The sequence below is a fragment of the Mchenga conophoros genome, linkage group LG14 (assembly GCF_057382185.1).
Source record: "Mchenga conophoros isolate Kocher_MC1m ecotype Shallow Benthic linkage group LG14, M_conophoros_male_GT1.1, whole genome shotgun sequence".
In the NCBI taxonomy this organism is placed as follows: Eukaryota; Metazoa; Chordata; class Actinopteri; order Cichliformes; family Cichlidae; genus Mchenga; species Mchenga conophoros.
Genome location: NC_140539.1, coordinates 40,324,598 through 40,450,410, shown reverse-complemented (window position 1 = coordinate 40,450,410; position 125,813 = coordinate 40,324,598). Strand labels below are relative to the sequence as shown.

Here is a 125,813-nt window from a genome sequence, read left to right as displayed (position 1 = left end):
ACATGATGGGATACCCAGCAGGTGTTACCTGAGAGGCTGTAAGCTGTGAGGGTGTTTCCTCAGGTTTGTTTAAAAAGTATGAAAACAACAGTTCAGTTTCTGCTATGTGGGGTGGAGATCTCCATTCATAGTTATTATACTCAAAGATGAGAGACGATGAGCCCTCGGGTGCACCTGAACAGGAAGCCCACCTGTTGGCACCTGGCTCATTTTCTGTACTCATTGGGCATTTGGTTGAACTTCCTTCAGGAAGCCTGCAGTCACTCCAGCAGAGCTGCAGGAGCAGAATTCTTCATTTAGCATCGATGCATCTGAAGTCACGCTAAATAAAACCCAGTAAAAATAATTCAAAGTGCTTTTAAAGGAGAACTAAGATGGATAACACTTACACGTCCTCCAGCATTGCAGGTGCTCCTTCAGCTCAGAGCACAAGGCAGTGAAGGTGGTGCAAGGAAAGGAAGCAGAAGTGAGGTTGCAGAGCTGGAATTACAGAGACAACCTCATAAACCAGCGCTTCCCGGTCTTTTCATCAGCAATGCCAGATCCCTCTTCAACAAAATGGACGAACTAAGGCTCCAGGTTGTGACAGATTGCACCATTAGGGATAGCTGTGTACTTATGATCACAGAATCCTGACTTCATCCATTCATCCCGAATTCAGCCATCAAGCTAATGGACTTAACAACTTAACAACCCTCATCCTGAATGTAGGTGTCCCACAGGGGTGTGTCCTCAGTCCCCTCTTATACTCACTTTTCTCCCATAACTGTTCACCAATCCACACCAGTAACACCATTATAAAATTTGCTGACACCACCATCATAGGACTGATCGACAACAGCGATGATTCAGCTACAGAGAGGAGGTTCAGCATCTGAAGCGATGACGACAACAACCTGCATCTGAACACAGCCGAGACCAAGGAGATGGTAATCGACTGAGCACTCCACCCTCTACATTGATGGAGGAGGTAGAAAGGGTGGAGAGCTTTAAGTTCCTCGGAGCCCACATCTCGGCCGGCCTCACCTGGTCCACAAACATCTCCCACCAGGTAGGGAAAGCACAACAATGGCTGTACTTCCTCAGGAAACTACGTCAGGCCCAGTTACCCCAGAGACTGCTAATTAACCACAACCGCTCCACCATCGAGAGATTTCTGACCTCCTGCTGCACACTCTGGTTCAACTGCTGCACCATGGAGGGCAAGAGGAAACTGCAGCGGGTGGTGAGGGCAGCAGAGCGGGCAATCGGCACCTCACTGACCCCCTCAGAGACATTTATACTGGCAGACTTCAGCAGAAAGCCAGCATCATCATCAAGGACCCCTCACACCCTGGACACTCACTCCCCCCCTTCCCTCTGGTAAACGTTACAGGTCCATCAGGACGAAGACAAACAGACTCAACAGAAGTTTTTACCCACAGGCTGTCAAACATCCCCTACCTCCACCCTGATCGGAGCATAACTGCACTGCCAACACCCATGGACATTACACCTTATTTATAAACCGTATTTTTATTCATACTATAATGGAACCAACAGTCCCACCTCCTAAACTGTGCTTATAACTGTATTTATTGTAGTAGCACCCCCCCCCCCCCCCCCCCCAAATGCAGTTTTATTATTGCGGGGACTTCAATCATGTGGATCGAAGATAGCGCTGCAGAAATTCCATCAAGGTGTAAATTGCACTACCAGAAGATTCAACACGTTGGACAAGCTGTACTCTAGCATCAGACTGGGCTACAGAGCTAAGCAGCTCCCACGTCTGACCCAGTACGCTCCTGTTACAGGATGTCAGGGCTCCACATTTTGTCAAAGATCTTGATGGCAGCAGACTCTAGAGAGTAAACACAGCTCTGGTTCAGTTGGACCTCAGCTTAAATACTGTAGATCACAGCATCATGATAAACAGGCTCAAGGACCTGTTTGGGATTACTGCTGTTCATTTTTTTCTACATATTTTTATTGAAATTTTCTGTTGTACAATACAAACAAATATTTGAACAACCTCACATTCACACACCCATCCATACATCAAACCTGCCTACATCATATTCAAATGTAGAATGAGCATAGTTCTCACAGTAATACAAAAATACAAGGAATTACAGATAAGGATAAACAAGATTTTCCCCTCCTTCCCTTCTTCTTTTCCTTCTTTCTCATAAACATCCTTCACCTCCACTCCCTGAAATGTCCATATATGGCTTCCACATATTCACAAAGTCCCAGTTTTTGCAATATATGTTAGTCTTTCCAGGCCTAGAGCCTGCAATTTCCTTCTTCCAGAGTCCCATGGAGGGAGCATCCTCTTAGTGCAATGGCTCTTCTGGCTTGAAGTAGTCCATAGTCCAGTAATTTAGTTTGTTTTTCCAGTTGCTTAAATCCCCTTGGGTATATTCCAAGTACACAGAGTTTACCATTTAAAGGAATTTTTACCTTAAACACTTCAGTCAGACATTTGATGACATCTTTCCAAAATTCCTGGATTTTAGGACATTCCCATAAACAATGGAGAAGAGTTCCTCTGCTGATGATTTAAAATGGTTCATGTCACATTTTTCTGAGAGGTGTTTTGCTGTTCTGCTTTGTGGGGCCCTCAGGGATCTGTCTTTGGTTCAGTTCTCTTTTTTTAACAATCATATTTCCTATCACCTGTATGCTGACGACCAGTGTTGGTCAAGTTACTTGAAAAAAGTAATCAGTAACTAATTACTGATTACTTCCCCCCCAAAAGTAATACTTTACTGATTACTTATTTTTGAAAGTAATTAGTTACTTAGTTACTTTACACCCTCAATAGGTAATGACGCGATAGATCAGGGGTCCCCAATCCCAGTCCACAAGGGCCGGTGTCCCTGCAGGTGTTAGATCTCACCCTGGGTCAACACACCTGAATCACATGATTAGTTCATTACCAGGCCTCTGGAGAACTACAGGACATGTTGAGGAGCTAATTTATCAATTTAAACCAGCTGTATTGGTTCGAGGACACATCTAAAACCTGCAGGGACACCGGCCCTCGTGGACTGGGATTATGGACCCTTACGATAGATCTTCAATCGCTTCAATCCCAATTCTACTTTTTCTGCATAATCCATCATACAAAATGTAATCAAATGGAAAAGTCTCTTTTTAAAACTTGTTTTATTAGTTTTAATCTTTTAACTTTATGCATCAAGCAAAAATTTAATTATATGCAACATTCTCTGACTGGAAGAAATTAGTTTAACATTTAAACCTATTTTCTGCACATTCCAGCTCATAAAATAAAATATTTTTTGTGTTTACACTCAGTCTTTCAAATAGATGCAAGTAAAACACAGCAGAAAATAAATAAAGTCAAAGACTCAGCGGTCCTGTTGCTCTATTTTCACCTGTTTAGCAGGAGTGGGGTAGGCGGAGGTTTACCCTGGTGCAGGTGTGCTGCAGCCGTCAGTGGAAGGATCCGCGAGTTTCTCTGTGAATTTTATATTCCCATCGTAGCTACTCGGTGCTTGTGCAGAAGTTTAGGGGTTTTCGCTGTAAAAAGAAGTTTTCTTCCCACGCACAGCGGACACTAATGTTTTTGTCACTTTTTATGGAATCAAACTCAAAGTAAGGTCAGTACTTCCACGCTCTAAACGCTGCACGCTCATACTCTCTCCCCTTGATATATGATCCACTGTTGATCTGCACACAGCTGTTGTCACGAACGGCGCACTCGCTTACGTCACTGTCGTGAGACATTCTTGCAAAAAATCACGGTTTTAGTAACGCAGTAACGCAGCGTTCCTACGGGAAAGTAACGGTAATCTAATTACCTTTTTTGAAATAGTAATCCCTTACTTTACTCGTTACTTGAAAAAAGTAATCGGATTACAGTAACGCATAACGCGTTACTGTCTTGTCTGAAGAAGCTTCTTGAGTTCTAGGGTCAGGGGGTCCTTTTGTCCCTCTTTGGGGGGAAACTCCCACTGGGTTTAAATCTGGGACTCTCCACCATTTGACCTTAGAACTGAAGAAGCTTCTCGGATGAGAGGTGAAACGTCTTCAAGTAACTTAAAGAAGTCCAGACGCTTTTCTTTGCAAGCTCCTTAGACCACGTTGTTGCAGTATATGAATGACTAACCTCGTATTGTGGATGGATTATCTCAGTTGTTCTCCTGACTGAAGTTTGGTCCGTTTACAGCATCCTGCCATGCGATTACATTTGTCTCTAACTATCAGGAACCTTCACGTTAACTTTTATAAGTGGAAAAGTGTTAGTGTTCATCCTCCAGCTTCACTGTTTATATTATGCTAACATAGCTGTGTCGCTAGCGATCACGTAGCACATCATTATATAGCAGCTAGCCCAACTTCAGTAACCCTATAAACGTCACTGCTGTTTAGTTTCCTGTCTTCATTTATGCTGGAAGTGATAACAGAGTGTGTGTGGGGTCCTCCACGATGCTGGTGGCTTTGCCGATTCAGCAGGTGTGACAGGCCTCTGTGATGGCTCCAATGATCCTCTCAGCTGCTCTCACTAACAGTTGTAGAGCATTGTGATCCGATACGGTGCCGTTACCATCCAGACAGTGATGCAGCTGCTCAGGATGCTCTCGATAGTCTCTCTGTAGATGGTGGTGAGAATGGATGGACGGAGATGGGCTTTCCCAGCTTCCTCAGGAAGCAGAGCTTAGTTATGGAGCTGGTGTTGAGGGACCAGGTGGACACCGAGGAATCTGGAGCTCTTGACGACCTCCACAGAGGATCCACGATGTTCAGTGGGCAGTGATCTCTCCATGCTCTGAAGTCAGGTCTCTTTTGTTCTGTCCACTTTGATAAACACACGGCGGAGGCGAACACATTTCAATACTTTTCAGGATTCTGTTATTACTCTGTGGCTGTCACGATGCGCGCGCGCGCGCGCGCACACACACGCACACGCACACACACACACACACAGCTGAACACTTCCCAAAAACCTCGTTCACCCTTTCAATGCAGGAACAGCGTGATCGTTTATGCCGCTCAGGTGCGTCCACCTCGTTCTGCCACCGTCACATGTGATGGTGTCACATTAGAGTTACAGGTGCAATGATGTGAATGACTGTTGTCAAAAGGATCTCATTGATCTCATTATATTTCATGTATTTATAGTGACAATAAAGACAAAGACAGGTTGGATGGCACTGCGTGTGATGTCAGCAGTCTCAGTATCAGCAGTACCTGCTGCAGAACCGTCTCCTGGCTGGAGAGCACGGTGTGTTTGCAGCTCTTCCAGAAATGTGGAAAATACAAGTCCTGCAGACTAACGTCAGGGTGAAGAAAGAGTGATGATGAGACATTCAGGGACCAAAGCGTAATCACGGCTCTTCTCTCAGTTTGACCTTCACTTTCCTCAGGAGATCACTGACTTTCTAACAAACTGCCTCTCGGATGAATTTTGGTTTCAGGTTTCTGTCAACGTATCGATCGATTCTCACCCTGCCAGCACAGAGTGAGTCGGTGTGAGGTCACAGCAGTGTTGTAGATAAGATAAGATAAGATAAGATAGAACTTTATTAATCCCTCGGGTGGGTTCCTCTGGGAAATTCGACTTCCAAAAAGCACAGCAACGACCGAAGTTACAGTTACAGAATTGTTATATATATATATATATACACACACACACACACACACACACACACACACACACACACACACACACACACACACACACACACACACACATATAAATACAGAGACAAATATAAATAAAATATACGAAGGGGATAAATAGAATAAACAGGAATAAAAAATAAAAATACAAGTGAATTGCACATTTCAAGTATTGAGTCTATTGCACTGTTGACTATTTACAAAAGTATTGCACAAAAGGTATTGTACAGTGAGGTGAAGAGGCACTACAGCTTAGTTGTTCCCCCCTCCTTTGTCCTCCTGTTTCCCCTCCCTCTCCCCTCCAGAGAGGAGTTAAACAGTCTGATGGCGTGTGGGACAAAGGAGTTTTTAAGTCTGTTAGTTCTTGTCTTTGGGAGAAGCAACCTGTCACTGAACAGACTCTTCTGATTGTTTATGGCCGTGTGCAGAGGATGCCCAGCATTGTTCATAATGTCCATCAGTTTCTTTAATGTCCTTTTCTCTGCCACTGTCACCAGAGTGTCCAGCTTCATGCCGACCACAGAGCTAGCCCTCCTGATCAGTTTCTCCAGCCTGGATGAGTCCTTCTTCTTAGTGCATGATGGGAATCTGCCAGGCCGCTCAGCTGCCAACATTCAAACCTCATTCAGCTCACAATGCAGTGTTAATGAGCTGCTTAACATGCACCATATGATGAGCTCCTCTAAAGATGCCTCTGCAGGCACTTTGTCAGAGTGAAGGTGACCGCGAGCTGGACAGAGACGCCAAGTGTGGGCGGAGAGATAAACAAGACAACAATGCAAGCCGGGCCGGGGGGGGGGGGGTATTGAGGGGGCTGCAAGGAGTGATTAATTCACCCCTCCCAGATTAATTTAGGCAATAAGACATCCAGAATTAATCCATCAGCAGGGCTTTGTCTTTCTCTTGCTTCAGCCACATTAATCAATACTTTAATATTAATGACTGTGGGTGTGTAAAAAAGGTCACAACCACATTCAGAGCACAAGTCTCAACAGAGAACGTGACTGGATGTTTCCATCGCTGCTGTGTGAATAAGCAGCTAACTGTGGATGCTCCTCAACCCCAAACTGAAAGTCTAAACATGTAAGGCCCATCAAAAGATGGCATGAAGCAGATCAATAAAGCCAGACCATCAGCATCAGAGGACCGATGACGGAGCCTTGGGGAACTCCACACGTTGTTGAGTTTTATCGCAGGTTTCTCTTCTGAATCCTCCCACATCATGTTTTTTCTCTTAATTATTTCTGTAAAGTCATAAACGGATAGAAACCTGCAGCGAGTTCAACCTGTTCAATCGCAGGACCTTTGTGTGTGTGTGTGTAGTACTAGTAGTGCAGTATTTGTAAGGAGTTTTTGATGTGTGTATTTTTAGGTCTACAGGTCTGTTTTGTTAGTATTTCTCAGTTTGTAAACGATTTTTGGTTTTTGCTGTTTTCGTGTCTCCCTCACAGGAAGCTGTTGAGTGTTTGGACAGATGTTCTTAGCAGAGACGAAACAACTGCTGCACATCTGGACCGCTGCTGCTGGGAAAACACCTCAGGGTGGCCCAACCTGCAGTCTGGAGCCCTTGAGGCCCCAGAGGGAAACACCGGGAGCGGGTCTGGTTTGTTTATCCGCTGAGTGAGCTCAGTGCTTAAACAGAACTGTGGTTCCGGTGGGAAAGGGTTAAACTGTTCTCCTCACCTGACCCCGCCCCTCCGGACCAGCCCCGCTGCAGCAGCGAGCGGACACTCCGGGAACTTCACTCAGTTTGTTCCCCAGCGGAGCGCGTTCCTCCCACGGGTCCCGGACCACGCTGAGCACGCGCACGGAGCGGGTCGGGTCGGGTCTCCGGGGTTCGGATCTTTCCCGCTTTTTGATTTTCTGCCTGAAGTGGAGCTTGCGCGACTTTTAGCTCCGCGGAGTGTGCGTGCGTAAATCTGCGCGCCTGGAAACTCCGTGGGATGACGCACGCGCTCACCGATCGATTGTTTGACTGATATATTGACGGGCACGCGGTCCGAGACTCGCCATGGACCCCGTTCAGCTGATGATGATGATGATGATGATGGTGATGATGAAGGTCAGTGTCGGGACCGACTTCAGACAAACTGGTAGAGAACAAAGAGCGCGCAGTCAGCCCGAGGTCAGACACAGGTCATAACCCTCCTCCTCTTCACCCTGGCGCTGGAGCCGGCTCTTATTCGCTCAGACTTAGAAATGATGAAGTTTCTGAGTTCAGATGATTTTGCGCTTTTCTTTCTCTCTGACGATAAACTGAAGATGAATCTGAGCGTTTTTTACTCTTTCACACATCAAACTAAAAAAAACACGTGATTGGAGTCACGTGATTGGCTCTCAGCTGAGGGACCCTGAAGGTCAGACAGCAACTGACTCCAACATCAGTTTGCAGCTTTTGTGAGAGTGGGTGGGGAGCTGATTTCTGGGTCTGAAAAGTCACTGAAACGTAAATCTGTGAAACGGTTTTACAAGATTTTCTTCTATTTAAAGTCAGGAAACAAAATTGAAACGTGATGAGAGTGTGTCTGCGCTGTAATCTTTTTATTCGCTGCGTCTCTTTGTGATGTGGTCTGAGTCTGTTTTCCACAAAGCTCTCTGAAGACGTTTGCAGACGTTTTGTGGTCTCTGTGGTTCTGCCATTTCTTTGTGCTCATTAAAACTTTTGGAATGATTCTTTAAACATCTTAAGTTGACTTTGCTGAGATGATTTTCCATGAAATAGCTGACTGGTTTGGTTTGAATATTTAGAATGAGCCTTTAAAAGCCTGCAGAGCATAGAGGTGACCTCACACAGTCCTGCACTGCTAATTAAAATGTTTACTGCTTCGTGTCTCAGACTCAGTGTAGAAACGTTCACACTGTCTGAAATCTGATCAAACTCTGTAAGTCTGACGATTCCTGTGAAACGGACTCCAGGCAGGTCTTAGGTTTGTTTCCTCAGTCACACTCAGGTCCCCGGGGTGTTAGCATCACCTGCAGTCTGCTGTCAGTCTGAACTCACCCGTCGTTATCACAGTTTTGGTTCCTTCAGTCGATCCAGATCAGAAACAGATCAAATATTCAACTTTTGCTGTTCGGTGTCACAAACGTGAGGCTGCTGATGTTATCTGTGAGCTGATCTGTCAGTGTCAGCACTGATAACAGGAGAAACACCATTCAGCCAGGCTTGGAGTGTTGGTGTTGCACAGTCTGTCCACCAGATGGCGCTCTGCAAGTTTCCTGCAGTAACAGCAAACAGCTGCTGGGAGCAGAGCATAAACGTGTGAATGAACAGCGCCAAAGCAGAACCTGTAGGTGGTGTCCACATAGCAAGGGGCGCTGGGTGGAGCCTGTGGGGTCCTTTCTGTCTGAGCGCTCAGATGTGTGAGCAGACTTTCTAGCGAGTGAAACGTGGAGGCAAAGGAGGTTCAGCCGAGTTCACATGTGGCTGACAGAAACGTGGGGAGGGGGGGGGGGAAATCAAAGCACATCAAAGCCACACATGAAAGAGACAAAGAAGGAAGTGTTTCACATCTGTATGGAATCACCCTACTGCCACATCTGTCCACATCTGTGCACAGAGCCTTCCAGAGTCTCCTGTTTCATTAGAGCGCTGCAGTATTTCTGTTTCTGTTTGAACAGCGTATCATGCACGGCTGCTGAGACTTGAGCTTTTATTTTGAAATAGTCACAGGAAATCACAGAGGTCAGGAAGTTATTGCTAGGCCAAAACGCTGCAGCTGCATCAGCTCCTGACTTTGGTAAAACCAGTCATTCATGTGACCTATGACCTCCTGAAACTACAGGTGGTGTCAAATCATCAATAACAGAAAACCTCCAGACGGAGCTCGCCGTGCTCGATAAAACAGCCTCAGCCAGCAAAGCCAGCATGGCTGAGTCATGAGCTGGTCTGCATCCACAGACACGGGCCAGTTAGGGCTCAGTACTATACAATCAAAATCCTCCATTTTGCCGCATTAAACCCAGAGCTCAGCCTTGTGGACGCTCTGTTAGTACAGTGACCTCACAGCAGACATATTATTGGTCAGATGATGTCATTACAAAGGCCCCAACAGCACAAACACGGTCCAGACGTCGCGTATCCACAGAGACCAAACAGTTTGTGTATCTGGCTGTAAACGTGTTTAATTCTGCTGTAAAGTTTAAAAACGGGAGTCTATGAGGACTGACTCAGTGCTGCCTCTGCTGGACGCTAGAGGCACTGCAACTGATTTTAAGGAAGCTGATTGGTTATTAACTCTGCATGTTTGCTGTGTTTCAGATGTCTGACAGCAGCAGATCAATGGAGGTGTTCGGGGACCGAGCAGCAAGAAGCAAACGCTATGCCATCAACCCTCTAGGACACAAGTGGACTCACCATAACATCACGTACAGGTAGAGAAACACCTGTGCAGACTTAGTAACATCCTGTAATTCATTCAGTGAAGCTCTGAGGTCATCACGTGTGCTTTTACAAGGTCAGGAACTTCAAAATGCTCTGTTTCTCTAATCGTCCTCTAAGATCATGTGTAAGTTAAAGATTTAATGTCGTCATCGTCTAATTCTGCGTCTTTCTATTATTTTGCTGCATTTCAGCGTTTATTGGTTGGACCTCTGCACCTCTGCCACAGCTTGTATTAAAGCACATTCTACGTGTAGAATATTTAATTATGAAGGTAAACATTTGGAGCCTGAAATTCAAGCTAATACTGAGGGCCTGCTGGCTGTCATATCTACAGTGATTCAGGATGTCACCCAGCAGGAGCCTGAACAGAGAAAGTGACCCTCACACAGAGCCTCGTGTTCGGCCTCCAATTTATACAAGTCAAAAATAAAGAGCAGAATATAAACCACAAGGCAGAGAATAATCTCTGGTGTCCGAGAGTCTAACCAATAAACAGCGCAGGAACCAACCCTTCCTCCTCCTCCTCATCGTCGGCAGCAGGAGCAGCAGCCTCAGGTCAAAGTCTAGAAACAATCTTGACACTCAGGACCCTTCGCTGTAACGCCTGCAGGCAGTTATTTGGGTGGTTATTTTCATTCTGGCTCCTTCCATGCAGGTAAAGGGCCTGTAGTAGCAGGCGGAGCCCGGGTGACTGGAACAACATTTTGTCCTTTCTTTGACAACCAGTTTTTTTTGGGGTTTTTTTTGTTAACGACTGAAAAACGTTCATAGATGACGATGAAGAAAGCGAATGGCGCAGCATCGTGATTGGCTCGTTTGTTTCCTGATTCCATGCTGATGAGTACCTACCTCACTGATTGCCCTCCCATTGTATTTCTATACCAATCACACAACTGAAATCAGAGGAGGCGGAGCATCATTCTCTGAGGACCAATCAGAGTCCAGTTATCTGTCTGTCTCTTCCATCTCAGGATCATCAAGTTCCCCAACACCCTGAATGTGGAGGACACCAGGAAGGCCATCGGCATCGCCTTCACAAAGTGGAGTGACGTGTCTCCGCTGACCTTCACCGAGGTTACTGACGGCAACGCTACCGCTGACATCACCATCGGTAGGACTGAACGTTTAACTGGCTGTGGACCCACAGGGTCAGGTTAACACGCACCTCTCTCTGTGTGGGAGACTTCATTTGAAAAGGGCCAACTTCTGCTTAAAGTGATGGATTAGAGCCCTAACCCTGGCACTAAACAGGTCACAGGTACTTTATTTTAATACAAGATTAGTCCATATCATTAAAAAATTGCCTCGTAATTGTAACTGCCTGTGTTCAAAGTGATTCAAACCTTAGAAAAACCAACCAAAGTATCAACAGAAGGTGGAGAGACGGCATCGATGTTGTGTTGAACAGATATCAGCTGATATTAAAATGGAGACAGGCTGTTGTTTCATGTTATACCAGTTTGTACCACAAGATGGCGTAGTGAGTCAGCCGAACCTTTACTAGTGGGCTGGACAAGCTGAAGGTTCTGGACGAAGCGGCGGTAAGAGTAAAACTCTGCCCCCTGCTGGTGAAGGCTGCAGCTACATGTTGCTGGTGGTAATTAAAGAAGTGCGTTCAGTAGGTCGTCCTCATGAAAGGACACGAACACGTCTGCAGGATGAGGAGCTCTGCTTTCGTCCTCTGAGATGTTCCACTTCAGTTTCCTATTTCCAGGTTTCTACACCTTCAACCACACGGACTGCTGGTGGTCTCCTCTCCACCCGTGTTTCGATGGGCTGAACGGCGAGCTGGCGCACGCCTTCCTGCCACCACGGGGAGAAATTCACTTTGACAACCACGAGTTCTGGATCCTCGGGAAGTCGCGCTTCAGCTGGAAACAAGGTTGGAGCACGTAGGATGGTTCTGTGTGTGTTTAGTGTGTTCCTAGAAGGCCACCGTAGTCTGAGAGATGAAAGAAACAGCACAAATGTTGTTTTAGGTGTTCCTCACTTTTTGAGTTTATAACATGTGTGTGTGTTATAAACAGCAGCGCTGGTATCGTGACAGGATTTATTCCTCAATGCTTCTTAAATGATAAAAATCTAAACAAACTCCTGAAACATGACAGACAGGAAGAGCACAGCAGAAACCTCAGAGATCATTGTGCGAGTGTGGTGGGCGTGGTCTGTTTGTAGGAGGCTGCAGCAGGAGTGACGCTCCTCTGAGAACACGTCATTACCATCCTGCAGCCGGCGCTCTGAGGATGATAATGATTGGATGTAAAAATCTCCTCCTGCAGGAGTCTGGCTGAACGACCTGGTCCAGGTGGCGGCACACGAGATCGGCCACGCTCTGGGTTTGTGGCACTCCAGAGACCCTCAGGCTCTGATGCATCCCAACGCCACCTACACCGGACAGAGGAACATCGCCCAGGACGACGTGTGGGGCATCCAGAGACTCTACGGTAAACCCCAGCGCGGCCGGAAACGAGCTCGTCCTGCTTCAGTCAGGTTTACAGCTGTTCGCTGCAAAGCTGGGAAACAGCACATTTATGCATTTGAGATATTTAAGGTGGACTGAGGGGAAACTGCTCTGACCGATCAGAAATAAACATCCCCTGATGCAGACAGGCGGAAACACGCCGCTGCATCATGTGACGTGTGTTTGTTGTGTTTAAGTGACTGGACACGTCTGTCGCTCTGCAGGTTGTCTGGATAAGAAGCGAGTCTGCGACCCGTGGGCTCGGCTCGGCTTCTGCGAGCGAAGGAAGACGTTCATGAAGAAGAACTGTCCTCAGCGCTGTGATTTCTGCTACGGTGAGGCCCCTCTGACCTCTGACACCCTCACAGAAGCCCGCACGACGCTCATTGCCCGTCTCCATCCTGTTCCCACTGCAGAGCCTCTGGAGGTGGTCACTACAGCAACACCGCCGGCAGCCAACACGAAGATCAAGATGGTTCCTCGGGGAAAGGTGGTGGGTTTCCGCTGTGGGACCAAAAGCACCCGCTCACCCCCCAAAATCAGGTCAGCTCATCAATGCTGGCGTAATCATTATTGTGGGTGATTTTAACATGTAGATGCTAAGAATGACAGCCTCAACATGGCATTTAATCTGTTATTAGACTCAACTGGCTTCTGTCAACATGTAAAAGAACCCACCCACCACTTTAATCACACTCTAGATCTTGTTTTAACATGTGGCATAGAAACTGAACATGTAACAGAGTTTCCTGTCTGATCATTTCCTGATAAAATTTACAATAACTGAGCCTTCAGTTTTCAGGCCCCTCTTCTGTGGAACCAGCTTCCAGTTTGGATTCGGGAGACAGACACTATCTCTACTTTCAAGATTAGGCTTCAAACTTTCCTTGTTCATGTTTTGAAGCTAATGCTGCGGCGTCACTGGTCATGGACACAGCTCGTCAAGGTTAAAATCTTTCTCGGAGAGTTTCAGGAGCCAGGACGAGTCACAGTTAACGAGCCGGGCTTGTGGTCATTTTCTGTACAGCTGTTTGAATGATTGTGGGCGGAGCTGAAAGCTTAAAGGTCTGTGGTGTCTGTGGTTTTCCTGCAGCTGGTACAAAGATGGCGAGCAGATCCTCTCATCCATTCCAGGGTACATCGTCATGAAGGACCGAGACTTGCGCATCGTCGCCAACGAGTTCAACGAAGGCGTTTACACCTGCCGCGTCCATCGCCGCGGCGACATCGTCTCTGCAAACTCCTGGGCTATCAGACTGAAGCCGGAGCAGGCATCCAACAGCTGAAGACGACAGACAGGAAGTGACCTGACAGGAAGCATGGCGTCTGTGGACTTTTTTCCTGACTTCAAGGGACTTTAAACATTAAAGAACAACGAACCATTGGCAGCTCTGTGATGTCACGGCGCCACATCCTCATGACTGCGAATGACATCACAATGTGTAAAGTGGTGACTGAGCTGACTGGATGGCGTTTTGGTGATAAGCAGCCTGCTGCTCATCTACGTGAGAATATTTCTGTAGCCTGTAGGAACTGTGGCGTTTGACCCCGCCCACTTTAGTTGCAGCGGTTGAGTTAATTACTTAGCAACGACAGTCATGTAATCCCTCTTTGCCCTTTGACCTTTGCTTAGACTTGTGTCCTGTCAGACGCTGTTCCTCTGTCCTCCATCATGGGGAAGCTGTTTCACATCTTTGTGCACTTCCTGTTTCCCCCGCCGGCCCGTCCTCACCGCCACGATTTGAGTGCTGGACTGACGTAGAGCAGCTTTGCATGATTCACAGTTCAGACTAATCCCGCCTCACAAACAGCACGGCAGCGCTCTGAATGCGAGTGATGGGCACTATGACAGGTGTGAGTCCTTCACCCAGTAAACTGGTGGTGTCCTCTTTCTGTCCTTAATGTGTGAAATTTGTTTGTTGTTTTGTTGACAAATTACAGAAATAAACAGAAACATTTTAGTAAATGTTCTCCTGCTGGACGCAGCTCGTACGAGGTACGAGTTCTCAGAGGTGGAGCCCCCTGGTGGCCGTTAGAGAGAACGCAGGTTTGAGACGCTCTCAGGTCGTCCATGCTCTCTTTGGGGGGAGGGAGGGGGAGGGTGCTCCAAATATTCAGATGAAAACAGGTCAGACTTTAAAGAAATGGGTTGGATGATGAATGTGTGTGTGTGTGCGTGTGTGTGAGAGAGACACTGATGTCTGTGGAAACAAAGGCCTGAGAACAAAGAGTGTCTGCAGGGTGAGCGTGGGTCGCTCACCCTGCAGACACAAACAAACCGACAAAATCATTTTAAAAATCAAAAACAAATAAAGTTTAACAATCTCAAGTTAAATACTAGAAAGTGCATTTTCTGAAGAAACTGCAGTGTGAATGCTTGAATCTGAATGTATGCACTGAAATGAATTAATTGCTGAATTTTGAGTTAAAACTTTTTTAATGAGATAAAAAAAAAAAAAAAAAATTTAACCTGAAAACAAAGGTGCTGAACTGCTAAAAGCTGAAGGTTACACAGAAGAAGAAGTTGGAAAAAAGCTGAAAATGTTTTAATTTTAAATTAGAAAAACCTAAGAAATGAGAAAAGAACATTTAGAGTCAGAAAACATCTGAATGAATATTAAAAGGTCATATTCTTTGAATCACTGAATGACTCAAATGTGATCCCTCCACTTTGATCCACACAGTTTAAAAAGTTTAAATGCCTGAGCTTTGAAAGATACGGTGTTGGAAAGAGAACAATAATGGCGACAATTTGAGGGTAAAATGATGGCTGTAACACTGTGGACACAGCAGCAGTTGAAAGAGAAGTGCTTAAGATGAATCTTGGTACAGTGGCAGGCAGAGCTCGTTAAGCAGGCAGGTGTGAGCCTGGTTGCTATAGTGACCGCACCCAATGGCTCCATACACACGTACACAGACATGCGCCTCACTTTTGCTGCTTAAAATGAACAGAAAAGTCAGGCCGAAACAAATCGTTCCCAAATGAAAAGTAAAAGTCGTATTGACGAAATTCTTTCACCGTGAGCGACAGCAATGTCTAGTCTACCTAATTCTCAGTTTTCATGCCTGTGGAGCTTATTATATGGACGTGGTGACAGTGGAAAGACACCATGCTCTTCTGATTTTCAAACGAACCTTCTGAGCCATTTTAACATTAGAGTCTATGGAAGAGTTGGAGGGAGGAGGCTGTGCATTGGTGACATTTATGAAAGAACCATAACACCTAGGACAATAGTAAACACATTGGATGAAAGAGGACAGCGATGGCTACGTTTTGAGGGTAAAATCATACCTGTAGAGCAAACGCTGCAGACACAGCAGCAGTTTTAAAAAAGATTTTAAGATTAATTTTTTTGCTCCTCTCACTCTAGCAGTTGAGCTGCCTCACTCTAGCCCCAACATTCCGTCCCATACACACCCATTATAAACTCTGAAACGGGTGAAAAAACATCATGAAACTTAAACTGGAACTGAAGAAAAAGTATAATAGATATTGAAAAGATAAATACAAGTTGAATAGTTGAATGTCTTGTCTTCGTTTTAAAGTTTGAATGGTGGCTCTATGTCAATGTATGTGGAAGTAGATACAGTTTAAAGAGGAGGAAGTTGAATGAGAATTTGAAGGGTCTCCCCATTGAAATACATTATAAATTTTTGTTGAAAAAAGTTGAATAAAATTAAAAATATAAATGTTAAAAATGAGAAAAATAGAAGCAATGTTGTCCAAAAGAATAGGAATCTAACGGTGTTTGAATGGTTTTTCTAAGTTGAACGGTTTTGAAGGAGTAGGCTTTCAAAAAACGTACGGAATAGATAATAATAAAATAGAATAATAACTAGAAAGTGCATTTTCTGAAGAAACTGCAGTGTGAATGCTTGAATCTGAATGTATGCACTGAAATGAATTAATTGCTGAATTTTGAGTTAAAAATATTGAATGAGATTAAAAAAAAACAAAAAAACAAAACAAATTTAACCTGAAAACAAAGGTGCTGAACTGCTAAAAGCTGAAAGGTTACACAGAAGAAGGAGTTGGAAAAAAACTGAAAATGTTTTAAATGTAAATTAGAAAACCCTAAGAAATGAGAAAAGAACATTTAGAGTCAGAAAACATCTGAATGAATATTAAAAGGTCATATTCTTTGAATCACTGAATGACTCAAATGTGATCCCTCCACTTTGATCCACACAGTTTAAAAAGTTTAAATGCCTGAGCTTTGAAAGATACAGTGTTGGAAAGAGAACAATAATGGCGACAATTTGAGGGTAAAATGATGGCTGTAACACTGTGGACACAGCAGCAGTTGAAAGAGAAGTGCTTAAGATGAATCTTGGTACAGTGGCAGGCAGAGCTCGTTAAGCAGGCAGGTGTGAGCCTGGTTGCTATAGTGACCGCACCCAATGGCTCCATACACACGTACACAGACATGCGCCTCACTTTTGCTGCTTAAAATGAACAGAAAAGTCAGGCCGAAACAAATCGTTCCCAAATGAAAAGTAAAAGTCGTATTGACAAAATTCTTTCACCGTGAGCGACAGCAGCTTCTAGTCTACTGAATTCTCAGTTTTCATGCCTGTGGAGTTTATTATATGGACGTGGTGACAGTGGAAAGACACCATGCTCTTCTGATTTTCAAACGAACCTTCTGAGCCATTTTAACATTAGAGTCTATGGAAGAGTTGGAGGGAGGAGGCTGTGCATTGGTGACATTTATGAAAGAACCATAACACCTAGTACAATAGTAAACACATTGGATGAAAGAGGACAGCCATGGCTACGTTTTGAGGGTAAAATCATACCTGTAGAGCAAACGCTGCGGACACAGCAGCAGTTTTAAAAAAGATTTTAAGATTAATTTTTTTGCTCCTCTCACTCTAGCAGTTGAGCTGCCTCACTCTAGCCCCAACATTCCGTCCCATACACACCCATTATAAACTCTGAAACGGGTGAAAAAACATCATGAAACTTAAACTGGAACTGAAGAAAAAGTATAATAGATATTGAAAAGATAAATACAAGTTGAATAGTTGAATGTCTTGTCTTCGTTTTAAAGTTTGAATGGTGGCTCTATGTCAACGTATGTGGAAGTAGTAAGAGTTTAAAAATGAGTAAGTTGAATGAGAATTTGAAGGGTCTCCCCATTGAAATACATGGGAAATTTTTGTTGAATAAAGTTGAATAAAATTAAAAATATAAATGTTAAAAATGAGAAAAATAGAAGCAATGTTGTCCAAAATAATAGGAATCTAACGATGTTTGAATGGTTTTTCTAAGTTGAACGGTTTTGAAGGAGTAGGCTTTCAAAAAACGTACGGAAAAATAAAATATAACTAGAAAGTGCATTTTCTGAAGAAACTGCAGTGTGAATGCTTGAATCTGAATGTATGCACTGAAATGAATTAATTGCTGAATTTTGAGTTAAAAATATTGAATGAGATTAAAAAAAAACAAAAAAAAAAAAAACGAATTTAACCTGAAAACAAAGGTGCTGAACTGCTAAAAGCTGAAGGTTACACAGAAGAAGGAGTTGGAAAAAAACTGAAAATGTTTTAAATGTAAATTAGAAAACCCTAAGAAATGAGAAAAGAACATTTAGAGTCAGAAAACATCTGAATGAATATTAAAAGGTCATATTCTTTGAATCACTGAATGACTCAAATGTGATACCTCCACTTTGATCCACACAGTTTAAAAAGTTTAAATGCCTGAGCTTTGAAAGATACGGTGTTGGAAAGAGAACAATAATGGCGACAATTTGAGGGTAAAATGATGGCTGTAACACTGTGGACACAGCAGCAGTTGAAAGAGAAGTGTTTAAGATGAATCTTGGTACAGTGGCAGGCAGAGCTCGTTAAGCAGGCAGGTGTGAGCCTGGTTGCTATAGTGACCGCACCCAATGGCTCCATACACACGCACACAGACATGCGCCTCACTTTTGCTGCTTAAAATGAACAGAAAAGTCAGGCCGAAACAAATCGCTCCCAAATGAAAAGTAAAAGTCGTATTGACAAAATTCTTTCACCGTGAGCGACAGCAATGTCTAGTCTACCTAATTCTCAGTTTTCATGCCTGTGGAGCTTATTATATGGACGTGGTGACAGTGGAAAGACACCATGCTCTTCTGATTTTCAAACGAACCTTCTGAGCCATTTTAACATTAGAGTCTATGGAAGAGTTGGAGGGAGGAGGCTGTGCATTGGTGACATTTATGAAAGAACCATAACACCTAGTACAATAGTAAACACATTGGATGAAAGAGGACAGCCATGGCTACGTTTTGAGGGTAAAATCATACCTGTAGAGCAAACGCTGCGGACACAGCAGCAGTTTTAAAAAAGATTTTAAGATTAATTTTTTTGCTCCTCTCACTCTAGCAGTTGAGCTGCCTCACTCTAGCCCCAACATTCCGTCCCATACACACCCATTATAAACTCTGAAACGGGTGAAAAAACATCATGAAACTTAAACTGGAACTGAAGAAAAAGTATAATAGATATTGAAAAGATAAATACAAGTTGAATAGTTGAATGTCTTGTCTTCGTTTTAAAGTTTGAATGGTGGCTCTATGTCAATGTATGTGGAAGTAGTAAGAGTTTAAAAATGAGTAAGTTGAATGAGGATTTGAAGGGTCTCCCCATTGAAATACATTATAAATTTTTGTTGAATAAAGTTGAATAAAATTAAAAATATAAATGTTAAAAATATGAAATTTAGAAGCAGTCATGTCCAAAAGAATAGGAATCTAACGGTGTTTGAATGGTTTTTCTAAGTTGAACGGTTTTGAAGGAGTTAGATGCCAAAAAACGTACGGAATATATAATAATAATAACTAGAAAGTGCATTTTCTGAAGAAACTGCAGTGTGAATGCTTGAATCTGAATGTATGCACTGAAATGAATTAATTGCTGAATTTTGAGTTAAAAATATTGAATGAAATTAAAAAAAAAACAAAAAAAAAAAACAACCAAATTTAACCTGAAAACAAAGGTGCTGAACTGCTAAAAGCTGAAGGTTACACAGAAGCAGAAGTTGGAAAAAAGCTGAAAATGTTTTAAATGTAAATTAGAAAACCCTAAGAAATGAGAAAAGAACATTTAGAGTCAGAAAACATCTGAATGAATATTAAAAGTTCATATTCTTTGAATCACTGAATGAAGAAAATGTGATCCCTCCACTTTGATCCACACAGTTTAAAAAGTTTAAATGTCTGAGCTTTGAAAGACACTGTGTTGGAAAGAGAACAATAATGGCGACGTTTTGAGGGTAAAATGATGGCTTTAACACTGTGGACACAGCAGCAGTTGAAAGAGAAGTGCTTAAGATGAATCTTGGCACAGTGGCAGGCAGAGCTCGTTAAGCAGGCAGGTGTGAGCCTGGTTGCTATAGTGACTGCACCCAATGGCTCCATACACACGTACACAGACATGCGCCTCACTTTTGCTCCTTAAAATGAACAGAAAAGTCAGGCCGAAACAAATCGTTCCCAAATGAAAAGTATAGGTCGTATTGACAAAATTCTTTCACTGTGAGCGACAGCAATGTCTAGTCTACCAAATTCTCAGTTTTCATGTCTGTGGAGTTTATTATATGGACGTGGTGACAGTGGAAAGACACCATGCTCTTCTGATTTTCAAACGAACCTTCTGAGCCATTTTAACATTAGAGTCTATGGAAGAGTTGGAGGGAGGAGGCTGTGCATTGGTGACATTTATGAGAGAACCGTAACACCTAGGACAATAGTAAACACATTGGATGAAAGAGGACAGCCATGGCTACGTTTTGAGGGTAAAATCATACCTGTAGAGCAAACGCTGCGGACACAGCAGCAGTTTTAAAAAAGATTTTAAGATTAATTTTTTTGCTCCTCTCACTCTAGCAGTTGAGCTGCCTCACTCTAGCCCCAACATTCCGTCCCATACACACCCATTATAAACTCTGAAACGGGTGAAAAAACATCATGAAACTTAAACTGGAACTGAAGAAAAAGTATAATAGATATTGAAAAGATAAATGCAAGTTGAATAGTTGAATGTCTTGTCTTCGTTTTAAAGTTTGAATGGTGGCTCTATGTCAATGTATGTGGAAGTAGTAAGAGTTTAAAAATGAGTAAGTTGAATGAGGATTTGAAGGGTCTCCCCATTGAAATACATTATAAATTTTTGTTGAATAAAGTTGAATAAAATTAAAAATATAAATGTTAAAAATATGAAAAATGGAAGCAGTGTTGTCCAAAAGAATAGGAATCTAACGGTGTTGGAATGGTTTTTCTAAGTTGAACGGTTTTGAAGGAGTAGGATTACAAAAAACGTACGGAATACAGAATAAAATATAATAATAATAATAATAATAATAAAGATTAGAAGAACAATACTGTGAATGCTTTTCAAGCATTCACACTAATAAAGATTCGAATAACAATACTGTGAATGCTTTTCAAGCATTCACACTAATAATAAAGATTAGAAGAACAATACTGTGAATGCTTTTCAAGCATTCACACTAATAATAAAGATTCGAATAACAATACTGTGAATGCTTTTCAAGCATTCACACTAATTATAAAATAAACTAGAAAGTGCATTTTCTGAAGAAACTGCAGTGTGAATGCTTGAATCTGAATGTATGCACTGAAATGAATTAATTACTGAATTTAAGTTAAAAATCTTGAATGAGATAAAAAAAAAAACCCGAATTTAACCTGAAAACAAAAGTGCTGAACTGCTAAAAGCTGAAGGTTACACAGAAGAAGAAGTTGGAAAAAAGCTGAAAATGTTTTAATTGTAAATTAGAAAACCCTAAGAAATGAGAAAAGAACCTTTAGAGTCAGAAAACATCTGAAAGAATATTAAAAGGTCATATTCTTTGAATCACTGAATGACTAAAATGTGATCCCTCCACTTGGACCCACACAGTTTAAAAAGTTTACATCTCTGAGCTTTGAAAGACAAGATGTTGGAAAAAGAACAACGATGGCGACGTTTTGAGGGTAAAATGATGGCTTTAACACTGTGGACACAGCAGCAGTTGAAAGAGAAGCGTTTAAGATGAATCTTGGCAGAGTGGCAGGCAGAGCTCGTTAAGCAGGCAGGTGTGAGCCTGGTTGCTATAGTGACCGCACCCAAGGGCTCCATACACACGCACACAGACATGCACCTCACTTTTGCTGCTTAAAATGAACAGAAAAGTCAGGCCGAAACAAATCGTTCCCAAATGAAAAGTAAAAGTCGTATTGACAAAATTCTTTCACTGTGAGCGACAGCAATGTCTAGTCTACCAAATTCTCAGTTTTCATGTCTGTGGAGTTTATTATATGGACGTGGTGACAGTGGAAAGACACCATGCTCTTCTGATTTTCAAACGAACCTTCTGAGCCATTTTAACATTAGAGTCTATGGAAGAGTTGGAGGGAGGAGGCTGTGCATTGGTGACATTTACGAAAGAACCATAACACCTAGTACAATAGTAAACACATTGGATGAAAGAGGACAGCGATGGCTACGTTTTGAGGGTAAAATCATACCTGTAGAGCAAACGCTGCGGACACAGCAGCAGTTTTAAAAAAGATTTTAAGATTAATTTTTTTGCTCCTCTCACTCTAGCAGTTGAGCTGTCTCACTCTAGCCCCAACATTCCGTCCCATACACACCCATTATAAACTCTGAAACGGGTGAAAAAACATCATGAAACTTAAACTGGAACTGAAGAAAAAGTATAATAGATATTGAAAAGATAAATACAAGTTGAATAGTTGAATGTCTTGTCTTCGTTTTAAAGTTTGAATGGTGGCTCTATGTCAATGTATGTGGAAGTAGATACAGTTTAAAGAGGAGGAAGTTGAATGAGAATTTGAAGGGTCTCCCCATTGAAATACATGGGAAATTTTTGTTGAAAAAAGTTGAATAAAATTAAAAATATAAATGTGAAAAATGAGAAAAATAGAAGCAGTCATGTCCAAAAGAATAGGAATCTAATGGTGTTTGAATGGTTTTTCTAAGTTGAACGGTTTTGAAGGAGATAGATTACAAAAAACGTACGGAATCCATAATAATAAAATACTAGAAAGTGCATTTTCTGAAGAAACTGCAGTGTGAATGCTTGAATCTGAATGTATGCACTGAAATGAATTAATTGCTGAATTTTGAGTTAAAAATATTGAATGAGATTTAAAAAAAACAAAAAAAAACGAATTTAACCTGAAAACAAAGGTGCTGAACTGCTAAAAGCTGAAGGTTACACAGAAGAAGGAGTTGGAAAAAAGCTGAAAATGTTTTAAATGTAAATTAGAAAACCCTAAGAAATGAGAAAAGAACATTTAGAGTCAGAAAACATCTGAATGAATATTAAAAGGTCATATTCTTTGAATCACTGAATGACTCAAATGTGATCCCTCCACTTTGATCCACACAGTTTAAAAAGTTTAAATGCCTGAGCTTTGAAAGATACGGTGTTGGAAAAAGAACAATAATGGCGACAATTTGAGGGTAAAATGATGGCTGTGACACTGTGGACACAGCAGCAGTTGAAAGAGAAGTGCTTAAGATGAATCTTGGTACAGTGCCAGGCAGAGCTCGTTAAGCAGGCAGGTGTGAGCCTGGTTGCTATAGTGACCGCACCCAATGGCTCCATACACACGTACACAGACATGCGCCTCACTTTTGCTGCTTAAAATGAACAGAAAAGTCAGGCCGAAACAAATCGTTCCCAAATGAAAAGTAAAAGTCGTATTGACAAAATTCTTTCACCGTGAGCGACAGCAATGTCTAGTCTACCTAATTCTCAGTTTTCATGCCTGTGGAGCTTATTATATGGACGTGGTGACAGTGGAAAGACACCATGCTCTTCTGATTTTCAAACGAACCTTCTGAGCCATTTTAACATTAGAGTCTATGGAAGAGTTGGAGGGAGGAGGCTGTGCATTGGTGACATTTACGAAAGAACCATAACACCTAGGACAATAGTAAACACATTGGATGAAAGAGGACAGCGATGGCTACGTTTTGAGGGTAAAATCATACCTGTAGAGCAAACGCTGCGGACACAGCAGCAGTTTTAAAAAAGATTTTAAGATTAATTTTTTTGCTCCTCTCACTCTAGCAGTTGAGCTGCCTCACTCTAGCCCCAACATTCCGTCCCATACACACCCATTATAAACTTTGAAACGGGTGAAAAAACATCATGAAACTTAAACTGGAACTGAAGAAAAAGTATAATAGATATTGAAAAGATAAATACAAGTTGAATAGTTGAATGTCTTGTCTTCGTTTTAAAGTTTGAATGGTGGCTCTATGTCAATGTATGTGGAAGTAGTAAGAGTTTAAAAATGAGTAAGTTGAATGAGGATTTGAAGGGTCTCCCCATTGAAATACATTATAAATTTTTGTTGAATAAAGTTGAATAAAATTAAAAATATAAATGTTAAAAATATGAAAAATAGAAGCAGTGTTGTCCAAAAGAATAGGAATCTAACGGTGTTTGAATGGTTTTTCTAAGTTGAACGGTTTTGAAGGAGTAGGCTTTCAAAAAACGTACGGAAAAATAATAAAATATAATAACTAGAAAGTGCATTTTCTGAAGAAACTGCAGTGTGAATGCTTGAATCTGAATGTATGCACTGAAATGAATTAATTGCTGAATTTTAAGTTAAAAATGTTGAACGAGATGAAAAATACAGAAATTTGCACATGAAAACAAAAAAGCTGAACTGCTAAAAGCTGACAATCACACAGAGAAGAAGTTGGAAAAAAGCTGAAAATGTTTAAAATGTAAATTAGAAAAAGATGAGTAATGAGAAAAGAAAATTTAGAGTCAGAAAACATCTGAATGAATATTAAAAGGTCATATTCTTTGAATCACTGAATGACTAAAATGTGATCCCTCTGCTTGGATCCACACAGTTTAAAAAATGTAAAAGTCTGAGCTTTGAAAAACAGTGTTGGAAAGAGAACAACGATGGCGACGTTTTGAGGGTAAAATGATGGCTTTAACACTGTGGACACAGCAGCAGTTGAAAGAGAAGTGCTTAAGATGAATCTTGGCAGAGAGAGAGAGAGAGCTCGTTAAGCAGGCAGGTGTGAGCCTGGTTGCTATAGTGACTGCACCCAATGGCTCCATACACACGCACACAGACATGCACCTCACTTTTGCTGCTTAAAATGAACAGAAAAGTCAGGCCGAAACAAATCGTTCCCATATGAAAAGTACAAGTCGTATTGACGAAATTCTTTCACCGTGAGCGACAGCAATGTCTAGTCTACTGAATTCTCAGTTTTCATGCCTGTGGAGTTTATTATATGGACGTGGTGACAGTGGAAAGACACCATGCTCTTCTGATTTTCAAACGAACCTTCTGAGCCATTTTAACATTAGAGTCTATGGAAGAGTTGGAGGGAGGAGGCTGTGCATTGGTGACATTTATGAAAGAACCATAACACCTAGGACAATAGTAAACACATTGGATGAAAGAGGACAGCGATGGCTACGTTTTGAGGGTAAAATGGTGGCTGTAGAGCAAACGCTGCGGACACAGCAGCAGTTTTAAAAAATATTTTAAGATTAATTTTTTTGCTCCTCTCACTCTAGCAGTTGAGCTCTCTCACTCTAGCCCCAACATTCCGTCCCATACACACCCATTATAAACTCTGAAACGGGTGAAAAAACATCATGAAACTTAAACTGGAACTGAAGAAAAAGTATAATAGATATTGAAAAGATAAATACAAGTTGAATAGTTGAATGTCTTGTCTTCGTTTTAAAGTTTGAATGGTGGCTCTATGTCAATGTATGTGGAAGTAGTAAGAGTTTAAAAATGAGTAAGTTGAATGAGGATTTGAAGGGTCTCCCCATTGAAATACATTATAAATTTTTGTTGAATAAAGTTGAATAAAATTAAAAATATAAATGTTAAAAATATGAAAAATAGAAGCAGTGTTGTCCAAAAGAATAGGAATCTAACGGTGTTTGAATGGTTTTTCTAAGTTGAACGGTTTTGAAGGAGTAGGATTACAAAAAACGTACGGAATAGATAAAATATAATAATAATAATAAAGATTAGAAGAACAATACTGTGAATGCTTTTCAAGCATTCACACTAATAACTAGAAAGTGCATTTTCTGAAGAAACTGCAGTGTGAATGCTTGAATCTGAATGTATGCACTGAAATGAATTAATTACTGAATTTAAGTTAAAAATCTTGAATGAGATAAAAAAAAAACAACCCAAATTTAACCTGAAAACAAAAGTGCTGAACTGCTAAAAGCTGAAGGTTACACAGAAGAAGAAGTTGGAAAAAAGCTGAAAATGTTTTAATTGTAAATTAGAAAAACCTAAGAAATGAGAAAAGAACATTTAGAGTCAGAAAACATCTGAAAGAATATTAAAAGGTCATATTCTTTGAATCACTGAATGACTAAAATGTGATCCCTCCACTTGGACCCACACAGTTTAAAAAGTTTACATCTCTGAGCTTTGAAAGACAAGATGTTGGAAAAAGAACAACGATGGCGACGTTTTGAGGGTAAAATGATGGCTTTAACACTGTGGACACAGCAGCAGTTGAAAGAGAAGTGCTTAAGATGAATTTTGGCAGAGTGGCAGGCAGAGCTCGTTAAGCAGGCAGGTGTGAGCCTGGTTGCTATAGTGACCGCACCCAATGGCTCCATACACACGGACACAGACATGCACCTCACTTTTGCTGCTTAAAATGAACAGAAAAGTCAGGCCGAAACAAATCGCTCCCAAATGAAAAGTAAAAGTCGTATTGACAAAATTCTTTCACCGTGAGCGACAGCAATGTCTAGTCTACCTAATTCTCAGTTTTCATGCCTGTGGAGCTTATTATATGGACGTGGTGACAGTGGAAAGACACCATGCTCTTCTGATTTTCAAACGAACCTTCTGAGCCATTTTAACATTAGAGTCTATGGAAGAGTTGGAAGGAGGAGGCTGTGCATTGGTGACATTTATGAAAGAACCATAACACCTAGGACAATAGTAAACACATTGGATGAAAGAGGACAGCCATGGCTACGTTTTGAGGGTAAAATCATACCTGTAGAGCAAACGCTGTGGACACAGCAGCAGTTTTAAAAAAGATTTTAAGATTAATTTTTTTGCTCCTCTCACTCTAGCAGTTGAGCTGCCTCACTCTAGCCCCAACATTCCGTCCCATACACACCCATTATAAACTCTGAAACGGGTGAAAAAACATCATGAAACTTAAACTGGAACTGAAGAAAAAGTATAATAGATATTGAAAAGATAAATACAAGTTGAATAGTTGAATGTCTTGTCTTCGTTTTAAAGTTTGAATGGTGGCTCTATGTCAATGTATGTGGAAGTAGTAAGAGTTTAAAAATGAGTAAGTTGAATGAGAATTTGAAGGGTCTCCCCATTGAAATACATGGGAAATTTTTGTTGAATAAAGTTGAATAAAATTAAAAATATAAATGTTAAAAATGAGAAAATTAGAAGCAGTCATGTCCAAAATAATAGGAATCTAACGATGTTTGAATGGTTTTTCTAAGTTGAACGGTTTTGAAGGAGTAGGCTTTGAAAAAACGTACGGAAAAATAAAATATAATAATAATAATAATAATAATAATAATAATCACTGAATGACTAAAATGTGATCCCTCTGCTTGGATCCACACAGTTTAAAAAATTTAAAAGTCTGAGCTTTGAAAGACACGGTGTTGGAAAGAGAACAATAATGGCGACAATTTGAGGGTAAAATGATGGCTGTAACACTGTGGACACAGCAGCAGTTGAAAGAGAAGTGCTTAAGATGAATCTTGGCACAGTGGCAGGCAGAGCTCGTTAAGCAGGCAGGTGTGAGCCTGGTTGCTATAGTGACTGCACCCAATGGCTCCATACACACGTACACAGACATGCGCCTCACTTTTGCTGCTTAAAATGAACAGAAAAGTCAGGCCGAAACAAATCGCTCCCAAATGAAAAGTAAAAGTCGTATTGACAAAATTCTTTCACCGTGAGCGACAGCAATGTCTAGTCTACCTAATTCTCAGTTTTCATGCCTGTGGAGCTTATTATATGGACGTGGTGACAGTGGAAAGACACCATGCTCTTCTGATTTTCAAACCAACCTTCTGAGCCATTTTAACATTAGAGTCTATGGAAGAGTTGGAGGGAGGAGGCTGTGCATTGGTGACATTTATGAAAGAACCATAACACCTAGTACAATAGTAAACACATTGGATGAAAGAGGACAGCCATGGCTACGTTTTGAGGGTAAAATCATACCTGTAGAGCAAACGCTGCGGACACAGCAGCAGTTTTAAAAAAGATTTTAAGATTATTTTTTTTGCTCCTCTCACTCTAGCAGTTGAGCTGCCTCACTCTAGCCCCAACATTCCGTCCCATACACACCCATTATAAACTCTGAAACGGGTGAAAAAACATCATGAAACTTAAACTGGAACTGAAGAAAAAGTATAATAGATATTGAAAAGATAAATACAAGTTGAATAGTTGAATGTCTTGTCTTCGTTTTAAAGTTTGAATGGTGGCTCTATGTGAACGTATGTTGAAGTAGTAAGAGTTTAAAAATGAGTAAGTTGAATGAGAATTTGAAGGGTCTCCCCATTGAAATACATGGGAAATTTTTGTTGAATAAAGTTGAATAAAATTAAAAATATAAATGTTAAAAATGAGAAAAATACAAGCAATCATGTCCAAAAGAATAGGAATCTAATGGTGTTTGAATGGTTTTTCTAAGTTGAATGGTTTTGAAGGAGTAGGCTTTCAAAAAACGTACGGAATAGATAATAAAATATAAGAATAAAGATTAGAAGAACAATACTGTGAATGCTTTTCAAGCATTCACACTAATAATAAAGATTCGAATAACAATACTGTGAATGCTTTTCAAGCATTCACACTAATAATAAAATAGAATAAAGATTAGAAGAACAATACTGTGAATGCTTTTCAAGCATTCACACTAATAACTACAACTAATAAATAAAACAAAATAAACATCTGCAATATTAATATTTTAAAAGTAAATGAAAGATTTGTTTTGTGATATTTTTGAATTTTACACAATTATCAATAATAAACAAACAAATCAGCAAGAGCTGCGAGAGCCAAACAGGAAGTAAACTAAAAACAAGAAATGACAGAATTAAAACACATTTACTAAGTGATGCGAGTGGCTTCCATTTACGTGAAAGGCAAAGACCATCTCTGAATGGAGGAGGGGCCTAAGGGTTCATCTGTCGCCATCTTACTTGCTGTGATTGCAGCCATTCCCCAACTCTCTGTGAATGGGACTCGTGGTTATTGATCAGTGGTTATTGATCAATGGTCATGAGAATTTGCATAATTATGATGAACTGACCTCCCAGCCCTTTGTTCCTTCAGTGCTGCTGGTTTCAGTCATTGTACAAATGTCCTGTTTATAAGGTTGGAACCTGCAGTCAGCTGAGACTGAAGACGTCAGCTGATGATGAGGAAACGTTTCTCCCACTGAAACCATCCAGATGAACAGACTCAACTTGTGTACATTTACATTTAGTGTAAAAAGATACAAAATAATATTTATAATAAAATCTATGAAAAACAAGTATTCACAGTGAAGACCAGCTCAGGACAAAAGTGTACATAACCAGTTTGACACACACACACACACACACACACACACAGTCTTATGTGTGTATTCATGTTGTTGTTTCTATATCGTATTTAATAAATGGAAACATTTTATTATTTTCATGTAATTATGTAAAAATACGTTTGAAATGTTCAAAAGTCCGGACTGCAGATTATTGACTGATCAGCTGTTTGTTTACACTCATCAATGAGGCCTGAAAACATGGTTCACACTCACACAGCACCACCTGGTGGGCCAACAGGGACACTGCAGCAACTCCCTGCTGCCACCTGCGATGTCCAAATTCATAGGCTGCATCGTCCTGAGGCCGATTACAGCGACGCAGCAAAGGCTGTCCAAATTTGTAGACTCCTCCAAACGGGTCCTCCTGTTCTCCAGATTTGAAGGATGGGTCCGGTGTATCCTTCGTGGCCCGCGTTCCCAGCATTCATAGTGTTTCCAACAATGGTGGCAGCTGCTCAGTTTTAATATTACTCTTACTAATCTTTCTGGGTCACAAAATAAACGTTTAAGATATTTTCAGGCGAGAATGTTTCTGTGTAAACTTCAAATATCTGCTCGGTTTATCAAGACGTCACATATTTGGAAAAGGTTAAACATGATACATAAGTCACTTAAAAATGTCATCGTCCATCCATTTTCCTCCGCTTATCCGGGGCCGGGTCGTGGGGGCAGCAGCCCAAGCAGAGAAGCCCAGAGGGAGGTCTGTTCGTGAGTAAATCGGTTTGGCTGAGATCAAAGTTATTAGATTAGATTACATAAAACTTTATTAATCCATCGGGTGCAGTGGCGGTCCTAGCCTGTTTGGCGCCCTGGGCGTACACTCCCTCTGGCGCTCTGTTTGGAAGCAGCATGTCTCCTCCCCTTTCAACGACCTTTACTCCTGGTCCTAAAGTGAGGGTTAGGGTTACCCTAGCTCTAACCCTGCAGCGCCCCCTGGAGGATGAACCAACTTAGCCAAAGCTGCTCAGATCTGATTGGTCACAGTAACAGCACAGTAAGAGGTCAGAGGTCAGCACAGGCCTTGATCCAGGAAGCAGCTTCAACACTGATCAGCTGATCAGTCAGTTCATGACATCATCACAGACTTCAGAGGAACAGCTGCCGGTCCTCGTCACAGAGCGTGAATCCTAACGGTACCTTTGATTTGAAATCTGTGACATCACTCAGCGACTGACTCTCCACCTGTGAGGTTAAATGTAATCTGATTACACTGTAAACACCCTCGTTTCAGTTTGCAAATAGTTTCATCGTCTTTGCGACTGTGACACCGTCACACCCACCAGTGACCGCCGACTGATCGCTGTGATGTAATCAGGGACTCTACAGTAAGGCACAGTGAGTGTAATCTGATTACACTCACAGATACAGACGTCTGACTCTGACGGAGTCGCCGTCTCAGGTCTGATGACTGATTAGAGACGATCGTGCCGACAGCTTTGACTTGGTGAGTGAGGAAAGGCGGGGCTTAGACATGACACACACACGGCGCTCCGTATTCAAAGTGAACTTTATTGAGTGATCGGGAATGTTCAGGTGCAGCTGCACACGGTGCAGGCTCACCTGTGAGCTCCTCACTACCTTCTGATTCAAAAGACCTTCATGTCCAGACGCCACCATCACTTTGGTCTGCAGCTGGCCCCGCAGGGGGGCGGGGCCAAAGCTCAGGTAAACACAGAAAGGCACAGAGTGAAACATGAACACTGTGAGAAGGACAGCGGGTGGCGACAGGTTAAATCAACAGATAACAGGCTGGTGTCAGGGGGCGGGGTTTGTTTGAGAGGGGGGCAGGGGGTTGGTCTGCTCAGGTGACGGTGGTCAGAGTTCAGGAATGTTTTCGTCGGGTTGGGGCGGCAACACGGTGTTCTGATGGTGCTGGCGTTCGCCGCGCCTCCGTGGCCCCGCCGCCGTCGATGACATCACTCTACATGCCCATCCTGATGCTCTGGATGATCTGGAAGATGGCTGCGGGACAGACGAGGCATCAGCGTTACTGCGTTTCACGTTTGTCTTTAATCCGTTCAGAATAAAATAATCACTGGTGATTTTATTCACACCACTCGAGTTATGTGAAAAACGATTTCACGTGGAAAATGTGATTCTTCATCATTTTGATGTTATTTAAAGGATTTGTTTACATTTTTATTCAAAAAACAAACTTATTTTTAGTATTAATGCGATTTTTTTTCCCTAAAGTTAAAATATTCAGTTTATTTAAATATTTATGACATTTTCAGAACTTTTTAAAGCATTTTTCTCCTTTTGATTTTATATTATTTTAAATATATTTTTTAAAAGTAGTTTCCATTAAAGATAACCTGACACGACCTCTGTGATCACGTCTGAGCGTGCTCAGATCACCCTGATCAAACACACCTGAAGCACCAGGTGCTCGTCATCAATTAAAGGTCACAGCAGCACGGCGTGCCATGACATCACAGGGACAGGCCCCACCCATTTCCAGCTCTTTAGTCAACAGTTATTTAAATCTTTCATAAACCAGAAAATCAAAGGACACGTTTATAACACACAATGAACGAGCCGTCAGTGTGAAGCAGACCTTTATGACCGAAGAAGAAGAGGAGGACTCACCTGATCCACAGACGACGAAGATGAAGAGGGCGAGCAGCCACGGCCCCACACCTTTGTCATCAGTCAGGCTCCTCTGAAACACACACACAATTTATTGATCAGCCCATCACGCTCATCCCGATCTGTGTTTATTGAGGATTGGGTGGAGCAGCGGTTATCACGGTCGCCTCGCTGCAGGAAGGTTGTGGGTTTGACTCTGATTGTGACTAAAACTAGACCTGACACCTGTCCAGGTGTACCCCACCTTTCTCCCAGGCCTGCTGGGACCAGCTCCAAGTGCGCTGCCTTCACGGACAGCCCGTTTCTCTGGAATTCTCAGACTTCTGAGTCACATTGGCTCTAAACTCGATCACCTGTGATCAATACCTGCGCTTTACTCTCCTGTAGAGACACTTTTAAAGCGTCTCACCTTTAAAACAATCATCTTTGACCTTTGACCTTTCCTGTTTTTAAACACATCTGTTACAGCCTGTCTATAGGGGAGCTGAAGTGCTCCTGAAGTTGGCCTGACTGGACCTGACGACGGATCCTCACGCGATCGATCGGTTTCTGATCGTTTATCGATCAGTTTCGGCTCGCGCTCTTCGCCCTGACGATGATGATGACGGTTTTACTCACCGTGGTCTTGGCCACGTTTCCTCTCTGCGTGATGTTCTTGCTGTGTTTCTCGTTCGCCATGCGGATCCTCTGTTTGGCCACCATCTTGTCGTCGCTGTTGTTTCTTTGTTTGTTTGTTTGTTTGTTTGTCGTCGTTTCGTCCTCGCGCTCGTCGCTCCGCTGTTTCACGCACTGGGACCGACTCTTGTTTGTCGACGTACTCAAAAACCTGATGTCCCGCCCCCTTTCGTGCTGGTCACGCCCACACTCCATGGAAAGCGCCTTACTGCGCAAACATGATTTCCTGCAGGACCTTTCAAAATTAAAGCCAGTTGTGGTCTGCCGTTCAAGAGGACGTGGTTCCATTTTTATCATGTTTAAATCAAGTTTATATCCTTTCTGTGTCGTAATAACTTGTGATGTAATATCTGTTAGCTTTTATTTTGAATCCTTTATTGTTACTTAATTTGAAGGCTGTAATTTATAAAGTATAAAACAGGTTGAATTGTTTATTATCAGTTTTCTTTAATGACTTGCAACCAGTCAAAAGGAAAGGTTCACATTTTTTCATCTTTATCTTTTTAATAGCCATACAATTTATTTATTTACAATCATATAAAACAATTACAGACTCAGTGAAAATTCTGATAAAATGTGTGTTTGAAAAAGTTCCCCTCTCCACTGTGGATTTATCAAGGTTCAAGGTTCAAGGTCCTTTATTTGTCACATGCATAGTTATACAAGTATAACACACAGTGAAATGTAGCCTGACACGCTCCTCGACATGTGCAAAGGGGGGGGGGGGGTAATAGTATATACACTGGGTGAATGTGCAGTAGTAGCAGCAAGCAGGTGAATTCTGTACATTAATATGAATAGACATCTGACTATTTTACAGGATAGCCAATATAAACATATTTAAAATTAAAGGAATTGAAATGTACATTGTGCCTTGGTTTAGTGTCTGGAAGAGTCCTGACTCAGTCAATTATAGATGATGTGAGAGGGCGGGTGTGTGTGTTTAGGGCACGGATGGCTTGGGGATAGAAGCTCCTCTTGAGTCTCTCTGTCCTTGCCCGGAAGATGCGGAACCTTCCACCAGATTGCAGAAGTTGGAACAGTTTGTTGCCAGGATGGGACGGGTCCTTCAGTATCTGCTCCAGTCCGGCATCTCCTGGTGTAGGTGTCCTGAAGCGGGGGGAGAGCAATCCTGCAGCAGCGTTCTGCTGTACGGATCACTCTCTGGAGAGCTTTTTGGTCCTTCACACAGCTGTTCCCAAACCACGATGTCATGTTCTGTGTGAGGATGCTCTCCACAGCGCCTGTATAGAAAATCCTGAGGATCTTTGGCTTACCTGAACTTCCTCAGTTGTCGTAGGTGGTACAGGCGCTGCCTAGCCTTTTTGGTCTGGACCTGAATGTGGGCAGCCCATGTCAGGTCTGAGGAGATGTGGACACCAAGATACTTGAAGGACTGCACCCTCTCCACTGGAGCTCCATTGATGATGATGGGCTTGTAGTCTCTGTGCTGACCCCTTCTGAAGTCCACCACCAGCTCCTTGGTCTTGCTGACGTTCAGCTGGAGGTGGTTGTCCTGGCACCACGATGCCAGATTCTTCACTTCATCCATGTAGGCCGCCTCATCGTTGTTGGAGATGGCACCCAGCACCACTGTGTCGTCAGCAAAGTTCACAATGGTGTTGGAGCCATGGGTGGCCACACAGTCTGAAGTGTAGAGGGAGTAGAGCAGTGGCGAGAGGACACATCCCTGAGGTGCTCCTGTGTTGATGGTGATGCTGTTGGAAACGCATCTACCCACCCTCACCACCTGCCATTTCAGTGTTACTGTTTAAACTGTTGTTTTTATAAAGCTGATTTAAATAAAACCTTTCGACTGAGGTCCTTCATTTTTCCTACCCTTCCTTCGCTTTCAGATGCCTTTTATTTTGAAAGCAAAAGCGGAATCCCTTTTAGTCAGTTTCCGACATTTTTGATGCAACTTTGACCTCAAATTTACATCAAAAAGAAATGATATTTAATGATAATTGTTGAACGTGGCTGATCTTATAAGCTCGCGATTATCAGAGAATCGTTAATTACATGTTAATAAATGATAAAGTAAGCGTCTTCTTTTCAGTTTTTAACGACGTGTCACTGACTGTCTGCTGACGTGGCGCTGATAGACCCACCTCTCGGTGGTCTGAAGCATTTCCGGGGTGCTGTTTTCTTCTTCCGGCACAATAAACATGGCGCCCCCCGTCCCGTTGCTGGCAGGTGGGTACATTTTTGTTTATTTTGATTTATATAAAAATGTCTGTCTTTTTAAAACCCACGGACAACGACACAAAGTCACACATCCGCCACGACCAGCGTAAGCCTCCGCGCTGTTAGGTAGAGCCAGCAGCCCGCCAAACCCAGTGAGGAATCGGATAAAATATTAATTTGTGCGAATATAACAAAGTCACGTGCGCTCGCAATGAAAGTGTTGTATGTTTTTAAATCGGTGGAGTCTTTGGGTTGATTCGGCTGTAAAATAACGCCCGTGTGTGTTTCCGTTAATAAAACTGAGCTGGTTGAATTTTACCACGCTGTTTTCTGTTTCACGTCAGTGAGGTTTCGGGTACAAAGAGCTTAACAACAGCAGAGCAGCAGCTACGTTAGGGTCTGTGTTAGAGCCGATGTGCGAGGCGATGCTGTGCGCTTCAAACGCCGCGTTTGCTGTAAACTCACGTGACACTGTTTTGGTTCAATCGGGATTACGTTACATTAAGGGATTTTTAAATGGAGCTCTTTCAGGGCCTCTTTTACTCTTCGGTTTATTCCAAACTGTGTTGATATCTGAGACCAATGGTCGCAACCCATCTATCCATTCGCTTCCGCTTATCCTTTTCAGGGTCGCGGGGGGCGCTGGAGCCTATCCCAGCTGTCATAGGGCGAGAGGCGGGGTCCACCCTGGACAGGTCGCCAGTCTGTCGCAGGGCCAACACGCAGGGACAGACAACCATTCGCACTCTCATTCACTCGCACATTCACACCTAGTGGCAATTTGGATTTTTCCAATTAACCTGTCCCCACAAGCTGCATGTCTTTGGACGGTGGGAGGAAGCCAGAGTACCTGGAGGGAACCCACACAAACACGGGGAGAACATGCAAACTCCACACAGAAAGACCCCGGCCTGATGGTGGAATTGAACTCAGGACCTTCTTGCTGTGCGGCAACAGTGCTAACCACCGTGCTGCAACCAAAGGGGTGTGCAACTCCAGGCCTCGGGGCCGGTGTTGGCAGGTTCTCACCCTGGGTCAGCACACCTGAATCACATGATTAGTTCGTTACCAGGCCTCTGGAGAACCTCAACACATGGCGAGGACGTCATTTAGCCACTTTAATCAGCTGACACATCTAAAACCTGCAGGACACGCCCCCAAGGCCTGGAGTTGGACACCCCTGATGTAAAGCATCTGTTTTCAACAGCATCTCACCGCTGAAGGAGCGAGCCGCTTTAATCTGACCTGTTCACAGTAACAGGTGCAAGAATAATTTGTAATTTAATTTCAGTCTCACAGATTCTCAGAAGCTCCGTAAACACGAAGACATGTTGACTCCTAACAGTATGACTACAATCCAGCGAACGTAAAGAAAGAACTTAAAATGTTTACATTCAAATGACAGTTAAATAAAATAAAAGCTCCGATGAAAATCAGTTTTACATTTGAGGTCTTAAGGATAAACATTGTAGGAATGAACAACTAAAAAAAGTTCAAAAATATTAGAGAGCATTGACGACGGTGAGACCGTCCCTCACAGCGCTGAGCTAACGTCAGTGCTCAGGAGTCACAGACGCGTCAGTGAGCCGTCCACATACTTCTGGTGTGTTTGTGTTTCAGTGCGAGGATCCGATGGCACGTCTCTGCTCCGAGGCCCCCCCCACTGTGAGCCACATGCAGCTTTCCAGAGGTAACCCTGCCCCCTACGCACCCTGTCACCAACACACACGGACACAGTTTGTTTGTTTACAGTGTGTGTGTGTGTGCGTGTGTGTGGCAGGGACTGCCGGCCCAGCAGATGTGTGACCTTCAGCACAGACGGGACACTCTTTGGTTGGTGTAACGGACAAAAGTAGGAGCTTCTCCATCCCTGTGAGTAACATCTGTCTTGCACCCTGTCTGACCTCTGACCTCTAACCCTCTGTCTGCCTGTACATCAGTGTCTCCATCGTGAACCCCTCAGATGGCGCTGTGGTGTCGACCTTTGACCTCCCGAAGACAGCCCTGCTGGAATTTTCTCCACTCAACAACATCCTGGTTACCTGGCAACTGTACACGAGTAAGAGAAGAAGAGGGAGTTTCACGTCCGTAGAGAGATTAGAGATAAAACAAGTTCACATGAGGTCACGAGTCCTTCTACATCAGGGGTGTCAAACTCAAACACACAGTGGGCCAAAATTCAAAACTGGAACAAAGTCGCGGGCTAACGTTAATATTTATTGAAATATATTTATTCCTCCAGATATAAGAATGAATCTTTTCTTATGGACTCAAACAGGTTTTGCTGAAAAACTGAATATGGAACAACAATATGGGGGCTCGTCCGGATCCCGGACGAGCCCCCATATGTTACACCCCGGCCTAGGCAACCGGGGTGCAATGCAGGAAAATAAAAATAAGGCAAAACACACGAGAAAAAAACCCCACTAAAGCTCACCACCATAATCCCAAAACGAAAGTGTCGACAACTGTTTCTTCAAAGCAAAATACGATATTTATTTACATCAAAATACAAAACGTCAAACTATTTACAACGGGGGGGAAGATCGCGACCATGACACACTGAAACACAGGGTTTAAATACATAGAGGGAGCAATCAGGAAAATGGACAACAGGAGGGAAACACAGCTGGGGCAAATTAGAACTGACGAGACAGGGAAACGTAAACTGAAAACACTAAGATAACAACAGACCTTCAAAGTAAAATAGGAAACACATGACAGTCACGCAAAAACAAAACACTGACAACACCGAAACGTAACACAAAGCTTGATACTAAACAATATATATATTAGCTGTATAATACCAGTAGGCCAGCTCTGATAGTAATTTGGTATGGCTTCGCGGGCCAAATGTAATTAGGCTGTGGGCGAAATTTGGCCCGCGGGCCAGAGTTTGACACCTACGTTCTACACCCAGACAGGTAGACTGATGTCATGTGACATAAACATTTCTCAGCTGTTTGCAGACTCTCCTCTGCACTCGGAGTTCACGCTCAGTCGCAGAGACAGTGACACTAGACCGGTTGCGCAGATACTCCTTTTTGTTCCCCTGTGCAGGCAGGTGTGCCTGTGTCTGCACGGAGCCTCTCTCCTGCAGCATGGCATGTTTAATTTTATCCAAACAAAGAAATTGAGTTCTGTAGGCGTTTACAGGTGAGGGCTGTCTGCACACCTGGTGGAGCTGTTTTTACTTTTTTATGTAAGAAAAATTCACAGGTAAAGACTTTCTGAGGTTAAATGACTGTTTTTGTGAATGGAGTCTGGTGGAAAGGGACATTTCCTGTGTGGGCTAAACCCACACTGACCCTTTCAGGTGTCAGCGGCACGTGGCTTTAGTTTGTGTGGGGGTGTGGCCTGCTGCAGATAACGGTTTTTAAGGAGGAAAGCTGCTGTGTCTGAATCTAAATTGTCAGTTTTTCTGCTGATTGGCGTGTTTCAGTGTGTTCGGTGTGTCGTGCTGGTGTGAACGGTGCTGTTTAAACAAAGTTGACTCTGTGACGCTGCAGAGACTCAGGACAGTCCTCAGGGGGAAGCCAACCTCCAGCTGTGGGAGCTGCGCAGCGGACGACTCATCAAAGCCCTCTATCAGAAGAAGGTCGAGTCGTGGTGAGTCCTGACGCACCCTGACTGATTGATTGATCGACTGATTGGTTGTTGCCTGTCAGTGTTGATGTCTGTGGTGGTCTGCAGGTGTCCCAGCTGGTCTGAAGACGAGAAGATCTGCGTGAGGATCGTCAACAACGAGCTGCACTTCTATGAGGACAACGACTTTGGTAAGGACGCGTGCAGCGGTAGCCAGCGGCTCTGTCGCTGTGAAACCAGCAGCTGATGTCTGCGCCATCGTTTTTCCCAGACTCCATCGCCAACAAGCTCCACATGCAGAAGGTGTCCGACTTTGCGCTGTCGCCTGGAGGTCAGCCCAGCAAGGTGAGCGGAGCGTCCAGCAGCATAGTTCATTCTACCTGAACATGGTCCCACCCACCGTCTGTCCCCGTCAGGTCGCCGTCTACGTTCCGGGCAGCAAAGGAGCTCCTTCGTTCGTCCGCCTGTATCAGTACCCGGCGTTTGGAGGGCCGACTGCTGCACTCGCCAACAAGAGCTTCTTCAAGGCTGACCGAGTGATGATGCAGTGGAACAAGAAAGGTAGGTGTCCCGAGTCCCGACAGCTAGAACCGTGACCCCTGTGAGCGCTGACTTTAACCCGCCTGTCTTTCCCGCAGCCTCGGCCGTGCTGGTGACGGCGAGTACTGAAGTGGATAAAACTGGCGCGTCGTACTATGGAGAGCAGACGCTGCATTACCTCGGCGTTAACGGAGAGACGGCGCTGGTCCAGCTGTGTAAATCCTCCTTTTACTTCCCAGTTTAGCTTCTCGCTGCAGCGCCAGCGCTGGTCACCTGAGGGGTAAAATATGGCGATAGCGACAGGAAATGTTTGTGTAACGACTTTTCTTTATCGCTTTGAAACAGCGAAGAACGGCCCAATCTACGACGTGGCGTGGAGTCCAAGCTCCACCGAGTTCTGCGTGGTGTATGGCTTCATGCCGGCCAAAGCCACCGTCTTCAACCTCAAATGTGACCCCGTCTACGACTTTGGGACCGGACCGCGAAATGCAGCGTACTACAGGTGAGAATCCGCCTGTGCTCGATGGCGTGTTGTCGCCTCTTTGGTCACGTCTGTTAATGATGCCACCGTGACGGGGGCTCAGCCATACGGTGTCTTCAGGAGGAGGTCGGTACGTGATGGAAAAGCGTCGTATCACCTGCAGCAGAAAACGTGGTTGGCTCCTCGGTGGGTAACGGCTACCAAACCTGCTGACCTAGTGTAGTCAGTAGGATGGGATGCTTCCTGTGAGAGGCTGCACCTGATTGGTAGCTTTTAACTGTGAGGGGAAATCAGGCTGGATGTCAAACCTTAAACTGCTGGATGTTGTCTGTCTCCCTGTCTGTAGCCCTCAGGGCCACATCCTGATCCTGGCCGGCTTCGGTAACCTGCGAGGTCAGATGGAGGTCTGGGATGTGAAGAACTACAAACAGGTGAGGGAAAAACACCTGCGGAGGGAGGGTGGGGGTGGGTCGAAAAGCAACAGGTAAATGGACCTTCAGCGGTGTTTCACTTCCTGTGAGCGTCACAGCGCCATGCGGTTAGTGCTGAAGCACACGCCCAGCGTGAGTTTCATTCTTCAGCAACACGCTGTCGGCTCACACGATAGTCATAGGGGGCGCTGACTGGAGCCCTGAGGGACACCAGGCCAGGTCACAAAGCTCTGACCCCTGCCCCGATGGTGGAGCCTCAAACCAAGAACACCAAACATGTAAAAGAGACCTGTTTGGTCCCGGCTCTTTGATCCCGGCTCTTTGGTCCCGGCTCTTTGGTCCCGGCTCTTTGGTCCCGGCTGTTTGATCCCGGCTGTTTGGTCCCGGCTCTTTGGTCCCGGCTCTTTGGTCCCGGCTCTTTGGTCCCGGCTCTTTGGTCCCGGCTGTTTGGTCCCGGCTGTTTGATCCCGGCTGTTTGGTCCCGGCTGTTTGATCCCGGCTCTTTGGTCCCGGCTCTTTGGTCCCGGCTCTTTGATCCCGGCTCTTTGGTCCCGGCTGTTTGGTCCTGGCTCTTTGGTCCCGGCTCTTTGGTCCCGGCTCTTTGATCAAACCGCTCCATCTGTGGTTGTGGATGGTGTTCAGTCTGATTTGACTGTTACTGAAGCTTTTTTTATTGTAACTGTATCATTACACAGTTTTATTGTTTCGTATGCATTTTCCGTCACGTTTGTGTGTTTCTGTTATCACATGTCAAAGCGATGCTCTTATTTACAGCTCGTATCATCACTGATTCAATTCAGCTCATTTTTGACTCAGACTGTCAGAAATAATATAATTCTGATCATTTAGATGTGTGCTGTCCAAAGAACCCTCTAAACCTTGGAAATTTAAAAGTAACTGAGGATCAAACAGAGAAACATGAAGCAGGTTTTCCTGTTCTGGCTTTTTATAGCAGAAAACCTTAAAAATATTCTGCAGTCGATCAAAAACTGAAGCAAACCATGAATCAACATGTGAACATGACCTGATGAGGTTTGATTACAGACACAGCTGAGCAGTCATTTGTTTCCATTCGTTCAGTTTGAACAGCAGAGACGAGGCTTTGCTGTCAGAGGCCGACAGCACTGAACACAGCAGCAGACTGGTGGCTAATAAACAGAGAATAATGCAGGAAGCAGAGATTTGATGGTAAACTGGTCTCTGAGTGCTGAGAGAGAGAGAGCTGTGCAGGAAGTACAGCAGCCAAAGTCAGAGGGAGCTCATGAGCATGGTTATCAAACGTGAAGCGCAGTTTGATCTTCTTTTGCCGCTGGTTCAGTCAGTGTTGGTCAGAGTGACGAAACCTGCAGCTTCAGGATCTGTGAGCCGTCGACTCTCAGCGCCGACGGCGTCTGTGGACGATCCACGCTCTGTTTCCACGTTTTTACCTGCTCTTTAATTGTTTGAGCTAGAGCAGGGCGATATGGCCAAAAATATTTATCACGATATATATTTGAAAATTTGCGATAACGATATAACCGATGATATAATTGATGCGAGACAAAATACTCCACAACATTACTAGCGCAAAAAGACAACCTTCCATTAATTTTCACTTAAACAAGAAGCTGGTTTTTATGTACATTAAAGCTTTATAAAAATGTAACAGTGCAAATGCAAATTCCTTGCTGAAAGTTTAACCAAAAGGCATTTCCAGTAGAAATGGGCTGACATATCCTGAGCATAACCATGTATAATATCCACTGAAGTTAAAAAGAGGTGCTTTGCAAACTGCAGTGTGCAGTACGCATTTTTCGGACCATAAGGTGCACGGGATTATAAGGCACATTAAGCGAAACAAAGCAGTCAGATAAATCAAACTTTATTAAACTCATTCTTCTTGCTTCCTCCACTTCTGTACCATTGATTCATTAATGTTGAATTCTCTGGCAGCTGCTCTATTCCCATGTTGTTGCAGTATATTAATGACTAACCTCGTATTGTGGATGGATTATCTCAGTTGTTCTCCTGACTGAAGTTTGGTCCGTTTACAGCATCCTGCCATGCGATTGCATTTGTCTCTAACCATCAGGAACCTTCACGTTAACTTTTATAAGTGGAAAAGTGTTAGTGTTCGTCCTCCAGCTTCACTGTTTATGTTATGCTAACATAGCTGTGTCGCTAGCGATCACGTAGCACATCATTATATACCAGCTAGCCCAACTTCAGTAACCCTACAAACGTCACTGCTGTTTAGTTTCCTGTCTTCATTTATGTTGGAAGTGATAGCAGAGCTGTACGTTTGATTTTTTTCAGAAATCTCTCAGTCAGAACATGCTATATCATGCTTAGGTAACTAGCGAAACTAGCGAGCTAACTCCCGCTAGCTTCCTGCTAACTTCTAACTCCGTTAAATGTAATAAATTTTGTTTTCATGGATGCCTGGAAGTTAAACTTCATAGTTACACCTGGTAAAGCAGCAATGCTGATCGTTTTATTAAAGATGAAAGAATTTAGACAGTTTTTAACTCTAAGTGATGCTGCAGTGTTGTTTGACCTGAAGCATACGGAGTTTAGGACCCAGATTACTCCCAGATTTAAGAGCATCTTAGTCTGACAATAACGACGGCCGCTTGCATGTTCTGCAAAAAAATGTGCTTTGTTGTGTATCTGACGGACAAACACCAAACCAGTTCCACATCACTGAAGTTGCACCATTTTTACAAACCAGTTCTGGTTCATCTGTTTCACTCAACAATCGGCCATGTGCGTATGAAAACAAAGGCACTGCGCATGCGCGTTTTACTCATATTCTATCGCGATATTTCATTTTCCTATCTTTGCCTAACATTATACCGGTATTACCGTGAACGGTATAATATGGCCCAGCCCTAGTTTGAGCTGTTTGCTGAAATAGTTTTGTGAGCTTTAACCTGAGATTCTGACGTTTCTGATAAAATACATTTATATGTAAAAGTCATTCAGGATTTAATGAATTGAACTGTAAACCCAGCCCTCATTGAGCTGTCCTGTTACAGGCAGCTTTACAGGAAGAATCAGTGATTTAATCGAACGAGTTGGCGTCTTGTCCATCGGTTTCTCTTTAAACTCCATCATTGTCGTGTTTGGCTTCACCAGTCTCACCTGTCTCGTCCAAGGTGTCCAAATCTCAGGCGCCAGACGCCACTCATTTCTCCTGGTGTCCCGATGGTGAGCATATCGTCACGGCGACCTGCTCTCCTCGGCTGCGGGTCAGTAACGGTTATAAGATCTGGCACTACACCGGCTCCGTGCTTCAGAAATGGGACGTGGCGGCCGGCTCGGAGCTGTGGGAGGTGCGCTGGCAGTCGCTCCCCGACGGCAGCTTCCCCAAGCGACCAATCAAGTACCAGGCAGCGCCCAGCCAGCTGGGGTCCACACAGGCCCCGCCCACACAGGCGTACCGGCCACCCGCACTGAGACACCTGCCCGCCACGCCCAGCTCCAAACTGGTGAGATGACGATGGCTTTCTGGTTTATTTAGGCAGAAGTCGTCGTTATGGTAACCTGACCTCACCTGTCTTTTCCTGTCAGCACGAGGACGAGCCTCCTCAGGACCTTCGTCCCGGAGCTTCGGGAGAGAAGAGTCTCTCTAAATCTGCTCTGAAGAACCAGAGGAAACGAGAAGCAAAGAAGGCAGCGAAGCAGGTGAGACTCGAAAGTGTGACGTACCTGTGAGCACAGGTGCTGAAATCCAGGCGAGCTGAACGCCGTCACACCGTCGCTCGCACGGCGTCGACGTCTGCTGCTGGAGAAGCAATGGTCACCTGCTCCTGCTCTCTTCCTGCATCAGCTGTTTATACAAACACTACACATGCTGTGCCTTTTTCAAATTAAAAGCACTCTAAAGTTTGGCTTTTACTGTGAAACACTTGTTTACATGAAACATCTGATATTCAGCGTCTGATTAAATTCATGTGTCATCATCACAGAGGATGATGAGGAGACAGACAGACTGATGATGAAGAAGCTGAGAGGCTTCTTCATCATCAGCTGACGTGTGATCATGTGATCTGCTGATATTCATCTGCTAAAAACAGGAAAAGCCTGACTGAGGATCTTTGTCTGCTCTCACCTGGATCTCACACCGCCTGCCAGCATTCCTCTTACTCCGGGTTCTGCCATGTTGTAAGGTGCTCGAGGCAGTCACGTGAACACGGTCACTGATCTGATTATTTCAACAGGAGGCGAAACCAGAACCAGAACCTCCCACTGACCCCGCCGCTGTCAGTAACAGCCAATCAGAGGCAAGCATCGGTGACCCAGAGGTGGAAAAGAAGATCAAGAACTTAAAGAAGGTGAAGGCTGGTTTATTTCTGTGAACGTCAGTCAGGTGGATCTCAGTCTGGGGGTGGGGTCAGTGGTGTGTGGTGCTCTGATTGGTCAGTCTCTCAGTGACTTTTGTACGTTTCAGAAACTGAAGGCCATCGAGGAGCTGAAGGAGCAGCAGGCATCGGGGAAGGTCCTGCAGAAGAACCAGGTGATGTTTGTTGACAACCCGACACTCATGAGGGGCAAACGCCGCAGTCATCGGCGGGCCCTGGGTGGTGTCTGGAGGAACTGTGATCACGCTGTAGACGATGACTGGTAACGGTTGCTGACATCTTGGTGCTGCGAGCACAGCGGCGCTAACTCTGAGCTTAACCTTTCCTCTGCAGGTGGAGAAGATCCAGAAGGAGGAGCAGCTGCTGAAGGAGCTGCAGGAGCTGCAGATCGGACAGTAAGAGGTCCCTGGGAGCTACAGACCACGCCTCCCATCCTGCAGAGCACAGAGGGACAGTGGCGTCTGTGATTGAGTTTTTAGTTGAGGGGCGGGGCTTATCTGACAGGTGTGGCATGCCTCCAGAGGGTTAGACTGAGTGGATGTTTGTTCCTTATGTTCACGCCCTGCCCGTGGCTGCGAGCGGCGAGCGCTCCTCTGTCTCAGCTGGAGGTTGTCCAGTAATAAACTGTGTAACAGAGCATGAGACCAGTTCTTCTTCTTGTCGCAGTGAAACCTTTGTTTTTATTTGTCACCAGAGTTTTTTTGTTTTTGGCCGTGGGAGTGCTGATAGACAACAAAGTAAGTCGGACTCGAACCCAGGCCTGCTGTTCTGCGACTACGGTCACCTGCTCTCCCACTGAGCCAACCCGGTGCCCCAGAGTCGGGTCCTTTTAATTGGATTCATTTACACAAACTCGGCTACACCTGCCGAGCTTCGTCGCTGCCCTAATATAATACACTTTTTCTCTCTGCCTCACAGTTCCATTTTTTATGGGTAATAAAAAGAAAATAAAGCCGTTATTTCTAATAAATTCAACAAAAAATCTGGTCATTTGTGTAACCCCCGTTCTCTGCAAAGTGAGTCCATTATGTATGGGAAGTGCCCTCTGGTGTGAACAATCACGGAAGCTCCACCACCTCCGTTTCCTGTGATTGGTCTGTGCGAGGCCGTCCAATCACTGCAAAGGACACGGGGATCCCCAGCCCTCTGCCCATGCAGGTAGGGCAGTTGGGTGAGATATCTCACTCGGTGTTCAGAGAACCGGTGTTATGCAAGTGACCAACCTTCTCTTTCAAGCAGCACTCAGTGTCTCGCTGTGGGAAACGGCGCCACTCCTGGATCACGTGCATCAAAGCCTGTAACTCCGCCACCCAGGCAGGTCAGCGCTTCCAAAGGTCTGCGTGTCTCTAGGAGCCCACACTAAGGACTGAGTGTGTGAGTGAGGGTCACATGGATCATCATCATTGTAGCTCCGCGACAGGCACGGCTTCTTCAAGACGCCGCTTTGCTGCATTTATTGAACGCCGTGAAAACTACAAACACAAACGCTGTAGGCCCTTCAGTCAGTTCAAAGTAACGTGTTTCACACAATCCTGTCTGTGTTTCTTCAGCAAAATAAACATGAAGTCAACATGTCTGTATCTGTAGATAATAACTGTTATGCCTACGTGTACAAATATATTTATACAAACAAATAATTCCTTACGATACCACATATATAAAAGCTATTTCTGTGACACAATCATGGTCGGCGTGTGCAGATGTGTCCCACAGAAACACCCCAAAGGCCCCACGAGGCTGCAGTCCTGGGACTTGCACACCATCACAGTAGCCTCTTCCACCCAGTGTGATAAGCACCACTGTGACAGGCTTCAGTCCTGTCTGTGAGGAGCAACAGGCTCACCAGTAGGCCTCAACCTGTGGGTCCTGTTCTTTTTTTTTTTTGGCTTCGCTGTGAGTTTATTTCAAGGCTGAGAACACAATCATTCAGCCACTGGGAGCTGTGTCATTAACATAAACAAAGACAAATACCAGATTAAGCAGACAGCTGTCATAAAAAAAGCCTTTCCTAATTTTTGTCATGAGAGTGATTCAGTTTAAAGAGCTTAGCTTTTTTTTTTTTTTTTTTTTCTTTATTGAACTTTTAATTACAAAGCAGGAAAACAGCAGTCACCAGCATATACATACACAGGACAAAGATGCATCTACATGTATAGCAGGACGTGGGAGGCAGAAAGAGAAAGCCAACAGCAATATTAATAAACAATGAAAAAGGTTAACAATCGTCCCTTTGTTGCCAGGCTAAATCCCGTAAGCCCGATTTCAACCTCTGAGCAGAAGGAGTGTCCAGGTGGGCCAAAAAAGGGTCCCATATGCGATAGAAAAGGAAAGGTTTGTCCTTAAGTGCCGTAGAGAAGGCTTCCATTGGCATGATACATATCACAGACTGTAGCCACTGGTTGACAGATGGGGCCTTATCAGAAATCCACAGTACCATAATGCACTTTCGAGCGTAGTGCAGCAGTATGTGAAGGAGATCTTTGCTGCGAAAGCCGGCAGGTAGCTCATCGTTCAGTCCTAACAGGCAAGTCCTTGGACCCAGATGCAGTCGGCAATTAAATATAGTACATAGCTTGTCTATAAGTGATCTCCAAAACTGTAGAATAACAGGGCAGCTCCCCAGACAATGAAAAAAGGAACCAACAGCAGACTGACATTTGTTACAGAGATTAGGCAAAGCTGGATACATTATGTGTCTCTTCTCGGGTGTAATATAAAGCCTATTTATAAGTTTAAACTGCCTTTCCCAAATAGAATTAGATGCCAAGGCTTTAAAAGGACGACAACACAACTCATCCCAAGCTTCAGCATCTATAGCGCCTACGTCTGATTCCCATTGGCCCTTGATTTTGTTAGAGTTATCCATTCAGAGAGAATGTTATAAATCTTTTTAGTGATACATTTTAGTTGGGTAGTTTTTACCATGAGTGATTCTATAGGAGAAAGACCAAACCCTCCATTCAAATCCTTCAATTTAGAAGTAATATAGTGCTTTACCTGAAAGTACTTCAAAAAATCCTTATTGGTCAGACCAAACTTGCTTTTCAGTTGATTAAAAGTAAGAAGAGAGTTCTCATGAACAAGATCACCCACTGTATTAATCCCTTTTTGAGACCAGTCCGCAAAACCAGCCTGAAGACCAGGTAAGAAGTCAGGGTTTTCATGAATAGGAGTAAGAAGGGAGAAACAATTATAATATCCTTCCAGGCGCCTGACTTTGCGCCAAATAACGAGCATATTCTTTAGCACCATATTATCTTGTGTTAGAACTGTGGCTTTACCTGAGGAAATATATAGCAGGTTCCGCAACGGATACCCTTTAAAGAAGCGGACTCAGCGCTGAGGTAAATGGAATCCGGATCGTCCATAAACCAGTCTGTAAGAAATTTAAACTGTGCAGCCAAGAGGTATTGTGGGAAGGAGGGAGCGGCAAGACCACCTTTCTGAACAGGCAAACACAGAAAACTGTATCTCAGCCTAGGTCTTTTCTTACGCCATATAAAAGAAATAATTGAACCATTTAATTTTGACAAAACCTTTTTGGACAGAGCAAGCGGTAACATCTGGAATAAATACAAGAGGCGAGGGAGGATATTCATCTTGACCAGATGAATACGACCTAAGAGAGACAGAGGGAGGCTGCACCACCTACCCAAATCGCGATTGATGGTCTGAATTAAAGGGGTGTAGTTCAGACTATACATTTCTTTTAGATTCGGTGAAATCTTTACCCCTAAATAAGTGAAACCGGAGGGAGACCAACGAAAAGGCTGAGAAATGTTTGGATCAACCTCATTTAGAACAGAGAGGGGCATAGCCTCACTTTTAGAAAAATTGATCTTGTAGCCTGAGAAGGAGCCGTATTGGGAAATTAACGCAACTAATCTAGGAATTGAGTGAGCAGGAGAATTTAGAAAAATTAAGACGTCATCTGCATAAAGTGAAATCTTATGTTGAGAATTGTTCAAACAGAGTCCTTCAATAGCAGCATCCTTCCTAATGGCTGTGGCAAGGGGTTCCATAGCCAGGGCGAATAACAAAGGGCTCAGCGGACAGCCCTGTCGACTGCCATGTTCAATACTGAAATTGTCCAACCTATAACCATTGGTGATCACTGCCGAAAGAGGGGAAGTATAAAGGATCTGAATCTATTTAACGAAGTTGTCACCTAAACCAAATTCTTGAAGTGTGAAAAGAAGAAACGGCCATTCCAGACGGTCAAAGGCCTTTTCAGCGTCAAGTGAGATGACTAGAGCCTCAGGGTTGAACAAAGATGAGTGCTGAATAATGTTAAGTAGGCGCCTCACGCTATGTGTGGAATACCGCCCCCGTATAAAACCAGTTTGATCATTCTCAACGATCGAAGGTAGTATTGGCTCAAGACGTACAGCCAGGACTTTAGCAAGTATCTTCAAATCAAGATTTAAAACAGATATAGGCCTATAGGAGGCGCATTCTTCTGGAGGTTTCCCCTTCTTCAGAATTAGCGAAATATTAGCCTCCATTAAGGAGGGGGGGAGAGTGCCTGCCTCAAAAGAGGACAGAAGCATCTTATACAGTGGGGAAGTCAGAATCTTACTAAATTTCTTAAAGAATTCCCCCGTGAACCCGTCTGGACCCGGGGCTTTGTTATTTGGAAGCATCTGAATAACTTTCAAAATTTCACTTTGCGTTATAGGTTTACATAAATCATCCCTTTGGATTTCAGTAACTTTAGGTAAATTTAGTCCTAAGAAGAAGTGATGCATACCTTGTTCCAATGTTGATTTAAACTGGGAGGTATATAACTGCTTATAAAAAGTTTTAAAAGTATCATTAATAATTAAATTGTCATATTTAGGTAAACCAGATGAGTCTCTAACACATGGGATATTACAACCAGCACCCTTATTATGAAGAAGATTGGCCAGATAGCGGTTAGGTTTATTAGCAAACTCATACAACCTCTGCCTCATGAAGAAAAGAGATTTCTCAGCCTTTCTTGTTAATAGTGCCTCCAAAGCTGTTTTAACCACCTGAATTTCATTCCTTAATTGCTCTGATGGTGATTCATTATGTTTAGCTTGCAGTTTGTGCAATTCCAGTTCCAATTTCCATTGTTCCATCTGATTTTTCCGCTTCAGGCCTGCTGAATATGATATAATCAGTCCACGGGTGTAAGCCTTCAGGGTGTCCCAAAGCAGGCCTGGAGAAACTTCAGGGGTTGCATTGACCTTTAAAAAATGTTCAAGCTGATCATTTAAAAATATTTCGAATTTTGGGTCGTGAATCAAAAAATTGTTAAATCTCCTGGTATGAGACCGAGGGACAGGATTTAGATCGCTTAGCTGAACAAAGACCGGCGCATGATCTGATATAATAATATCGCCTATTGTACATCTCAAAATGTTTCCCAGTGATCGCTTGGGGGTGAAAACGAGATCGATCCTACTACTTGGTCTATGAACACCGGAAAAAAAAGTAAATTCTTTATCGTTAGGATGAAGAGTCCGCCAGGTATCAACCAGATCAAGTTCGTTACAAGTATCTAAAAGTGCTTTGGCCCTTGTAGACATTTGAATTTGTTTAGGAGGGGATCTGTCCTTAGTTGTAGAAAAATAACAGTTAAAATCACCGGCTATCACAGAATTATCACAAACCCAATCAGAAAAGGAAGAGAAAGTATGAGCAATAAAGTCGTTAGACTGTACTGGCGGAAAGTAAATATTCAGAAATGACACCGCCTGACCACCTAGGGTGCCCTTTAAGGAAACATATCTACCAGACTTATCACAAATTGTTTGGTCAACTGTCAGCGGTAGGTGTTTATGTATTAAAACGGCTACACCGCGGCTCTTACTCGTAAAGGAGGAACTAAAAACTTGACCGACCCAATCACGTTTCAGTTTTAGATGCTCCTGAGGAGACAGGTGAGTTTCTTGCAACAAGGCAACATGTACATTCTCCCTCTTAAGAAAGCTCAATATTTTTTTTCCGTTTAACAGGGTTATGTATACCTCCTACATTCCAGGAACAAACATTCAACATTGAATTATCACTTATCATACAACATTTTAAATAAGCATGGAACCTCGCTCAGGTGACCAAAGCATAGCTGATATGTAGGGCTCCCAAACACTGCTCTACAACACCAGTGGCAAGTAAAATACACATAGAAAAACAAACGTCCTGCTCTGCTAACAATTAACAGAAAACTATTTATAAGAAACAGAACCGTCAAGAAACCAGTGAGTATGGAGGTCAGACAAAGGTCTCCAACGCCCAGCAGGGGGCGCAAGCAAACTTTCCAACTTGGACATAGAAAGATGCTGGACCAGAGTACGAGTCTTTTCTTAATCAGTAACGTAAAACAGTTGCCCGCCCGCAGCTAAAACAAGGATTCGGATTATAAATGGCTAAATAAAATAGTCTATGTGTATGGGGTTATTATCTCCACACAGACCCGAAAAGAAAAAAAAAAGGAACCAAACAGAAAAAATAACAATAATAATAAACAGGGAAGGAAAAGAAAAAAAAAAAAAAAAAAAAAAAAAAAAAAAAAAGGAGGAGGAGGAGACGAGGGATTGGCGAATGCCTCACGTATGGGACAGGAGCACAGATCAACAGTCCACTGGAGCCACCGAGGATGAGCGCGGCCCCGCCCCTTGAGGTACGTTATCCAGGTAAGCTGAGACTGCTTCTGGAGATCTAAAAGATTTCTCCTGGCCATCGATCTTGATCCTAAGGACAGCCGGGTACATCATAGCGAAGGGGACACCCATCTCCCTAAGGCGTTGTTTGACGTGGTAGAATCCCTGGCGTTTCTTCAGAACAGCGGCGGAGAAGTCCTCGAATATCATAATAGGAATGCCATTATGAAATAAGGACTGCTTCCTCCTAGCCGCTTGCATGATCCGTGCTTTATCCTGGAAGTTGTGGAGCTTTATGATGACCGCGCGGGGTCGCTGGGCACTGGAAGGGAGGCGTGCAAGCACCCGGTGGCAGCGATCGATTTTAACAGCGCCGCCCTTGAAACTCACAGCCACCAACTCCGGTAACCACGTTTTGAAAAAAGACACAGGGTTGGTACCTTCACTGCCTTCGGGTAGCCCAATAACACGTATGTTACACCGTCGGCTCCTGTTCTCCAAGTCATCAATCTTATCCAAAGCGGCCTCCAGCTTAAGCTCCACTTCAGAAATCTTGGCGCCATATCCCGCTGTAACATCTTCCTGCGTTGATATACGTGCCTCTGCCTCCTTCATTTTAACATCCAATGCAGAGATGTTAGCTGCGCATGTTTCCAGTCTTTTCAGAACTGGATCAATCTTCTTCTCAAAGGAGGCCTCCACCGCCCTCAGCACCTCCGCCGATATCCTCTCCACCAATTTGTCGACGTCCATTCGGTCGAGAAGTGGGGGCGACTGGGCCTCCGCCATAACCGCTACAGCATGATCGCTGAGCGGAGGGTGATTTTCTCCGGATTTGCCCGGTTTCGACCCAAGGTTGAGCTTCTTCTGGGTGCTTGGCATCGTACGAAGTTTAAAAGTCGAAATAAACAGAGACTTTAACCAAACAAGACATATAAAGGCCTAAACAAATGCCAAGCTGCGGGAGCGTGCGAGAAACACAGCTACTCCGCCATTGACGTCACGTGACCCCCGGGTCCTGTTCTTAAAGCTTCTCAGAGATGTCGGCCAACTGGTGCAATTCCAAAGCCAATATGACAGGCTGAAGTAGCAGCTAAATACACTTTAATAGTGGAAGATGCTCTCCGCTAATCTAGCAAATCCTAAAGGAAGCATGACAGATTGGAGAGAGAGCACTGATAAGCAATTATATTCCTAGCTGCTCACCATCTTTCAAATACATGCTGTTGGCGATCAGAGTGGCCATGTGGAAAAGGCTTTGGATGGTCTCAGTCACCCTCAGAAGGAGAGCAGACCTGGCTTTGTGCCCGGCTGCGACGATGGCGTTTTTATGGAAAATCCACATGAAGTGCTGCCTGCTGAGCCTCTGTCAGGCTGCTTCTCTCCTCACTCCTCCTCACTTAAGTGCAGTGAACAGTTAAGTGAATTTTCCTGGTCCAGCACTTGTGATCTTCAAGAATCCCTGGTGTGGGGCCGGGGACTGTTGTAAGGGGGCACCCCGTATCCTTTTAAGTGTGTGTTGTGGACAGATGTGGTGGTGTCAGGGTATACCGAGGATACCCGCTATACAGGATATAAGTGAGGTTTGAAAGCGTTTGTATTACTGTAATTGAAATGCAAAGTTAAATGACCAAAAATCATAACAGGCACATAAAGATTCACCTCTGACCGGCTCAGTTGTGTCACCTTCGTTAAGATAGGACAACGTTTAATTTTTTTTTTTTTTTTTTTTTTTTGTCCCGTTTGGATCTTTACCATCAGAATTGTTGTCTTAAGGCCAAGAAAGATGCCAAGCGGATTTATTTTACCAAGTGGATCATCATGGCCTTGCCATATTGGTCCATTTGATTGACCTTTATTATAATTATGAATTTATTTTATTTTCAGTTGCAAACGGGACAGACATAACTGTGGGATAGGACAGGGGGAAAGAATGAAAGAAAGAGGGGGAGAGAAAGAAAGAAAACCAAAGGGGAGAAGAGACGGTGAGAAGGGGGGGAAGAGAGAAAAAAAAACAAACAAAAAAAAAACAAAAAATAAAAAAAAACACCTGGGTCACCTGTATGGAGAAAAAAAAAACAGAGGAGACAGCAAACAACAAAGAGCAACATAATAATAGAAAAAAAAAAGCACCATCACAATAAACTAGCTAGCCATAGATATCAATAGTTACTAAATAATAAACGATATTGTGCAACACGCAAGATAGACAGCGCACAGTGTGCTTTGAGGCAGCAGCCAAGAAAGCTGTAGTCCGCGTCTGTGAATACCCATGTGTACACCTGTGTGCATACCTGTGTGGATCAGCATGCTTGCATTCCAGAGGTTTCTCCATGTAATGATCTGCTAGGGAGTGTGGGGGGGCCACAGCCCTGTCCTTTATGGTATCAAGCAGGTATGGAGGAGATCAAAACTCCAGACATCCAGAGGCCCCCAGAACACAAGAGACCAAGGAAGACCCACAGAGGGGCAGCTGCGCCACTGTCCCAGTAAGAGCTAAGGAGAGTCCCAGATGAGGGCTCATTCAGCAGCAGGACAACGTTTAATTAACAGGTAAAAGCTGAAGTTAAATGTCGGACACGTGATTTCAGTGAAGTCTTTACAGGCCTCGGATACGTGCGTGGGTCCAGGCTGGTGTTACAGGCGTGGCCCTTTAAGGATGAGCCTGATGGGAAATGTGTGCGGGGGGGTAGAGCAAAAAAAAGGAAAAGGAAGAGTAACGGTTAGCTACAGAAGAGACGAAGGGAAAATAAATAAAAGGAATATAATAACTCCCTCGACAGCCAGAGTTGTATCGGCGATGCCCGCTGTGAGTAAACTGTTTCAGCCCACTGTACGCGGTGTTCGTGCCTTGGAGGAGAAATAAAGGTTCGGTAAAGCAGTTTCCTACGCCTCCCTCGATCTTCTTGCTAGCGGAGTTGACCTGTATAGTAAGCTGTTGCCGGCTGCGAGTCAGTTACGGAACCTTCAAGTAACTGCCAGAGGTTTCCTTACTACGGTTCGGGGCCGCGGATCTGGCGCGGTAACACTGGGGGCTCTTTTCCGGGATTAAACTCCGCAAAGCGCCGAGAGAGAGGGAGCGAACTTTTTTCTCTCTTTTCCCTCGGACGACAGAGAAAATGGCGGCTCCGAGAGATGCTGAAGGGGATGGCATGGTAATGTACTTCAGTAAGAGCAGCAACCCATTTTTGTCAGAAACACCAGAGAGTGGCACAGCTAATGTGGACCGTGCCACTTATGTAAACAATAGAATCCACAGCAGCAACCCCTTCATCACGGACATAGAGTTAAAGCCAGCGGCGAGCATAGCAGCAGTCGATACGACAGAGTTTGAGGCTGCATGGCATCTCACCCCACCACCTTCAGCTCACACCAACCCTTTCTTAACACCAATAGCGAAGCAGAATGCAGTGTGCAGTGAGTTTAAGCAGTTGCAGTGCTCAGACTGCGAAGGCCCTGGTAACACTGCATCTACACCGCTCACAGTGGGACAGCATGGCCTGCATGATCACCCATCTCGGATTGTTACATCTCGGCCATGCAGCCAGCCATTCACCGCCATGAACTGTACCTGCAGTGTCCCTAGAAAAACACGGTTTACTGAGCCAGCGAAGCTACACATTATGCCGGGTATACCCCAACCTGCGCAATACAGCTATGAAATGCCAGCTCAGGGCTATTTTTCCCCAACACCTCGCATGGTAATACCAGCACCAGATGGGGGGTGTGGGCTTTGTAAGCATGACCAGGGTCACAGTTCAAAACAAGCCACGCCAGGGCCACGCGGCTGTTTTCCTGGTGTAGTGCAAGACGGTGGTTTTGCAGATTGTAGTGCTGATGGACAGACAAGGGGCAAGGAGAAAATTCCCACATTACAACCAGACCATTTCGATGGGTCAGGGTCATGGAAAGACTTTCTCTATCAGTTCGAGACCTGTGCAAAGGCCAACTGCTGGACGGAGAACACCATGGCTGTCCAACTGAGATTCAGCCTGAGGGGCGCAGCTGGAGCCATAATCCACAAAAACCCCAAATCTGCTCGCTGGAGTTACCAGAGGATTGTGGAGGAGGTGGAGGCTGCCTATGGGCCGTGTTCAGAGCATGCAGCAGCCATTGGCATTGAGCTACGGCAGAGAATCAGGAAACCAGGTGAGGCCCTGCACACCCTCAGAGATGATATTTATGAGAAGGTTTCCATTGTGTATGCCAACCGCTCCGAGCTGGAGCAGGACTGTATTGCTGTAGAGATCTTCACTAATGCTTTGGCAGATGCTGAAATGGTCCAGAAATTGTTGGAAGAACAACCACGCACCCTGGCAAGAGCCTATGAAATCGCCCACAGGTTCGAGACAACGAAAAGGGCCGCCAGGGCAGTCACGCAGCTTATGCAGCCAGGGCCACGAGTCTCTACAGCACAGGGGCCCGAACAGCTGCATTACGGGAGAATGTTCATATGCTAAGTTATGAACCACCGGAGAGGGCTCAAAGACCTATCCAGCATGGGCGCCAAAGCTGGAGCACATCCAACAAGTCAAGCAGGAAGGAGGCTGTTTGCCATAACTGCTCCGGCATAGGACATCTACAGAGGAACTGCCCCTCTCCTCGCTCAGCTGCCCAAAAGCCTGTAAAAGCTGCTAGAGGCCCAGCCCCTGACCCAGGCACAGTGTTCCACAACGGAGGCCAAGATGTGATGTGTGTCCAGATAGTAATACAGGGACGGGAAATACGGGCCTTGCTGGATTCTGGTGCACGGCGGAATGTGCTGCCCCTCCACTATTTTAACACCATAGGTAAGGTAAGGTAACTTTATTTATACCTAAAGGCAAGGTAAATTTGCTTTACAGAAAAATGACAGCATTTGACATCCCTTTAAAAACACATACCTAGTAAATATATAAAACTCACTGTGACACATACTTTAATATTTCGAATCAAAAACAGTTCTTATTTAATTCAGTGACAGCAACGGGGACAAAGCTATTTTTATAACGCTTTGTCCCCGCAGAGTCAAGACCCCAGGTGCAGGCATCCATTGCTCAGACTCTACAAGGCATTGGTCCAGAGGGATTGGCCGTTCTGGGCGAGGTCATCCTGCCTGTACATGTGGGGAGCGGTGTTAAAAATGTAGACTTTCTTTTGGCCGACATGGCTGAAGGCACTGAAGTTATCCTGGAGCACCCTTTCCTGCAACAATCGTGCGCTTGCTTAGACTACGGCCGCCAAGAGATAACCCTGTTTAATGAAAAGATACCATGTTTTGGTGTGGGCCCTCAACCTCAGGTGCTTGTTGTTAGGGTGGCACGCACTACGGTTTTGGAACCAGGCTGCGAGTATGTGGTCCCCGGGTTTTCCAGCTCCCACTGTGCCGCTCATAGAGACATGATGCTAAGCCCCACAAAGGGCTTTGTGGAGAAGCACCAAGTACTGGTAGCTCACGCAGTTGTGCAACCTAGTAAACCCTCTAGCATCCCAATCAGAGTCTTTAACTCTGGGGCCGCAGCTGTCACCTTAAAGCGGGGTGCCGTGGCAGGGGTTCTTCAGCCCGTGCAGGTCCTGGAGGGGTCGGGGGGTCACCCACCAAGGGTCTTGGCTGCCCTCGAGCTTAATGGTACTCCCCCTGCTTCTGTACCAAGCCATTTGCAGGCCCTTTACGCCGAGAGCAGCCCCGGTTTGACTCACGTTGCCCGCTACGATCTGGCAGGCCTGCTGAGGTCCTACGGTGATGTCTTCTCCACTGGCCCAAATGACCTTGGTCGCACTGGTGTTGTCCAGCATGACATCCTGACCACGCCAGGGCCACCAGTTAAGCACCTGCCGTGCAGGATGGCAGGGGACAAACAAATAGCGGCCGACCAGCAAGTACAGCAGAGCCTGGAGGCTGGGCTAGCTCAACCTAGCAATAGCGGCTGGGCTGCTCCAATTGTGATGGTGAAGAAGAAAGACCAGAGTCCCAGACTATGCGTGGACTATAGACCACTAAATGAGCGAACCCTTAAAGACGCTTATCCCCTGCCACGCATCCAGGACACCCTTGACACGCTTTCTACTGCCAAGTACTTCAGTACACTAGACCTGACTTCAGGGTACTGGCAGGTAGAGATGACCCCCAGAGCCCGAAAAGCAGCTGCATTTTGTACTCGTAAGGGATTGTTCGAGTGGAATGTGATGCCGTTTGGACTGTGCAATGCACCGGCCACATTCCAAAGGCTTATGGACAGAGTCCTGGCTGGGCTGCAGTGGGAGACATGCTTAGTATACCTAGATGACATCATTGTCCTGGGTCAGGATAGCACCCAGATGCTGGAGCGGCTCGAGCAAGTGTTCATCAGATTGCGTGGAGCCAACCTAAAACTGAAGCCATCTAAATGCTGCCTGTTTTGGGAGCAGGTGGCCTATCTGGGCCATATCATCTCTGCTGGAGGTATTTCCACAGATCCCCAGAAAGTCCAGCAGGTGACGGACTGGCCTGCACCGCGGACCGTCACAGAAGTGCGTCAGTTTGTTGGCTTAGCCTCATACTACCGCCGGTTCGTGGAGGACTTTGCCACAGTAGCCAAACCCCTCCACGAACTCACTAAGTATGCCCGTTTTAACTGGACTGCTGAGTGCCAGGGAGCATTCCAGGAATTAAAAAGACGGCTTACAGCAGCCCCTGTCCTGGGTTACCCACTGGACCAGGGTGACTTCTTCCTCGACACTGATGCCAGCAATTGTGGGATCGGAGCGATTCTCTCCCAAGTGCAAGGGGGCGAAGAGCGGGTCTTGGCCTATGGGAGCAGGTGGCTGTCAGCTACCGAACAAAACTATTGTACGACCAGGCGAGAGCTTCTGGCGGTTGTGGCGTTCACTTCCCACTTCAGACAGTACCTGCTGGGTAGGCCGTTCACTGTCCGGACTGACCATAGCAGCCTCCGCTGGCTGACCAGGCTGAGGGAGCCCGAGGGCCAGCTGGCCCGCTGGTTGGAGAAGCTGGCAGAGTATAACTTCCAGGTGCTGCACCGACCTGGGAAAAACCACCAGAATGCGGATGCACTTTCCAGGAGACCCTGCCGCGCTTCATGCCCGTGCACACTCCCAGAGCCCACCATCAACAGCGGCCGGTTCGAGCATAAAGGTGTGCAGTGTAACTTAGAGGACTGTTGTACCAGCATAACCCCCCCAGGGCAGCCCCCAGTGGGGGTAGTGGGGCCTGATGGTACCGATGGGAAAAGCCGGGTAGCAGAACCAGAGTGTGCACCCGTAGCAGCAGTGGACTGTTGTTCTGGTAGTAGCCACGACACCCGCCCAAATATCCACCGGGTGGATGAGTCCCATCACACTAGCTTGTTCAGTGGCTGGACCCCAGAACAGCTCTTGGCTAGCCAGAAGAACGATGTGGATATAGGCCCAGTTTGGGAATGGAAGGAAAAAGGGGGAGGTCGGCCCGTCTGGGCCGATGTAGCGGCATGCAGCCCCGCAACCAAAGCCTACTGGGCGCAGTGGAAAAGACTGTACCTAAAAGATGGAGTGCTGGTGAGGAAATTCCACTGTACAGAAAGTAATGTGTTTTTCCCCCAAATCCTTCTGCTTCACGCCTATCGTTACTCCGTAATGCAGCAGATGCACGATGGCCCAGTGGGCGGCCACTTTGGGGCAGAAAGGACCCTGGCACGCTTGAAGAATAGGTACTACTGGTACAACATGAAAGATGATGTGACCCTGTGGTGCCGCACTTGCACCAGTTGTGCTGAAAGGGCGCGGCCCCTAAAAACCCCCCAGGCAGCGATGGGCACGGTATTTAGTATTTAGTATTTATTTATTGTCATTGTCAAGAACAATGAAATTGTGTTTGGGGCTTCCATACAACCCAAAAAAAAGAAGAAAATAATAAATACCCCTTAAAACCCAAGTGTACATATTTAACCCAGTGTGACTCCAATGCAATAAGACAATCCTCAGCAATAATGTTCGTAGAAATTCAGACAAAGACCTGAGAAACATGACAAAATACAACAATGCAACCCATTCAATATTATTGTACTGTGAGATATGATATCAGATATGATAGTTATCTATTTAAGAAAGAGGGGGGGGGGGGGGCAGGAGGGGGAAGAGAATAAAGATATGATGCACCAATGCAGACCAGTTCATTGCTATTAAGAAGTTGGATATGGTTATTGTCCGTGAGAGGGGGGCAGAGAGTTCAGGAGCCTCACAGCCTGTGGATACAGGCTGTTGGCCAGTCTGGATGTTCTGGCCTGTATAGACCTGTACCTTCTCCCTGAGGGCAGCAGATGGAAAAGGTGGCGCGCAGGGTGATGTTGGTCCCGCAGGATACTGTGCACCCTCCTCAGACAGCGAGTGGGGAAGATATTACTGATCTCTGGCAGACTTGTTCCAATAATTCTGCCAGCTTCTTTCACCACCCGCTGGAGTGCTTGCTGATCGGCCTTGGTGCAGCTGGGGAACCACACTAGAAATCCATACGTCAGAACGCTGCTGATGGCACAGTTGTAGAAGTTCAACATCAGAGATCTGGGAATGTGTGCGCTCCGCAGTCTCCTCAGGTAGTAGAGGCGCTGTTGGGCCTTCCATGCAACTGAGGTGATATGGTTGCCCCAGGACAGGTCCTCGGTCACAGTTACCCCCAAGAATTTAAAACTGCTCACCCTCTCCACCGCCTCACTGCCAATGAAGAGAGGCAGATGGTTGTTATGACCCCTCTTCCGGAAATCTACAATGATCTGGAGCCCACCAAAACAACTCCCTGATAACGACTGTGTGATGACTATTCTTCCCGTCCCATGAAGGCCACCTGGGTTGGCTGGCAGACTGTTTACTTAGCCTGATAGTGCGAAGGACACTGTCTCCGCTGAACTCTGGACACACACACACACACACTTACACTGACAAGCACTCACTCATCCCCCTCCCTTTCCAACGCCTTCGATGCTTGTGCCCTACCGGGGATGATAGCAGTCAACTGGACCAGCGCAGATGCTGCAGGACCGGATGCGCTGTCTACGCCGGCTCTCTCTTACCCTTTACCCGCCCTGTTGCTTGTCTCGTGTTTCTATGGTGTGTTTGTCACGGGGTGAAACGGGACAAGTTATTTAGAGTTTTTATTGTGCATGTTTTGCAATGTTTTATCTGTTTTAATATTTTAATATTGTATATTGGGTTTGTTTGTATGAGCTTTATTGCATGTTTTTATCTTATTTAAATTGAACACCTGTCCTGGAAAGACTCCGCCCCTACCTGATAATAAACTGTTCACACCTGCGAGAGATCCCAGAGAGGCCAATAAGAGGGCCTGGCAGACTAAAGGAAGGGGTTCGACCGAGAGGCTTGAGAGACGGCCAGGAGTAAGTGGTGCCAGGCGGCAGCGCCTGCAAGCCGAAGGGGCTGGTGGAGCTGGGCGTTAGGGGAGAACGGACAGTACCAGCGCACAGGGCACCAGCGCAGAGGGCACCAGTGCAGAGAGTGACAGTACCAGCGGGGAGAGCGGAGACAGCACCAGCGGAAGGCACGGGACGGCTGTGTGGCTTTGCAGTTTTTAAGAAGCGGCGGGCGGAGTTGAGAGCTCTGCCCACCCGGGGTAAGTCTTTGACTTATCCCCTTTTATTGAATAAAAACTGCCGGAAGAATAGTGACTGCCGCTCCTCCCTTTCTCTAGCATATCAAGACGCGAATGCGGAAAGGAAGGAGAGGACTCCGCTGGGTTTCCCTTTTACTTCGCTGGATTTCTTAACTCCCTGGGACTTTTATTCTGTGGTGGATTCCACTGGACTTTTAATGTTGTGTTTTATTGATTTTTATTGTGTTATTCCTTGGCCAAGGTTGTTTTAATTTATCTTACATTTTTAACTATTTAAATATAATAAATTATATTTTTAATCTTACAGTTTAAATTGTGTTTCCCTTGGCGGCTCCACTGCTCTGCCCGTTTTTAGGAAGGTCTCCTTCCTTTTAAAAACACAAAACAACTTGGAAATAAAATCAGCCTTTCCGCTCCGTTACATGTTGATAGTCATGTGCTTTTGTGCTGAGGTGTTTTTTCTGTTATCAAACTGTTCTCCCACCAGGAGCTCAGTCTGAGTGGAGTTTTTTTTTCTCCTCCTCTTACCTCATGTAGTGTATTTTCGTTGTTTTTCCTATCAGCCTACCTTTCTGACATGTCTCCCCAATGTGATGTTTGTGTAAAGTTGGTCAGAAGGTTCCTTTGTGAGTGCGCATGCGCCATTAGCGTGCTGCCTGCTGTAACCCCTAATTTCCCTCGGGATGAATAAAGTATTCTGATTCTGATTCTGATCTCCTTGGTCTTTTTGGTGTTTAAGACCAAGTTATTGTCGTGGCACCATGACTCTAGTTGTTGCACCTCTGTCCTATAGTTTGTCTCATCGTTGTTGGATATAAGTCCGAGCACTGTAGTGTCATCTGCAAACTTAACAATGAGATTGGACGCGCAGGAGGAAATACAGTCATGGGTGAAGAGAGTGTATAGCAGAGGGCTCAGAACACACCCCTGAGGGGCACCGGTGTTGACCACAAGGGTGGAAGAGGTGTTCTTACCCACTCTGACACTCTGTCTACGGTTAGTGAGGAAGTCCACAGTCCAGTTGCACAGAGAGGAGTTAAGTCCCAGTTGGTGGAGTTTGGGACGGAGTTTGTATGGCCGGATGGTATTAAAAGCCGAGCTGTAGTCTACAAAGAGGAGCCGTGCATAGGTGTTCCTGTGTTCCAAGTGCTTCAGTAATGTGTGCAGCACTGTGGCGATCGCATCCTCGGTTGACCGGTTCTCCCTGTATGCAAACTGGTGCGAGTCCAGGGATGGTGGAAAAGCAGCTCTGATGTGTTTAATGACCAGTCTCTCCAGGCATTTGGCGGGAATGGGGGTTAGTGCCACAGGTCTGAAATCGTTCAGACATGTGACATTTGACTGTTTTGGGATGGGAACGATGGTTGCTGCTTTGAAACAGGATGGTACCAGTGAACAGGACAACGAGGTGTTATATATAGAGGTGAAGACGTCCGCCAGGTCCGCAGCACAGTCTTTTAGCACCCGGCCCAGCACTCCATCCGGCCCGGCCGCCTTCCTGGTGTTAATGCTCCGGAACACACGCCTCAGCTCATGAGTGCTCAGGACCGGAGCAGGGTCGGTTGAGGGGAGAGGGGACAGGACAGGGTCGGTGTTCTCCCTGTCAAAACGGGCATAAAAGAGATTTAGATCCTCAGCCAGAGTAGAACTGTCGGCTGAGGGTGATGGTGTTCTTCTTTTGTAGTCCGTGATAGCCCTGATGCCCTCCCAGACCTGCCTTGGGTTTGTGTTGTTCTCAAACCTGGCCTCGATACGCCTCCTGTGCTGCTGCTTGGCAGTCTTGATGCCTCTTCTCAGGTTGGCCCTGGCAGCACTGTATGCCTCCTGGTCCCCGGATTTGAAAGCGTTGTTCCTTGTTCGAATAAGTTGTTGAACTCCGTGTGTCATCCAGGGTGGATTATTAGGGAACACACGGAATCGTTTCCAAGTTGTTACATTGTCCACACAGAAACAGATGTAGTCCAAGACAGTGGAGGTGTAACTGTCCAATGCGACACGATTGTCAGTGTCCTGCACCTTGAATACATCCCAGTCTGTGCAGTGGAAACAGTCCTGAAGCATCGGAATAGCATCAGGTACGTGTTGGCGCCCCCATGGAGAGGATTGCAGTCGATCTGATGGGACCGTTGAACGAAACAGAAAGGCATAAGCGGTTCATATTGGTGGTACAAGACTACTTCAGCAAGTGGGTGGAGGCTTATCCAGTCCCCGATGGACAAGCACCCACAGTGGCATCAAAGGTTGTTGCGGAGTGGGTATGTAGATATGGAGCCCCACAGTCTCTGCATAGCGACCAGGGCACCAACTTTGAGTCAGATGTGTTCCAGGGGATGTGTGAACTGTTCGGAATCAAAAAGACACGCACCACGCCCTTTCATCCACATTCCGATGGCCAGGTAGAGCGTTTTAATGCTACCCTGCAGAAGGCCTTAGCCACCACCGCGGAGCGCTGCCACTGGGATTGGGATATAATGATCCTCTATGCTGTCATGGCTTATCGGGCAACTAAGCACAGTTCCACAGGATTGACCCCAAACATGATGCTTCTGGGCCGAGAGATAACTGAGCCTATTGACCTGGTCGCGGGTCTGCCGGCCGACGACACCCCCAACTGCACTGTACCACAGTATGTGGTGCAACTCAGGGAAAGGCTGGAGCTTTCCCACCAACTGGCACGGGAGGCTCTCGGGAAATCTGTTGAGCGCACTAAGAAACAGTACGATAAGAATATCTGCCAAGTTCAGTATCCAGTCGGCGCTGCAGTGTGGCATCTGATCAAAGGGACCAAGAGAGTGCGGCACAAGGTTCGCAAGTGTCTGCCTTCCTATGAGGGCCCCTACTTCGCACGTGTTTGGAGACCACAGACTGGGACACATTGAAGGCTGCTTCTAACAGCTTGGACGAGTTTACGGACACTGTCACCTCCTATATCCACTTCTGTGAGGACAGCATTGTGCCATCACGCACCAGGGTGAGTTATAACAACGACAAACCCTGGTTTACTCCTAAACTCAAAAAGCTGTGGCTGGAAAAGAGAAAGGCGTTCAGAAGCGGAGACAGGGACTGCTACAGAGAGGCCAAGTACAGGTTCACTAAAGAAGTGGACATTGCTAAACATCAGCACTCTGAGAAGATGCAGCAGCAGATCTCAGAGAATGACTCGGCCTCTGTGTGGAAAGGTTTTAGGAATATCACAAACTACAAGCCTAAAACCCCCCACTCCACTGATGACTTGCTCTTAGCCAACACCCTTAACAACTTCTACTGCCGTTTTGACGAGCCATCAGGCAGCCTTCACACCTCCAACGGCCCCAACAATAGAGGCACTTTGGACACTCATTCCCCCACCTCTCCCCCCTCCATAGAGCCATCACCACCTTCAATCACTTCACCTGCAACACCCCCCTCCTCACCCCACACAAAAGAGGATTTCACACCACCTCCTCCCACCACAACTCTTCATATTCATGAAGCAGATGTGAGGAAGCAGTTTAAGAGTCTGAATGCTCGAAAAGCTCCCGGCCCAGACGGTGTGTCTCCTGCCACCCTCAGACACTGTGCAAACGAGCTGGCCCCAGTGTTTTCTGGCATCTTCAACTCCTCACTGCAGGCATGTCATGTGCCTGCCTGCTTCAAGTCCTCCACCATAATCCCTGTCCCCAAGAAACCTAGGATCACTGGACTAAATGACTACAGACCCGTGGCTCTGACATCTGTGGTCATGAAGTCTTTTGAGCGCCTAGTTCTCTCCCATCTCAGGACCCTCACGGCCCCCCTCCTGGACCCCCTGCAGTTTGCATACAGAGCCAACAGGTCTGTAGACGACGCCATCAACATGGCCCTACACTTCATCCTGCAGCATCTGGACTCCCCAGGAACCTACGCCAGGATCCTGTTTGTGGACTTCAGCTCTGCCTTCAACACCATCCTTCCAGACCATCTCCGAGGCAAGCTTTCCCAGATGAATGTGCCTGATCCCATCTGCCGGTGGATCACTGACTTCCTGACGGACAGGAAGCAGCATGTGAGGCTGGGAAAGAATGTCTCGGACTCCCGGACCATCAGCACCGGCTCCCCTCAGGGCTGTGTTCTTTCTCCTCTGCTCTTCTCCCTGTACACCAACTGCTGCACCTCCACCCACCAGTCTGTCAAGCTAATCAAGTTTGCAGATGACACCACCGTTATTGGACTCATCTCGGACGGGGACGAGTCTGCCTACAGGAGGGAGGTTGAACGTCTGGTGTCCTGGTGCAGCCACAACAACCTGGTGCTGAATGCCCAGAAGACAGTGGAGATTATTGTGGACTTCAGGAAGCACACAGCCCCACTCCCCCCCATCATCCTGACTGACACCCCCATCACCTCTGTGGACTCATTCCGCTTCCTGGGTACCACCATCACCCAGGACCTGAAGTGGGAGCCCACCATCACCTCCGTCATCAAGAAAGCCCAGCAGAGGATGTACTTCCTGAGGCAGCTGAAGAAATTCAACCTGTCAACACGGACGATGATGCAGTTCTACACTGCAATCATCGAGTCCATCCTCACCTCCTCCATCACCGTGTGGTACGCTGGAGCCACTATCAGGGACAAACAGAGACTGCAGCGTGTTGTGCGCTCTGCTGAGAAGGTGATTGGCTGCAGACTCCCATCTCTGCAGGACCTGTACACCTCCAGGACACTGCGGCGTGCAGCCCGGATCTCAGCTGACCCTTCTCACCCTGGACACAGTCTGTTTGACCTGCTCCCCTCAGGCAGGAGGCTCCGGTCCATTCGCACCAGAACCTCTCGCCATAAGAACAGTTTCTTCCCCTCTGCTGTGGGACACATGAACAATAACCGTATGACTGTACCCGCCACTAACACATGACCCTACGCTGTGTTCACTGCATCATTTCATGTTTGGCACTGATCACCACCTGCACTCATGTATATATCTTTCAACGTAGCACTCTTAATTCTTATTCTCATGTATATATCTCATGTATATCTCATGCACATATCTTTCTACGTAGCACTTTTAATTCTTATCCCTACTTTTATTTTTTCATGTCTATTTAAGTGCTATTTATGACACTATGTTTGCACTGAAGCACCGCAGCAATTTCCTAATGTTGTAAACCTGCTCAACATTTGGCAATAAACCCTTTCTGATTCTGATCTGATTCTCTGATTCTGAACTGTTTATACTAATGAAGTAAAGCTGGATATAGGGGCAAACGTTCAGCTGTAGTGCCTTAATGTCGTGCCGCATCTTGGATAATATGGGCATCACCTCTGAACACTCATGGATCGATGTAAATGCTGTTGTGTGTGTGTTTTTTTGTCTTTCTTTATGAATACTGTATATGTGAAGGACGGGATATGGACATTGACTTGCACCCTCCCCAAAGTGAACTCTGTACATCCTATGTTTTTTTTGGTGCACAAGATATGGACAGTTGTCTACTTCAAGATTGTTCCATTCTAAGGATCGCCATTTATGGACTGGGGGCATGACTGCTGTCCCGCATAGAATGCTGTATGTTTCCTTGTTAATGGGGGGGTTCATGTGCTGGAATGATGTTAAGGGTTTAATTATCATCCAGAGTGGGGGTAGTGTTACAGGCGTGGCCCTTTAAGGATGAGCCTGATGGGAAATGTGTGCGGGGGGTAGAGCAAGAAAAGGAAAAGGAAGAGTAACGGTTAGCTACAGAAGAGACGAAGAGAAAATAAATAAAAGGAATATAATAACTCCCTCGACAGCCAGAGTTGTATCGGCGATGCCCGCTGTGAGTAAACTGTTTCAGCCCACTGTACGCGGTGTTCGTGCCTTGGAGGAGAAATAAAGGTTCGGTAAAGCAGTTTCCTACGCCTCCCTCGATCTTCTTGCTAGCGGAGTTGACCTGTATAGTAAGCTGTTGCCGGCTGCGAGTCAGTTACAGAACCTTCAAGTAACTGCCAGAGGTTTCCTTACTACGGTTCGGGGCCGCGGATCTGGCGCGGTAACACTGGTGTGCAGGAGCTGCAGCGCCCCCTGGTGGACGGCAGCATTACAACACAACACAGAAATCGGTTTAAAAACAGTGATGTGGTTTTCTCACATCATTTTAGTCTTCAGTGTTTGAGTGAAAAACATCCTGATGGTGGAAATGTTTTTGTTTACATAAAGAGAAACAAATCATCAAACATGCTGAATCAGAGCCGAGTAAAACTGGGAGAACAGCGAGTGTCCACGCTGCATCACTGCACCCCGGCTGTGGTGAACCGTCAGTGATTCTACCTGGATGGTGATTGTAACCAAAGGACCCGACACGACTCAGAAACTCACATTTTTTCTTTTTCTTTTATATTTATTATAAATATAAATAAATAAATAAATGAAGGCTAGAAGGCTGTCCAGTTTCACAGCCCCTCACTTGTGTCCAAACTGGCCGTCAAAGGATCCTACGCAGCATCCTTCCCCTGAAGGATTGTATTGTGCATACTGGGTTGCGTCTTTCCTGTTTTATTTTGAAGGTCTTGTGCTCCATGTTCATTGCGTTACTTTTGTTTCCTCCCTGGCGTCATGTTCATTTGTGTCAGCTGTGTTTTCCGAGTGTTTCCACTTCCCTCAATACCCTTCTGTGCATTTAAGTCCTCTGTCTCTTGCTGTTCAGTGTCGGGTCGTCTGCTTATCTCCTGTCACTGTAAGTCTCAGGATTGTTTTCATGCTCCTCTTCAAGTTTCTGGGCCCTGTTTCAGGAAGCCGGTTTAGAAAACTCAGAGTGAAAAACGATACGCAGGGTTGAGTAACCCCGAACTGTCCAACTCGGAATATTCGGTTTCAGAAAGGCTGATAACAATTAGTTCAGTCAACGCGGAGTTGCTTTAACCCCAAGTGAAGCGCGCGGACGAGGATACATAAAGCCCTGATAAGCGGAGCACAGATTAAGCGAGTCACCATGGAGACGGAGGGAAAGAAGGCGCGGTCAATGTATTTTACAGCGCTTGAGGCCGAAATTCTGATGGCAGCATATGCCGATAACACGCAAATTCCGCGGAAAAAAGTAACACAGCCACAGCTGCGAAAGACAGGGAGCATGTATGGCAAAACATAGCCGACAGAGTCAATGCGTGAGTGTTAATATAAACATTGATCTAGGGATTTCCACCCATTTAACACGTTATTTTATCATATGTTATTTTATTTGTTATTTTATACATTTTATTTTGTGACGTGATGTGAGCGCAGGTGCAACCCAACAGGCCCCAAACATTCCTGGCAGCAAGTAAAAATGAAATATAAAAATATAGTCCAAACAGGTAAGGTGTAATTGTATTATGAGCCATAGTGCTTGGTCTGTTTGTCCCATGTAAATCAATTGCAGTTAGAGGCTACATTAATTTTCTTTCTGTAAGCACTTATTGAAATTATCTGAGCACATTACAAGTACATATTTGCTTACTCTGTATGCTCAAATGTGACCCGTTATAGCCAACAGAAAAAAAGCGGAGGCCCGAAAAACAGGTGGGGGTCCTCCACCACCACCACTCACAGAGGCTGAGCAGTTGGCCCTCAGCCAAAACAGTGGGCGCCCTGTGGCCGAAGGCATCTCTGCGGGGACATCCTCTGAGTCAATAACCCCGCAAGACACAAGTGCCTACATAGGGGGTAAATTCAAAATAATACATGATGTGCATACATCCTTTCTTCACAGTCACCTTTGCAGTGCTACTCATTCATTTGATAAACTCTTTACCATAATGGATTATTTTGTAGTGAAGTTATTTTCCGACTGATTTTGCCTTCCCTCAGCCTTGGTTGTCTTTGAGAGCATAATGACAATGAAGTGTAAGGTGATTGGTATGTTTGTTAATTGCCATTTGGTCCCTTGTAAGTTATAAGTGACCTGTATAAACCTCATATTCTATCAGTTGATGGTGGTGGTGTACTGCATCTGGTGCAGCCTCCTGTTGAGCCAGACCAACATGCAGTTGTGAGTAATACTCCACAGATTATATGAGTTTACAGTAGAACAGCAATGTTGTTTATTTCTTTACTACAGGAAAATAATGAAGAAACATTGACAGCTGTTACAGAGGAGGAAGCAACAGAGACACTTTATGAGGTTTACATCTTTTAATACTTTGTGTACAGGAAACACAGGCGACCAATAAAGCCAGTTGAACAAAAAATCTGTTTATTCTTCTTTCAACATGTTGAGGTGATGGGTCAAAAGAAATGATTGTGACATATAGTGTCTCTGACTGCGCTTCCATCTTGTATGTCCGTGGGAGGGTCAGGATGTTCATGGTTTGGATCACTGCTGATGTTTGGTTCAGAAGGACAGTGTTCTCCTCTAATTGTGGCAATGTTGTGAAGAATCACACATGCCACAATAATGTCACATGCCCTTTCTGGGGTGACCCTGAGTCTTTGCAGGCACTGGAACCGGGCCTTAAGCATTCCGATAGTCATTTCAATTCTGGCTCTTGTCCTGCAATTAGCCAGATTATATCGCTGCTGTGGGCCTGGTTCAGGGTCAGAGTAAGGGGTAAGCAAATAGGGTAAACATGGATACCCCCTATCACCAAGCAAGTAGCCAGTGAACTCTCCTAAGACAGAAGGATACACTTCAGTTCAAATGTCCCTGAAGCAATTGGTCTTTATATATTTTAAAGTATTCTCAACTCACCATGTCCAAATTTTGTGCTCAGTGTACATTTACGGAATATTTGTGAGTCATGGACAGAGCCTGGCCACTTGGCTTCCACATTTGTGATAATGTTGGCAGCATCACATATGATCTTCACAGTGCAGAGAACACAAATTAGCATCCATTACTATAATGAAATAATTTGTTAGTTTGAAATGCTACAGGGAACTATGTACCTGTACATTAATGCTGTGGAAAGACTTCCTATTCACATAGTCTCCTTCATTTACTAAAGGAGCAATGACTGGAATGTGAGTGCCATCTATACAGCCAATCACGCCTGGGAACCCTGAGAATAAATGTAAAATTTAAGTAGTAGTCCAAGTATCACCACACCATAAATTAAGTTTTGGTCATCCTGATACCTGCAATTTTGTGGCATCCCTCTTTGATGAATCTTGTGGGTCTATGACCGGGGAACACCACAGACGAGTACAGGAGACGTTTCAGTGCAACTGTAACATTCCTGACTGCCCGACAGACGGTAGCCTTGGAAACGTGCTCAGCATCACCAATATTATACAGAAAGCTCCCGTTTGCAAAAAAACGAAGCGCGATACAAATAATATGTACAGAACTGAGAGCATGTCCGCGATGTGTCACATGCGTAATATATGGCCTGAGGATGTTATTCAAATAACTTATAGATTGTGCTGAGAAACGGTAACGTTCACACAGAAAATCATCAGGAAATGATAAAATGTCCAAACGCGCTCTGATCACTCTCTCCCGGCGGAGAGCTCTGCGGAGAATTTGGGCTTCACGATCTACTGGCTCTTCAAGGAAGGGACACGCCATGTCCGACACTTCCTACTGTCAGGTTTCCGACAAAGGGGCGGAGACAGTCAGGGTTAGTTGTAGTAAACCTGCTAGGGGGCAGGTTAGCTTCACGGCGTGTGTCGTCATAGTGACTCACTCAGGCTTCAGCTGAACTCGCTTTGTGAAACCGAAAACCCAGAGTTTTCGTTAACTCAGGGTATACTTACTCAGTTTTTCCACTAAACCGGCTTCCTGAAACAGGGCCCTGGTCACAGTTTTTGCATACACCTGTTCAGATTACGTCCCATGTCATAGTTTCATGTTTATTTTTAGTTTGCCACAGTTTAGGCTTTAGTTTAGTTTTTTTCCCTCAACTCACCTTGTCTTGTTTTTGTTTTGGATATCAGCCTCAAAGAGCTGGCTTTGTGACAAACCTTTATTACAAGATGACCAACCAATCACAACAGATGCTGTGCCGAGGGTTTTCAGCAGAGGGCGCTGTCTCATTCAGCCAAGGGGTGCAGCAGTCTCCAGCCACACGTTGGCCTTTCCAACAGTGATCGTGAAGCCTCGGACAAACACCAGACATCAGGTTTCTCCCCACCTGCTCCTTAAACATCGCAGTCTCTTCCACAGTTTCATGTCTTGCCTATAAGTGTCCCCTCCACCCCAGCTCACGGTAACGTGACCACATGTGCACAGCAGAGCTGCTGCAGACATATTTGGACCTGTTTTCTCCAAGGAACTGACACCAGTGACCTTAGTCTTCGGGGACACAATGTCTGCACCTCGTCCTGATGCCCAGGTCCAGATGTGGGAGGAGATCCCTCAGGACAGCTGCTGAGTTGCTGCAGGGAAATTTCAGCTCAGTGGACTCACTTTGATGTTGATCTTTGGGGTATCGTTGAACTCTGTGTGAGTCAAACGATGTGGCACCGTTTCCTCCCGATCACGTCACCCAGCTTCGTTTCTCCCAGTGAGATCTGATGTTTGGTTTCTTTACTTTCTCTGATGGGTTTATTTTATACAGGAGTGTTTTTAATGGCTTTATTTCACCTATACTGTTTCTTTTCTGTGACAAATGATGTCATTAAATATGATAATTAATAATCACAGAAATAATAGTATTAATTTGGCGCAGTATGGCTGAGGTTTAGCCTCATGGCTTTTGCAGATGGTTCACTACATTCCAGAACCTTCCGTCATCCTGCCACAACAATGGGTCAAATTCTTTGAAGCACAGAAGAATTTATAGAAGTAAATTAATAAAACATTTTTATGATTAAACATATCCTAGAATCCAACAGTGACAGCTTGACTGCCCTAAACCACCACCCGGACCCCGCCCAGCATGTGTGCGTGTCAGTGGCGGTCCTAGCCCGTTTGGCGCCCTGGCGAACACTCCCCCCCCCCCCCCCCCACACACACACGCAACATATTAAGGATTGTACGTTAACATTGTTGTCAGAACCACACTGAATTTCACCAGAGAAACACGCACACATATGAAGAGAGAGTGTATACAAACAGCTACCAAACACGTCACACAATGAGAACAGGACAAATCAACAACTGACAAGGACTCATTAATATTAAAATCTGTAACATAATGTATTGTTTGGAGTTTAGTCTGTTACTGTTGCTGTTTTTACCATTTCTTCTTGGAGCAACTGTAACCCACATCATTTCCTTAGAGATTAATAAAGTATTCTGACTCTGATTGGTTCAGGATGAGCTGCCATTATCCAATCACACGTCTGCTTACCTGCATCTTTTGCTCGTTTCTCCTCCTCTTCTTTTCTCTTTTTTCTAAACTGAGCACCTGATGGCTTTGAACGTTTCTTGTCCATCTTACATTGGTTTTAATTTTGCACTCCAGTATGAACACCCATCCCCCAACCTGAGGATCACCACAACATAACCTAACAGACCTACACCTTAGTTCACAGATTCACTTTGTCTAAGGTGCATTTCACACGACCCAGGATTCAAATCATGAATCCATGATGGGCTTGGATTTACAGCATTATAAATGAAATGTGCTCTATTTGGAAGCAGCTGGCCCCACCCCTTTCGACGGGTTGTGTGTGAGACTTTAAATCATCAAACTGTAAATTTTAAATTGTTATTGATCCTTTACCCCGAGTCCTAAAGTGTAGATTTATTTTCTTACTCTTCTTATATTTGTTTGTTTCCTTGCACCTCTGTAACTGCAGCCTCGTCGTCTCGTCTGTCTCTATGCTGGACTGTCTGTAGCGGAGATGACAAAGTTTACTTTGACTTCAGCACCGCGCAGGCGCACCGAGGGCTCTCGCTCACTTCTCGTGTACAGAATTTCAAAAAAACATCGGTGCAAATTATAAGTCTGCATCATGATGTCTGGTGTTTTCGTGTTTGTTGTTTTGTTTTTATTTTTAAGTTGATTATTAGACGCTGCTCCAGCCAGCCAGAGAATCCCCCGCCGCCCCGCCCTCTCCTCCCTGTGCTGCAAGCAGCAGGCGCACCTTGCAAACGGAGGGCGCCCTTACTCCCAGCAAATGGGCGACAGAAAACCGATCGGTGCCTCTGACATTCCCAGTATTCGCTGGCTGATGTCGGGGCAGCAGGAGTACGAGCAACTTTTTTTTTTTTTTGCCGATGCCTGTGATGCCGCCCCGGGCAACCGCCCGTGTCGCCCGTATCTAAGACCGCTACTGGTGCGTGTGGACCGAGGGGTTCGTCGTGCTGCTCCAACAGGAGTCCGGGAGGTGCGGCGTAGCAACAACGAGCGTGGAGACAAAGCTGGCTTTCAAAAAAAGATTTTTTATTAACAGGAAACTAAAACCGCCGTCCGCTCACCAGTAAAACACACAGTTCCACAGTGGGCCAGGAGCCGGCACCTGTGGGGTCATTACACTTCAACTCAATGAAAAACAGGCCTGCAGAGGGCGCTGTTGCACAGCTGCTCTATCAGCAGATCTTTTGTGGTTTCATACCATCAGTCATTTTCTTTTTGCTACGAGGTCACAACTTTAACAACCTGCAGGGCGGAGGTCATGTGACTCCAGTTTATCAAAATGAAGAGCGGGTGGAGCTCACTCAGGTTCCACATGATGACTCATCGCGGTCAAACAGGAAGGTTGCCGGGCGAGACATCTTTCTCCCAGCATGCTTTGATGATGACGGCATGAACCAAATATGTGGCGATCACATGATTAAAGACAGCGTCTGTCAGCAGAACGCCACCTGCCGTGACTGCGGGTAAACCCCACACGCTTCGGGCCACAAAGCTCTTCCCGCAGGTAGCGACCTCAGGGCTCGCAAAATTTTAAAATCCCCGGTAGCCCTTCGGGCAGGGACTCTTCAGTTTTTGGTAGCCCAAAATAAATTTAAGTAGCCCGAATAAAAAAAGAGCAATTTTTTGATTGATGCTTTGTTTCCTTTACAATATTATACATTAAAGTATAATATTGTAAAGGAAACAAAACATTAATCAAAAAATAGTTAAAACACAAATTACAACATTGTATAAAAATTACAATCATCAACTCAAATACTTGGTTCTAATTGAACAGAAATTTCTATGAACTTGTAAGAACTGTGTAGGACATGAATCTGTGTCAGATCCTGACTTTGAAATTTCCACTGAAGTCACGGTAAGAGGCGAGTGGAACCAAGATCGAGGCCGTTTGCTTTGTGAAGTTTGCACAGACGGCTACATTGTGCCAGTGGTCGTTCACTCTTTGCAACATAGTAGCTGCTCTAAACTGATTTTCAGGTTTATTTTTAGTTTGCAATTGGTGTTTGTTCTGGGAAAGATATTGCAGACTGAGCAATAATGCGTTTCTAATGGGGGCCTTTCTTAAAATGACTGGTCCCAGTAACAAAGGCGCTTGTCGACTCAGAAATCGAGGGAAAACCAACAACACACCCGGCAGAACATTATGTTATTTACACGGGTGCACATAAGTGGTCCGCATGTGCGCATTCGCTGTCAAAATAAAAGACGCGCACCAGATAAGAAGTTGCAGCGCGCGTTTGCGTCCATATAAAGGCAGTGTTTTTGTCCTAGAGTGGGATTTTCACGGCACATTCTGCACCACATCTCTGTGCGTTCATCATTTGTTTGAAGCCAGCTCACCTCCTGCAACCACTTGTCCGAGAATACGCGCTTCTTTTGTGGTTCGAACTCCTTCTGACATTTCTTTGGAGGTGGAGGAACATCACAGTAATTGCTTAAAGGAGCTTCTTCGACATCTTTAAGAGTTCTAAACTTTAAGAGTCTGTCCTCCTCCAGAAAATCGTATGTACCCAAACACGCGTTGCAACTTCTTATCTTGTGCGTGTTTTTTATTTTGACAGCGAATGCGCACCTGCGGACCACTTATGTGCAGCCCTGGTTATTTAGCTCGTCATATTGCAGCCACAGAAATTCTTTTGTCCATGAAACCATAAAGCTGCACTTTCTTTTTGCCTCATAGTCTGATTTGTCATAACTTCTCCGTTTTGTGGTAAGCTTTTCTTTGGCTGTCACTTCTTCACCCTGACCTGTCTTATTTGGCTCAGCAGAACTAAAATATATATCCTGCTGCTTTTACACACGCACTCACATAAGCTCAGCGATTCTCTGCACGATCAACCTCTCACATGTTTAAGCTGCGGGAGATTTCACTTGTCATGTTTGCATAGTAAGCTAACGATTAATAAGACGATGTCAGAGGAATTGGTGCGCAAATTATCATCACTCACAGATCAGTGCTGTCGCTCTCTATACACAGTTCGCACGATTGCAAAGTGAAAGCAAAAAACAAGCGCAAATTCAAACACGATTTCAATGTCACATATTGACAGTGGCTCACCGATGCCAATGACATAATTACCCAGCTACATTTCTGAAAGAATGCAAAAGCATTGACATATATTTTTCCTTCCTACGACAGCCCGACGGGCAGGGCAGAGATAGACTTTGGTAGCCCGACTGGAAAAAAAGACTGGCAAAAAAAAGATTTTGCGAGCCCTGGACCTCTACAGCTCCGGCGTCCCAGCGGCTGCTGCACGCTGCTGCATCTTCTGCCTGACGTGAGGCAGCACAGCGTCCCTGTAAAACACCTCCAGTTTGGACACTGTCTTCTCCCACAGCTCGGGGTCAAAGGTCACCAGGACCACAGCCGTTTCCTTCAGGGTGAAGACCACGAGGTCGGCCTCCCGCAGCCCCGTCACCGCCAGCTGACACTGGATCTGAGTGTAGTAGCTGTGGGAGGTCTTCAGGCGGTACACTGGAATCTGGAGGAGGAGGACACGAAATCAGAGAGGAAGAGGTGGAGGAATTGGAGGAGGAGGAAGAATCAGAGAGGAGGAGGAAGAGGAGGAAGAGGAGCAGACTGATGTGTGTTTGCTACCCCGCCGCGCTCCCGTGTGGCCTCCTCATGCAGCTGCAGACAGAAGGCGGGGTCCTCCCTGCAGGCGTCCTCCACCCGCCTGTGTCTGTGCTTGTAGGGACACTTCACCTCCAGACAGAGCAGCCATTGGCCGCTTCGTCTGTCCGTCACGATGCCGTCAGGACTGGCAGCCAACCAGGGCCTCCGGGGGTCGACGAACAAGCCACAGTCCCGAACGCAGACCTGCTGGCCCAACGCCGAGGACTTCAGCCTCTGTGGGGTGATGTAATCAGTGACATCATCAGCAAATGTTCAATAAAGTTTAGTGTGTAGAAAACAGCAGTGAAGGACCTCCTCCTCGTCCCCAGTTTGTAACGTTCTTCTGATCATTGCGGTTTTCTCACATATTTTGTGCGTTTTCTGATATTTTTCACTGATTCTGGTTTTCTTATTATTTTATACACATCTTTCTTTCACGTCACTGGTTTAAAACTATTATTTTCTCTGTTCACTGTTGACCATTACCACAATGGCGTGTCCAGCGGGGTGGCCTGGGGGGGCACAGGCCACCCCCCCAACCAGACTGGCCACCCCAGGTGCCACCCCAAAGGCAAAAAATAAAATTCAATCAAATATCAAATGTCCGATTATGTTTTCACGGTGACGCTCAGATATCCGAGTGTAAGTGAATGCAGCATCGGCTTCTGCGCTATGTGCATCACGTTAGCAAAGGTAGGAGAGCCAAGCACGAAAGACGCACTACAGGAAACAATTTTTCGGTGAAAGAAAATGAGGACAGAATAAATGTCCCGGTAAGTAATATTAAGTTTGTTGAGTTTAGTAAACTTCGGTGAAATTAGAATACCAAGGAAAAAATAACACTTAAAGAATTATTGCAGCTGTGGAATATTTCAGACAGTATGCTACTGAGGGCAGCTAACATAAGAGTTATGAGTTATAAGATATAATCTAAGTCGTAACATTGCTGTATGGAGCTGCAGATTTGGTTGCAGGTTAACATAGCTGGACTGGCCATCGGGCTTATTTGACTTATTTTTTATTTTTTTTGTAATGGCATGAACAATGAGAGGTGGTGGATTGGCCAGATGCAGGTCGATGTGTAAAAATAACTCAGTTGTTTGGTGGTGGCTATGGCGGAGCTTCCACAGAGGCCAGCAGGTGGATGAGGGAAGGTGAGGCAGGAGGAGAGCCCCGAGGCAGCCACCAGTCCGAGTGTCAGGTGAACTGAACTTCAGGTAAGAAGTTATGACCTGCAGTCTATCTGGGTCAGATATAAACCAAGTTTAGGTGGAGTTTATTTTCGTTGTGCTGACTTTTTACTGTCAGTTGCAATAACTCATACTGCGTTCTAGCCAGCTTGACGGAGTTTTTATACAGCTGGGTGGGTGCTATGATGTTACTGATAGTGAACTTTATTTTATTCATAAGGTTAGTTAGTAGAGTTGCCAACGGCTCCTTAAAAAAATGGAATGGTCCCTCATTCAGAGAAAATATTACGCGTTTCATATTGAGCTGAGAAGAGACGCAGTTTGTCCCGGACTTTAGCTAGAATGGAAAAAAGGCACAAAGCTGGATTTATTCTGTCGTTACGCTGCACAGCTGCCTCTTCTTCTCTCATTCTCTCCCCTCCCTCTGCTGTTGCTGCTTCAATCATGAAACTGATCAATGATCAGCTGATCGGCTTTTCTCTCTTGTTTGTTTATCGCCCACTTTGGGCCAGAAAGAGGAAACCAGCAGATGTCGCGCTAAACAACAGCAGCACGTTTAAGCTTGATCAGCTGTTGTTAGAATTAATTTAATATTAATTTCTAGTATCAGCTGATGTTTGCTGGAGCCACAGCTGTAAAGCTGCTGGTCATGATGGTTTGGATATGTGGTGAGAGGGAAACATGAAACCAGGAGATGTCCTTACTGAACCATCAGAGCTGAACAGGTGATGGAGAAACAGGTTTACCTTTTAGGTGACATGAATGAGTTGAAGTTATGAACTGTTTCTGAGAGATAAATAACACCAGGATCCTTTTCTAAGCAGCTGACAGCTGGTAACTGTGCAGGGGCGGGTCTAGCAAAGTTTTGCCAGGGGGCCAGGTAGGGCATTAACAGGGAAAGGGGGCACAAAGAAATACTTTTCTTTCTTATTCTCATTTAAAATATCTAGCTTTTATTAAATAATTATCTAAATCGTACAACCAAAGTTTTTATCTGACGTAAAATGTATAGAAATCATACATATACCAACAAGACTGTACATCACTGTCACAACAGCGTTTGTTTTCATTCAAAGTCTTTATGGCTTTACTACCTGGTGGGCCGGTCTGTAGTCAAAATGCCCGATTTTCTGTCCCAGTCCAGCCCTGCAGGTTAATACTGGCAGTGTCACCATGCCAGCTGACTGTATTTTATCATCAGCCAGTGTTGTTCTTTATCAATATTACCAAAGTTGACCATAAGGCAGCATAGAAAGTATTTACTTGCTTTCAGGTTTTATTCAAATATTAGTCTTTTCAGTTGTTTCTCCACTTTTTTCCTGTTTCAAAATCAAACACCAGTTTGTGAGAAGATTATCTTCTTTTTTTAACAGGCAGAGAAAGTTTTGCATTGGCTAATTTGTCAATTGTTTGTTACAAATGTTCGTATTTTAATATTCAAAAATGTTTTTGCCCAAAACATATGTGCACTATATGTCAGTAAAAATACTATGCAAATATTGATGTCCTTGACTGCTGAATAAGCACTGACAAAGCACTGATTGTATCTCTTGTACTTTATCAACGCAGTATCTAAAAACTTTGCACCGTAGTGGTTAAAATCTCATTCTAATAAGAGTTAAAAGTGCATTTCGTTATTAGGTTTATAGGGTTATTGAATTATGGTTAATGGTTGGTAGAATTTTTTTTTTTAAACATTATCTGCCAATTAAATCTGCCACCCTTCTCCAAATCTGTGCCCCTACCTGGCCCCCCCAACAAAAATTTTCTAGACACGCCACTGCATTACCATAATAATTAGTAATTAGTCATTTATTTGTATTTTACCTGTCAGGCGTCGCACTTTTTAGTCTTTTCCTCGTGATACTGAGCTTCTTTGACTTGTTAAATTAAACTTTAACTCAGAGCGCTCATAATGCCCATATATCCTGCTGGCCGTGTTTGTGAGATGGCGGAGTGTTACAAAGACGCTGAAACACACCTGGTACCTGCGGATGACCTCAGCCTCCATGTGGACCCCCCAGCTCATGGCTCTGGTCTGGACTCTGGGCCCCTCACCTGTCGAGACAGTCAGGTAACCAGTTACTGGCTGACCTCTCGGGATCCTGCACGTGTTACAATAAAAACTCACACCAGCAGACGTCCTGGTGAAGCTGCTAAAAGATACATTTATATGGAGTCAGGGTACCAGGTGGTAGAAGGTGTGGCCTACCTGTGACAGCAGCCAGGTAGGAGGTGGGCGGAGTTTTGCTCTTGCCATTAACAAAGCCGGAGCGAGCGATGCTGTGTGCCACCGAGGCCGTGATTCGGTTCTTCCTCCAAGCGAACCAGTCTGGGTTGTTTCTCTGTCCGCGGGTCAAGACTTCCACCTCCTCCACCACACACCGGTCCAGACGGACACCCACATCCAGGGGCACCTGCTCGGGTTTGGGAGGGGCTGCTGGGGAAGGTTTCTGGGGAGGCTCTGGATCAGCAGCAACCGCCTCCTTCACAGGTTTCTGTGCCTGTTTCTGTCCTCCTTCAGGAGGAGGTCTCGCAGCCGAGGCAGCTTTTTGGGCGCCGCTGTTTCCTGGATCTGCCCGGGAGTCAGTCCCAGTCTGAAGGGGGCGCGCAGCACCGGGTCTGGTTTTACTGGAGGTTCTGGTTCCAGTGATGCCTTCTGGAGTCTGGATGGAGGGGTGGTATCTGACCTGAGGGAGGACTGGTTTCTGAGCCGTGCCAGTACCTGTGGAAGTCTGCTTGGTGTGGTGGTTCCGCATTGTTGTTGGGTCTTGATCCGAAAGGGGACCAGAAGAGAAACTGCAGGAAAGGAATGAAAAGCAGAAGAGTCTGAATCCAGGAAGCAATAAACGTGATCAGATGAAATAAAATCACGAAACGAAATGAATCACCATCATCGAAATGAATATCAAATCAAACGGGTAATAACAGATTTTTAACTTGACAGAGTCGACCGAGGCTTTTATTTTGAAGAGTCAGATGTTTCGCCACACATCCGGTTCAAACAGCCGAAACAAACCACGTGATCGCCCGACCCGTCCCCAAGCACATACACTCCTGCCACCAGACTCCGTTCAGATTTGTGTAGAAACACGGAGCTCGGCGCTCCGGTGGACGCAGGCTCACCGGGAGGCGTTTGAGACTCACGGGGAGGAGCTGCTCTGGTTTTCGGCCCGGACCTCACGAAGGCAGCGTTCATCGTTTTTCAGGGAGATCCTTCCAAATAATCAGGCCAACTTTAACGTTTCCTCGTCTGTCTTTCAAGAAACAACTAAAAGCTCATATTTTTTAGTTTTTATGCGCTGTTATTTTGTTGTGAAGCACTCCGTGATCCTTGTCTTAATACAATTTTACTTACTTTTATAATGTGTTCTTAGGGTCCTCGTCTTATGGGAAATAGCTTGATCTCTTGAAACAGAAAAACAGGGAAACACAGAAACGGAAGGAGGCCCTAAAGTGAATGAATTTTGAATAGAGTCTGGTTGAAGCCGCTCCGGCTCCTCTGAGAGCACACGGCGAGGTTAGTTCGTGTTTCCAGACCTCGGCCTGTCTGTTCTACGCTCATTAAGCTGTAAACCAGCGGGCTGGCTCCTTATCTAACTGCCAGGTGAGTGAAAGTGTCAGAATGTACCTTACCTGTCTCTGCTGTCGGTCTGAGAGCACAAACGAAACCGAGTCTATTTAAAGCTTCGCTGACTCATTATCCCGTGACACCAGACACGTCCCGGCATGTTTCAGCTCAGCCTGCTCCCAATAATCTGGGGGATCATCGATGAATCGTATCAATAACAACCGGAAGACTCGGGTTTGGAGTTTGTTAATACAGCCACAGTAGACGCTGAACACTCTTCATCATCACTATCACTGTGTACGAAGGACGAGCTGCCGTCAGCCCACCTGTGTGCAGGTCGCAGTCTCACCTGGAGGCGTGGCTTCGAATCCACTTCTGACAAAACGCTTTGCTCTTGTTTGTTTACAATAGTGAAAAACAGTGATGCATAAAAATACCAACTATGCATTTTAATATGCTGATTCAATTCAACTTTATTTATACAGCGCCAAATCACAACAACAGTCGCCTCAAGAGAGATAAGATAAGACTTTATTGATCCCACAACGGGGAAATTTTTGCGTCACCTCAGCTCAGGTACAGATATATGAAGGAAATACAAAAATACAATTTAAGTACAATCAATGAAAAAAGTAAGATAATACACTATATACAATGGTAGCATACACAGTATGTGATTATGGATATAGTTGGAAATACGGAAGACATAAACTATATAGCTTGGAAGGTCATGGAAGGTCCATTATGCATGAAGTGGTTACCGTGGATGTTCACAGTGTCCAGTGACTTATGACATCGTGATTGAGGAGTTATAGTCTAACTGCTGTTAGACTTGCTTTACATTGTAAGGTAGACCCTACAACAATAGATACAGAGAAAAACTCAACAATCATTTGACCCCCATGAGCAGCACTTTGGTGACAGTGGGAAGGAAAAACTCCCTTTTAACAGGAAGAAAGTGCTCTAATAGGGTGATATGGTACTACAAGGTCATTAAGATAAGATGGGGCCTGATTATTTAAGACCTTGTATGTGAGGAGCAGGATTTTGAATTCTGGATTTAACAGGAAGCCAAAACAGGAGAAATCTGCTCTCTCTTTCTAGTCCCTGTCAGGACTCTTGCTGCAGCATTTTGGATTAGCTGAAGGCTTTTCAGGGAGTTTTTTGAACATCCTGATAATAATGAATTACAGTCGTCCAGCCTGGAAGTAATAATACTGGTACTGTCTCCAGTCTGGTCAGAGCCCGCTAACTGTCTTTGGTTCTGTGTGGTTGGCTGAACCGCTGCTCGCCTCACTGAAGAGAATTTGACAGGAAGTGGCGAGCTCCTGTTCTTTGAGTCCTTGTTCTGTTAGACCTCAGTTTGTGTTGAACCGCTGTGATGTGTCCTCCTGCAGCGGATCATGCGGGTCTCTCGGGTCTCTGCCGGCCTCTTCCTCACTGATCTGGACTCGGCTCTGAACACCAGTGTGTTGACCAGCAGAAATGTCACTCTCATCATCAACGCCAGTGGGCTCGAGGACATTTCCTACCCGCAACTGGATGGTCTGCAGGTGCTCCACATCCCCGTCCAGGACCAGCCTCATGCCCCCCTCAGAGAGTACTTCGACCTGGTAACTGAACGGATCAACCAGAACCAAACGGGGGCGACTCTGGTCCACTGCACCGCCGGCAGAAGCCGGTCCTCTGCGCTGATCATGGCCTACCTCATGAGGTAGCCACAGTGCTTTAGTCTCACTTTGACAGTCAGGTTCTGGTCTCTGATGTGGTTCTGGTCTCTGTGCTTCAGGTCTCAGGGTCTCAGCCTCCGTCGAGCTCACCAACTTGTTCTGGAGCAGCGACCATTTATTCGACCCAACGCTGGTTTCTGGAGGCAGCTGATAGACTTGGAGAGGACCCTGTTTGGTAGGAACACGGTGAGGATGGCGAGGACACCAGGCGGCGTCCTTCCTGAAGCTCTGGAGGACTCGGACGCTGCAGCGGTGCACTGCCTGAATGTCTGATGCTGGCTGGCTCTGCAGCGTTTTCGGTCTGAAGCGCTCTGAGGAACTGCTTCCACGTGCTCTTCCTGTTGTTGGGAGGAGCTTATAAACCTGTGCATATTTCTCCTGTTCTCTGGGCCTCAGAGTGCTGCTCTGCGATTGGTCGTGGTTTAAATGCCGCTGAAATCATCTGTTTTCTGCAGTGTGTGTGTTATGGTGCCAGACGGTTATTTACTTGTAATTTTATGGTACAAATGAAAAAGTCACATGACTGAGCAACTGGTTCAATCAAACCTTTATTTAAAAAAAACCCCCAAAACAAAAAAAAAAAAAAAGCATCAGCAACAGTTCAGGTCAGACGCTGCACACAACCCTGCAATCAAGCTGAACTGAGCATGTGCAAGAAACGCGTGAAAACAACAAGTAAGAAAAAGTTTTATCAAGACAGCAGATTGACCACATTAGTCCGGGGGCGGGGCTGTAGGGGGCGGGGCTGTGTGTGTGGGGGGCTGAGGTCTCAGTACTGGAAGCTTCTCTTGGTCTGGATGTCATCGAGGATCTGCTGCAGCTCCTCGTCCTCGAAGCGACCCTCCAAGCTGAAAACACAGAAAACTTTATTGACACAGCAACCGAACAACCACACAGACACACACACAGGTGTCGTCATGGAAACACAGCATCGTCACAGATCACTGACGCCACCTGCTGCTCTGCCGCCTCCTGCTGCCGGTTCTGCTCTGAAGTATCTGCAGAACTGAACCAGGACCAGCTCTGGACAGGAAACTGAATCTCTCTGCAGCTGTGTACCTGACTCCGTGGTATAATTCTCAAACACATACCCTAAAGCAGACGACTCGTAATCTGGAGAGGAAATGGCGTGTCACAAATTTAGAGGATCATCATTTAGCCTGGAGAAATAGTTTGCTGCTTTATAAGAAAGCCCTCCGCAAAGCCAGAACATCTTACTATTCATCACTGATTGAAGAAAATAAGAACAACCCCAGGTTTCTCTTCAGCACTGTAGCCAGGCTGACAAACAGTCAGAGCTCTTTTGAGCCAACCATCCCTTTAACGTTAACTAGTAATGACTTCATGAACTTCTTCACAAATAAAATTTTTATCATTAGAGAAAAAATTACCAGTAATCATCCCACAGATGTAATATTATCTACAGCTACTCTTAGTACCATTGATGTTAAGTTAGACTCTTTTTCTCCAACTGATCTTTCTGAGTTAACTTCAATAATTACTTCCTCCAAACCATCAACGTGTCTTTTAGACCCCATTCCTACAAAACTGCTCAAAGAAGTCCTGCCATTAATTAATGCTTCGATCTTAAATATGATCAACCTATCTCTAATGATCAGCTATGTACCACAGGCCTTCAAGCTGGCTGTAGTCGGTCTTGTGTCAGTGAAGTAAAAGACGGATTTAATGCGACAGGACCATTCAAACAGCAGTCGCTTTCTAAAACACCGGATACAGTGGATGCTAAAGTATTCGGCCCCCTTGAACTTTCCCACATTTTGTCACATTACAGCCACAAACATGAATCAGTTTTATTGGACTTCCAGGTGAAAGACCAACACAAAGTGGTGCACACGTGAGAAGTGGAACGAAAATCATACATGACTCCAAACATTTTTTTTACTAATAAACAACTGCAAAGTGGGGTGTGTGTAATTATTCAGCCCCCTTTGGTCTGAGTGCAGTCAGTTGCACATAGACGTTGCCTGATGAGTGCTAATGACTAAATAGATGCACCTGTGTGTAATCTAATGTCAGTACAGATACAGCTGCTCTGTGACGGCCTCAGAGGTTGTCTAAGAGAATATTGGGAGCAACAACACCATGAAGTCCAAAGAACACAGCAGACAGGTCAGGGATAAAGTTACTGAGACATTTAAAGCAGGCTTAGGCTACACAAAGATTTCCCAAACCTTGAACATCCCACGGAGCACTGTTCAAGCCATCATTCAGAAATGGAAGGAGTATGGCACAACTGTAAACCTACCAACACAAGGCCGTCCACCTAAACTCACAGCAGAACAAGGAGAGCGCTGATCAGAAATGCAGCCAAGAGGCCCATGGTGACTCTGGACGAGCTGCAGAGATCTACAGCTCAGGTGGGGAATCTGTCCATAGGACAACTATTAGTCGTGCACTGCACAAAGTTGGCCTTTATGGCAGAGTGGCAAGAAGAAAGCCATTGTTAACAGAAAACCATAAGAAGTCCCGTTTGCAGTTTGCCACAAGCCATGTGGGGGACACAGCAAACGTGGAAGAAGCTGCTCTGCTCAGATGAGACCAAAATGCAAAACGCTGTGTGTGAAAACTAACACTGCACATCACTCTGAACACACCATCCCCACTGTCAGATATGGTGGTGGCAGCATCATGCTCTGGGGGGGCTTCTCTTCAGCAGGGACAGGGAAGCTGGTCAGAGTTGATGGGAAGATGGATGGAGCCAAATACAGGGCAGTCTTGGAAGAAAACCTCTTGGAGTCTGCAAAAGACTTGAGAGTGGGGCGGAGCTTCACCTTCCAGCAGGACAACGACCCTAAACATGAAGCCAGGGCAACAATGGGATGGTTCAAAACCAAACATATCCATGTGTTAGACTGGCCCAGTCAAAGTCCAGATCTGAATCCAATCCAGAATCTGTGGCAAGATATGGAAACTGCTGTCCATCTAATCTGACTGAGCTGGAGCTGTTTTACAAAGAAGAATGGGCAAAGATTTCAGTCTGTAGATGTGCAAAGCTGGTAGAGACAGACCCTAAAAGACTGGCAGCTGGAGCTGCAGCAAAAGCTGGTTCTACAAAGTATCGACTCAGGGGCTGAATAATTACGCACACCCCACTTTGCAGTTGTTTATTAGTAAAAAAATGTTTGGAGTCATGTATGATTTTCGTTCCACTTCTCACGTGTGCACCACTTTGTGTTGGTCTTTCACCTGGAAGTCCAATAAAACTGATTCATGTTTGTGGCTGTAATGTGACAAAATGTGGGAAAGTTCAAGGGGGCGAATACTTTAGCATCCACTGTAGGTAAGTATCGGATTCAGTACCACATTCAAAAGTGACCCAGATTGGATTTGAAAATATTGGATTTGCTGTTCACACTGTCATTACCATGATCGGATACGGGTCGCAAAGGGTGAAAAAAAGTCAGATTTGATGTGCTTTCGCCTGCAGTGTGAACGTAGCTTTGTTATTCTGCAATAGACCTAGGATTCCCATGATGCACTGGGTTTTTCCTTTCCAGTCACCTTCCTCACTATGTATTAACAGACCTCTCTGCATTGAATCATATCTGTTATTAACCTCTGTCTCTCTTCCACAGCATGTCTTTATCCTGTCTTCCTTCTCTCACCCCAACCAATCACAGCAGATGGCCCCACCCCTATAAAGCTCCTTGAGGTGACTGTTGTTGTGATTTGGCGCTATATAAATAAAATTGAAATGAACTTTCAAAATAAAGCTGCAGGGCTGGTCAGGACTGTTTTTATGAAGTGTTTTACGTGGCCCGTGTGAGTGCAGCGTCACACGCAGTGCTCTGTTGTCCAGATCCTGTACAATAAAGTTCAGATTTGTCTCATGAAGCTGTTCCACTGTGCCAAAAATCATTATTTCAGTCATAAACTGATATAAAAAACTGGAGAGGTGGTCACAGGTTCATCCTGTGGGCTCAGACTAAAGCCAACTGTCTCACCCAGCTGACTCGCACAGCCAATCAGGATGAGCCTGTGCCTCCACCTCCACCTGCTTTTCAGTGATCTTTTATTTTTCATCTGAATCGTTAAGATTAAGACAGACACGTTCATTAAATCAGAAGTGTGAACAGGTAACACTTCCCGCCTGTGGAGGAAACACGACCCGTGTATTTAATGGTGGAACGGCAGGAAACGCATCACTCTCCGTGCCCTCGCCTAACTGGTTGTTGTTCCATGGGCTTAATCAGAACGGTCCCATTTGTCACTACCCGATCCGTACTGGAAACCCGATCGGTACCACGCATGTGTGAAAGGCGTCTACTTCATTTCACGATAGTTACAGGTCAGAGTATCTGTTGAGATGTTAACAATAAGTATCTCTTAAAACTTTTGCAATAATGAAACATTCAATACAATGTAGACAAAAACGAAAAATAAAAAGATAGTTACGGATCAGGACTCCCCGATGCTTACCGCGCATGTGCAGATGTTTTCTTCTTCTTCTGTTCGTTTAATGGCAGTTTACTGCCAGTGTACGAGGACACTGCCACCTGCTGACCGAGCGAATGAACCCTATTGTAAACTGAATTAGCGTCGTTACAAACGTGTGTTAAATTTGATTTAGTGATAATCGAGTGTGTTTATGCTCGTCTGTGAGGAGAGGATTGTTGGAAAAGTGATGATAATGTCCGCTGTCACTGTCAATTGTCAGTAAACACTTCATCTGGCTGATGAATCTTCACGTGACACATTACAAAGTCTGTATTATTAACTCTGTAATTAGGCGCCATTCTTCTTATTTTACGGCGCTGTTGTTCAATCGGGGGACGCTCTCTGTTGAGGAGAAAAGCATGAAGTTGTTTGTATACGGAGGTGTCCATTGTTTAAATGTCCGAAAAAGAGGCAGAGCTGTCGAGAAATGCTAGGAGCTAACTGGGCGCTAACCGTATCATATTAACTGTCACAGTGTTGGCAAAGAGAGAAAGTGACGTAAGATTTGTGCATGTGTGGTACCGATCGGGTTTCCGGTACGGATCAGGTAGCGACACCATCCATGTGATGGTCATGTGACCACGCCCCTCAGCTACAGAGTAAATGGTCTGTGTGCAACGACTTCCTACAGACACACGCAAGGAATTCTTAACAAACCCCACTCATGCTGTGACCACCCACCCACAGGTAGGGATGGGTATTGATAAGATTTTCACGATTCCGATTCCATTTTCGATTCGATTCTTTATCGATTCTCTTATCGATTCTTTTTAAAAAAGGAGAACACTAAGGTCGATTAGCTTAGAACTTTGTTTTATATCTTCTCTTTGAACAAGATAGAAATTTAGGAGTAACATGGCCTTACAAACCCAACAGTGAGATCTTAAGAGATCCAGCCTACGGCTCTTCAATGGGGTGTCACAGGGTCCCCGGGGAAAAAAATTGTAAATGTAAAATAATAAAATAAATATTCTTCTGTAGCAATAACAAAGTATAACATAAATTATTCTGTAGCAATTACACAAGAATATCCAGTAATGTCCCTGCCTACAATTAAACACATTCACTTACCGAAAATCATCTGCTGTGGCAAATGGGTGCAAGCCTTTGACCACAAACTGAGTCTCTGCTCGGTGACATTAGTCTATCCTGGCCTGAAAGGAGACGCTACGGGCAGACTGCAGCGAGAACTGCCAGCATCTGAGCCAGACTCTGTCTCATCATGGTCACCTAAACGCACAGTAATGGCAGGTTTGTAATAAGGCAGATCGCGCTAACATAATATGCACTGTTAGTTGATTATTTACGTGCCGCATTAACGGGAGAGGACGTGCAAACGTTACCGCTGCTGCTGGGTTGAGAGTCACGAGTCCGGAGTGGAATTAAAAACACGACGTTCATTTAAGGTCATCGCGTGTTTTGTGAGCAAATGCTTTTGCATATTCGTAGTGTTTCCTCCCTTAAATGAAGTATCTACTTTGCAAGTATTGCAAGTTGCCCTGTTGTCATCCGTTCTTGTAAAGTATAACCAAACTTTTTAGCGTTTGAGCCGCCATGTTTCCTGCCAGGTAAATGACACTCCGCAACGTGGTGACGTCATTCAGGGCGACTGGAATCGATAAGGGAATCGTTTGCAAAAATGGCAAACGATTCCAAGGAATTGAAACAGTGGGAACCGGTTCTCAACAAGAACCGGTTTTCGATACCCATCCCTACCCACAGGTGTGGTTTCTGGATTCCAAATGTTGTGGCCATTTTTGTTGAATGTTTATAAAATGCAGTTTGTATTCATTTTAGTTCTTTAAAGTTGTAAGAATATGCTGACCTAGTTTTGTTAAGTAAATTTGTAATTAATTTTTGGAAAAGTTCTTTGGAAAGTGATTGGTTTATTAGCTTATGGAGCCTCCCATTAATCAGGGGATTAAGAGCACCTGGAGGGGTGTGGTAAATGTTTTTGGTTTTTTGTTTGCCAAATGTCTGATGGGAAGACAGGACGGTTAGAAAATGATTTTTTGACCACTTTTGAAGTTGTTAAAGCAAATTAAGTTAACTTTCGTTTAAGTTGTAAGAAGTTATTTGGTTGATTTTTGTTTATAATTTTGCACGAAATAAACGCCATATGATTTTTAAACAATGGAGTCAGAAGTGCGTTCCAAAAGCAAACCTCCCGTTGCCACCCACGGCCTTTTCGGTGTTTGGAACATAAAAGGCCGTGACACCAAATGTTTCCACCTGCCGCATCCAACCGGTCACAGCAGATGGCCCCGCCCCTCCCTGAACCTGGTTCTGCCAGAGGTTTCTTCCTGTTAAAAGGGAGTTTTTCCTTCCCACTGTCGCCAAAGTGCTGCTCATAGGGGGTCAAATGATTGTTGAGTTTTTCGCTGTATGTATTATTGTAGGGTCGACCTTACAATATAAAGTGTCTTCAGGGAACTGTTGCTGTGATTTGGTGCTGTATAAATACAACTGAACTGAATTGAACCTGCCTATGTGTTTAACTCAGCTAGTTATGAACTGTGGAGCAGCTCCTGTACCTCAACACTGCAGCTGTCAGAGGCTTTTATTGTGAAGTTCCTGCTGTGACGTGGATCTGACTTACCTGGGGATCAGGGCTTTGGCCTCCTCTGCGGCTTCTGGACACAGGTTGGCCAAACTGGCGAGCTCGAACTTGTGGAGCTTCTTCTGCAGCAGGAGGCTGAAGACAAAAAGATGACAGGGGTCAGAACCGGATCGCCTCAGACCTGGGTAGGAGCCGGGGCGGGGGCGTACCTGCGCACGGCCGTGATGGTCTCGCGGTTCTTGAAGCGGCTGAAACGGGCCGTGTAGTTGAGGGTCTTCATGAAGACCTCGGACAACTCCTGCTCGTCCTCGGCGCTCTCGTTCTGCTGCTTTCTGTGCTCCAGCAACATGTGGACCTCCGAGTTCAGCAGCGTCTCCGCGTTCTCGAACTCTGAGGGGGAGGAGGAGGGGTTAACATCTGTCAATCACTCAGCTCAGAGAGGCTTTGAACCTTCAGCCGAACCCACAGACAGCAGCTCGGTCTGTGTACCCGCGTGCACCCACGGACCGCCCGCGCGTGTCTGTAGTTGTTCGAGAGTGCGTGCGCGCGCTGCAGGTACTCACCTTTTGGAAAGAGCAGCTGAGAAGCGTCCTCTTCAATATCACCAACATGCGGAGGAGCCGCGCCGCCTCCAGCCGCCATGTCGAGGAGCGTGAAGCCGCCCGGAGGGTGAGACACAGCTGCCCGGTCAAGCCTGGCAGCTCGGCAACAAAGCGCAGGTCAGGGGTGAAATCCCGGAGAGAACGGTCGGGGGGTAGAAAGCAGCGCCGCCGCTCCGGACCGCAAGAAAACAGCGAGAACTACTTCCGGGGCGCCCACAGTCACTTCCGCTCTTTGTGACGACATTAAAGAACATTATGAAAAACAGAAGGAGGGTGCAGTTTGTGCCAAAGAGATGACAATATAAAAAAAAATTACATAAAATTAGAGAATCAGGTCGACAGTTCATTTTCCTGTCTGGCAGGGATTCTTTCAAAGTAACAGTCTCTGCTAGCAGCGCCCTCCTGCGGACGGGAGCGGCAGCTTCGCACTGAGTGTCAGAGAATAGTTTTAAGCAGTTTAAAAAAAGATTATTTTGTTACATGAGTGCCGGAAGCCGCTGAACCCCGACAAAAAGAAACAGAACAGAATCTATCTCAGCGGTCGTAAAAGGGAGACTGCGTTGGCCGGGAATCGAACCCGGGTCAACTGCTTGGAAGGCAGCTATGCTAACCACTATACCACCAACGCCTGAAGGCAGTGGCGCTGTACCACAATAAAACACACGCAGCATCAGTATGACTCAATATGGCGTAACGTGACGGCTGTGACCTCACAGCAGGGAGGTCCTGGGTATCACAGAAACTCAGGAGAGGCTTCTCCAAGCACACCGGCCACAAAGTCAACAACCTAGTGTAGCTGTGCAGTACAGCGACGAGAGCTCAGACCTGGAGAAACCAAACAGCCACTTCATAATATCAGCTATCAATTTTATTTCTACAGCACAAAGTGCTTCACAAGTAGTTCATGAACAAGAGAAAATAGAAAAATAACACATGATATAAGGCAAACGCAACATATTTAACATAAAAACAAAACAAACACAAAACAAGCCTGATGGTGCTCAAACTGAACTTTGAGTTTCATCAAGCCAGTGTAAAAAACGTGAGTTTCAAGACGAGATTTGAAACACTGTATGGACTCTGAAGTACGAATATCAAGTGACAAGTGATTCCCAGTGTTGGGAAGGGTACATTTAAATGTATTCCACTACAGATTACAGAATACATGCCCCAAAATGTATTTTGTAATGTATTTGTAACTGAATACTTTGGATTACTTAATCTATTATCATGCTTTTTATAACTACATGAATGTCCTATTGCTGTGTGATTCATTACTGTTACTGAAGGTTACTCTCCACACCAACACCAACTAGATGTTTAAATCTTAATATAAATGAGTAACAGTAGGTGGACATTAGGTAAGGCTGCACTTTTTGCAGCGATCTCGTATAGAAAACTATTTCTGTATCAGTAATATGTTTTCTTTCTGTCTGTTAATAATCATGTGGAACTGCACATGATTATTTGCAGCTAGCAGGTTGTTAATGCTATCCATTAAAAACAGCATGTTAATACGTGGAGATCCTGAAAGCTGCTCCAAAAATGATCATTTTTTATTTGAAATATTTGTTCAGTTCTCCTCCAAACCCCAGCAGCTGTCTGTTGTAGGCTTTGATTGTTTACTAAAATAATAATAAAAGTGTTCTAACATCTCACTGATTTTATGTGTACTGTGTTTATTAAAAGAGATGAAGCTTGTGCTTCTGTCATGTAGTGATTATGCTTAACTGTATGATGCTTATTAGACATTATGAAACAGATGATACATGAAAGTGAATTTTGCCAAAGTGCTTAAGATGCTTTTTTAAATAATTTTTTATTTTTTTTATTTTTTTATTTTTTTCCTGTCCCATTTGGATCTTTAGTCGTCAGAATTGTTGTCTGAAGGCCAAGAAAGATGCCAAGTGGATTTACTTTAACTGGGTGTCAAAGTATTTAATACTTTGGGAGTAAGTAAAAGACTCATGAAATCAATTCAGACGCAGCTGGCTGTTCACCTGCATCTAAAGGTCAAAGGTCACTCTTTGAGGATGCCAGTGTTCACATGTTGGACAGAGAAGACAGACGGTTTGAAAGAGGAGTGAAAGAAGCATCTATGTCCACTGTGAACGACCATCTTTGAACAGAGGGCGGGGCTTACCACACCAACTGTCGGCCATCTGTAATCTGGTCGTCTTAACGCCCACTCACACCTTGGGTCAGTTGATCTCAGTAGGTCACATGATAGGGGGCAGGGTCTTTGAGTGGTGTCACCTGCTGATGACGACACACCCTTTTCACACCTTGGGTCATGTGATGAGCAGTGTTGGTCAAGTTACTTGAAAATAGTAATTAGTTACTAATTACTGATCACTTCTCTAAGAAAGTAATCCCATTACTTTACTTAATTTTCAAAAGTAATTAGTTACTTAGTTACTTTTTAAAAACATGATACACGACCTGAATACGTAATAAAGAACAGACCTTTCAGCCCAATTCTATTTTTCTCCATAATCCATCATATCAAACTGAATCAAATGAAAAAGTCTCTTTTTAAAAAACCCTGAAGGAAATTGGGTTAAGGCTGTGGGCCTTATGCCAGCGCCGTCTTACCCTTACACAAACATCACATGTGGAAGGCATGTCAGAGAAGTATAAATAATAATAATAGTAAATAATCATTCTGTACATCCTATAATTTTTAATCCTACAACTGTTTATAACTTGCATTTCTGTATAGCTGTATATCTCAGATTCAGAACAGGACACCGTGGGACACAGACGAACCAGCAACAGGCAGGAGAACTCACAGGGCTTAAATACACACACCAATAATCAGGGGATGAGAGACAGGAGGGCAACACGGCTGGGAGGAATCAGAGCTGACGGGACAGGGGAAACGTGAACTGAACACACTCACGTCAGACAGAGACCTTCACAATAAAACAGGAAACTGACAGAGAACCAGACAGGACACTGAACTTGACAGGCGGACTCATAAGTAGACACAATAACACCATGGACAGACAGAGGGAACAGAGAAGTGGGAGCAGGCAGGCAAAGAACAGAAACCTAACAAATGGCAAAATCACAACAGAATACACACTCGGAATGAACAAAAGCATAAGGAAACACAAAACACTGAGTCCACAGACTCAGGACCATGACAATAACCTTTCAAATGTCTTTTTTAGAGTTCTATGAAAATTTTAAGCTTGCAAAGAAAAGCGTCTGGACTTCTTTAAGTTTCCTTGAAGATGTTTCTCCTCTCATCCAAGAAGCTTCTGCAGTTCTAAGAGCAGTTGGTGGAGCGTCCCTTTTTCACATGACTGTAGCAGCACATGTACCAGTTGAGGCTTTTCCATTGGGACAAAGTCGTGCTGGTCAAAGTCGTCTTTCGTCTGAGGCCATTCATGGTGATGGCGTTTTGATGGGACCCTTTCTTTAAGTAGATGTCGGGGGACTTATTAAGTCAGTAACTGTATAATGACTGATGATGACGAGCCCAAAGATACTTACCTAGACTTTGATGGGTCCTAAATAAAAGACAGAAAAGATGCATGTAAATAAGACATTTAAAAAAGCATCTTGAGAAGCCTGAAAATATAAAGTCAGACCTTCTTTCTAAGTGAGACTCCAAATCCAGTGAATGCCTGTAACTGCCAGGTGTAAGACTTTCAGAACTGAGTGGACCTAAAAATAAAAACCCTTTATGTGTTAATACAGTTGTAAACAATTATTGGTAACACTTTATCACAAGAGGCTGTGATGTTTATCTTACCTTTCATATGTGAACTAAACTCTGCCTGTTAAAAGTATAAAAAGAGAGTTAAGCGACAATGCTTGGTGAAATTTGTAGAATAAAATCAAATGTATATATGAATAAGGAAAGCATGTTTATTTTACAGTATTTCTCATAGGACTTAGTTTGTTAAGAGATGGTGAATAAAACGCAAACAACATCTTCTTATAGGTTCAGCATTTTCAGCTACTTACATTTCTAGTGGTCCCGTGCTCTCTGCTGAAATCAAATGACATTAAATAACATGTCAGAAGAGCCTCCAGCATTTTCTGTGATAATCTTTCCAACCAGCAGATGGTGTCATCGCTACACTGTACAAACTGTGGGGTGTTGTTTTTGCTTTACACCATTATTGCAGGGAAAAAGTCACACTGGGTTATCGTCAACTCCAGCAGATCTCTGCTGCCTGCTCAAGGACCACTAGAACCTCTTCAAGGACTTCTTAAACCAGATCAAGGCCATGCATGTTCTCCTGAACCTCTCACAGCCTCCCCATAGAGATCAACAACCTAATCAAGGACCTCCATGACCACCTTTAAGACCTCTGCTACCCCCAAAAGAGTCTCTACCTCCTCCTCAAGGACCTTTCCTATTTTCTCCAGGACTCCCAAACTAAACTAACCATTACAACAGAGAATCCTGTTCTCTGATTGGCTGTCAGCTGTCTATTAAAGACAGAGTCCAGGTAAACCAGTTAAACCTTATATATAAACTACAGCACTACAGGACTGCCTGGAACCTCCTCAATGACCTCTGATGAGTCCTGAAGGACTCACCTCTGGAAACTCTCCAAAGAAAAAACTATGCAGAGAGACAACAGACAATGTAGTTTAGCTTTGTACAATTCGATCTATGAATATGTCACTGATTTCTCCTCACATTTAAACATTTACATTGAATAATACATTATATATGAACATTTTCTGTATGATATAAATCACAGCTCTGTGATGTAAAACATCATCTGACAGTTTCATTTTGTTTTGTAATTTTTAAAAGTTTAAATGATGATATTACTTTTCTCATAAAGAGGTAAAGGAAAACAAAAATGTGATCTGGTCAATGAAAACACATCACCAAGATCTGAAAATATTTAACCACGTCTCCTGAGAAAAATAAGAAACATGATCATGCTTTGAAAACTGACAGAGAAAAAAAAATAAAACAGATCAATTCTCATAAAATGTCTAATAATAAATGAATGAATAAAAATAAAATGTGTTTTCATTGGTTGTCAGTATTTTATGTAAAATATAAAACCAATGTAATCCAGTTTGCCTCAATATATTATACATTTTGCTTTACTTTGAAATGTATGTATATAATATAAGTATATGTATGTATTATGAACTTTATGGTACATTTATGACCATATGTCAGGTCAAATCTTATTTTAATTTTACACTACATTTTATTATTTCTTTTTCTTCAACATTTAATTTTCTTTCTTCAGTTTTTTTGATAACTAAAATAGAAATAAAATGGAGCTAAAGATCCCTCTGACACTCATTTTTCACTTCATATTGTTATCGTGTGATCTCATTGTGTTGTGTTTGTGTTTATTTGATCTCAATTATCTATTCTATCTAAATTTTTAGGCAATTGTATCTTTTTATCTGCACCATCACTCAAGAAGCTGTTAAATGGTGTTTCACTGTTTTGGAAACAATGACAAAAAGTTCTGTTCTATTCTATAATGTCATTTCTACCAGTAGAAGAAAACAGAAAACTCTAATGTCTCTACTAAACCTCAGTGTCATCTGACATAAATCAAACAACTGGAGGAAGTTACATTTTAGGAAAGACACAATGTTCATTTAAAAGTTTATAACTTTTACAGGATCTTTCTGAAGCTGTTTTATCCTCATTTGTTACTTTATTTTGTGATTTTCCAACTTTTCCAGAGAGGGGCTCTGTAACAGTGTTTTACCTGCAGTAGAAGTCAGATCCAACCATCCTGCTCTTTGTGTTTTCTTCTCTTCTGTTCCTGAAGGGGTGAGTCCAAATCACACAAACAGGTGTCTCTCTCTCTCTCTGTGTGCCTGTGGCCCCGCCCCTCCCTGACCTGCCAGTCCCAGCTTGTCCTCCTTGCAGAACAACAGCGCCCTCTGTTGTTCTGCAAGCAGGTGGTGCATCATTTAGTTCAGGGGCTCAAAAAACTTTTTGATAACAAACCACAGAATTAAACATTGAGCATTATAAATTATTTATGTATATGCAGTTTTTCTATAGTTTTATACTTTGTGCCTTTCTTTTCTCCTTTAATCCTCTTGCTTTTTATTCATTCGTTTCCTTATTTATGTCTGAACTCTGGGGGTCAAAGATAAATGTCATTTTGATATTCTATATGTTCTGAACACATAACAGGTTTGACAATAAAGGTAACTTTAACTCTTTTGACCTTTAATTATTCCTCCTCTGTATAAATTTCAGTGTGTAACTATTCCTGAGCTTTGAGAAAATTCAGACAAAATTTACATCAAAATCTGTGGTTCAGTTAGGAATAGTGTTCAGTGTTATTCAATGTGATATAATTGCTCTAACTGAAAAACCAACAGAACAAAAGTGTTTATACGAGGTCTGATACTGAATTGCTCAAACGTAATGTGTACAAAAGCTGTGAAATTGTTCACTTGTGTGAATCACGTTTAAGGCCGATGTGAACAGTTCATAACTAAAAGTAAAGATGGTCGACAAATACCTCCATAAATGATCAATATTTGCAACGTTATTCAGAACAAAATGCAGTCTGTTGAAAAGAGTAAACTCTGTGGGTTTGTGTAATTCAGCAGCTAATTCAGAAGGTTTGTTATATCTGGCTCCAGCAGCTGCACATGTCGATTGTGGGTTTGTCACATTTAAAATGCCTTTAAATATAAATGTAATAAAAATAATAAAATGTACAATAGGAAAAGTTACTGAGGTGAAAATCCGTGAGAAAGTCTCAGAGAGGTTTAAGCTGAAGCGACAGACTAATTAAAAATTCCTCAAACCGAGATGGATTTAATGTGAACAGCTGTTGTAAATATTTTGTTTTTTAAAACCAATGACCCACAGAAAGTATGATCATTAGTTTGTCCTCGCAGGCTTTGTGATATTATCCTCACAAAATATTTGTTTTCGCCAAACTGTAAAAATGAAATGAAATGTCTTTAAAAAATGTGTTTATTTGGCATTATCTTTATTATTGTTTGAATAAATGCATCGTACAAAGTACAAATATAGAATTTTAATTTGGTCATTTTACACTGTTTCACTACAGAATTGCTTTTTAAGCCTGAAACACAATGAATTGATAGATATTAAACTATATTTACAACAAAAATGAAATCAAAATGGAAGACTACTGTTATCTTCATGTGATGGTACAAAGCCTCAGAATAACTCAGGCTTATCGTCCGACAGTTGTCTGGTTATTATGTGGAATTCAGTGATTGAGCAACTGATGAAGAAATAAAGTTAATAGAGTTTTCTGTCTCATTCATTAGCTACATATGTTTCAGTGATAATATTAATGACGTTTGTGACAGCTGTTGTCGTTGTTTATTGGTTGGTCAGTCACTTCCAGTGAAACCGTGGCTCGGTTCCGTAAACTCTCCCTGAGGGCCAAACGCATGTACTCAAGTGGAGTGTCAACAGGGGCTTCATTGTGTGCCAGAGTTGTGCTTTTTCCACTAACACGTTGGCTCTTCACCTGGACCTGCAGGTTGTAATACTGCTGATTACTCCTGTTAAACAGACCCTGTAGGTCAATGCGAAGGTTTCTTGATGTAACCAAGTTGGACCTGGCCTGTTGGCCCAGGCCCCGGCCGTCCCATTCATTAATTAATTTGAATGCTTCGGCACGGTAATTATGAGAGTCTGCGATGGTTTGGTGATTTTCTACTGCTTCGAACATGGTCACTCTCCTCCTGCTGTTGTCCTCCCGAGTACAGATCAGCTGTGGTGGGTTAGTTTGATTGGGTTTCTTGGGTTGCCGTTTGGTGCGGTGTGGCACAGAATACCTGCACTCTCCAGGAGAGATGACTCCACAGTAATCCCAGTTATTGTTGTCTGTTGTGTAGCACCAGTTATATCCCTTGCCATGGTCTCCACAATTGTGATCTGAGCGACAAGGCACACCTCTGTAGGTGACGTCTGGCGCAGGTGAGCAGTAGTCCCAGCTGCCATGAATGTGGCACCAGAAGTAGCGAGAATACTGGCAGTCATCAGTGCAGCGTTTTCGGGATATGGTGTCATGAATCACTGCCTTTGGCTCCACTCGTCCACACTTGTCCCAGCCTCCTTTGTCCAAATAGCACCAGTGGTAATCTCGTCCATGTGTGTCACAGGGATGGTCTTGGCGACAGGCGTTGCCTTTGTAATCAACGTTTTTTCTTGGTGAGCAGTAATCCCACCCCTTTGTGGAATGGCACCAGTAGTAGTTCTTACCGCGCGTTTCACAGCTATCATAACACGGCATACCATATGTTAAGGTGTAATGGTTTAAGTCCTCTATCACATCTCCACAGTATCCCAAACCCGAGGCTGTTTCACACTGGTAGTAGCCATTGTCGTGCTGCTCACAGCAATAAAAGCACACGTTTCCCTTGTAGTCCACCCCACTCATTGGTGAACAGTACTGTAGTTCTTCTGTGCCATCTGTCTTGTGTACTGTGCACTGGTATGTCTGCAATAAGCCCTGAGGATGACAGTCGTCGGTGCATTTTATCCCATGGTGGCTGTAGAATGTTTTTCCAGAGGTGGACCATGGAGAGACGCAAAGGACAAGAGTGAGGAAGAGTGAGGGGAGTCTCCTTTGATCCTTCATTTTAGCTCTGTAGAGGACGAGAGAGAGGAGAACAACTCTTTACAATCATACATCAGTAAGAGCAGGAAACACAACACCAAACTGACGTATGTCTGCTCATATTGTTGGGCTTTGTTACAGTGAGACGCTGATGGTAGTTTGGGTTGCGATCATGGACCCTCTGGGCTCTATCCTGGCCATCTGTGGCCACTTCACTTTTCTTTTTTCAACCATTTTCGTTCTGTTAATGCCAGTGGAATGAAACTTCCCAAAGGTGTGTATTTTTTTCAGATTTTTTAATTTTCAACATCAGCTCCTTAATAATGTCAATAATATTCACTATACACCAAATTGTTCCTCTTGACTCTATCGTGGCCATTTGTGGCCAATTGAAACCCATTATAACCACCTTTTTTGATTCCTTGTTACTGACAGTACTATATCATGCGATTTAGGTAAAATTGCTTTCATTCTAAACTCAACACATGAAAATTGTAGTTTTTAATGTTTTTTACCAAATGACATCATTTACCCATTTTTGGCCAAACAAGCGATTTCATGTAATATTCAGAGTTTCTAGTAGCGGCCTTTGATGGCCTACCACACTCCAATGGACCAAAATAATGACACAATTTTGACATAGGTTTGATCTTAAGGATCTAATAGTTTGTGTTTGTGCATGACATTGCAGCACAAACATGTATTTGCAAGATAGACTGGAATAAATTCAAACATTACATAGGCTGCAGTGAATTTCTGTGGATGCAGGCTGTTGAGCTTTGAGCTTCCCAGTCAAACTCAGCTTTGAAGCACATGTTAAAAGCACTTTTACTCTTGTATTTTTCATAAAAAGAGACCACACCCAAAATACCAACTCTAGAAACAAAAACAAAAACAACCCAATCACAGGACATTTTGCAGAGTTCAAACCTGCAGCTGCAGCTGGAGCACAAACAACAACAAACACTGCAAACGTGTCCTGGAGTTTCTGCAGGTGCAGACAGAGCTACTGCTGTAAGTCAGCCTAACAGCTTCCAGATCATTTATTCTGGCTGTATGGCAAGAAGGTCATCACTGCTTCAAGCACTGTCTGTGTGATCTGGTCAGAGAGCAAGGACAGCAGCAGTCCTCTGCCCTTGAAGAAAAGACATCTGCCCAAGATGAAGAAACTTCCTCTCCAAAGATGATGAGTACTAGCCAGTGCCTGAATCCTCTTCTTTGGGGGAGGATTGGGGTTGGGGGGCATGGAGGTGGAGGCCGAGCAGCTGATGGAAAAGAACATAGGAGCATTTTCTGAGACCGAGGAGAGTGACCGAGTGGATCCCTCATGAAAGGAAAACCATGTGGGTCCCACCACTGAAGAGAGACTGCTCTACATCCAGTACCCACTGGTATCAAACCAGGGCTCAGCCTGTATGCAGTTCCCTGCATTAGCAGCCTGAGATCTACTTTTGACGTTTTTATAACAAAGGAGATCTTTTAGCTGCTGTGCACCCTTACAAAGCTGCACGGGAGGCCAAGCTGTGAGGACTGGAGGATCATAGATGAAGTGGAGATGTGAGCCTAAACCAGAATAAAGCAATACATAGCATGTTGGATGACAACACTGGAAGTTCTCAGGAAGTAAAAAAGGGAACAGGGTTCAGACTCCAACTGACGGAGGAGCTCCGAGGACAACGTCTTTCCTTCGGGCACCTTGGTAGAGGAACTCCTCAGATGAAAACTGGCACAGGGGAAACAACCCAGAGCTTCCTCCCCAGCTCCTTCAGTTGCAACAGAGGAAGATTTTGTTGTCTGTCTTTGGCTTCAATAAAACTTCCACAGCAATATCCCACATGCCAAAGCAACAGAGGAATGTGCTTCTTTTGACAGCAACACACAAGGAACCAGCAGTCGATGATGGGGAATAAAGGATGCGTGAGAGCAAGAAGCAATCCTGGACTACAATAGGCACAAATACTGCTTGGATAACTTAGAGAGGATGTTGGCACCTCGAGTTGCAGAAGGAAAACTAACTGATGGCTGCTGGCTCTTCTCTCCAATCTCCTGGATGTCTTGGGATACGATGCCTTTGTCCCACCGGAAACAACTTCACTGAAGTGGGGGAGTGCTCTACAACCTACAGATGAAGAGTGATCCTGGGAGAGCTGGGACACATGCTGGTGACCTCAACAACTGCAAGACACCCATGTCCCTCAGCCACTTCTGCCATTGATCTCAAGATACAGTAGTCTGACCCAGAGTGTGACCCACACCCCACCAACGAAATGAGAAGAAGGTGCAAAAGGGGCACCTGCAGGACTGGAACAGCAGCCCCTTGCACCAGGTGCAGAAAGTGTGCCTACAACAACCACTCTACTGTGGTTAGTACATCGTGCTGCTAATGAGGATGCACGCAGAAGCACACACATACTGGAATATAAATTTTCTTGGTCATTTCAGGGGTTATTTGGTCATTAAATTGCCTTTCTGGCCACTAACACACCATGTGTGATATTCTCTTTGGCCATTCATTCCCCCCCAAAGAAAAAATTAATAAATAAATAAATGAAGTAAAAATAAATCATTGTTACAGTTACTGTTACTGACCTGCAATGACAGTAAAAAATATTAGGTTTCACCATTCATATGCTAAAAAATGTGAACTTTATTACTATTTCCCCCCAAAAGCGTAGCAATAACACATAATCTGACTGGTATTCAAAGGGTATAATATCTGAATTTGAATTATATTTTGGTTTTCATGACTAGGACTGGTGCTAATTTAAAAAATCAAGTCAATGAAAGTAGAAAAATGTTTTAATATATATTAATTTTATAGTATTTTGTAAATGTAAACAGGGGGTGGCCATTTTTGGCCACGAACAAGCTGAGAGGGATTTTTTTTTGTTTTTCTGTCACTGCACAAAAAAACAAAGATACATAAAACTCATTGATACTTTATTGCTATTCATCTAACCTCCATCATGGTTAGAAAATAAATCAGTTTGCATGTATTATTTAGAAAGAAATGGGGATTTTATGCTTTTATCCCCATGTAAATCATTAAAATTATGTGATTTAACTGGTATTTAAAGGGTTAAAATTCTGAATTTGAATGAAATTTTGATTTTCATGAACAGCACTGGTGCTAATCTAAAAAAATCAAGTAAAAAAAAAAGTGGAAATTTTTCTTAATATATATGAATTTTATAGTATTTTGTAAATGTAAACAGGGGGTGGCCATTTTTGGCCACGAACAGACTGAGAGGGAGTTTTTATGTTTTTGCTCTCCCTGCACAAAAATAACAATGCATTATAATCAATGTTGATGTGAATCAATTACATGCCCCAGACTCTACTATTAACAATACAAGAAATTTCAGTAGCAATGTAATTATATAAAATTGCGAGATTTGAGGTTGTCTTCCAGCTGGTGCAGTGGACAAACAAACTGGTGTTTAAAGGGTTAAAAATTTAAAAAGTAATAATTATTTTATATTTATGAAAAGAACTGAAGTTACTTAAAAGCTTTATGCAGAAAAAATGGCAAAAAAACATAAAGATAATAAAAATTACAGACCTAATCTGTTGGTGGCCACGAACAAGCTGAAAGGGTGGTGATTTTGAACCAACCCAGAGGGTCAAAGAAACAGTGACTACTAGAATCAAACAATCTCCTTCTGACACTGTTCAATGATCTCTAAAATCTGGAAACATCTGTGTTATCATTAGTTTTTTTTAATTACACCATGTTACATATTTATGAACTTAAGTAAATCAAATGCATCACTCTAGGAATGGACATGTTTAATGTTGAGTATTAGCTTTATACAACAGTAAAATAACTACAGTATCCTTTACTGTTAAATCTATGCAAGATGATGAATTCTGTTGCTTTGAGTAAATAATTTGGGTTAAATTTGTATCCATGCATCTATTAGCTATTAGTGTTAGTTAATCTCTGAAATCCAATGATCTCAGCTTAGAGGGAAAAACACCAACTTACAGTTGCTGCATCTGCTGCATCTGCTGCATCGTCTGCAGTCTGCTGTTTGAGGCTGACGTTCTTTATACACATGGTGTTTGCCTCAAATCTTGGGCTGAATCATTTTGGAAGACCTTGTACTCTGTTAATACAGAACAGAGGGCCTTCTTCAAACACAGTGGTCAATGTTTCTGTTTGCTTGACAGTAAATTACTGCTAAGTGTTTCTGGTAAGACCATATAGATCCACTGATCAGCCACAACTTTAAACCACTGACGGGGCTGTGGCCCCCCCACACCCTCTAGCAGATCATTACATGAAGGAACCTTTTAAAAAACAAGCGCGTCCATGCTCACAGGTGTACACACGGGTGATCACACCCACAAACTACACCCTTTTTGGCTCCTACCTCAAAGCACACTGTGTTCTGTTGATCTTATGTGCTGCACAATAATGTTTAATATTTAGTATTTACTGTCATATTCCCATATATCATTGTGATGTTGTTTATTCTATTACTCTTGTTCTCTTCTGCTTGTTTTCTTTTTTCTTTCTCAGCAGGTGATCCAGGTGATCGATAGATGCATTTTTTTTTCTGCCCATTCTGTTGGTTTTTGTCTTTTGCCCTTCTCCCCCGTCCCTCTTCTCAGCTGTTTCTCTTTCCTCCAGTCAAGTCTGTCCCGTATTCAGTAAGTGAAAATAAAATAAACAATAAAAGGTGAATCAAATGGACCATTACGGCAAGGCTGGGATGGTCTGTTTGGTAAAGTAAATCCGTTGGGCATCTTTCTTTGCCTTTAGACAATAATTCTGATGCAAAAGAGCCAAACGGGACAGGCCAAAAAAAAAAAATAAAAAAAAAATAAAAAAATAAAAAAAATTAAATTAAATTAAAAAAAAAAAAAAGAAAAAAAAAAGGAAGACCTTGTACTCTGTTAATACAGAACAGAGGGCCTTCTTCAAACACAGTGGTCAATGTTTCTGTTTGCTTGACAGTAAATTACTGCTAAGTGTTTCTGGTAAGACCATATAGATCCACTGATCAGCCTCAACTTTAAACCACTGACATGTGAGGTGAATGACACTGATCATTTGGATCCAGTCCAATGTTGTGCTGGGAAACCTTGGCTCCTTCATCCATCTCCATCTTTGGCATGTACCACCCACATAAACACTGTTGGAGACCAAACACACACACATTGTTTCTATGTATGTTCACATTTTACTTGTTTTTAAGGACACCTGAGTCTTTAGGATTTCAGTGGTCATCGACGTCTGCTTGACACAAACAGACCAAACATCCTCAGTCCTCCATCAATGTGAGGAAGATCAGACACACAAATGAAATAAGACAAAAGGTTGCTGACAATGTGCTCAACAAAAACACCTCCTGGAGTCTGCCATGTTGATTTCTCTGCTGATATGCATAATGTGGAAGACAGTTAAATTAGTTTTTGGATTTTGATGCTGTCAACAGCACATTTGGTAGACTGTACTTTAGGACTAAGCTGCACAATTCTACTGTAAATGTGTAAGATTGTCACTAAGGGCTTAACAGAAAATGTATTCATTAAGGATTTGACAATTATCATAAATATTTTGAGTCTGTGTTTGGAAAAAGGCAGACCCAAACATTCAGACCCTGAGCCATAGCGAGCACCACAACAAAACCACCTACCTCAAAACCTGGTACACAGAACTTGATAGCAAGTTTTCAGATTTTACCTGATCTGACTTACTGGAAACTGAAGATGATCCTTCAGTTTAATGCAACATGGAGTTCATTGTTAATGCATTTATTAAAAAACATCAAGACTCAACTCAAACCAAACAAAAAGAAATTCAGGCTGAAAAATCCTTCAGATTCCTTCAATACAAATCAAAGAGCTCAAAAAAGAAGAGAGAGAAAAGAGACAGCATCTGTAGGAGGAATAATACTCAGAATGATATCATACTGGAACAAATAATCAGGCAATCATTTTCACAGCCACCAGGTGGCAACATTTCCTCTTCTCCACTACAGATTTCCTGTTTGTTATTTCGTCTTTAATGTGTCCATCTTTCTTCATCACATAAATGAATCATTAAATATTTTACGTAGAAGACAAAGACAAAGAACGAGATCGCGGATACAAGCGGCGGAAATGAGCTTCCTCCGAAGGGTGGCTGGCCTCTCCCTTAGAGATAGGGTGAGAAGTTCGGCCATCCGGGAGGGGCTCAGAGTAGAAACGCTGCTGCTCCACATCGAAAGGAGCCAGCTGAGGTGGTTCGGGCATCTGACAAGGATGGCCCCTGGGCGCCTCCTGGGTGAGGTGTTCCAGGCATGTCCCACCGGGAGGAGGCCCCGGGGCAGACCCAGGACACGCTGGAGAGATTATATCTCTCGGCTGGCCTGGGAACGCCTTGGTGTTCCCCCGGACAAGCTGGAGGAGGTGGCTGGGGAGAGGGAGGTCTGGGCCTCTTTGCTCAGGCTGCTGCCCCCGCGACCCGGCCTCGGATAAAGCGGATGAAGATGGATGGATGGAAGACAAAGACCATTTAAAACTGAGACATTAGAATTACAGAAATATAAACCAGAGCTCTCTGTGCTTTAGATGGAGCTAAATACAAAATACATCAACATGAAAGAACAGATCAGCCTGTAAACTGACAGCTAAATACAACCTGGAATACAAAGACCATTTTTAGAAACTGATAGTTATTCTAAGAATGTCCACTAGATGGAGCCAAGTCCTTCGGAGCTGGTTTACCGAGTCTGTTAACTCTCATCGCTCTGTGTTTAACCCATTCAGAACCTGCTGATGAAGTTCATTCATGTGCACATATCATTGAATCATTAATGACTGAAGACTACACACAAGACAAAGTAAAACAATCATGGAACTTGGCCTCACCAGCAGCCGTGGACCCAAAAGAAAATCACACAAAAAGAAAATCACTACAGCCCACCCGGTGCTGTACAAAAGAAAGTGTGAAAACGACCCACCACCTGAGGTCCCAGGGCCACTGGCTCGTCCTCCTTTCACTGAAATACAACACAGAAAAATATGTTAAAAGAATAAAAGGACACTGAGCGTCAGGCTCGCTACCAGTGTTGGTCAAGTTACTTGAAAAAAGTAATCAGTAACTAATTACTGATTACTTCCCCAAAAAAGTAATCCCGTTACTTTACTGATTACTTATTTTCAAAAGTAATTAATTACTTACCGTATTTTCACAACTATAAGGCGCACTTAAAAGTCTTAGATTTTCTTCAAAAAGTGCGGCGCGCCCTATAGCGCAGTGCGCCCTGTGTGTTGTAAGGAGGACGTAGTAGAGAACACCATGAGAACGTTAAAGGGTGAAGTGGACCTCAAGGACCTTTCCTATTTTCTCCAGGACTCCCAAACTAAACTAACCATTACAACAGAGAATCCTGTTCTCTGATTGGCTGTCAGCTGTCTATTAAAGACAGAGTCCAGGTAAACCAGTTAAACCTTATATATAAACTACAGCACTACAGGACTGCCTGGAACCTCCTCAATGACCTCTGATGAGTCCTGAAGGACTCACCTCTGGAAACTCTCCAAAGAAAAAACTATGCAGAGAGACAACAGACAATGTAGTTTAGCTTTGTACAATTCGATCTATGAATATGTCACTGATTTCTCCTCACATTTAAACATTTACATTGAATAATACATTATATATGAACATTTTCTGTATGATATAAATCACAGCTCTGTGATGTAAAACATCATCTGACAGTTTCATTTTGTTTTGTAATTTTTAAAAGTTTAAATGATGATATTACTTTTCTCATAAAGAGGTAAAGGAAAACAAAAATGTGATCTGGTCAATGAAAACACATCACCAAGATCTGAAAATATTTAACCACGTCTCCTGAGAAAAATAAGAAACATGATCATGCTTTGAAAACTGACAGAGAAAAAAAAATAAAACAGATCAATTCTCATAAAATGTCTAATAATAAATGAATGAATAAAAATAAAATGTGTTTTCATTGGTTGTCAGTATTTTATGTAAAATATAAAACCAATGTAATCCAGTTTGCCTCAATATATTATACATTTTGCTTTACTTTGAAATGTATGTATATAATATAAGTATATGTATGTATTATGAACTTTATGGTACATTTATGACCATATGTCAGGTCAAATCTTATTTTAATTTTACACTACATTTTATTATTTCTTTTTCTTCAACATTTAATTTTCTTTCTTCAGTTTTTTTGATAACTAAAATAGAAATAAAATGGAGCTAAAGATCCCTCTGACACTCATTTTTCACTTTATATTGTTATCGTGTGATCTCATTGTGTTGTGTTTGTGTTTATTTGATCTCAATTATCTATTCTATCTAAATTTTTAGGCAATTGTATCTTTTTATCTGCACCATCACTCAAGAAGCTGTTAAATGGTGTTTCACTGTTTTGGAAACAATGACAAAAAGTTCTGTTCTATTCTATAATGTCATTTCTACCAGTAGAAGAAAACAGAAAACTCTAATGTCTCTACTAAACCTCAGTGTCATCTGACATAAATCAAACAACTGGAGGAAGTTACATTTTAGGAAAGACACAATGTTCATTTAAAAGTTTATAACTTTTACAGGATCTTTCTGAAGCTGTTTTATCCTCATTTGTTACTTTATTTTGTGATTTTCCAACTTTTCCAGAGAGGGGCTCTGTAACAGTGTTTTACCTGCAGTAGAAGTCAGATCCAACCATCCTGCTCTTTGTGTTTTCTTCTCTTCTATTCCTGAAGGGGTGAGTCCAAATCACACAAACAGGTGTCTCTCTCTCTCTGTGTGCCTGTGGCCCCGCCCCTCCCTGACCTGCCAGTCCCAGCTTGTCCTCCTTGCAGAACAACAGCGCCCTCTGTTGTTCTGCAAGCAGGTGGTGCATCATTTAGTTCAGGGGCTCAAAAAACTTTTTGATAACAAACCACAGAATTAAACATTGAGCATTATAAATTATTTATGTATATGCAGTTTTTCTATAGTTTTATACTTTGTGCCTTTCTTTTCTCCTTTAATCCTCTTGCTTTTTATTCATTCGTTTCCTTATTTATGTCTGAACTCTGGGGGTCAAAGATAAATGTCATTTTGATATTCTATATGTTCTGAACACATAACAGGTTTGACAATAAAGGTAACTTTAACTCTTTTGACCTTTAATTATTCCTCCTCTGTGTAAATTTCAGTGTGTAACTATTCCTGAACTTTGAGAAAATTCAGACAAAATTTACATCAAAATCTGTGGTTCAGTTAGGAATAGTGTTCAGTGTTATTCAATGTGATATAATTGCTCTAACTGAAAAACCAACAGAACAAAAGTGTTTTTAGGAGGTCTGATACTGAATTGCTCAAACGTAATGTGTACAAAAGCTGTGAAATTGTTCACTTCTGTGAATCACGTTTAAGGCCGATGTGAACAGTTCATAACTAAAAGTAAAGATGGTCGACAAATACCTCCATAAATGATCAATATTTGCAACGTTATTCAGAACAAAATGCAGTCTGTTGAAAAGAGTAAACTCTGTGGGTTTGTGTAATTCAGCAGCTAATTCAGAAGGTTTGTTATATCTGGCTCCAGCAGCTGCACATGTCGATTGTGGGTTTGTCACATTTAAAATGCCTTTAAATATAAATGTAATAAAAATAATAAAATGTACAATAGGAAAAGTTACTGAGGTGAAAATCCGTGAGAAAGTCTCAGAGAGGTTTAAGCTGAAGCGACAGACTAATTAAAAATTCCTCAAACCGAGATGGATTTAATGTGAACAGCTGTTGTAAATATTTTGTTTTTTAAAACCAATGACCCACAGAAAGTATGATCATTAGTTTGTCCTCGCAGGCTTTGTGATATTATCCTCACAAAATATTTGTTTTCGCCAAACTGTAAAAATGAAATGAAATGTCTTTAAAAAATGTGTTTATTTGGCATTATCTTTATTATTGTTTGAATAAATGCATCGTACAAAGTACAAATATAGAATTTTAATTTGGTCATTTTACACTGTTTCACTACAGAATTGCTTTTTAAGCCTGAAACACAATGAACTGATAGATATTAAACTATATTTACAACAAAAATGAAATCAAAATGGAAGACTACTGTTATCTTCATGTGATGGTACAAAGCCTCAGAATAACTCAGGCTTATCGTCCGACAGTTGTCTGGTTATTATGTGGAATTCAGTGATTGAGCAACTGATGAAGAAATAAAGTTAATAGAGTTTTCTGTCTCATTCATTAGCTACATATGTTTCAGTGATAATATTAATGACGTTTGTGACAGCTGTTGTCGTTGTTTATTGGTTGGTCAGTCACTTCCAGTGAAACCGTGGCTCGGTTCCGTAAACTCTCCCTGAGGGCCAAACGCATGTACTCAAGTGGAGTGTCAACAGGGGCTTCATTGTGTGCCAGAGTTGTGCTTTTTCCACTAACACGTTGGCTCTTCACCTGGACCTGCAGGTTGTAATACTGCTGATTACTCCTGTTAAACAGACCCTGTAGGTCAATGCGAAGGTTTCTTGATGTAACCAAGTTGGACCTGGCCTGTTGGCCCAGGCCCCGGCCGTCCCATTCATTAATTAATTTGAATGCTTCGGCACGGTAATTATGAGAGTCTGCGATGGTTTGGTGATTTTCTACTGCTTCGAACATGGTCACTCTCCTCCTGCTGTTGTCCTCCCGAGTACAGATCAGCTGTGGTGGGTTAGTTTGATTGGGTTTCTTGGGTTGCCGTTTGGTGCGGTGTGGCACAGAATACCTGCACTCTCCAGGAGAGATGACTCCACAGTAATCCCAGTTATTGTTGTCTGTTGTGTAGCACCAGTTATATCCCTTGCCATGGTCTCCACAATTGTGATCTGAGCGACAAGGCACACCTCTGTAGGTGACGTCTGGCGCAGGTGAGCAGTAGTCCCAGCTGCCATGAATGTGGCACCAGAAGTAGCGAGAATACTGGCAGTCATCAGTGCAGCGTTTTCGGGATATGGTGTCATGAATCACTGCCTTTGGCTCCACTCGTCCACACTTGTCCCAGCCTCCTTTGTCCAAATAGCACCAGTGGTAATCTCGTCCATGTGTGTCACAGGGATGGTCTTGGCGACAGGCGTTGCCTTTGTAATCAACGTTTTTTCTTGGTGAGCAGTAATCCCACCCCTTTGTGGAATGGCACCAGTAGTAGTTCTTACCGCGCGTTTCACAGCTATCATAACACGGCATACCATATGTTAAGGTGTAATGGTTTAAGTCCTCTATCACATCTCCACAGTATCCCAAACCCGAGGCTGTTTCACACTGGTAGTAGCCATTGTCGTGCTGCTCACAGCAATAAAAGCACACGTTTCCCTTGTAGTCCACCCCACTCATTGGTGAACAGTACTGTAGTTCTTCTGTGCCATCTGTCTTGTGTACTGTGCACTGGTATGTCTGCAATAAGCCCTGAGGATGACAGTCGCCGGTGCATTTTATCCCATGGTGGCTGTAGAATGTTTTTCCAGAGGTGGACCATGGAGAGACGCAAAGGACAAGAGTGAGGAAGAGTGAGGGGAGTCTCCTTTGATCCTTCATTTTAGCTCTGTAGAGGACGAGAGAGAGGAGAACAACTCTTTACAATCATACATCAGTAAGAGCAGGAAACACAACACCAAACTGACGTATGTCTGCTCATATTGTTGGGCTTTGTTACAGTGAGACGCTGATGGTAGTTTGGGTTGCGATCATGGACCCTCTGGGCTCTATCCTGGCCATCTGTGGCCACTTCACTTTTCTTTTTTCAACCATTTTTGTTCTGTTAATGCAAGTGGAATGAAACTTCCCAAAGGTGTGTATTTCTTTCAGATTTTTTAATTTTCAACATCAGCTCCTTAATAATGTCAATAATATTCACTATACACCAAATAGTTCCTCTGGGTTCTATCGTGGCCATTTGTGGCCAATTGAAACCCATTATAACCACCTTTTTTGATTCCTTGTTACTGACAGTACTATATCATGCGATTTAGGTAAAATTGCTTTCATTCTAAACTCAACACATGAAAATTGTAGTTTTTAATGTTTTTTACCAAATGACATCATTTACCCATTTTTGGCCAAACAAGCGATTTCATGTAATATTCAGAGTTTCTAGTAGCGGCCTTTGATGGCTTACCACACTCCAATGGACCAAAATAATGACACAATTTTGACATAGGTTTGATCTTAAGGATCTAATAGTTTGTGTTTGTGCATGACATTGCAGCACAAACATGTATTTGCAAGATAGACTGGAATAAATTCAAACATTACATAGGCTGCAGTGAATTTCTGTGGATGCAGGCTGTTGAGCTTTGAGCTTCCCAGTCAAACTCAGCTTTGAAGCACATGTTAAAAGCACTTTTACTCTTGTATTTTTCATAAAAAGAGACCACACCCAAAATATCAACTCTAGAAACAAAAACAAAAACAACCCAATCACAGGACATTTTGCAGAGTTCAAACCTGCAGCTGCAGCTGGAGCACAAACAACAACAAACACTGTTTGTAAACGTGTCCTGGAGTTTCTGCAGGTGCAGACAGAGCTACTGCTGTAAGTCAGCCTAACAGCTTCCAGATCATTTATTCTGGCTGTATGGCAAGAAGGTCATCACTGCTTCAAGCACTGTCTGTGTGATCTGGTCAGAGAGCAAGGACAGCAGCAGTCCTCTGTCCTTGAAGAAAAGACATCTGCCCAAGATGAAGAAACTTCCTCTCCAAAGATGATGAGTACTAGCCAGTGCCTGAATCCTCTTCTTTGGGGGAGGATTGGGGTTGGGGGGCATGGAGGTGGAGGCCGAGCAGCTGATGGAAAAGAACATAGGAGCATTTTCTGAGACCGAGGAGAGTGACCGAGTGGATCCCTCATGAAAGGAAAACCATGTGGGTCCCACCACTGAAGAGAGACTGCTCTACATCCAGTACCCACTGGTATCAAACCAGGGCTCAGCCTGTATGCAGTTCCCTGCATTAGCAGCCTGAGATCTACTTTTGACGTTTTTATAACAAAGGAGATCTTTTAGCTGCTGTGCACCCTTACAAAGCTGCACGGGAGGCCAAGGTGTGAGGACTGGAGGATCATAGATGAAGTGGAGATGTGAGCCTAAACCAGAATAAAGCAATACATAGCATGTTGGATGACAACACTGGAAGTTCTCAGGAAGTAAAAAAGGGAACAGGGTTCAGACTCCAACTGACGGAGGAGCTCCGAGGACAACGTCTTTCCTTCGGGCACCTTGGTAGAGGAACTCCTCAGATGAAAACTGGCACAGGGGAAACAACCCAGAGCTTCCTCCCCAGCTCCTTCAGTTGCAACAGAGGAAGATTTTGTTGTCTGTCTTTGGCTTCAATAAAACTTCCACAGCAATATCCCACATGCCAAAGCAACAGAGGAATGTGCTTCTTTTGACAGCAACACACAAGGAACCAGCAGTCGATGATGGGGAATAAAGGATGCGTGAAAGCAAGAAGCAATCCTGGACTACAATAGGCACAAATACTGCTTGGATAACTTAGAGAGGATGTTGGCACCTCGAGTTGCAGAAGGAAAACTAACTGATGGCTGCTGGCTCTTCTCTCCAATCTCCTGGATGTCTTGGGATACGATGCCTTTGTCCCACCGGAAACAACTTCACTGAAGTGGGGGAGTGCTCTACAACCTACAGATGAAGAGTGATCCTGGGAGAGCTGGGACACATGCTGGTGACCTCAACAACTGCAAGACACCCATGTCCCTCAGCCACTTCTGCCATTGATCTCAAGATACAGTAGTCTGACCCAGAGTGTGACCCACACCCCACCAACGAAATGAGAAGAAGGTGCAAAAGGCGCACCTGCAGGACTGGAACAGCAGCCCCTTGCACCAGGTGCAGAAAGTGTGCCTACAACAACCACTCTACTGTGGTTAGTACATCGTGCTGCTAATGAGGATGCACGCAGAAGCACACACATACTGGAATATAAATTTTCTTGGTCATTTCAGGGGTTATTTGGTCATTAAATTGCCTTTCTGGCCACTAACACACCATGTGTGATATTCTCTTTGGCCATTCATTCCCCCCCAAAGAAAAAATTAATAAATAAATAAATGAAGTAAAAAGAAATCATTGTTACAGTTACTGTTACTGACCTGCAATGACAGTAAAAAATATTAGGTTTCACCATTCATATGCTAAAAAATGTGAACTTTATTACTATTTCCCCCCAAAAGCGTAGCAATAACACATAATCTGACTGGTATTCAAAGGGTATAATATCTGAATTTGAATTATATTTTGGTTTTCATGACTAGGACTGGTGCTAATTTAAAAAATCAAGTCAATGAAAGTAGAAAAATGTTTTAATATATATTAATTTTATAGTATTTTGTAAATGTAAACAGGGGGTGGCCATTTTTGGCCACGAACAAGCTGAGAGGGATTTTTTTTTGTTTTTCTGTCACTGCACAAAAAAACAAAGATACATAAAACTCATTGATACTTTATTGCTATTCATCTAACCTCCATCATGGTTAGAAAATAAATCAGTTTGCATGTATTATTTAGAAAGAAATGGGGATTTTATGCTTTTATCCCCATGTAAATCATTAAAATTATGTGATTTAACTGGTATTTAAAGGGTTAAAATTCTGAATTTGAATGAAATTTTGATTTTCATGAACAGCACTGGTGCTAATCTAAAAAAATCAAGTCAAAAAAAAAGTGGAAATTTTTCTTAATATATATGAATTTTATAGTATTTTGTAAATGTAAACAGGGGGTGGCCATTTTTGGCCACGAACAGACTGAGAGGGAGTTTTTATGTTTTTGCTCTCCCTGCACTAAAATAACAATGCATTATAATCAATGTTGATGTGAATCAATTACATGCCCCAGACTCTACTATTAACAATACAAGAAATTTCAGTAGCAATGTAATTATATAAAATTGCGAGATTTGAGGTTGTCTTCCAGCTGGTGCAGTGGACAAACAAACTGGTGTTTAAAGGGTTAAAAATTTAAAAAGTAATAATTATTTTATATTTATGAAAAGAGCTGAAGTTACTTAAAAGCTTTATGCAGAAAAAATGGCAAAAAAACATAAAGATAATAAAAATTACAGACCTAATCTGTTGGTGGCCACGAACAAGCTGAAAGGGTGGTGATTTTGAACCAACCCAGAGGGTCAAAGAAACAGTGACTACTAGAATCAAACAATCTCCTTCTGACACTGTTCAATGATCTCTAAAATCTGGAAACATCTGTGTTATCATTAGTTTTTTTAATTACACCATGTTACATATTTATGAACTTAAGTAAATCAAATGCATCACTCTAGGAATGGACATGTTTAATGTTGAGTATTAGCTTTATACAACAGTAAAATAACTACAGTATCCTTTACTGTTAAATCTATGCAAGATGATGAATTCTGTTGCTTTGAGTAAATAATTTGGGTTAAATTTGTATCCATGCATCTATTAGCTATTAGTGTTAGTTAATCTCTGAAATCCAATGATCTCAGCTTAGAGGGAAAAACACCAACTTACAGTTGCTGCATCTGCTGCATCTGCTGCATCGTCTGCAGTCTGCTGTTTGAGGCTGACGTTCTTTATACACATGGTGTTTGCCTCAAATCTTGGACTGAATCATTTTGGAAGACCTTGTACTCTGTTAATACAGAACAGAGGGCCTTCTTCAAACACAGTGGTCAATGTTTCTGTTTGCTTGACAGTAAATTACTGCTAAGTGTTTCTGGTAAGACCATATAGATCCACTGATCAGCCACAACTTTAAACCACTGACGGGGCTGTGGCCCCCCCACACCCTCTAGCAGATCATTACATGAAGGAACCTTTTAAAAAACAAGCGCGTCCATGCTCACAGGTGTACACACGGGTGATCACACCCACAAACTACACCCTTTTGGCTCCTACCTCAAAGCACACTGTGTTCTGTTGATCTTATGTGCTGCACAATAATGTTTAATATTTAGTATTTACTGTCATATTCCCATATATCATTGTGATGTTGTTTATTCTATTACTCTTGTTCTCTTCTGCTTGTTTTCTTTTTTCTTTCTCAGCAGGTGATCCAGGTGATCGATAGATGCATTTTTTTTTCTGCCCATTCTGTTGGTTTTTGTCTTTTGCCCTTCTCCCCCGTCCCTCTTCTCAGCTGTTTCTCTTTCCTCCAGTCAAGTCTGTCCCGTATTCATTAAGTGAAAATAAAATAAACAATAAAAGGTGAATCAAATGGACCATTACGGCAAGGCTGGGATGGTCTGTTTGGTAAAGTAAATCCGTTGGGCATCTTTCTTTGCCTTTAGACAACAATTCTGATGCAAAAGAGCCAAACGGGACAGGCAAAAAAAAAAAAAAAAAAAAAAAAATAAAAAAATAAAATAAAATAAATTAAATTAAAAAAAAAAAAAAGAAAAAAAAAAGGAAGACCTTGTACTCTGTTAATACAGAACAGAGGGCCTTCTTCAAACACAGTGGTCAATGTTTCTGTTTGCTTGACAGTAAATTACTGCTAAGTGTTTCTGGTAAGACCATATAGATCCACTGATCAGCCTCAACTTTAAACCACTGACATGTGAGGTGAATGACACTGATCATTTGGATCCAGTCCAATGTTGTGCTGGGAAACCTTGGCTCCTTCATCCATCTCCATCTTTGGCATGTACCACCCACATAAACACTGTTGGAGACCAAACACACACACATTGTTTCTATGTATGTTCACATTTTACTTGTTTTTAAGGACACCTGAGTCTTTAGGATTTCAGTGGTCATCGACGTCTGCTTGACACAAACAGACCAAACATCCTCAGTCCTCCATCAATGTGAGGAAGATCAGACACACAAATGAAATAAGACAAAAGGTTGCTGACAATGTGCTCAACAAAAACACCTCCTGGAGTCTGCCATGTTGATTTCTCTGCTGATATGCATAATGTGGAAGACAGTTAAATTAGTTTTTGGATTTTGATGCTGTCAACAGCACATTTGGTAGACTGTACTTTAGGACTAAGCTGCACAATTCTACTGTAAATGTGTAAGATTGTCACTAAGGGCTTAACAGAAAATGTATTCATTAAGGATTTGACAATTATCATAAATATTTTGAGTCTGTGTTTGGAAAAAGGCAGACCCAAACATTCAGACCCTGAGCCATAGCGAGCACCACAACAAAACCACCTACCTCAAAACCTGGTACACAGAACTTGATAGCAAGTTTTCAGATTTTACCTGATCTGACTTACTGGAAACTGAAGATGATCCTTCAGTTTAATGCAACATGGAGTTCATTGTTAATGCATTTATTAAAAAACATCAAGACTCAACTCAAACCAAACAAAAAGAAATTCAGGCTGAAAAATCCTTCAGATTCCTTCAATACAAATCAAAGAGCTCAAAAAAGAAGAGAGAGAAAAGAGACAGCATCTGTAGGAGGAATAATACTCAGAATGATATCATACTGGAACAAATAATCAGGCAATCATTTTCACAGCCACCAGGTGGCAACATTTCCTCTTCTCCACTACAGATTTCCTGTTTGTTATTTCGTCTTTAATGTGTCCATCTTTCTTCATCACATAAATGAATCATTAAATATTTTACGTAGAAGACAAAGACAAAGAACGAGATCGCGGATACAAGCGGCGGAAATGAGCTTCCTCCGAAGGGTGGCTGGCCTCTCCCTTACAGATAGGGTGAGAAGTTCGGCCATCCGGGAGGGGCTCAGAGTAGAAACGCTGCTGCTCCACATCGAAAGGAGCCAGCTGAGGTGGTTCGGGCATCTGACAAGGATGCCCCTGGGCGCCTCCTGGGTGAGGTGTTCCAGGCATGTCCCACCGGGAGGAGGCCCCGGGGCAGACCCAGGACACGCTGGAGAGATTATATCTCTCGGCTGGCCTGGGAACGCCTTGGTGTTCCCCCGGATAAGCTGGAGGAGGTGGCTGGGGAGAGGGAGGTCTGGGCCTCTTTGCTCAGGCTGCTGCCCCCGCGACCCGGCCTCGGATAAAGCGGATGAAGATGGATGGATGGAAGACAAAGACCATTTAAAACTGAGACATTAGAATTACAGAAATATAAACCAGAGCTCTCTGTGCTTTAGATGGAGCTAAATACAAAATACATCAACATGAAAGAACAGATCAGCCTGTAAACTGACAGCTAAATACAACCTGGAATACAAAGACCATTTTTAGAAACTGATAGTTATTCTAAGAATGTCCACTAGATGGAGCCAAGTCCTTCGGAGCTGGTTTACCGAGTCTGTTAACTCTCATCGCTCTGTGTTTAACCCATTCAGAACCTGCTGATGAAGTTCATTCATGTGCACATATCATTGAATCATTAATGACTGAAGACTACACACAAGACAAAGTAAAACAATCATGGAACTTGGCCTCACCAGCAGCCGTGGACCCAAAAGAAAATCACACAAAAAGAAAATCACTACAGCCCACCCGGTGCTGTACAAAAGAAAGTGTGAAAACGACCCACCACCTGAGGTCCCAGGGCCACTGGCTCGTCCTCCTTTCACTGAAATACAACACAGAAAAATATGTTAAAAGAATAAAAGGACACTGAGCGTCAGGCTCGCTACCAGTGTTGGTCAAGTTACTTGAAAAAAGTAATCAGTAACTAATTACTGATTACTTCCCCAAAAAAGTAATCCCGTTACTTTACTGATTACTTATTTTCAAAAGTAATTAATTACTTACCGTATTTTCACAACTATAAGGCGCACTTAAAAGTCTTAGATTTTCTTCAAAAAGTGCGGCGCGCCCTATAGCGCAGTGCGCCCTGTGTGTTGTAAGGAGGACGTAGTAGAGAACACCATGAGAACGTTAAAGGGTGAAGTGTGGGCGTTGATCGTATATACCGGGACAATCGCACATACCTGTATAAAAGAACAGGTATGTGCATTATGCGGAACATCGTTGTTTTAACAACCCTGAAAATGGCAAAGAGACACGCTTATGAAGCACAGTTTAAACTGAAGGCCATCAGCTACGCGGAGGAACATGGAAATCGAGCCGCGGCGAGAGAATTTAAGATTAACGAATCGATGGTTCGCAAATGGAGGAAGCTAGAAAACAAGCTCCGGCAGGTCAAGAAGACGCAGCTGAGTTTCCGCGGACATAAGGCGAGGTGGCCCGAGTTGGAGGAAAGACTCGAGCGGTGGATCATCGAGCAAAGAACGAGCGGGAGAAGCGTTTCGACGGTCACCATTCGGCTAAAAGCAGTTTCACTAGCTGAAGAGATGAACATTGAACATTTCCAAGGAGGTCCGTCTTGGTGCTTTCGTTTTATGAAACGGTGCCATTTTTCCATCCGGACCGGGACTACGGTAGCGCAGCAACTTCCAGCGGATTATAAGGAAAAGCTGGCCATCTTCCACTCCTACTGCAACAAACACATCGGCGACAAAAACATCCAGCCCAGCCACATCACAAACATGGACGAGGTCCCGCTCACTTTTGACATCCCGGTGAGTCACACTGTGGAGAAGAAGGGGACCAGCACGGTAGCGATACGCACAACGGGGTATGAAAAGTCTTCTTTTACTGTTGTGCTTGGCTGCCATGCTAATGGACAGAAACTGCCGCCTATGGTGATTTTTAAGCGAAAGACTTTGCCTAAAGAGAAGTTTCCAGCAGAAATCATCATTAAGGCAAATGAAAAGGGCTGGATGGATGAGGAAATGATGAAAGAGTGGCTGAGGGAGGTGTATGTAAGGAGACCAGGTGGTTTTTTCCACGCATCACCATCGCTCTTAATCTGTGACTCTATGCGTGCCCATCTCACAGCCGATGTGAAAAAACTAGTGAAACAAATGAACTGTGAGCTTGCTGTCATTCCGGGAGGCCTGACAAAGGAACTCCAACCGCTGGACATCGGTGTGAACCGCCCGTTCAAAGTAAGGCTGCGAGCGGCGTGGGAGCGATGGATGACCGGTGGAGACCACAGTTTCAGTAAGAGTGGAAGGCAGCGCCGGGCGAGTTACGCCACAATTTGCCAATGGATTGTAGATGCTTGGGCTTTCGCAAAAGCCGGCATCGTTTCCGAGGAGCCGCACGGCACGGAAAGTGACTCTGACGGTGAAGACAGTGAACCTGGCATGTTTGATGGAGATTTAGCGCAGCTGTTCAATTCAGACACAGAGGATGAGGACTTCGATGGGTTTGATTGATGATAAAAACGTGAGTACCAAACTTTGTTTTGCTCCTGCTTTATTTTTAAATATGCACACTTGTATGCTTGTGTGTTGTTGATGATGACGATTACTGGTAATAGAAATGTGAGTAAGGTACTGAATTCAGGTTTGCTCCCGCTTTATTTTTAAATACGCATACGGTACTTATATGCGCCCTATGATCCAGTGCGCCTTATGTGTGTGTTAAATACAGTAAGGGCACACATAACTGAGACTGCGCCTTTTAGCCCAGTGCGCCTTATGGTCGTGAAAATACGGTAGTTACTTAGTTACTTTTTAAAAGCACGATTTACAACCTGAAGAGGTGATAAAGTGATAGATCTTTCAGCCCAATTCTACTTTTTCTACATAATCCATCATACAAAATGTAATCAAATGGAAAAGTCTCTTTTTTTTTGTTTTATTAGTTTTAATCTTTTAACTTTATGCATCAAGCAAACATTTAATTATCTGCAACATTCTCTGACTGGAAGAAATTAGTTTAACATTTAAACCTATTTTCTGCACATTCCAGCTCATAAAATAAAATATTTTTTGTGTTTACACTCAGTCTTTCAAATAGATGCAAGTAAAACACAGCAGAACATAAATAAAGTCACAGACTCAGCGGTCCTGTTGCTCTATTTTCACCTGTAAAGCAGGAGTGCGGTAGGCGGAGGTTTACCCTGGTGTAGGTGTGCCGCAGCAGTCAGTGGAAGGATATGGCAGCTCTGTGAGTTTCCCATTACGTCGTAGCTACTCGGTGCTTGTTGGAAGTTTAGGGTTTTTTTGCTGTAAAAAGAAGTTTTCTTCCCACGCACAGCGGACACTAATGTTTTTGTCACTTTTTATGGAATCAAACTCAAAGTAAGGTCAGTACTGGAAGACTTATACCCCACGGATCAAACTACAACTCGTGCTGGTGGCAATTGTCCAAGCCTCAATTGCAAGCCGGTCTGGCTCCCCACAGGCTGAGACCTGCAACTGAGGCGATTTAAAGTTCCTAGCAGGACACTCGGGCAGAGGATCGCTCCAGCCCGATCACAGAAGCGTGGGTACGAGCAACAGTCCAGGATAAAAATAGAATAAAACCAGGTGAACCAGGAAAAGGTAAGCACACCTAATAAAAACAGTCTCACGACAAGCTAAAACAGGACAAGACAGCAGGCTCCACCGAGGAGGAGCCCTCACAACAGCGGCTAGGCAGGCGTCTTGATTCTCCAATTAAGGCTGGGCGAATTGCCACGGAGAGGTGAAGGCAGCGATCAAACCCCCAGGACCGGAGGCGCTTTACTCTCACTGGTGGAGATAACTCGAGCACCCCTCTCCACAACGCCGGAATAAATCAGAAAACTGCCGCGCTGTGGCTGTCATATTATCTACTCGCTTGCTGATCAGTCCGTCGCAGTGTGCCAGCATTTACTGCTGCTTTGCGCCAAATGCACGGGAGGAATGATCCAGAAAAACACCGGCTTAGCTTTATACGGGCTGACGCCACCATGCAATCAATATGCAGGTGGGTTCCCAGTTAACCGAGTTGCACAGCCGAGAGCGAGGGAGGGAGAGAGAAAAGGAAAGGCGAGTAGCCCATCCAGCTACATCAGCATAGGCTTCATTAGTAGCAACAGGCTATTGGTTCTAAAGACTTTCACTTTTTCCTTCACATGGTCAGAGAAATGTCCACATTTGTTTGTAAAGAACAAACACATTGAGGTGTTTGTATGTGACCTGTACATGAACGAAAGGCGTTCTGCTGTGCCGCCTTTCAAACAGCAATATCTGATCAATCTGTTTCCAGAGGTGGGTCGAGTATCCAAAAATTGTACTCAAGTAAGAGTAGCATTACTTTAAAATATTATTACTCAAGTAAAAGTGAAAAGTAGTCGTCAAAAAAGTTACTCAAGTAAGAGTAAAAAAGTACTTGGCGAAAAGACTACTCAAGTAGTGAGTCACTGTTTGAAATGTCCGATTTATTTTATAAATAAATGCTATCAGACAAAAAATAAATAAATATACAAACTTTAGTATTTTCAAAAGGAATATGTGTAAAAACATCAACAAAATAAGGCACAACAATTCTAATTTCCAGATTTCAGATTTTCACAACATCAAGCTGTTTTCACCAAAACCTGCAGTAAATAATATAAATATATAAACAGTGCAAACTATTTCCAGTGACAAGATGTGCTGCAAACTTTATATTCATCTTTGCTCCAAATGGCACAGCAGCCTCAGAGAAAACAGGACGAGGCATCTTCAACGTATGTTCATACAAGGCAGCTCAGGTTACCATAAGTTGTATGGGTGTGCATCAGAGGTGTGGACTCGAGTCACATGACTTGGACTCGAGTCAGACTCGAGTCATTAATTTTATGACTTTAGACTTGACTTGAAAAAATGTTCTAAGACTTGTGACTTGACTTGGACTTTTACACCAATGACTTGGGACTTGAATTGGACTTGAACCGGTTTACTTGAAAAGACTTGATATTTTACCCCAAATATAAAATTTAACATGCATATTATATAGAGATTGAAAATGTGACGTCATTCACGGGTAGAACCGCAAAGGATTCTGGGAACTCGTGGCAAGCGGTACTAGCGCACGCAGGCTTTCAATTAAAATCAGTCACACAGCGATAAAAAGAAACACAAAAATGTCAAGAAGCTGTTGTATTATTAACTGCAATAGCCGGTCGCATGACAGCCACAGGAAGCCGACAGGTAAAGAGATCGGTTGTTATCGGATTACGTCGTTGAAGAGAAATTGTTCGAGCCATGTTTCCGAAGTAACAAAGACGCGACTGGATTGCAGCCATTCAAAGACCAAATATAACGTCCCAGAACCCTCCAGCTCACAGGTTAGTCTGCTCCAAGCATTTACACAAAGGTCAGTCTGCTGTTGTAGTTAATGCGTCATTTTCATAACATAATTGGTGATATAGGTTACAAGCAAGTCTGGCGCTGAACAGAAATTGTCGCGCTATGCTCCTTTGTTTATTGTGCATAAATAGTGAATTGTCCTGACACAATATTGCGTTTCGCTTCTGTTATTATGGTACATTGACAAAAACATATACTTTTATTCACAGGATAAAACAGGTTTTTTGTATCACTAATTGCCCAGTACGATTACAGCATACAGTATTATTGTCACTGCTACATTTCTGTGATGCTACCAGAAATTATTTCCACTACTAATTAATTACCGTTGAGCTCAAAGGTCCTATTAATAAACGGTTAAGGAATGTGTATTTATGACGACAATTTGTGAGACTGGTAAACTTATGATACGTACGATGGTCTTTACTTTCTACACGGTGCATTTCAAGGTCCTGTACCCATCCGTCGGTAAACTGTACCTGGGCTTGTTGCAGTGACCGGAAGTTACTAAACTTCATGAGTGTATGCACTCACTCCAAGAACCGTATAATTATAAATATGCATATAAATTTGCTACGATGAGATAGCTGACTTCATCTAACTAGCAAATGTTGTCCAGGCTACGTTGGTGATACAGTTTTTTTAATGTGTATGATATTTTTGTCATGCGATTTTAAAGCCGGTCCTACAACCGCATCCAAGAATAACATGCAGCTTATCTCAGAACTGTCGGTGAAAATTATTCTTGGAGCTAGGTTTAATTGAGCTGCATTTTAAAGAGGTGCAATTTCACAATTTGTGTATATTTTCTAAGTTCACTATTTTGTCATGTGTTGAGAAAAACACAGATTTTAAAATTACATGGTCTAATATTTACATTTAGCATAACTGCAACATGCTTTTTTTCGTTTTTTTTTTAAAGACTCGAAAGGACTTGAAATTCAAAGTTTCAGACTTGTGACTTGACTCGGACTTTTACACCAGTGACTTGAGACTCGACTCTGACTTGCCTGACATTACTTGAGACTTGACTTGAGACTTGAGGATAAAGACTTGAGACTTACTTGAGACTTGCAAAACAATGACTTGGTCCCACCTCTGGTGTGCATCTATTTCTGCATATTCTTCACTCAGTGAGGTGATGGTTCAGCTTCAGCAGCAGTTTGCTCTCAGGCAGGGCCGTGCAGAGACGTTTAAAGGGGCGGGTGCTCAAAGTTAAAAAGGGGCACATTGAACCAGGCTGAATAACAACAACACACATTCATCAAGAATCTAATATGGGATTGCATCATACTATATCACTGCTGTGAGGTGGGGCAAGGCAAAGCAAACGTAGCCGATGTTTTACCTGATGGCTACAACGTTGCTGTTGAGGTGTTTCTGCTGCTCCTGCTGCTGATGGTGCTAACTACTAACTACTGCTGTGTCTCTCATCTTCGTACTTTCAGAAACAAGGATGGACCCGTGGGCGATGGGTAATGAGGTCATGCTGTTTGTGCACATTTAAACTGATGTGAATGGGTTACACAGTTGCAGCTCAGTGGGGAGCGACTGGTAGTCAGGCTGTGCTGTGCAGTGTCTCAGTTTTTGTATTGTATAGCAGAATGGTATGTTTGGAGAATGTTTCCAAGCTGTTCCTGTTATGTGACGTTAACTGAACTTCAGGTAACCTGCAAGAAAAGAACAAGAAACAAGTTCCTGTGAGGTATTCTGAGCCTCAAGGATGATGATAAACACTACAGAGATTACACATTTCACTCTAAGTCCCTACTTTGACACTGGTGCATACAGATACTTGTATTTCCTCATTATTCTTACGTCTTATGCTGCAATCATTTGTGCGAACCTCCTGCTGATTGTGGTTATCTGTGTGAACAGAAGCTTACATGAACCTATGTACATGTTTCTGTGCAGCCTGTTTGTGAATGAGCTGTATGGTAGTACAGGGCTGTTTCCGTTCCTCCTGCTTCAGATCCTCTCTGATGTTCACACTGTTTCTGTTTCATTTTGTTTCCTGCAGGTTTTCTGTGTGTACACTTATGCTTGTGTGGAGTTTATAAACTTTGTCGTCATGTCTTATGACAGATATTATGCCATCTGCTGGCCTCTTCAATATAAATCATGTATGACACTTAAAACAGTCACCTCGCTGATTTCTCTGACATGGTTATTACCTTTTATTATGATTGTCGTGCTTATATCTTTGAGTGCTCCTCTACAGCTCTGTGGAAACGTCATCAATAAAGTTTTTTGTGGAAACTACGCCATCATTAAACTGGCCTGCTCTGACACCAGAGTCCACAACATCTTTGGACTCATTTACACTTTCATCTCTGTCATTATTCCTCTTGTTTTAATCCTGTACACCTACGTGAGGATCCTCAAAGTCTGTTTTTCTGGCTCCAAGCAGACTCGACAGAAAGCCGTCAGCACCTGCACGCCTCACCTCGCCTCCATCTTGAACTTTTTCTTTGGTTGCTGTTTTCAGATATTACAAAGCAGATTTGACACCAGTGGTGTGCCAAATGTTTTTGGCATTTTATCATCATTGTACTTTCTGACATGCCAGCCGCTCTTCACACCGCTACTGTACGGGCTGAAAATGACCAAAATACGCATTGCATGTAAACAGCTGTTTTGTGGTTCACTGACACGTTTGTTCAGTTGTAGCAGTGATATCTTCTCCAAAAGCCACCAAAGTCAGAGTTATTGTTAATGCATGTCGATTAAAAGGAAACTTATTTTGGAGCTGAAATCATTCAAAATCTGTTTTTGTCAGTATGCTTGAACAAATAAACTAATATGAGTGACTTAGTTTTCTGTTGTGACGCTTGCAGCACGTAACATTTATTTTGTGTGATGTGTGTTTTTCACTTGAGCAGAGATAAACAGTCGGGTGGTTTGGGATCAGTGTGTCTAACTTCCAGAGGGAATGGATCAACACACAAACAGCAAAGTAAAAGCAAAAGATGATCCATCAACAACTGTACATAAACACTTTGAACAGATAACAAAATAAAAATATATTTTTGCTAATTCTTGCATAAAATTACGCATTTAAACTGAAATCACATGAATATAAAGTTCTATTGGTTGATAAATTTCCATCACATGATTCAAAGTGAACTCACTTACTGCCATTTAATAGTGAGAACATTTTCTATAAATATTAAGTCTCACAACACAACTGTTTCCCTCACTGAGATATTTGATCTTGCTGCACTGAAACAATGGGATTAGGGGTTATGCTTTTCTTTCATGTCAAATATTTATAGAAACTACTTGTTTATCAGACATTAACTGGTTATGTAAAATGTAAAGAGCTCTTCTATGTTAATTGTATTTGACTACCATGTGTTAGATTGACAAGATAATTTTATGCTATAAATATGTGTGTGTGTCTATATATATATATAGACACACACACAGTGTATGTACTGTACTTTTTTTCCCAATCAAACTAACAACTAAAACATTTTTGAACAATGACGTGTATTTTTCAAAACAGTATACAATTGTAAGTTGTAACAGCAGTCCAGATTATACATGAGTCATGTGAGTGCATCTCTTCCAAAGTGTACCGCACAAACATCTGCAGGATCCTGAATTCAACATTCTAGTGCCTATGACAAAGTTAACACTGAATTTTCTACGAATACTGGCCCAAAGGTAAAAGGTGAGACTTCCTCGGGTAAAATCATTTTTTTTCTTTCTTTTTTTTTTTCAAACGTAAGAGCCTTAAGGCACTATGGCAACAGGAATGCAAATACTAAAATGTGACGGAGAAAAGCTTGAAAATAACATTTTCACCCACAAGCACAAAACCAAGAGCCCTAAAATGTGATTCGTTTTGGCTTGCTTCTATAACTAAAACATGGTAATAACTTATAGTAACAAACAAAACAAAACAGTGGTTGGACATCACAACACAACCAAAATTACTGTAATCATGTCCAATGAACTTAAAAATTGTCTGACTTCTAAACAGCTGTTACAATTACTTCAGGCTACAAACTATTCCCCAAAAGAGTATGGCTTGAAAAATGAACATTAAATGCTATAGTACAAGGTTATTATCGTTAACGAAAACTAACGAAATAACGACAACTAGAAGTGTAAAAACATTTTCGTTAACGGAAATAAAAATAAAAACAAAAAAAGCAAAACTAACTAAAACTGTAATGAGTGTTCATAAAACTAAAATTAACTGAATTTATAGCAAAATGTGTTTAGTTTTCATTGATGTGAGCGTGTCCTGGGTGAAAATAAAGTTTCGTTTCCAGATTTTTTCTTGCTGTGTCTCATTATGCCAGCAGGTGGCAGCACGTTAGTCGAGTCGTCTGTGTTGTTGCTCCGCCCACGCGCAGAATCATGTCAGGAAAAGTCGGGAGAAAGCGCCAGAGTCCAATTTGGGATTACTTTGAATATGACTGTGTTTTGGATAAAGCAAGTGTCTTGTGTCTTGTAGTGGAAAGAGACAAATTATGAGGGACATTTCTAAAGGAAAAAAATCCCACAAACCTTAAAGTGCACTTGAAAAGCTCACACAAGAAGGCTAACCTAGCTTAGCTTGAGAAGGGAGCACACTCAACCCTCATCCCCAGAAACAGAAGCTAACCCCAGGCAAGGCAGCGTGATGCAACCCGAGACAACAGGACGGGGACATCTACACAACTGTGTGAATTCACCAAAATTACGAACACCCGGTGCTGCGAGAGTTAATAGTCTCATTGGGGCCAAGATATACATTTTATAGTTGCCTGGTATCAGTGGTTGTTCATCTGCCTTTATTTATTTATTTATTTAAAGAACCCATAGGTGGGAATGTGAGTTGTCTGTCTCTGCGTGTTAGCCCTGCGACAGACAGGCGACCTGTGCAGGGTGCAGGGTATGGTAGCTATATGGTCTTACCCAAGGATGTAAGACCATATAGATCCACTGATCAGCCTCAACTTTAAACCACTGACATGTGAGGTGAATGACACTGATCATTTGGATCCAGTCCAATGTTGTGCTGGGAAACCTTGGCTCCTTCATCCATCTCCATCTTTGGCATGTACCACCCACATAAACACTGTTGGAGACCA

At 43.6% G+C, this 125,813-nt stretch overlaps 9 protein-coding genes, 2 long non-coding RNA genes and 1 other non-coding gene across 14 annotated transcripts; 4 read left to right on the top strand and 8 right to left on the bottom strand.

The window, feature by feature from the left end:
• Nucleotides 1-7,370: 7,370 nt before the first annotated feature.
• On the top strand, nt 7,371-14,546 carry mmp23bb (matrix metallopeptidase 23bb). The gene is made up of 8 exons (XM_085244554.1): nt 7,371-7,690; nt 9,890-10,002; nt 10,984-11,123; nt 11,727-11,894; nt 12,292-12,456; nt 12,698-12,808; nt 12,890-13,016; nt 13,567-14,546. The coding sequence occupies exons 1-8, from the start codon at nt 7,640-7,642 to the stop codon at nt 13,757-13,759; spliced, it is 1,068 nt and encodes a 355-aa protein (XP_085100680.1). The 5' UTR covers nt 7,371-7,639; the 3' UTR covers nt 13,760-14,546.
• A 16,051-nt stretch (nt 14,547-30,597) lies between these two features.
• Nucleotides 30,598-32,518, bottom strand: serp1 (stress-associated endoplasmic reticulum protein 1). Its single transcript, XM_085244553.1, has 3 exons — nt 32,316-32,518; nt 31,698-31,770; nt 30,598-31,070 (listed from the first exon to the last, which is right to left on the bottom strand). The coding sequence occupies exons 1-3, from the start codon at nt 32,397-32,399 to the stop codon at nt 31,030-31,032; spliced, it is 198 nt and encodes a 65-aa protein (XP_085100679.1). The 5' UTR covers nt 32,400-32,518; the 3' UTR covers nt 30,598-31,029.
• Nucleotides 32,519-34,417: 1,899 nt separating this feature from the next.
• eif2a (eukaryotic translation initiation factor 2A) lies at nt 34,418-44,591 on the top strand. Its single transcript, XM_085244552.1, has 16 exons — nt 34,418-34,568; nt 36,180-36,249; nt 36,340-36,411; nt 36,500-36,618; nt 38,069-38,168; nt 38,253-38,335; nt 38,416-38,489; nt 38,561-38,705; nt 38,783-38,899; nt 39,030-39,186; nt 39,512-39,596; nt 42,734-43,066; nt 43,149-43,262; nt 43,799-43,912; nt 44,029-44,094; nt 44,273-44,591. The coding sequence occupies exons 1-16, from the start codon at nt 34,541-34,543 to the stop codon at nt 44,336-44,338; spliced, it is 1,743 nt and encodes a 580-aa protein (XP_085100678.1). The 5' UTR covers nt 34,418-34,540; the 3' UTR covers nt 44,339-44,591.
• A 23,317-nt stretch (nt 44,592-67,908) lies between these two features.
• LOC146560457 (uncharacterized) lies at nt 67,909-69,115 on the bottom strand. Its single transcript, XR_014888317.1, has 3 exons — nt 69,000-69,115; nt 68,803-68,914; nt 67,909-68,722 (listed from the first exon to the last, which is right to left on the bottom strand). It is a non-coding gene; the product is annotated as an uncharacterized LOC146560457 (long non-coding RNA).
• A 3,249-nt stretch (nt 69,116-72,364) lies between these two features.
• LOC146560456 (uncharacterized) lies at nt 72,365-80,098 on the bottom strand. 3 transcript variants are annotated; one of them, XM_085244548.1, is made up of 5 exons: nt 79,800-80,098; nt 78,381-78,967; nt 78,150-78,226; nt 74,961-75,212; nt 72,365-74,844 (listed from the first exon to the last, which is right to left on the bottom strand). In XM_085244548.1, the coding sequence occupies exons 2-5, from the start codon at nt 78,925-78,927 to the stop codon at nt 74,587-74,589; spliced, it is 1,134 nt and encodes a 377-aa protein (XP_085100674.1). In that variant the 5' UTR covers nt 78,928-78,967; nt 79,800-80,098; the 3' UTR covers nt 72,365-74,586. The 3 variants fall into 3 exon arrangements, with proteins under 3 accessions (XP_085100674.1, XP_085100672.1, XP_085100673.1); XM_085244546.1 differs by having other exon boundaries at nt 79,805-80,098; XM_085244547.1 differs by lacking the exon at nt 79,800-80,098 and adding an exon at nt 79,527-79,578.
• On the top strand, nt 79,634-81,942 carry LOC146560455 (dual specificity protein phosphatase 14). Its single transcript, XM_085244550.1, has 3 exons — nt 79,634-79,775; nt 81,137-81,453; nt 81,529-81,942. Exons 2-3 carry the CDS (start codon nt 81,143-81,145, stop codon nt 81,740-81,742), a joined length of 525 nt encoding a protein of 174 aa, XP_085100676.1. The 5' UTR covers nt 79,634-79,775; nt 81,137-81,142; the 3' UTR covers nt 81,743-81,942.
• Nucleotides 81,943-82,001: 59 nt separating this feature from the next.
• polr2d (RNA polymerase II subunit D) lies at nt 82,002-89,308 on the bottom strand. Its single transcript, XM_085244551.1, has 4 exons — nt 89,051-89,308; nt 88,697-88,877; nt 88,527-88,622; nt 82,002-82,317 (listed from the first exon to the last, which is right to left on the bottom strand). Exons 1-4 carry the CDS (start codon nt 89,127-89,129, stop codon nt 82,239-82,241), a joined length of 435 nt encoding a protein of 144 aa, XP_085100677.1. The 5' UTR covers nt 89,130-89,308; the 3' UTR covers nt 82,002-82,238.
• A 337-nt stretch (nt 89,309-89,645) lies between these two features.
• On the bottom strand, nt 89,646-89,717 carry trnag-ucc (transfer RNA glycine (anticodon UCC)). The gene has a single exon. It is a non-coding gene; the product is annotated as a tRNA-Gly (tRNA).
• A 2,703-nt stretch (nt 89,718-92,420) lies between these two features.
• LOC146560452 (uncharacterized) lies at nt 92,421-93,092 on the bottom strand. Its single transcript, XR_014888224.1, has 5 exons — nt 93,068-93,092; nt 92,853-92,877; nt 92,689-92,764; nt 92,591-92,607; nt 92,421-92,513 (listed from the first exon to the last, which is right to left on the bottom strand). It is a non-coding gene; the product is annotated as an uncharacterized LOC146560452 (long non-coding RNA).
• Nucleotides 93,093-96,232: 3,140 nt separating this feature from the next.
• LOC146560451 (uncharacterized) lies at nt 96,233-101,670 on the bottom strand. The gene is made up of 2 exons (XM_085245238.1): nt 101,651-101,670; nt 96,233-97,690 (listed from the first exon to the last, which is right to left on the bottom strand). Exons 1-2 carry the CDS (start codon nt 101,668-101,670, stop codon nt 96,385-96,387), a joined length of 1,326 nt encoding a protein of 441 aa, XP_085101364.1. The 3' UTR covers nt 96,233-96,384.
• A 5,880-nt stretch (nt 101,671-107,550) lies between these two features.
• On the bottom strand, nt 107,551-113,203 carry LOC146560450 (uncharacterized). Its single transcript, XM_085245237.1, has 2 exons — nt 113,184-113,203; nt 107,551-109,220 (listed from the first exon to the last, which is right to left on the bottom strand). Exons 1-2 carry the CDS (start codon nt 113,201-113,203, stop codon nt 107,915-107,917), a joined length of 1,326 nt encoding a protein of 441 aa, XP_085101363.1. The 3' UTR covers nt 107,551-107,914.
• Nucleotides 113,204-122,332: 9,129 nt separating this feature from the next.
• LOC146560449 (olfactory receptor 11A1-like) lies at nt 122,333-123,496 on the top strand. Its single transcript, XM_085245235.1, has one exon. The coding sequence runs from the start codon at nt 122,450-122,452 to the stop codon at nt 123,440-123,442; it is 993 nt and encodes a 330-aa protein (XP_085101361.1). The 5' UTR covers nt 122,333-122,449; the 3' UTR covers nt 123,443-123,496.
• Nucleotides 123,497-125,813: the final 2,317 nt, after the last annotated feature.

Coding starts and splice junctions, on each gene's coding strand:
- mmp23bb (XM_085244554.1), top strand. CDS start 7,640: ATGGACCCCGTTCAGCTGATGATGATGATGATGATGATGGTGATGATG. Junction 7,691..9,889: donor TGATGATGGTGATGATGAAG/GTCAGTGTCGGG, acceptor GCTGTGTTTCAG/ATGTCTGACAGCAGCAGATC. Junction 10,003..10,983: donor CACCATAACATCACGTACAG/GTAGAGAAACAC, acceptor CTTCCATCTCAG/GATCATCAAGTTCCCCAACA.
- serp1 (XM_085244553.1), bottom strand. CDS start 32,399: ATGGTGGCCAAACAGAGGATCCGCATGGCGAACGAGAAACACAGCAAG. Junction 31,771..32,315: donor GAAACGTGGCCAAGACCACG/GTGAGTAAAACC, acceptor TGTGTGTTTCAG/AGGAGCCTGACTGATGACAA. Junction 31,071..31,697: donor CTTCGTCGTCTGTGGATCAG/GTGAGTCCTCCT, acceptor TCTGTCCCGCAG/CCATCTTCCAGATCATCCAG.
- eif2a (XM_085244552.1), top strand. CDS start 34,541: ATGGCGCCCCCCGTCCCGTTGCTGGCAG. Junction 36,250..36,339: donor CCACATGCAGCTTTCCAGAG/GTAACCCTGCCC, acceptor TGTGTGTGGCAG/GGACTGCCGGCCCAGCAGAT. Junction 39,187..39,511: donor CGAAATGCAGCGTACTACAG/GTGAGAATCCGC, acceptor CCCTGTCTGTAG/CCCTCAGGGCCACATCCTGA.
- LOC146560456 (XM_085244548.1), bottom strand. CDS start 78,927: ATGCGGAACCACCACACCAAGCAGACTTCCACAGGTACTGGCACGGCT. Junction 78,227..78,380: donor CTACCTGGCTGCTGTCACAG/GTAGGCCACACC, acceptor CTGTCTCGACAG/GTGAGGGGCCCAGAGTCCAG. Junction 74,845..74,960: donor CCACACGGGAGCGCGGCGGG/GTAGCAAACACA, acceptor CTCCTCCTCCAG/ATTCCAGTGTACCGCCTGAA.
- LOC146560455 (XM_085244550.1), top strand. CDS start 81,143: ATGCGGGTCTCTCGGGTCTCTGCCGGCCTCTTCCTCACTGATCTGGAC. Junction 81,454..81,528: donor ATCATGGCCTACCTCATGAG/GTAGCCACAGTG, acceptor TCTGTGCTTCAG/GTCTCAGGGTCTCAGCCTCC.
- polr2d (XM_085244551.1), bottom strand. CDS start 89,129: ATGGCGGCTGGAGGCGGCGCGGCTCCTCCGCATGTTGGTGATATTGAA. Junction 88,878..89,050: donor TCAGCTGCTCTTTCCAAAAG/GTGAGTACCTGC, acceptor CCTCCCCCTCAG/AGTTCGAGAACGCGGAGACG. Junction 82,318..88,526: donor GCCAAAGCCCTGATCCCCAG/GTAAGTCAGATC, acceptor CTGTGTTTTCAG/CTTGGAGGGTCGCTTCGAGG.
- LOC146560451 (XM_085245238.1), bottom strand. CDS start 101,670: ATGCAGCAGATGCAGCAACT. Junction 97,691..101,650: donor ATGCAGCAGATGCAGCAACT/GTAAGTTGGTGT, acceptor CGTCCTCTACAG/AGCTAAAATGAAGGATCAAA.
- LOC146560450 (XM_085245237.1), bottom strand. CDS start 113,203: ATGCAGCAGATGCAGCAACT. Junction 109,221..113,183: donor ATGCAGCAGATGCAGCAACT/GTAAGTTGGTGT, acceptor CGTCCTCTACAG/AGCTAAAATGAAGGATCAAA.
- LOC146560449 (XM_085245235.1), top strand. CDS start 122,450: ATGATGATAAACACTACAGAGATTACACATTTCACTCTAAGTCCCTAC.